General features: G+C 46.6%; 1 non-coding gene across 1 annotated transcript; it reads left to right on the forward strand.

Moving 5' to 3' along the window:
- The first annotated feature begins 24133 nt into the window (after positions 1–24133).
- On the forward strand, positions 24134–24206 carry Trnat-agu (transfer RNA threonine (anticodon AGU)). Its single transcript has one exon. It is a non-coding gene; the product is annotated as a tRNA-Thr (tRNA).
- The last annotated feature ends 119973 nt before the right edge of the window (positions 24207–144179 follow it).

Below are 144179 nucleotides of genomic sequence, written 5' to 3' on the forward strand. Positions count from 1 at the left end.
AAGAATGTCACTCCGCTTCATGCACTCCCAGACTCTTGGCGACTAAAACTAAAGATGGTCCCTTTGCTTAGAAATATGAACCCCTCACATGACGAGGGTCACCGAAAAGCACGGGCTCAAGCGCGAAACACCAACCACAGTGGGGATCATGCAGTTATCTACACAGACGCCTCCAAACATCGAGGGCAGCGATACGCCATCATCGTGGCTACCTCCAGAACCAACCTCCTTGCGTGTACCTCGCTTAGGACCCAAGAAATGACGGCAGCACAAGAGGTAGCCATCACTTTGGCTCATGCTCAACCAGGGGTTCGGAGGGTAGCCATCGATTCCCAGCAAGCCTACTGGAATTAGCAGTAGGGTTGGGTGTCCTGACCTGCACTGCGCGTGCTAAAAAACCACTCCCCAAACGATTCCATTCAGCTTATCTGGACACTCCCTCACGATTCAATGGAGGGCAACAAATACACCCACCCAACAAGCCTGCGCTTTTACCTCCCGTGCTAAGGATCTGCACGAGGACAGTCACCCGCTTGTGACGTTCCGGGAGATAACCCAGCATTATCGCCTTCTGAGACAGACCGTACCTTCGCCTTACCCTGACCTTTCCAGAGAACAACGAACTACCCCACGGCTCATACAATCTGGGCTCCTTCCCACAGCCTACGCGTCTTCACTCATTGTATCCGAAGCGCTACTACGCTGAATGTAAACTTTGCTCAGATGTAGAAACACTCCGCCCCGTAATCAGGGTGTGCGACTTTAGCCCTGAGCACCCTCCTCTCTTTCCGTGAACTACCCAACAAGAGCAATGGGAGATGCTGCGGTCCAGACCCTCTCTACCTACCCACCTTCACCGGGTGGACAGAACACAGCCCGCGCGGACTGCATATGGGCCCCCACAGAAGAAGGAATGACTCCATATGGCCGCACTCTGGGCCGTTCAGAAATCTTAACACAAGTATTTCTTCCTCCTCCTTCTTCTCCGCCGCAAATCTCGTCGCCTCCGTCCGCGCCGCAGAGACGGAGAAGAGAGATCGTCTAACACCGGGTTATGGCTTACGTTAATTTTATAAAAAAAGTTTCCACTCTTGTGCTACACCAATACAGCTCAACCATACACCGTTCATGCTTCATGCATTGATTTAATTTTAACAAGAATATCTCTTTAAAGTAATAAATGGTGTGGTTAAGTGCATTTCAGTTCTCTCTGGTTTTGCTATTTGTAGAGCGATGTGATTGAAATAAGTGACGTCGCAAGGGTAATTGTTATGGGTGTCGTTTACAGCTTTGCTTTCCCACAACATTCACAAGGTGGATTGGCGCGATTTTTTTATGTTTTGTTTTACTGTCCGGCTGCAACCGTCTGTGTTATATGTGTCCCATGCACGGTTTTACAGCGTGGTCTCAAAGGAAGCGCGTGTTCCATTCTTTTTCTGAAGCCGCATGGGTTATGTCACTCTGATTCGGAGAGAGTTTCGCGCTAACATCCCAAGCCTCGAATAATCTCCTTTGATCTACAATGTTCTAGATGCAAATCGACCGTTAGAGAAACACTCGCGCCCAAAGATAAAAGCCTGCAGAGCATACGCCGTGGGATGCCAATCGGCGACGCTCGCCCACACACGTCACTTTGTTGACGGCTGCTTCGCCGCCTGTGTATTCTTTAGGTTGTTAGGGGAGGACAAGTTTTCCCACAATAAACGTGTTTTCCTTCAAGCAACTGCGTCGTCTTTGACTTGGTGACATCTGCTTGAGGTGGTGGGTATCTCGACCACATCTACCATCGCTGCCCGTAGAAGAGGCTCGTTTTCTGGGGGTTCTCCTTCGACGCACCCCGCCCCGAACCTGCCAGTGCCCATCGGAAGTCAAAAAATACCTGTCCAACACTCGCCCTGGACCAGCGCGTTTCAACCGATCGCCATCGCGCTACCCATACTAGTCGCCCAACCGCCGCAGAAATGCTGATTTTGCACGTGGAAGATCCCACCGCCAACGCGGGGAAGCTAAAAGCAGCAAATTCTGCAGGTAAAGTTTCACGACAGTCGAAAAATTAAAACCCTTCAACGACGAACGACTCGCGGTAGATGATGGTTTCCGACATGCCCTCATCCCGCAGACCCGACAAACGCGGACGTTACTCCTGAACACGACGACAGCCACACGGCGCAACAACCACACGACGACAACCCCACGGTACCAGACATGACCGAGCCTGCCGCCATGACGCACCTGAACGACCACGACGCACAGCGCCCGGCCGTCAAAACGCACAAGCCGAGACACGACGCCCTCACGCCCCGGGAACTCGAAGAAGGCAGCGTCCGACGTTCAGATGTCCATCGACGGCTTGGAAGTAGTCGCTCTAATAGACACGGCAGCCGAGTACTCAGCCATCAGCGGACCATTTGCGTCTACGCTGAAGAAAGTTATGACTAGATGGGACGGTTCATACATTCGCACAGCAGGAGACCACCTGGTGACTCCAAGTGGAACGTGCACATCGCTCGTCACCATAGACGGCACAACGTAACCAGCGGCGTTCGTCTTTTTGCCTAACTGCTCCTGCGACATAATTCTTGGAATGGACCTTTTGACGGACAACGGTGCAGTAATTAATATTCTCGCTAAGTGCATAAATGTTTCCTCCGATCACTCCATGACGCCGCAAACGAACTCCGAACACCGTGCTGCTTTAAGTATCGCCGATGATTATGTCGCCCTGCCACCCCGAGCAAGCTTGATGATCACCGTCCACTGTGAAGATGGTGTTCCTGTCGTACACACTATCGTAGAGAGTGAACAAAGCTTGCTCCTTGACCATTGCAACGCCAATTCCAACTTTAGGTCATTATTTCAGCAAGAAATATACCAGCATTTAAACAGGAGCGCTGCAATGGCGTTCCTCGAAGAAACGCCAAATGCAGGTGTCGTGATCGCGGTTGTCGACGTTGAACGCGTACCCGATGATACCTTCAAGCTCCCGAATCACTTCGACGTGAATCCGGAGTTACCGCAAGAACGGAATACATTATTGCATTTGCTGCGTCGCTACAAAGAGTGTTTTTCGACGAACTCAAAACTACATCAGACACCTCTACCGAGCACCGAATAATAACAGGAGATGGAACCCGAACTACCCGACTGTCACCGTACCGCGTCTCCTCACACGAGCGGGAAGCCATCCGGACTCAAGTCGACGACATGCTCAGCGACGACATTATACAGCCATCAAAAAGCCCATTGGCTGCGGCGGTCCTACTGGTGAGAAAAAAGACGTCACAATAAGGTTTTGCGTTGTCTACCGGCGACTGAAGAGATTCCCCAAAAAGGGCCTGTACCCCCTCCCCCGAATCAATGACACCCTCGACAACCACTGCCAAGCAAAGTATCTCTCATCAGAGGATCTGAAGACCGGCTACCAGCTAATTAAAGTGGACCAGAGATACCTAGAGAAGACTGCATTTATAACCCCGGCCGGCCTAAACGATTTCATGGGGATGCCGTTTGGGTTGTGCACTGCGCCAGCAACGTTTCAAAAAGTCATGGACACAGTGCTAGCCAGCCTGAAGGGGCACACCTGCCTCGTATACCTCGACGACGTTGTAGTATTCGCCCGAACTTTCGACAAACACCTTGCAAGGTTGGAGTCTGTACTCGAGGTCATTCGTAAGTAGGAGTTAACGCTGAAGCCTGAAGCCTTTCGAGTTCGAGGAACTCAAGTTTTTGGCCCACGTCGTCAACACCACAGGAGTATTGCCTAACCCAGCAAAACCTTCAGCCATAGCCAACTTCCGAAGACCCAACGACAAGAAGGGCGTGCAAAGATTTCTCGGACTGTGAGCATACAACCGGCGCTTTGTGGCAAACTTCACCCGTATTGCACGGCCACTTCCGCGCTTGACGAAGGATAGTACCCCTATCAGCGTGCCCAGGGCCTTCAAACGCAACTTCCCGGCATTCAGCCTGAAACACTCCGTCGTCGTGATGAAGAAATTCAGCCCCGGAGCGAGAACGAATTATGTTCTTGTCAACCCGGCAGATCTCCGTGACGAAATTTTGGCAGCGTGCTACGACGACCCGTCTTCCGGACATCTCGGCACAGCTCGCCCAATTGGAAAAAATCAAGGCTAAGTACTACTGGCCCAGCCTTACATCCGACGTAAAACACTACGGCCGGAGCGGCCATGACTGTCAGCGACGAAAAACGCCGCCTACGACACCCGAAAGACTTCTGCAGCCGATCGCCGTCCCATCGAGGCCCTTCCAGCAAGTTGTACTTAATCTTCTGGGGCCGTTTCCTAAGTCACGATTCGACAAGTTGGTTGTAGCGACAGAGTACATGAAGCGCTACGTAGAGACCACCGCTTTTCCAAGGGGGACTGCACAAGAAGTCGCGAAGTTCTTCATAAATTCTTCTTCGCCGAAGTTCTTCTTCACGGAACGGCCTTTTCTGCGGAGATGTTGCTAAGTACCTTACTCTACAGCAACACGGATCAGCGAAGAACGACGGCGTAGCACACCCAACTGCACCCCTAACCGTACGGACTAACGGAACTTCTGAACAAGACGATTTCTGATATGCTGTCTATGTACGTCGACGTTGAACATAAGACCTGGGGCGAAGTGCTCCAATATGTCACGTTTGCGAACAATACGGCTATTCAAGAAACTACGCAGAGGATCCCATTCGAGCTTGTCTACGGAAGGCGGCCGACCACGATGCTTAATGCCATGCTTCCGCACGTAGAAGACGACGACCTCAATGCCGACGTCCAAGGTGCCTTTCAGCATGCGGAGGAGGCCGGCCAGCTTGCTCGAGTTCGTGCTACAGACTAGCAGCTGGTAGGTGCTGGCCGCTGCAACCTCCGACCACGAGACGCCGAGTATCCCCCAGGGGATCGTGTGTGGGTTTGGACTCCCATCCGACGACGCGGACTCAGCGAGAGGCTTCTGCGATGGTATTTCGGTCGCTACGGGATTCTATGACGTGTTGGCCAACTTACCTACGATGTGATGCCCGATGGTGATTCCGGCACATCAGGACGACGCACGCGACCCGATGTCGTCCACGTGGGTCGCCTGAAACGTTACTGCGAAGGGTTACTGACTTTTTGGTTGTTGTTTGTTCGGACTGCCCTTTTATTTACCATTGGTGTGATGCACTCTTAGAGGGGGAGTAATGCCGCGAACTAGGCTCTGGGTTTGTTTGTTTATGTTTTGGTTTTACTGCCCGGCCACGCCCGGTTGTGTTATCTGTGTCCCAAGCAAAGCTCGTGTTCCATTCGTTATTTTTATGCCGCACGGGTTATCACATTCTCATACGGAGAGCGTATCGCGCTAACGTCAGTAGCCTCGAATAATATTCTTTGTTCTACAATGTTCTAGAGGTAAATCGACGGTTCGAGAAACACTCGCGCCGAAATATAAAAGTCTGCCGAGCAGACGCCGCGGGATCCGAATCACCGGTGCTCGCCCGCACACGTCACTTTGTTGACTGCTGATTCGCCATCTAAGTTTTCTTCGAGTTGTTAGGGGAGCACAAGTTCGCCCCAATAAACTTGTTTTCTTTCAAGACAACTGTGTTGTCTTTGGCTTCGTGGCAATATGTGCATACTAAAAATGCACAATAAATAGGCAGAATAAACATCAAAGCAAAGGAAGCTGGTTTGTATGTGTGATCCTTCAGTTTCAACGTCCTTTTCTTAAGTTTCTCAAATCATTGAAAATTTTGTTAAAGAACTTCTCAAGCGCATACAATATCAATAGGGTTAGCGCCCGGTTTATGATTTGTCATGCAGCCTGATTAACATTTTATACATGTCTATGTAGCGAAAATTATTGCAGAGTAGGCAATAGACATGTTTCCCATATTGCCATGTGTCAAGCCAAAATCAGGCTGGCAGGCAACTCATTCAAAAATTACACCATCTTCCTGTGGGGAACCCTGAGGAGATGCGAAACATCATGGGGGTTCTGTGTGGTTTCATTGTGTTGTTTTATTTATCGGAGCACGAATGAAAGGTACTGTGCACCTCTATGATTCTTCACATCTACGCTGACAGAACTGTTTGTTGACAGAACCATACAACGACGTAGCAGAACCGGCGGAGGCGATCTGGCTGAGAAGACTGAACACGCGCGCGCACCGTGCTCAGGTCTGCTTTATTCGCCAGCGAGGGAGGGAGCTGGCGAGAGGGCGCGTGCAGCGCACCCCTGCTTTATCGCTTGCGAGGGAGCGCGGAGAGAGAGAGGGCACATGCGGCCCGCACTTGCTTGTCGCTGGGGAGGGAGAATGAGAGAGGAGCAGAGGCGCTGCGGACGCAGCACGCAGGAGCGACATACCCCCGAGCAAGAGATGCTCCCCATCTAAAAGCTTTGAAAATAATTACTTTCCAGAAACCAGAAATGTACAAAAAAATGGATTTGGGTCCACGTTTAGACATTATCCTGGCAGCATGCTTGGTAAAGCAATGTTTAATTTTGGCCTTCTAGAGAATGGCCAATTGTTGTCTTCTCCCCTTTCTAATCACGAACCAATGATGGTGGCCGAGTTATCAAAAACGTCGAACACATTGCCCAATAATGGTTTTCCATAGTTACACTCGCCCATTTTTGCTGCGAGCATTTTGGCATCTGTGCAAAAATACTTTAACACACATACTGATTGATTGGGCACTGGTACTTATTCTAGACACGGGGTTGTAGTTTAAGGGCACCCTGGGAATGTATCGGCCCATATAAGAGCAGCAGCTGCATGCGAGCCCTGAAGATCTGTCATCATCATCATCAAACCTGGTGCGCAGTGTGGGAATAAAGTAGCCATACGAGGTTCCGGCTGGCCTTCTGCTGCAGCAAAACTACTGCCGTGCATAACCAAAGAATGTTGTCATAGCTTTTCCTATATAAGACTACCAAGCGGACAGTTGCATTGGGAATTATGATAAGGTATGCGCGGGCTTTCTTACATATGCCCGGACGTGAAACCTTAAACGCAAATTAGTTCCTGGATCAAAGTTAACGTGGAAATTTGCCCAAGTATGAGTAAACACATGCCTAGTGCATTTCGGATTCCACTTACTCCTCAGTATTATAACTTTTACATTTGTTAGATTTCGTCTGGGGACGTGATATCGTCAATATATAAGATGGTGAAAAATAAACATGGAGGCTCTTCGAAAAAATAGTTCGTCCTCAGCGTGAAAAAACAAAATTAAGACGCTGTTTTTTGGAGCATTCAGGTTTAGCTAGCATGGGCAACAGCGTATTAGGTTCCTCGTGCCCAAGTAATATCGCCGACTACGAAGAGACATCTATGGTCGGCTTGATGAAGGATGGTGTAGCGGCATTTGCACAATGCGCTCGATCACTGGGTGCTGTTGCCGCGTTGCTCCGGCTGGAACACTTCAAGGCACCTGCACAACTGCGGCGCTCTGTCATTCGCTTGTGAGTACTGCTTGTGTAACCAGAATTGGGGTAAACGAGGCGGGAGTAGCTAGTAACTGAAAGGCATTTTTCAGTTGAAGGTTTCACACCAATATTGACATTTTGCACTGTTTCTGAAATGACTACTGACTGTTCTTTGGCGCTAATGAATTTGCGCGAACTAAACCTTTTATTTTTCTTCATTATCACTAGTGTACTAAAAGTTGAACAGCACGCACTTTCCTGCGAGCATGCCAAAAAAACCTAATATTCCTGCACAACCTAGAAACCCACTCAATGCATTTTGAAAGCTTGGGCAACAGCAAAACTGAAGCACATCATGTTAAGTGGCAAGCGAGAAAAGCGGTTTGTTAACGAATAGGAAGAGCAAATCGTCGCTGTCGTTGAGTGTGATATTTATGGATATATCTTAGTTATTTTTAGAAATTGGTTTGTTTTTCTCGCACTTCAATTGAACCCAGGATATTTCGCATTCCCACTACTGATTGGGTGGTAAATTTCGAGTTCATGTACATGGTTTTGACATCCAAACAAATCATGTTTGTCTTCTGTATTGCGGACATCTGCATTGTAATGCCAAAGCCGTGCCTATCCAACCACCCGTCTCCGTATGTGTATTCCAATGTCATAATCCATAGAGTGCTTGCCCATGAGTTAGTTGATACCTCTTTGCCATTTACTTCGTACAAAATAAATTTTATTAGCCTTTCAGAATTTTTTTTTGCGAATTGTGGATGTTGCTCCAAGCTGCTCAATGTTATTATTAGTGTACTTTTTGTGAGCACATTACGCAAGCTGTTTTTTTACATCTCCTCACTCTATAGGCTAGCAGCTGCTAGAAGCGGCCCGTGGACCAGTTGGTGCGTTGTATCCCTCACAGAAAAAAATGTTAAAAAACCAATTCATTCTCGAAGAAATATTTCCGCGAAGTAGTGGTTTCCATAGAGAATCTTTTTCTCTATTTATTGGACTGTGGGAATGTAGACGCATACGGTAAAAGCATTTTAGAAGTGCCAAATTCATTACATATATTACGCGTGGTTGTTTGCCTGTGCGTATTGAAGCATTATTTTCATTCCTAAACATATTATGACCGACGTCTAGAAACCTTTTAGCTCTTACGATTGATAGGAAATTCATGACGTAGAAAATTGTACTGCTTCCTGACTACTTTAGTAAGTGAATTGTAGATCTTGAATTTGCAACTCACTTCACACGACGGTATTAATTTCAACGTCAGCTGTTCTAAATTTCATCCCTACCCACGGTTCTTCTAATAAGACATTCACAAGGTTCCAAGGAAAAACTTTATTTCAATGCATGTGGCTGTGTCTCTTCCAAAAAATAAATAAATAAATCAGCCTCGGCGCGAGATGAAGCATTATGAAGGGGCTAGGCGTGTACTGAACCGATATAAAACTTAAGGAGGATATAGACGCTCCAAGTTTTAGTGCATAAATTTGAGACATTTTCGGTACCACTCAAGTCGACCGCAAAATTCTGGTTTAGTACTGATACTCTTCTTAACTTGTATAAAGATTTGACGTAGGGTTATATAGATGTTTCATTTCCAATTTTATGTCATGTCTGCCTAATATATAAAGAAATTAAAAGTGACACTGATTAGGAATGGCTTAGTAAACATAACATATTTTAAGTAATTGGTGCCCCGGATTAACAATGTAAATGAAGTAACTAAAGTTGCTTTGGACGTGACAAAAACCGTAAATACGTCTTCTACGCCCATGCCCCTTGGTCTACGCACCGACAATCGTTAATGCAAAAAAATATTTAGATGTATAATGATCCAACAATTTAAGTGAGAAGGCCCTTATGGTTGGAATCTGTGAGCTTCCGGAGAAGAAACTATCACACCTGCTATCAAAATTTACTTGCTTCGACGTTCGCTATTCTTATACAGTAAATTTTATTTTTGCAAACAATAAAATATTCCAGCACGTTCAATGTTCTCTCTGAAATCATGCTTATTAATATGGTGAAAAAGATGCACAGACGACTACCAGGTTTAGTCTTTCAGTGTAATTCGACTGAGTCGTTAAGAGAAATGTTATGCTCTCCAGAACCGTCAAGCTTAACAGACCGTCGACAATTAGCAATGCTGTACTTCTGAGATGTGTAAGAGTTCGCACACGCAGAACTCTGGCGCTGAGCCAATGCACAAGCATATTGAATTTTTTAAAGGCTTCACCTCGAAATGAGTAACTGTTAAAGGAGTGGTTCAAATATTGTTTTGGAAAATTTTGCTCACTGTTCTCATTGATTGTGCTTTCTCCTTGTGTAAGCTCTGACTAAAATTATTTCACTTCACCTAGTGATGCATATGTGTAATTTCTTCTATAAGTAACACCTCTATCTTGAAGTGTTCTGTTTTAATTTTTGTTGAAGGTGCCGGCATGAAAACTAGATATTCGTAGTTTGTTTTAATGCTGCTACTCTAATAATGGTGTACACTATAGTAGGAGTCACACTAATTATTAAAAAAAACGACTGTATATTCTTTAGACTACCAAAGCAATAAGAACTAAGGCTTACTTTCTATCACCCCGCAAACATCCGTTCCCCTTAAAGGGGTTGGAAATCTCCACCAGGGTTTGTTTATAATCAATGTGAAAAGGCAATTATACTCAATTTCAGGTTAACTTAGAATATGCAACATTTCAGTATAAAATGAGCTTCATTGAATTGGGCTCAAAGACGCACAAATGCAATGTTGTGAATGTTGCCGACCTGTTCTTGGTGAAAACGTAACAATACAAGTGTTAAAAACAGTCACTGCTTGCGTTGCCTAGGCGAAATAAATTTAGGTTTTTATGCCTACATACTGCAGCCCAATGGATTATTGTCAAAATTGGTGTGCACATAGAATGCACAAACACTATCGTTCACAAATACACATATGTAAAGTCGAGTATTTATTAAAACTCACAAAGTTGCGAAGAGCAAAGCCCCGAGGTAATTTGACCGACTTCACAGACCCAATAAATATGTAGAGAACTTCACACACCATACTTAAATTCATCAACTTCCCTTTATAACCCAACTGACGTAAGTTACCCTATAGGAATTATGATTTTTCGTTGTTGAAGAGAACAAGGTTTACCTCCATATATTTAAAGAGGTTAAAATTGTGGAGCGCTAGGTTTCTTGCTCTTTTTAGTGAAACAGAGTTGAGTAGAAAACAAAAAAAAAGTTTTGCAATTATTAGGCCGCCATGTTTGTGATAACAGTGAAAAGATTGAGGCGTTTCCGATAACAGTGTTAGTAGACAGGTAGCATTTCTAATTTAACTAGGTGAAGGAGAGTTTAATGCGCCATTGAAAGGGTTTGAAATTAAAAAGATGGCTTCCTCCTCAAATCATTCAGTCTCGTTATTTCGGTTGTTTGTAGTGGTTTCTGATTCTGCTGCCGTATTTGAGTTGGGGCGTAATAGCTATATTTTAGGAAATCTGATTCACGTTAAGCTTTTGGCAATACACAATTTAGATAGCGTAATTTGTTTAATGCAGAATTGCTGCTGGGTTCGCTGTTCTTTGACAATATTAAGGAAGGTGTGAAGATGATGTGTAGGGGAGAAAATTTGGACAGCCGCGGAGGGAAAGAGAACTAAACTAACAAATAAATAAATTTAAGATGAGGCACCGCTTTAACAGCGAAAGCGTCCGTGGTCATGGGATTCATGCGGCGAACGTGTAGACATGGCTCAAATAATTTTGTGAAACTATACCCTAGCGATGTGTAGAACAGGGGCGATTATACATGCAGGGTGTTGCGAGAAGACCAAGTAATACCAAGGAAAGGTGCAGCCTAGTGGGGCAAAGTAGAGAGAGCGCCAATCGCGGCTTGGCAGAACCATAGCATGGCAGAGAGCTCTTGATGAGCGTAGGCAGATTGCGTATAGAAAGATGAGGACAGAAATCCGCAGAGTGAAAACGCGGGCCCAAAAATGGTTAGGAGGAGCTGGAACATACATACTCGGAAACGTGTGCCCAATCGGTGGTTCGCATATACACCAAAGGTACTCGCATATACATATGAGTGACCTCGGGAGTCATTTGTGGAATCTTCAAAAATAGATAAATTCGCTCGTTATCCCAAAGAAGCCGCCAGTATGAGCATCAAACGCAGTGGGTGTGCGAACGGGCGCAAACGGAATCGGGATACTAACTTTTTGGGATTTCTGAAGCTCCGTCTAAGTATTACGAAAGGCCAGGGAAATATTCGCGTTGGCAAGGATTGTTCAGGATTTCGCTCGAATCAGGGCTTCGCTCGAATTTACTTCAATAACCACGAGAGCGCCCATACAATACGGGCCTCGTTTAGAGCGAGATCTAATTTTTACAAAAATCATTCAAAACGAGCGAATGGAACTTTTCGTGCATAAGTCCGCAAAACACAAGAGAGTGTAAGTGAAGTGAAAGAGGCTTTATTGAATGCCGGCAACAGACGTAGTCTCCACTATGCCCGGACGTAGGCACTCGTTTATCCTGGAGGCATTCTACTAAGCAACCCTTTCGCTATTCACTGCTGGAGTGGGCACCCTTCTTCCCGTAGGGAGGGCATCGGCTTGCAGCTTTCTCTCCGGTGCTTCCGTTCGAGAGCCGTTAGGACCAGCTTGACGGCTGAGAGTTGAATGTTCTTGTCGTAACTGCGCGTGGCGTCTTGTAACCACGGCGGAAGGTCCATCCTTGTTAAAGCTTCGTCTGGTCGCAATTCACAACCCCATAATAAATGGGCGGCTGTTGCCCTGCTGTTGTTGCACAACACACACTTGTCGTCCGTGTAGATTTCTGGTGGGATATGTTTCGTAATGACCGGGGTCATAATTAAATTTGTCTGTTGCTGTCTGAACGTGGACGATTGTTCTGTAGACAACTGGGGTAGAGGAGGTGTCAGCACCCTCCTGTTATTCCAGTAATACTTATGATACCTTGAAATGTATCGTACAGACAATTGTCACAGTCCTCCACTCTACGGACAAATTCACAACAGTCGCGCGGCCTGCTAATCCTCGCGACACTGAATCTTCCGCCTTGTTGTGGTTGGCAGCCGATTCTGACAAATCGTTCCCTGCGTGAGCTGGGAACCACTTGACTGCTACCTTACGTACGTCGATGTTCAGCGATTCATGCAACCGCACTGCTCCACAGCACATCCGGCCTTTCGGAGAAGTTAAGCACTGCACTTTTGCAGTCACTTAGCGCGGTCGTTGTTTCTGGGTCCGCGATGGCCAGGACGATGGCCAACTCTTCAGCACACTGGGCTTCTCATGTAACGATGCTCGAGCGTTCACCATGTCTCCCGTCCTTGCATCGATGACTACCGCTGCAAAGCATCGGTGGTCGCTCTAATCTGCAGCGTCTACGAATCTGTTGCCAGGCACGCTCAGGTGCTGCTCTAACATTGCTTTTGCCCTGGCCATTCTATGCTTGTTGTCAGTCGGGTCCATGTACTCTGGTAGAGGATTGACTCTGGTAGAATGCCAGATGACAGCCGGGATGTCTCGTTCTTCTGGCTTGCAGGGGCTACGAGTGGTGGACGCCGTTTCTATTCCGAGTCGGGCTAGGATGGATCTTCCCATCTTCGATACCTTGACCCCTGGATCTGGGCTACTAGCTCGGCTTCCATGATTTCTTTTAAAGTGTTATAGATTCATAGCTGGAGGAGCTTTTCCGCGTTTGCGATGTCCAGAACGCCGATGGCTGCATTGTATGACTTTCTTACGGCAGCTTTCAGTAGGTTACGCTCTTTAGGTAGCCAGTTGTGGAAGGCCGCGGCGTGAGCAACTTGACTTATTGCTAATGATTGGATCAACTTGAGTAGGCTGTCCTTGCTCATGCCGGATTTTTTGTTTGCCACTTGTTTGATGGGCTGCGTGGCAGCCGTGACCTTGCCAACCAGGCCGGCAACTGTGTCGTTGTTTCGGCGATTCCTATCAATCTGGAAGCCCATAACTCTGATTTTAGAGACCTGCGGGATCGTTTGCCCATTTCTGGTTCGTAATTTGATGTTACTCTCACGCCACAGTCTTGGCGTTGGCGGAATGGTTAGTAGCTCCGATTTTCTCTGGGAGAAAACAAGACCTGTGCATTTTAGCTGTTCTTCTAATACGTTAAAAAGTTTTGTTATACGATCATGATATCTGGACGCGCTGACCCTAAACTGACCGAAAAAAATAAACTTTTCTTTATGACTGACTAATTTAAGAAAAAAGTTTATGGTGGGCTTGTCCGCATCCCATTAACAAGATTCAATGAATCACCTCCAATGACCACAGTGATAGACAATAGCCTTGTATTAGGCTAAGGATAAAATGAGCACGACATTGTTCTGTTCCTCAAATACCGCAGTTCAACTTTTTATAACAATTCAAACACACCGCGCAACATTCCTCATCCTAGTGTGTGAACATCTGTAGAAGATGTTTCGAACGACATCGCAACTTCGAGTACCTTTCCTTTCTGTGGAATATTTTACGCAGTGCTGCAAGAACTACGCCGACATGCGACATCAGAAATACGTTCACAACCCCAAGCCACGACCTACGCAGCCGCCAGTTGCCATCCTCGTAGTTCTGTTGTTTTGGAAGACTTCCAGAGTGATCTACATCCGCACACAACAGACAGCCGCTTAACGCGTCTGGGACACCTTTCGACGAATTCTCTTCCGTCCGCGAACAGACACCGGACCGCTTTGGTGCAGGTAAGCTATGGCACTGCCACCATTTTCAACAAGGACGCCGGCTTACTTCAGTTCTTTATTTCCCTAACGACTTCAATACTGGTGTTACAGTTACAAAAAGGTTGGGTTGCAAAAACATGGTGACCAAAGCCACTAGTTACTTACAAATATGTAAAGAAAATTTCTAATAATGGCGGCGCCGAGTTAATTCAAATGATGTCCTCGGGAAGTGCTTTGCAGATGAGGCTGTGCAGCAACAGGTGATGCAAAAAATGTTTTGGAACCGGATTTTGGTCGGGTTGAAGTGGAGGACCAGTGCGGTGGGCAACGCGCGCGCCGGGAGCGATGTATGGTGGTTTGCGAAGTGAACTTTTATAAAACATGTGTCGATTGACATGGTAGCAAATATTCATCAAGATGACGGACGAGACAGACCCGAGTCGTGCTTAGAGTGTGACAAACTGATATCAAAATATTTAAATATAAAGAAGCCAGCGTTCCGATTTGGAACTGTTTCTATAGAGTTGATTAAAGAAACTTTGGCAGTGACTAGACTGCTTTTGCACATTCAAGTTTGGACATAATTAATGACTGGCAACCCGAAAGTCTCCGGTGGTACAACTTCGTAGGTGACTTTTTAGGAATCCTAACGATCGGTTTGCTGGTGAGATATTGTTAACGAAATACGCGTGACAGGAAAGATAAGGGGTTATTTTACAGCAAGGTACTTGTGGGATTGGTTGTTTCTACTCGCGCTATCATAAGAAAATAGCAACGGATTTTCACACGGGTAGAAGAAAACGAATCTGCATTCAAGAATTACGCGGTCATTTGTTAACGGTTATGCCACATCATATTTCATGAAGGTCATTCTTAAATTCTGCTTTTGAAATACGTCAAGTATTTTGGTAGCTAACGCGATCAGTGGCAAACCAGCAAATGTTGGCTAATAAATTGTTAGAAAAGTCGTTTATGAACAAAGGGAACCTCCTTGTCTGGGAAGGGCTCGCGAGCCTGGCTGCCACCGAAGAAACCCCGCCGACACGCCAGAAACAACAATACACTTTTTTTTCTTGGACCACAGTAAACTAGACATATTCAAGAATAACGGCTTTTAGCAAAACGGGTAATGGGAGTAGCACGACATAGAAAAAGTCCTCGCATTTTCCCGAGGGGAAGAATGTGAAAGTGCGAATGCACGAGTTTAATTTGCGCGGTTCGGTAATGTTCGCGAAAGAGAGATCACACACACACACACACAACTACAAAGAAAGAAAGATGCATTTATTCACAGACACCTATTTGTGTTGGCGTTGTACTTGATTGCTAGAGCGGATCTCAGCTTTGAAATTTCGTGTCAGTACTCCTTTAAGCGGGTGCATTAGCCCTTCTCAAGCCCGATTCCTGGCCAATCCCCCACGTGGGTATGTGCCATGTCAGCGGCCAGGCAGCACGCGCCCATCTCCCCCCGTTGCCAAGGAAGATGGGGAGATTCCTGGCCAATCCCCCACGTGGGTATGCTATGCGGACATCGCCAATTGATTGCTAGAGCGGATCTCAGCTTTAAAATTTCGTGTCAGTACTCCTTTAGGCGGGTGCATTAGCCCTTCTCACGCCCGATTCCTGGCCAATCCCCCACGTGGGTATGTGCCGTGTCAGTGGCCAGGCAGCGCGCGCCCATCTCCCCCCGTTGCCAAGGAAGACGAAGAGATTCCTGGCCGATCCCTATCTCCCCCTGTTGCCAAAGAAGACGAGGAGATTCCTGGCCAATCCCACACGTGGGTATGCTATGCTGACATCGCCGGTGGACGCAGGTTCAGGGTCGCTTAAGAAGTGCATCGCACTTAAAAAAATCAAAGTGCCCATGTTGTGCAGAAAATTAGGAGGCCTTTCCCCAACACTCACGAAGGTATCCGAGTCCCTTTTTCTAAGCCACACATTCCAAGCCCACCATGTTTCAAGTTCAAGTTTTATTATTTCCAAAAATAAGTTGTTACAAAATCCAGAATATACAGACGAGGGTCCCAGAGCCAAAGACTTTAGTGGGACCCTCGGTTCGTCGATACAAAATGACAGTAAAATTTATACAGAGCAACAGAAAATTCTTACAAAATACGGACATAAAAATACACTTTCACATCAGAAATCAAGCCAAAAATACGTAACATGGTATAAAAGGAATCAAAGAACAAACAAGTCAAACAGGTAAATGATCACAAGTAGGGTTATTCGAGAAAATGTTTTTTGACAGACTTTTTGAATAAAGGAAAAGAAGTGCAACACTTAATACTAGAAGGCAACGCATTCCAAAAGGATATCGCACTGAAAGCGGAAGTTTTTTTCCCATAATTAGTATGAACGGGGGGTAACAGGAAATTTTTATTAGCCGCAAACCTGGTCACATTATTATTCTGCAAAAGATCAGATGCAATAAATGGGAATGCCAGTTGATTATGAAGCAATTTGTGGAATAAAGTCACGAGATTCAACCGGAACAAAACATTTACGGGCAAGATATTGTAAGAGCGTAGTAATGTGCAGGCGTTCGATTGCGAAGAACTAGAAGTGACAATGCGTATTGACTGATTTTGAATGTGCTGTATTGATGATAAGTGACAAGCATAAGTGCTGCCCTATGAGACTATACCGTAACTAATATGACTATGAATGAACGCAAAATACAGCGCCAGTAGAGCTTCACGGGAAAAGAAAGGGCGAGCTTTGATTAATGCACGGATACCAAACGCCGTCTTCTGTTTAAGATGGTTAAAGTGACTGCAAAAGGTAAGGCATGGGTCAAGATGTATGCCAAGAAAGACGACATCAGAACAAGCAGAAATGGAATGAATACCAAGTTGTATTACGGGAATGGTAGATAATGACCTCTGAGCACTTTTAAACACCATAAATTTAGTTTTTCTGGGGTTGATAACTAAGTGATTACTGCTGCACCAATTCATAAGGACACTTAATGCAAGATTTAACTTTGAGATAAGAGCACCAATGTTTTTATCAGATGAAGATATCGTTGTGTCATCTGCGTATAAAACACACTGACCACAGTCAGAAGAGCTAAGAACATCAGGAAGATCATTCATATACAAAATAAATAGCAAAGGACCCAATACTGAGCCCCGCGGTACTCCTTGGTTAACATATTTTATCGCAGAGAAGGTATTTGCGGCGTGTACTGTGTACTGTCGGTCAAGTAGGTAATTTTTTAAGAATGTAAGCGCAGGGCCATTTATGCCATAGGACTGAAGTTTATGCAATAAGACTTGGTGATTTACTGTGTCAAAGGCTTTTGTGAGATCTAAAAAAACCGAACCCACTAAATTTCCCGAATCAATACTTTTCTTTATGTAATCAGTTAGAGACAGCACAGCTAAATTGGTTGACCTACCTGGACGGAAACCAAATTGGCTGTCTTTAAGCAACTTAAATTTAAATAAATAGCCATTCAGACGTTTAACAAACAATTTTTCGACTAGTTTGCTAAGGCAGGAAAGAATTGAAATAGGACGGTAGTTCGAAACTGTTTGTTTATCGCCTTTTTTAAAAACTGGAATTACTTTAGCTTTTTTTAGGAATGAAGGAAATAAACCCTGTTTAAACATGAGGTTGATAATATGACAGAGCTTGTCGGAAACTAAATGTGCAACCAGTTTTAAATGCCTTACACAAATGTCATCTAACCCAGGCCCTGTATTTTTAAGATTAGCAATGGTGGAAAAGACTTCCTGTGGTGTTGTTGGGAAAAGAAAGAATGACTGCGTGGTACGTCCCAGAGAAGTGTACGACTGCGCATGGGGGCGGTGGTTAGTATAGACGGAAGAAAAGTATTTCGAGAAAGCATTGGCAATTTCCTTGGGCTCGGAGTGGGTGGATCCATTGTAGTCAATTTTGGTTAGAGGGACATTAGCAGATGACTTGTTAAGGAAGGAGTTGAGCAGCTGCCACTGCCTTTTGGGGTTAGTCCTATTCTTGTCGAATTCTTTTTCGTAGTACCTTTTTTTCGCTTGCTTGAGCAAGGTATTTAATAGATTACAGTAGGACTTGTATCGTTTAGCCAGACCCATATTAAAGGGCTGACGCTTCTTTTTTTTATACATGTTTTCTTTCTTCCTTAAACTTATTAGAAGACCATTTGTCATCCATGGGTTGTGCGGATACTTGTATTTCTTTTAACATTGGACATGTATCTTCGTTAGTCCGGGATGCAGCGATGGTTGTGGTTGTGGTCGACTAGTCTTTCCACTTACTCCTGGCTACCCACCACTGCCGGGATGATCCGTCTACTCGCCGCCCCCGCCTGCTGCACTTGTGGTGGCCGATTTTATGCCATCTCTGAGGAGATGCTTTTCTAGGGGCATATCAGGAAAAAAAGAAGTGCGTTTCGACGTCAAGGATGTGTGCGGCAAATAAGGAAGAGGGAGGAAAGAGGACAGACGTGGCAAGTTGTAGGCAGCAGGAACGCGACTCTAGGCGAGTTTTCTGCTGAAGGAGAATGCCCAGGAGACTTGGTTCCGAGCGTATTCTCCCTCTTGCCCTTGTAGACTGCGAACGCGTCACTGCGGTGTCCTTACTACAGCCTTGTTGCGTGACCGGCGTACACATAGGCCACAGCGTCGCGAAATCGGACGGCCTGCTTTTCGACATGGCCTCTATTTGCCCCTTCACCAGCTCGCAACGGCCTGCGGCGACGGCAAGGTGAAACAGCGCAGCGGCCATCACACCGACCAAGCCACCGTTATCGACCCCGCACTTCATATTCAACACCTGTGAACTATACTTGTTCAAATAAAAAATGTACGAAATAAATTATTGTAGTTTTCAGTTGTGAATTTGAAATGAAATTTGAATCTTCAATATATTTGTTTGGTGTCCGTCGCTAAATCGTCCCGATTCCCCGCCCCTAGCTAACCCTTATCCTCCTCATTCAGCAAAACCACCAGGTATACACCAGACTGAATGGTTGTGCGCACATTACAGGCTTTACACGCAATACACGTCGACGTTGCGGGCCCAATGTTCATTCCATACGCCCACCCAGGGCATATGACACGTCGGGGCTAACGTCCCCATCAGTCTTCGACGCGCGCACACTGTCCTGCGAACACTATCCAAAGGCACACCCTACGTACCCACTATAGGGGCTGCGTCCCAAAACTCCCAAGTTGTCTTTGAAGCGCTAGGAGTCTGCAGCAGGGGAAAGCTGCTGCTTCTGGTTTGATACGAATGGAGGTTGGGGGTTTTCCCACTCAGACCTTTTGCTCTACTGTTGAGCCCGTAACAGATTAACAGAGCCCGTAACAGGAACATTAAAAGGATTAGATTTCTTCTTCAGAGGGCTGTTCTTATTGTCCCTTAAGGTTATGAATGCCTATGTTATGCGTTTTTTGTACTCTTTGAAGGTTACCAAGGCTGTAGAGTTCAGCCAAGATGTTCGCTTTGTTACCTTGCAAGGACCTTCCCATCGGTCAGCCGAGGACGCAGCAAACATTTTGCCGCATCACTCAACGAATGCGTCCGCAGTAGTACCAGGCCTCTGACCAAAAACTCAAACTGGTCCCGGCCATTGTACTGGAGGCGTTCGTCTGGGCGTGCAGATCCAGGCGTTTCCTGGCCTCATGTAGACTCTCCTTCACACTACTGTGAAGCCGCCCCTTAACTTGATCATAAAGGAATGTTCAATAAGAAATCGCAGGTCGCGGACAAAGAGCAGTACTGCTGGAGTGAAGCCTTTCTATGAATTCACTGCCGTTCGAATTACAAACGCCATTTCGGATTTGCGAGCATCCCTGTGTTTGTGTATTTCAGTGAAGCCCACCAGTATCATCTTCAAGTTTTTGTTGACGCACTCCGTGACATATGCATGTTTATGTTACGGATTCGCCTTCTCGTGGACTACGCTGAGAAGCATAGCCTGCTGCTGAAGTTCTTCCTGGATCTGGTTCTTTCTTGTGAAGTTCTTCCTGGGTCCAAAGCAGGTAAATATATTCAACAACTTGTCTCAGAACCACTATCACTCATGTTTACTTAATGCGTAGAGGCCTGCCAACTTGGAGATATGACCTGCAATGACCAGGATGTCGCAATTGCTCTTCACGGATCTTGCGTATGTCCCCATCATGTCCCACGCCAAGATTTGCCAAGCAAAGTGACTCTCGACATACTTCATCAGGCCATGTGGTTTACCTCCTCTTGTCGTTACAGACTGGAAAACCGGGTTGGATATACGTAGTTCATAGCCTCCTTTCTCGTACAAAGCCATTAGACAATGCCGCATAGCTTGACGTACGTTTTTCGTGCATTATCACAGCCTGCTATAATGCATCTGTTGTAATAGTAAAAAAAACTCCTTAGACGCTTTGGTACAAATATCCCGAAGGGATACTCAGCACTGTCCGTTTCTGTGCCGAGAATCTACCTTTTTAGCAAACTGTCCTGGCTTTCGACGTAGCAGTCTTAGTCCGGTACCCGTGCCACCGTAGCATCGTCGTTCTCTGAGGCCATAATAGACTCCCGCGTGCGCTTGCAATGCTTGTCGGCATGTTCGCTTTCAGCACTTGCTGGTGACTTGCCAGGGCTCCCCATTCTTATTCAGGCACTGTAAACTCGAATACCGGTTGTGTGTGTTGCTCTCTCCCTGGTAGGGGATCGTGCCCTTGCTAGTGCCCTTGTTGTAATCCACTTTACAGTGGTACTTCTGCAGGTTCTGCGCCAAGCGTGCGAGGCGATGCAAGGTTCTGAAGCCGTGAAAACCATGACAGTGCTCGTTAGATTACCTGTCTTTGGAAATCTGCACCATCCAGGTTCATGTTGAATTTCGGGAGGGCACCGGCGTGGAGAGACGCTCTTTCTCCGTCACTAAATAGTTTGCGGATCCCGAAATCCAGATTGTGCAGTTCGCCGCTATTCCCCAGTAGCAGAGCAGCCCCTACGCCGTATTAACTTCTATCGGTTTGTATAACAAAAGGGAATTTCAGATCTGGCAACCGCAGCCTTGTGGTTTTGAAAAAATCCGTACAGGGCACCAGAAGCGCCTGCCACTCTGAAAAAATTCGAGACCACCTGGTGCCCTACTTTGGCAGCTGATGAAGTAACCGTGCCAAGTACCTTGAGTTTGGAAAAAAATTCCGGTAGAAAGTGAACGTAGTCCTGAGGCTCATTTGATGCTCCGTGGCTTCGGGACCGGCACAATCACCTACACCTTTTCGTTCTTCGTTGAACTGAACATTCGTGAACAACGAAGCCCATTACCTCGATCCTGCTGGAAGCCATTTGCCCCTTGCGACGGTTCACTTTGAGGCCTGCATTCTGCGTGGGATGCAACATAGTCTGAAACTAAACAACCTGACCATCAAAATTTTCTGAAATGTCGACCTCGTAATTTATGTACGCCATCGCGTAGTGAAAATTTAGTCCCCCCGCCAAATGCTCATCATGCGCTGGAAAGTTAACGTTTAATTCGGCCAATGCAAAGGCAGCCTGATGAATTCAAACACCCCTCTGCTACAAGTGAACGTTGTTTCCCTAATATTTTGTCAGCTACACGGATCTGTAGGAAACTTCCGCTATAGTGAAGTATGTTCAATAGATTCGTGAGCATTGCGGATACCTAACCACATTGATGGATGCGAAAAGAACCCGAGTCTTTCGTGGTATTTTGCTTTGGCTTCATTATTCTACGCACACAGGTACACTGCCTTCTTTTTTATCTGCCAATACAATTACAAATGCCCAAGCGCTTTTTGATGGCGTCCCTGCTCTTGTATTTAAGATCTCCTGCGTGCCTCGACCCAGCTGTGGTTTTTTGTGGACGCTCAGTGGCAAGGGGTGTAACCGGAGTGTACCTGCCTCTCCCGTCTAGGTGGGCTCAAATTTGTTACCCGCCTCCGGCGCTGCTGTGAACATGGCTGCAAAGTATGTAGTACTTCTGCCAGCTGTGATTCTTCCTGAGACAATCCTGCGAACGACAGCAAGATCGTTTTCAAGCCGTTTTCAACCTTGCAACTCAGCAACCTTGTCTCAGCAACCCAGACTGCCATTGTGATAGTCTTGCTGCACAGCTGTTTAGCGGTGCTCGAGGGCCATACTGGTTGTTTTTAGCCTACACATACAGCCTTATACCCACCCTGGTCATAGAATTGTGGCCTACGAGGGCCGGACAGGAAAGGCAAGATAGGTGCAAAGCCCGCCCTTTGTGTTTGCGGCCGTCCATGATAACAGTCGGCCTTCCCGGTGATGTTATGGGCACTATATGATCTCAAGCTGTCCTATTGTTGGCAATGACGGGACGGAATTTGTTCTTCCTCGCAGATCACCGTTCTTTGCGGAAAATAGCATCGTTTGTGCAGTGCTAGTAGCAGTGCTCCGATTCCAAGGTCCGAAGCAGCATGGTCCGCGACCACCACATCTACGGGTTATACAATGCTAGCCAAGGATCGTGGTACCGGTTGACTCTCTTTCGGCTCCCATCCTAGTTATTCACTGCGGCCCGGATCTGCCATCCAGCTCACCTCTCCTTCATCTTTTAGGGCCGCTTTGAAGGCAGACCTCGCGGTTGTGCGCATGTTGTAGGTCTGAGGCGGCATAATTTTGATGCACATATACATCTAACTTGCTTGGGCCTACAGGGCAAAAAATGAAATCTCTTAAACGGGAATTTTGTATAAACAAAACATGTCCAAATAACTATTTGTGGCCACTGGAAACAACACTTACAATTTTCAACGTCGCGAAAATTGGCAAGAAAATCCCGCCATTTTCACGAGGTTAATGAAGATGAGAGAGGCGAAGATATAATGCTTAGCGGCAAAACCGTGAAACATTCGCCCACATATCATATAAAGACTCGACACGTCAAGCTTTCCCCCGCTCCGTTAACAAGCCCGCCGACCACGTCGGTGTTTCTGGTGATTCTGTAGGGCTTCTTTGGGATGACGAGAATCTCCATTGGTAAGATGGCGAATTCGGTGTGTGACATTTTAGCCACCTTAACCACCACCTTCTGAAGAGCGTCTTGTGTCGCGTACCTCCGGTATGTGTTTTCAGCCGGCAGGTGACGAACGACCACCTCTTCTTCCTTTCCTCCTTGTGGTCTAGCAACGAACGCGCCGAACATTTTGACCTCTTCGGCAAATCTTTGGTTGGCCAATTACTTCGGGATTCTGCCACAATCAGCATTATCGTGTCGTGTAGAGCAGCAACGAGGGACGGGACAGGGCGCGAGCAAGAGGAGCTTCGCCCCTAAAACAAGTCACTGCGCTTGTGTGAGGAAACCCCGTATGCTTGCGCAATTGAGGGTTGTTTATTTGAAAACGGGTAGGCGGCTAAGAATATAAAATCTGCAAAAACACAACAATGTGGCGAAAGAACAAAAAGGGCTATCGTTTCAGCGTACACTTTGTAGCAAAAATCCTCCTCCAACCTTAACAAACATTTCCATAGAAGGCGGACAAGAAATTAACGCAGAAAAATAATAAACAGGGGTGAGGCATTCACTTTTCAGGGGTAGCTCACAACCGCCAGCTTCTAAAAAGATAAAAAATTCAAATAGAAATAGTAAAAGAATCCAGATAAGGAGATTCAATCCAGATAAAGAATCCAGAATAACAGGTAAACAATCCAAATTCTTTATTTGTTTCAATTACCTACCACATCCTCCATTTTGCTTTCCGAGGTTTTCTTCACTGCCAACCCTTATTTCTGTCTTATTACAACGAACCCCTGATTTCCCATTCGGAGTTGCTTCATGCATAGCGAGGGCGTCTGTTCTGGCAGTCTTGGTGCCATAGGAAGCGTAAGAGGGCTCAACGCTGATCAACCATTCTCGACATGTCGTAGACACTCTAGTCACGGCTCAGGGGTTAAAACGAAGGCCCCTTCACCCCGAAAAGTCGGAGTGGCGCTGGCTACCACCCCCAAGCACAGGAAAAAATTACTGTGACATATATACCCGATAATGTGAAGGGGGGAGATTGCCCCGCCTGTAGCTTAGTGGTTATCGCACCAGACCAGTATTCTGGAGGTCGTGGGTTCGGATCCCATCTGGCGGGTATTTTGTCTCCACTTTCTTTCTTTCCAAATTCTTTATCAGTTACGATGACCGACCACATCCTCCCCTTTTGCTTTCCGAGGTTTTCTAGACTGCCAACCCCTATTTCTGTCTTATTACAATGAGCTACTCATTTCCCAATCTGATTTTCTACATGCATAGCGAGGGCCTCTGTTCTGGCAGTCTTGGTGCCATAGGAAGCTTAAGATGGTTCAACGCTGGTCAACTACTCTCGACACGTCGTAGAACCTCGAGTCACGGCTCGAGTGTTAAAAAGAAGGTACCCTTTACCCCGAGTAGTCCCAGTGGCGCTGGCTACCACTCCCAAGCACAGGAAACAAAAATACCTTAAAAAATAATACCCCAGTAAGTGGAGGGGAAACTCGCCCCGCCCGTAGCGTAGTGGTTATCGCACAAGACCGGTATGCTGGAGGTCGTGAGTTCAGATGCCACCTGGCGGGCATTTTTGCTTGACTTTCTTTCTTTCCAAAATCTTTATCTGTTTCAATTTCCTACCACATCCTCTCCTTTGCTTTTCAAGGTTTTCTTGACTGCCAACTGTTATCTCTGTCTTATTTTCAACGAGCCTCTCATTTCAAATTCTGATTTGATGCATGCATAGCAAGGGACTCTGTTCTGGCAGTCTTAGTGCCGTAGGGAGCTTAAGAGGGTTTAACGCTGGTCGACCACTCTTGACATGTCGTAGACACTCGAGTCAAGGTCCGGGGGTAAAAAGAAGATCCCCTTCACCCCGAGCAGTCCGAGTGGCGCTAGCTACAACCACCAAGCACAGGAAAACAAGAATGCGTTAACATGATTACCCAGAAAAGTGGAGGGGAAAATCGCCCCGCAGGTAGCGAAGTAGTTATTGCACCAGAGCAGTATTCTGGAGATCGTGGGTTCGGATCCTACCTGGCGGGCATTTTTTCTCCACTTTCTTTCTTTCCAAATTCTTTATCAGTTTCAATTGCCTACCACATCCTCCACTTTGGTTTCCTAGGTTTTCTTGACAGCCAACCGTTAGTTATGTTTTATATAGATTCACCCATTTAGAGTATGCTATTAGATAATGCGAAGGACGAACTATGCCACGTGTGGGTATGCTTTGATAAGTGGCCATGAAGGCAAGAACAGTTGCCGCTACGTAATTTTGGTATTTTTCTTGCTGTGTATCCCACTCTTTACTTATACTATGTATATATACAACTGTATATATATATATATATATATATATATATATATATATATATATATATATATATATATATATATATATATATATATATATATATATATATATATATACACATTGACGGATCCCCCCCTTCGAGCGTAAAGGGTTCATGAGTCCGAACCCGCGCGACGAAGTAACGCAGATCTGCATGAGAACAAAGCACAGGTTTATTCCGGGAAAACTAATGTACGAAAAAACAAACAAAGCAAGTTGGGAGCAATGTAAAAAGATTACAGCAAGCAAGCACGGAAAGCGCATAAAGAAAACATTGCCGTGGTTGACGCCCTGCTTGTCCAGAAAGTTGCAGCATGGTGCTGTACACTCACGACGATGTCTTCACTCACTTGTGCCGACGACGGGTAAAGAGCGTTTGCCGCGGACGCTGGTTGTTCCTCGCTATCCGCGCGCCATTGCTGTGGCTGGCCGCCAGTCAGTCCCGTCCGCTGCCCGCGGAAGCAGGCGCTCTCGCGTGTGCCTAGGAGCGATCTCCCCCCTGCGCTCCTGTCAGCGCCCCTTTTACGCCACTCCATTGGTTGTGCGCATGTTCCGGGGTGTATGCGCACTACACCTGTTTGTCCTGTCTCACTGTTCATCACAAACGCGCGCACGGGCTCGTTACACACTAACGCCACTATCGGTGTTCGACGCACACACATCACAGTAATCACCCTGCGCGGGCGCTCGTAGGGACTGCGTCACTATACTCCACCTCCCCCAAGACGGGGCAGGTATTCCCAAACCATATCCCGTAGGGGCCCAGGGCGACCACACCTCTTAAGCAGGGGCGCAGCCAACTAGGTTAAAAAATTGCAATTTTTTAACTTCCTTGGACGCAGCACCGTGACGTCTCTACCTATAGGTGCGCGATTTCATGCGAGGTGGATTTTTTCTTTTTTCCCCCTCCCGTCGTTTCGGCTGCTTTGCGGGCGGCCGATGGTTTTGCTCTGCGGGCAACTTGTGTTGTAATATTTATATTTTTATTCCTGCTATTTCTTGTTTTTACATTCGTATACTTTTTTGCGTGCGTGTGGCTTACAGTTGAGGCACGAGCTGTGACACAATGCTTTCGAATTAAAAGGCCAGACACTACAGAAATATATTTATGTGGTAGCTAAAAATACATCGCAAGAAAGTCACAAACTACTCATCTATACCAATCAGTGGATATTTAAAAGTGACAATTTTTTGCCGCTATTTGGACTCCGAGATCACAATCGCCAAAATAGTGCGCCAAGGAAATAACTTTTTACTGAGTTTTATCTCTGCTGCGAATACCGCGACTTCAAGATCACGGCAACTACTCACTAGTCCCAGCGAAAAGAATATACGTATCTGAGTGAGTGTAACACTGCATTAAATGAGATGCCATGGGGCCCTGGGGGAGCAAGGGTGAGAAGAAAAGGGGAAGGTCACAACTCGCACAATGAACACAGTTGCAGTCTTGGGGTTCTAATTGCAAAATGAACACATTAAAGTCAGTCAGTGGCCGCAAAACGCACAGTTCACTCTTAAATCTACAGTTCACAATGAGGACAATGCGCTTCACACTGAAAACAGTGCACGCTGCAGACACTTCACTTTCTAGACAGAACGGGGAAGTCGGCCAGGCTCTACACCAATTTGTAGAGTCTGTTTTCAAGTGCGTACTCGGTAATTGCTTCTAGTGCGATGGCAACATCACGGACCCGACTAATTTGTTCCTGTTCAGTCGCAGGGGCGGGACCTAGAGTTAAAAGCTGGTGGCGATTACGGTCGAATAATGGACAGAGCCAAATTAAGTGGTAACGTTTTGGTGTGCCTTCCATATTTCAGGGGGGGGCATCAGCGCCATTGGGATCCTGCTGGAGCTGTCTATTTATAAATAACGTATCTTATGCAGCAAAATCTCTGTGTGCATGAAGCACAAATTGTTAAAAATAACTAATCGACACTGGCAACAGTGTGAGTGGTAGCCTGCATGATTACTGATATCAAACTCGGCCTGATGGCTTCAGTGAAGAGAGTGGGGTCAATACCCCTGTACCGAAGACATAGATCAAACTCCTCGAGTACGTCAGTTGCTGTACAATCCAACTATTACTTAGCCCATGGTTGGTATATATTTTCGATATTGTTTCCCTAAATTGTTATGACCAGCAGTGCAAATTATGCAGACTTCATGACCGAGTGTAAAACGTGTACGTTTGATCTGGTGTCTTTCTTATTAATGTATCACCCTTGCAAGAACGATTCACACCTTCCATTGCTGTTAACAAAATGTCAATGTTTTGCTCAGTGGCACTGTTCCTGATAAAGAATAATGCAATGAAGTTATTTTAACGAAATTCAATTTAATAGTGCTTCTGAAAGCGCCAAAATGTAGCAGCTCATGCAGCTGTAATATTTCGCAAGAGTAGGACCGTTTGTAAATGTAGGCATGGGTAATCGGCTGCCTTTCTTGTAATCTTTACCTGCAGCACCGAATCGTGTTTTGAGGTGTGTATATAGTGAAAAAGCACCCAACTCAATTGTATACCCTGCTGTGTGCTGTAGAATGAGCTTTCAATGAGGGTGTTTGCTTTCCGGACCGTGTATAATTGACACATGCGCGTGAAAGCGTCCATCCACGCGCGCGCACTTCGAGCACCGCGTCGAGCGCTTATTTAGGAACACGATCGGAGGTCAGCGTCAACTTGCAGGTGGGCAAGAAGAGCGCGGAGAGATCAGGGGCTCAGGTACAAGAGGTTAGCTTCTACCACATGTGCGTCAGCTTCCCCAGCGCCGCAGGCCAGCCCCGCCCACGGAGCGAAACCATCGGCCCCCTGCAAAGCAGTCGAAACGAGGAGAGGGAAAAAAGAAAAAAAAACACCTCGCATGAAGTCGCGCACATATAGGTAGAAACGTCACGCTGCTGCCTCCAAGGAGGTTAAAAAATTGCAATTTTTTTAACGTCTTTGCTGCGCCCCTGCTTAGGGGGTGTGGTCGGTCTGGGCCCCTACGGGATATGATTTGGGAATACGCGACCGGGCAACTCTCGAGTTGTCCGAGAAGCGCCGGGGCTGCCATAGAGGAAGACTTCTCCAGTAGGTTTGAGATCAATGCGGGTTTATGAGGCTCTCCCCGCTCGAGCCACGTTGATGTATAGTTCAGCGGGTAGGGCATCCTGGAAGAATATGAACAAGGTTATATTTCTTCTTCCGAGTGCCGTTCGTAATATCTCTTAAGGTTTTCAATGTGTACGCGACCCGTATCGCTTCCTCCGTTGAGGTTGCGAAGGCGATAAGTCAGCCGAGATTGGCGCTTTGTTACCTCATAAGGACCTTCCTATCGGTAAGCCGGGGAAGCAGCAAACCCTTTTGCTGCATCGCTCATCGGATGTGTGCGGCGCAGTACCAGGTCCCGACAGAAAACTCAACCCGGCGCCATCCCTGATCGTACTGCCGGCTGTGTTCGAGTCATGCAAAATCCATGTGTTGCCTGGACTCCTGGATGGTCTCGTTCAGGCTGCTGCAAAGATCCTGCGCCACACTTAACATAAGTGCGAGGTCGCACCTCGACCTGGTCACAGAATGAATGTTCACCAGGAAAGCACATGTCGCAGCCAAACTGCCGGGCTGCCGGTGTAAAACCGGTCGAGCGATCGATGGTAGTCCTATTGCAAACGCCATTTCCGAGAGGCGAGTATCCCAGTCTTTGTGGCGTTCAGTGAAGGCCACCAGCATCATCTTCAAGTTCCTGTTGACACGTTCCATAATGTTGGATTGTGGATGGTACGGAGTAGTCTTCTCGTGTACTACGCCCAGGACCGAACAAGTGTCCACGAAGTTCTTGCTGGTGAAGTGCGGCGCATTGTCCGTTATCAGTTGTTCCGGGAATCAAAAGCGGGTGAACGTATCCAATAGCTTGTCTCAGATCAACTTTGAGTCAAGTTTACGTAATGCGTACAGCTCGACCCACTTGGAGAAATGATCTGTGACCACAAGGAGGTAGCGATTGCCCTTTACCGATCTTGGGTATGGACCCATCACGTCGCAAGCCGCAATCTGCCAAGGGAAGCGGCTCTCGACTGACTTTGTGAGGCCAGGTGGTTTACCTCCTCTCTGCTTTTAAGATAGGCAAACTGGGCATGTCTGGGCGTACTTCGTTACCTACTTTCTCATGCAAGGCCATGTGACAACGCGGCATAGCTTGTCGTATGTTTTCTCTCCTTCACTATGGCCTGCGAGGGCGGTGTCATGTTAATATTCCAGAAAAGACCTCCTTAGGCGCTTTGGTACGAATACCCGAAAGGGATACTCACCAATGTCTGTATCTGCACTTGTGACGTACCGCAGTAGCAAGCCGTCCTGTCTTTGGACGTAGCAGTCGTAGTCCGGTGCCCGTGCCGCCCTACTATCGTCATTCTCCGCGGCCATAATGAACTCCCGAATGCGCTTGCACTGTTCGCCGGCCTGCTGCGCTTCGAGCATCTTCTGGCGACTTACCATGGTTCGCCAGGCTTCTGCAAGCGTTGTAACCACCAAGACCTGGGGTTCTGGTAGGGGTGAGCGAGACAAGGCGTCCGTTTGTTGCTGTGCCCTTCTTGTATTCCCCTTTGTAGTGATACTTCTGCAGGCTTAGCGCCGAGCGTGACAGGCGCCCCGCGGGGTTCTGAAGCCGTGACAACCATGATAGTGCTTGGTGGTCAGTCTGTATCGTGAAATCTGCGCCATCCAAGTACATGTTAAACTTTTTGAGGGCGAACACACACTTTTTCTGTCACTGAATAGTTGTGGTCGGCCGTCGAGAGAGTGCGGGCTGCGAATGCCATAGGGTACGGTTCGCCGCTATGCTCCTGTAGCAAAAGAGCCTCCCTGCCGTACTCCCTTGCATCGGTTTGGACTACAAAGGGGCGGTTGAGATCTGGCAACCGCAGGCTTGTGGTGTCCGCGATGGCTGTTGATAGTGCCTGAAACGCCTGCTCCTCCAAAGCCGTCTATGACCACATGACGCCCTGCCTTAGCAGCTGATGGAGTGGCCGTGCCATATCCGCACAGTTTGGAACGAAGTGCTTGTTGAAGGCGACCATACCGAGGAAGCGCTGCAGACTGTTGACGTTCTTGGTTTCGGCGACTGCAAGATCGCCTTGAGCTTCTCCTCGTTTTGCCAGACTGAACCTTGGCCCACAACGAAGCCCAGGAGCTCGATCCTGCTGGCAGCCAGTTGTACTTTTCGGGGGTTTACTGTGAGGCCTGCGTCCTGCATGCGCTCCAGCACAGTCTGCAAATGAACAACATGATGCTCAAGGTTGTCTGAAAATACAACCATATCATCCATGTACGCCATCGCGTAGTTGAACTTCGCGTCCCCCAGCACAATATCCATCACGCGCTGGAAAGTTGCTGGGGAATTCGACAAACCGAAAGATAGCCTCACGAATTCAAACAATCCTCTGCTACATGTGAACGCTGTTTTCTCGATATCCTCTTCCGCTACAGGGATTTGTAGGAAACCTCTACTACAGTCAAGTGTGGTAAAAACCTTTGCCGAACCTAGTGCATACATAACCGCATCGATGGATGAAAAGGGATACGAATCTCTGGTGGTTATTGCGTTTAGGCGTCTGTAGTCTAAGCACATGCGGATACTACCATCTTTCTTATCTGCCAGCACAATGCGAAATGCCCAAGGGCTTTGTGATGGCCTCACCGCTCCTGTATTTACCACCTCCTGCAGGGCTCTGTCCAGCTGTGGTTGCTTATGGACGCTCAAGGGCTTGGGGTTGAACCGTAGTGGACGCCCATCTCCCGTCTCGATGTGGTGTTCTAAGATGTTCACCGTACCAGGGGCTTCCATGAACATGGCTGCAAAGGGTTGTAGTACTGCTGCAACCAGTGATTGTTCCTCTTCTGGTCTTGCGAACGACAGCAAGATTGTTTGCTTACCAGTTTCAAGCTTTACCGCAGTGGTCTCCGCTGTCAGCAACCCTGACAGCGATTCTGATGGTCCGGCCACAAAGCTGTTTAGCGGCGTTCCCGGCCCATAGTGGTAGTTTCTGGCATATAAGTCAAGCACTACCCCTGTTCTGGCCATAAAATCACAGCCCATAATGGCTGGACAGGAAAGACCGGGAAGGTACATAAACCGCTGCCTCTGTTTGCGGCCATCAACGATTACCATCAGTCTCGCAGCCGCTGTAATCGCACAGCCTGTTCTGAAGCTGTTCTGATACTGGTGCTTACGTACCGGAAATTCATCTTCCTCGGAGAGCACCATTCTCTGACAAGGTCTCTGAACACAGAAACCATTGCTACAGTGTCCAGCAGGGCAGGTATACTCAGGCCAGCTACCTTGACGGTAATAAAAGGTGCATGTTCAATGCTTGCCGCCTGTTCTCGGGAAGCCAATGGCCAAAAGATCACCATGCGCTCATCGTTGCTCGCAAGAGGCCCATTTTGTGCCTTCTGCCCCTTGCTCCCACCTCCCATCTGGTCCATGTTGGCTGCGGCGTGATCGAAGACTGTTGATGTGGAATCTTGGCTATGCTCCTGCATTCCTCGTCTTCGCCGAGCTTTCCACGGGCGTTTTGAGCGCTTCGGTGACAATTGGTCTGTACGCTGGTCCGCCTGCGGGTTTGTCTACTGCTGCCGGCCAGGATTCGACGAGTCTCGCCGCACTTTTGACTGGCGTTTCCTAATTGGTTGCATCAGGGTCGGAGCAGAGGGTGCCCCCGGGGTGGTAGGATGACCAGAATACCAGTGCATTGTCGTTTACCTCTGTTTGCTACAATGCGACAGGCCCAGTGGCGCCTCCGGGCTCACCCAGCTTGAGTACTTGGTCTGGTGGAAAGCCGCTTGCCGCTTTTCCTTGTTGCTCGACTCGGGTGATGTGTTCACGAGTTCCTTGCTGATGGTTGCACAGATGGACTTGCGATGGGTAGGAAATGTCCCTCCTCTTTGTGGAACTTGCCTCTGGTCATTCCGGCCCAACGCGAACACCCGCGATGGGGCCGCACCGCTGCGGTGAGTCAGCGCTTGAAAACCATATCCCACGGTGGTGCCGCACAGCTGGGGTGAGTCAGCGCTGCAACAGCTTGCCATGGTGGCGCCGCACCGCTGGGGTGAGTGAGCGCTTCTACATCTTGTCACGGTGGCGCCGCACCACTGGGGTGAGTCAGTGCTGCAACAGCTTCCCACAGTGGCGCCGCACCGCTGGGGTGAGTCAGCGCTGCAACAGCTTCCCATGGTGGCGCCGCCCCGCTGGGGAGAGTCAGCGCTGCAACAGCTTCCCACGGTGGCGCCGCACCGCTAGGGTGAGTCAGCGCTGCAGCCATCCCCACCGTGCCTGCTCTAGGCTGTTTGCCTCTGGCTCTGGCTGTTTGCCTCTGGCGCTGCCTTCCTGGCTAGCTGCGTTGCTCTTTTCCAGTGTGATCTCGGCTCGTCTCGCCCGGAGGGGGCCTGCAGTATGCACGCACAGGATGGCTCTAAGCACGTCTCTTTTGGGAGGTGGTGGTTAGTAGGATTACGTGGCCATCAGCGAAGCTTGTATGGCTGTGGCCTCCTCTGCCACTTCATCGAAGTCGGAGAACCGCCGGGATCTCAAGAACGCCTGGAACCTCGGGTGGCACGGTCGAAAGACCCGGAAAACGCTTTCCACCTTGGGTGCCGCCGGTTCCGCTCGCTAGTACAGGTCCTGCATACAACGTACATATTCGCGAAGGGTTTCACCGTCTCCCTGTGTCCGTGCGCGATGTTCGTCTTTGAGGCAGTAGTCATACCCGGGAGGCAGAAACTCCAGCTTAAAGGGCTGGTTGAAGTCCATCATATGCTGAAATGGCTTCTGGTGACGTCTGCAAACACTGGCTGCCGATCGCAAGGCGACTGGCAAGATCCTGCTTATCAGCACGCTATCTAAATTTGCCAAGGCTTGTTGGTAGTCCGATATTTCACAGGGAAAGTCTAAGTTTAACCACAGCGGCTAAGTTTAACCGCAACAAGGCATTGCCGTGACAGTTGCCTTGATTATCTTGTGGCGCCCGATCACTGCATATTGCCTCAGTGTTAAGCTTGATGGCCTGAAGCGACAACAGTTGCTTTTCAAACTCGGACTTCGATGTTATCATTTGGGCCATCAAGTCAAGAATTGTCTTTGTGTTGTCTGATAGCGGGTCAATCTGTGCAGTACTATCCTGGAGAAGTACGGAGGCATTTTCGCTTAACCGAGGAACCGCATTCTCGTCCGTCGACATAGTTGTAGCTGCAAAATACTGTCAACCCGGCCTGAAATACAGCCTTTCTGACCGGCGCAAAAATAAAAAGGCTTCGGAGTGGCTGCGCACAGACAATCAGTGGTTTGTCGATAAGCGCAAATTCTGTGGCGAGTCACTCACAGTTTTTGGTGCGCAGCTTTTGGCCGGTCGTTTTTTCACGCCAGCTTTGTCGTTAAGCGTTGGCTTGTGGTAGGCGATTGGAAGCATCCTCTGCTGGACTAGTGATGCTCGCAAAGTAGGCCCGGCCGGCTTTTGGGGCGCTTAATCCGTCGGTCACCGGTCGGTGAAAAAAGTTTAGCGACTCGAACAAAGCATACCCACTTCGGAAGCATTCTGCAAGCCTTCCCACGTGCAGATGGCAGTGTAGCTCGCGGGGCGAGTCAAGGCTCGAAGACGACAACAGGGAAAAAAATCACGTTGGTGCCAGTGAAGCATCCCCCTTCGAGCGTAAAGGGTTCGCGAGACTGAACCTGCCCGACGAAGTAACGCCGATCCGCAAGAGAACAAGTCAGCGGTTTATTCCAGGAAAACCAAGGTAGGAAAAAACAAACAAAGCAAGTTGGGAGCAATATAAAAGATTACAGCAAGAGAGCACGGAAAGCGCGTAAAGAAAACATTGCGGTGGTTGACGCGCTGCTTGTCCAGAATGTTACGGCATGGTGCTGTACACTCACGACGATGTCTTCAGTCACTTGTGCCGACGACGGGTAAAGAGCGTCCGCCGCGGACGCAGGTTGCTCCTCGCTGTCCGGGCGTCATTGCTGTGGCTGGCCGCCCGTCGGTCCCATCCGCAGCCCACGGAAGCAGCCGGTCTTGCGTGTGCCCCGGTGTGCACTCTGCCCGGTGCTCCTGTGAGCGCCGCTTTTACGCTACTCCGTTGGTTGTGCGCATGTTCCGGGTTGTATGCGCACTACACGTATTTGATGATGATATTTGGGTTTTATTGGCGCAAGGCCGACTATGGGCAAATAGCGCCAGAAAGAAGTTACTGAATTGTGATGAGACCGTAAATACTAGAACATGTGACTAAAAGACAATAAAGTGATGCAACAAGACAATGGAGATGGCTGGTGTATAGGGCCAGGATGATTACACGTGATATGACAAGAGCTGCAGAAAGTTCACCTCAGCTAAAAACTTAAAAACACGCTGACTAGAAAACAAGGGTTCGTCGGCTAAAAATATGATGGGTGCAAAGGAATGTGTCGTCTGTATAATTCAAGGAAATGTTTGTGTCGTGTTGTGTCAAGTACCTTGCATGTGATTAGTATGTGGACTACGGATAGGCCCTTTCCACACCTGCTACACGTGGGTCCCGAAGTTCCAGTGAGCAGGTGGGAGTGCGTCGCATGTGTGTGGCCTATCCGCAGCCTAGCCAGGGCGACTTCAGTGTATCTGTTGTGTTAGTCAGTTATGTAGCGTCCCAGTTGTGGTTTTATTACGTGTATTTTGTTGTCTGTTTGTTGACTCCAGTGTAATTGCCAATGTTACGAAGCTGTCGTCTGATGTGTGTCTTTAGGTCGGTGTAAGGTACTGTTGTAACGTCCACTGTAGGCATGAGAGCAGCATCACCAGCCATTTGGTCGGCGGCCTCATTGCCAGGGATTCCACAGTGCCCTGGTACCCAGCATATAGGTATTTCAAGATTTGAGGCATAAGCAGACATTAGTACCTTGAAGAGAGCATATATGACATAGTTTTTAGATGACCTTCCTAATGACAGTGCCTGTACAACGCTTTGAGAGTCTGTGTACACGATGGACTTGGGAATTTTATGTTTGATGATGTGGCTTGAAACGAGTAAAATGCCATTTGCTTCTGCCGTGTAAATACTGTTATGAAAATTCATTGTTTTGCTTACTCTAAAATTTGGTCCGTGCGCTGCACAAGATACTGTAGAACCAGTTTTCGACGCGTCGCTATAGAATTCTGCGCACCTGTACTTGTCCTGCAGGAACAGGAAGTGCTGCAGAATTGCATTCCTGGGTACCCTATTTTTTTCTACAAGAGTGAATGACAGGTCGCATGATACAGGACGAAGATGCCATGGTGCGATAAGATTATGAATGGGTGTCTTGTGCGTGTCTGAAAGGGGGACATTGAGTGCAGAAGCCTCCTCCCTAACTCTGAGAGAGAACGGTAAGGGAATAGATGGCCTGTTTAAAAAGAGTTGTAAATTTGATGTATCGTTAATGATGGGATTAAAAGGATGGTTCGTCAGAGACACGATCTTGGATGCAAACAACAGGTCAACATACTCCCGCTGATGCCCTAGGCACCATTTGTCGCACTCGACATAAAGACTTTCAACAGGGCTAGTGCGGAATGCGCCACATGATAGGCGAAGGCCAAGATGCAGCACGGGGTCAAGCATTTTGTGTGCTGTCTTTGTAGCCGACCCATGCACGACACTGCCGTAGTCGAGCCGAGACCCCACCAAGGCCGTGTACAGGCGCAGCAGGAGTTGTTTGTCGGCCCCATAAGATTGATGTGAGAGAACCTTAAGAATATTCATTGTTTTTAGGCATTTACATTTGAGCTGTCTGATATGAGGGATGAATGTAAGTTTTTCGTCGAATAAAATACCTAAAAACTTGTGCTCCTTGTTCACAGGAATTGGCACATTCGCAAGACTGATGTCTGGGTCCGGGTGGACACCACTTCTCCTGGAGAACAGAACACAAGAGCTCTTCGCGGGATTAAGATTAAAGCCATTCTTGTCAGCCCAGCCGGCAAGTTTCTTGACGCCGAGCTGGACTTGACGTTCGCAGATGGACAGGTTACACGATTTAAAGGATATCTGCACGTCATCTACATACATGGAATAAGAGATTGTAGGCGGCAGTGCCTTTCCAAGAGAGTTCATTTTTACTATGAAGAGAGTGCAGCTCAACACTCCACCTTGCGGCACGCGATTTTCTTGCACGTGAACATTTGACAGTGCACGACCAACTCTGACGCGAAAGGTTCTCTCCGACATATAACTACAAAGGATGTTGAGCATGTTGCCCGCAACACCGATTGACTTTAGGTCACTGAGGATACCGTACCGCCAAGCAGTGTCATAGGCTTTCTCTATGTCGAAGAACACCGTCAGACAAAATTGTTTATGCACAAAGGCATCCTTTATATATGTTTCAAGAGCTACGAGTTGATCGTTTGTTGATCGCCCTGCCCTGAAGCCTGCCTGGCAGCTCTCGAGAAGACCGTTGTACTCAAGGAAGTACACGAGCCTGCGATTTATCATCTTCTCGAGAAGCTTGCACAGGCAGCTGGTCAGGGCAATGGGTCGATAGCTAGCAGGAGAGGAAGGGTCCTTCCCTTCTTTCAAGAATGCTACAACTATGGCATCCCTCCAAGACTTTGGAATGTGCCCCGAAAGAAATATCTTGTTGAAAAGGTGAAGGAGTGTTACAAGAGTGTCTGCGTGTAAGTGCTGTACCATTGTATATGTAATGTTGTCTGGGCCTGGAGCTGAGGGTTTACATGTGCTCAGGGCACCCCTCAGCTCATGAAGCGTGAACTCGGAGTTATAAGAGGTGGCTGACCTGTCATTGTCTTGTAAAGGTTTCTTTTCGGCCACGAGTTTGTGTTTCATGAAAGTGTTTGTGTAGTGTGCTGAACTAGAAACGTGTTGGAAGTGTTGTGCGAGTGTGTCAGCCTGGTCTTCGAGTGTGTCCCCGGTTGTACTGACCAGAGGCAGGCTGTGTGTTTGATGTCCCTTGAGTTTGCGTATTCGTGTCCATACTTTGCGTGTGTCTGTGTAGGAGTTAAGTGTTGTGCGAGTGTGTCAGCCTGGTCTTCGAGTGTGTCCCCGGTTGTACTGACCAGAGGCAGGCTGTGTGTTTGATGTCCCTTGAGTTTGCGTATTCGTGTCCATACTTTGCGTGTGTCTGTGTAGGAGTTAATTGATGTTATGAATGTACGCCAACTCTCTCGTTTTGCCTCACGGCGCACACGTTTTCCGAACGCCTTGGCCCGTTTGAACAAGAGGAAGTTACTGGACGTGGGGTACCGGCGAAGGATACCCCACGCCTTGTTCTGGGCCTCTCGCGCCCGCCTACAGTCCTCATTCCACCACGGCCTCCGCTGGTTGCGCGGGGCAACAGAGGCGTGGGGAATGGACTTTTCGGCGGCGTCGAGGATGTGCGCCGTGAGGAGTTGGGTAGCTTCTTCCACGTGTAGGTTTCCTATGGATGTGTGGTGTAGTTTGGATGTCTCTGTAAATGTGTTCCAGTTAGCTCGTGCTTCATTGAACCTATTATGGGAAGATGGACTGCTCGGGCCTTTACCTATATACGTTAATGAAGTGGGGAAATGGTCACTGCCATATGGGTCGGGTCCCACACCCCACTCGAGAAGAGGAAAGAGAACGGCGGAGCCAATAGCCAAGTCAAGACATGAGTATGTGTTGTGACCTATGGTATGGTATTTAGGCTGTTTATTGTTGAAAAGGCATGCTTTAGAGGATGTAAGAAACCTCTCTATCAGGCGACCTCGGGCATCCGTACGAGGAGAGCCCCAAAGAGAATTGTGAGCATTAAGGTCGCCTGTTAGAATCTATGGTTCGGGCAGCTGGTCAACCAGCGCCTCGAAGTCAGAACTCAAAAGTGTAACATCAGGAGGAATGTATATGGAGCATACCGTTATCAACCTATTAAATATTATTATGCGTATTGGTACAGCCTCAAAGATAGTGTTTAAAGTGACAGGGTGGCATGCTAATGATTTCCGGACGATTATGGCCACACCGCCAGAAGAGTGTGTGCAGCCATCCCTGTCTTTCCTGTATACCAGGTAACTATTCAAGAAATTTGTGTGTTTAGAATTCAAATGTGTTTCCTGAACACACATTACACCTGGCTGATTGCTATGCAGAATCTCATACACGTCGTCAGGATTATTCAGAAGGCCTCTGCAGTTCCATTGTACTATGTTCTCTCTTCCCATTATGAAGTGTTCGGAGCTACTGGACTGTGTTGTAATGTGTCGTCTTTCGGGGCTGTGACTCTCGTCTTTTTTGGCTTGTCGGGACCGACGTCCATTTCATCCTCGGATGTCCTCGGAACGCCTGAGAGATCAGGTTCCTTGGACCGCGAACCCTTTGGGGCGCGCTTTTCCTTGCCCGCAACCACCGAGGGATTCAGGAACGCCTCGGATGGCGCAGGCGGTGCGGTGGGGGTGGGAGCTGCCGCTGGCTCCCCCAAGTCCATCTCCTCTGGGCCCTCGCCTGTGGCTTGGGACGCTGGAGTGGAAGTGGAGGATGCAACATCGCTTCCACCAGACGTGGTTGCCCCCACAGCCGCTGCTGGCTCAGCGAGCGGTGCGGAGGCGGGTTGGGCTGCCTGAGGCAACCCAGGGGGGGCGGGGGCGGGACCAAGTCCGACTCGCGGTACTGGGTCCCCGCCGAAACCAGACGCCGCTCCGCCCCCCGGCGAGCTGCGTCGGCGTACCTGCCCAGAGGGAAGGAGGCGAACCTCTTCCGCGCCTCTGAGAAGCTGATGTTTTTGGTTACCTTGATGTTTATGATTTTCTTTTCAAGTTGAAATTTTTCACATTTCCTGGAGTAGGCCGCTTGTGGACCCTGGCCGTTTATGCAAAGAGATTGTTGCACGTTACAATTTTCGGACGCGTGGTCGTGCGGGGCGCATTTCGCACAGGTAAGTCTGCCGCGACAGGAGTTTGTGCCGTGCCCGAACCGTTGGCACTTGAAATAGCGCCGCGGGTTCGGTATGTACGGCCGGACTGAACATCGGATGTAACCTGCGTTGATAAATTCTGGAAGGGTGGACTTGTCAAAGGTTAGGATGAGGTGCTTTGTCGGTATTTGTTTATCGTCTCTGCGGATGGTTATGCGTCTGACCGCTGTTATGCCCTGACTACGAAGGCCCTCCAGCAGGTCAGCTTCAGATTCATTTAGTAGGTCATACTCGGAAATCACGCCCTGGGAGCTGTTTAGGCTGCGGTGGGGCGTGACTCGGATTGGCAGATCGGCGATGCTGATTTGAGCAAGGAGTTTATTGGCCTGATCCTGGCTACTGACCTCTACAAGAATTTCACCGGTTCGTTGTTTTTTGGCCTTATACGACCCCCGAACAATACCGTCAAGAAACTTTGAAATGAGAAATACCGACTGTGAAGCAAGAGGTTTTGATTGGTCTGTAGATTCCATCACGATGAAGCGAGGATAGTTGTTCGGTTTTGGAGGACTCAAGTCAGGAAGTGGTGGAAAGGAAACTTCAGTGCGGCCCCTTTTTGGGGGCCAATCACGTCTTGGGGGGGGTTTGGAAAATGCCATATGATACATTGAAAAGCAGGGAGACGGGGGTACTTTCTCCTTTGACCTTACCCTGGTAGTCAAAGAGGTGCCGGAGCTCCCTGCCTGGTAGACAGGCAGGGAGCCCATCGGCCGGAGCTTGACCAAGGCTCCGACGGCCACCGTTCGTGGTTTCTAACCCTCCACCTATAAACACATTGCCACGGTTGGATCCAGCGTATGTTTGGGGGCTCGGGGTCCGCGGTATCGCCAGTACCGTGACCAAGATTGCTCAAGGTGCCCCGTGCGGGGTATATATATATATATATATATATATATATATATATATATATATTTATATATATATATATATATATATATCAAAGTTGCAGTCCTTATTCCCCGTGCTGTTTGGCGTTTTAACAGTGTTTTTAAAGTGTAGAATGAGGTATGATTGCCTTTTTTTATGCAGGAATAAATAATTGAAAATTCAAGTCGAGAAAAAATGCGCCGTTTTTTCCGGAAGCGGGAATCGAACCCACAACCTCCGCATAACGCGTGCGTAGCTCTACCATTGAGCTAGTTCCGCGGCGACTCCTCTCTCGACTATACCGCGGGGTTTTTGTATTTACGACTGCTCAGAGCCCGGTCAACTGGCGCTGCCCCTCGACCACCGAGGGAAGACGTAGAACGTCTTTTCCCAGCGGCAGCACGTAACACGTGGTCGGAAGTCGGGGATAGCCAAAGGCATTTCAGACTGCTGAAGCCAGAACCCTCGTAATGCATTTTGTAGAACAGAGACGTACGGGACGAGGGATTTCGTAAGGACACATATCAAAGTTGCAGTCCTTATTGGCAGTGCTGTTTGGCGTTTTAACAGTGTTTTTATAGTGCCGAATGAGGTATCGTTGTCTTTTTTTTTGTGCAGGAATAAATATTTGAAATTCAAGTCGAAAAAAAATGCGCCGCTTTTTCCGGAAGCGGGAATCGAACCCACAACCTCCGCATAACGCGTGCGGTGCTCTACCATTGAGCTAGTTCCGCGGCGACTCCTCTCTCGACTATACCGCGGGGTTTTTGTATTTACGACTGCTCAGAGAACGGTCAACTGGCGCCGCCCCTCGACCACCGCGGGAAGACGTAGAACGTCTTTTCGCAGCGGCCGCACGTAAGACGTGGTCGGAAGTAGGGGATAGCCAAAGGCATTTCAGACTGCTGAAGCCAGAACCCTCGTAATGCATTTTGTAGAACAGAGACGTACGGAACGAGGGATTCCGTAAGGACACATATCATAGTTGCAGTCCTTATTGCCAGTGCTGTTTGGCGTTTTAAGTGTTTTTATAGGGCCGAATGAGGTATGATTGCCTTTTTTTATGCAGGAATAAATATTTGAAATTCAAGTCGAGAAAAAATGCGCCGCTTTTTCCGGAAGCGGGAATCGAACCCACAACCTCCGCATAACGCGTGCGGTGCTCTACCATTGAGCTAGTTCCGCGGCGACTCCTCTCTCGACTATACCGCGGGGTTTTTGTATTTACGACTGCTCAGAGCCCGGTCAACTGGCGCCGCCCCTCGACCACCGCGTGAAGACGTAGAACGTCTTTTCCCAGCGGCCGCACGTAAGACGTGGTCGGAAGTCGGGGATAGCCAAAGGCATTTCAGACTGCTGAAGCCAGAACCCTCGTAATGCATTTTGTAGAACAGAGACGTACGGGACGAGGGATTCCGTAAGAACACATATCAAAGTTGCAGTCCTTATCGCCCGTGCTGTTTGGCGTTTTAACTGTGTTTTTATAGTGCCGAATCAGGTATGATTGCCTTTTTTTTATGCAGGAATAAATAATTGAAAATTCAAGTCGAGAAAAAATGCGCCGTTTTTTCCGGAAGCGGGAATCGAACCAACAACCTCCGCATAACGCGTGCTGTGCTCTACCATTGAGCTAGTTCCGCGGCGACTCCTCTCTCGACTATACCGCGGGGTTTTTGTATTTACGACTGCTCAGAGCCCGGTCAACTGGCGCCGCCCCTCGACCACCGCGTGAGGACGTAGAACGTCTTTTCCCAGCGGCCGCACGTAAGACGTGGTCGGAAGTCGGGGATAGCCAAAGGCATTTCAGACTGCTGAAGCCAGAACCCTCGTAATGCATTTTGTAGAACAGAGACGTACGGGACGAGGGATTCCGTAAGAACACATATCAAAGTTGCAGTCCTTATCGCCCGTGCTGTTTGGCGTTTTAACTGTGTTTTTATAGTGCCGAATCAGGTATGATTGCCTTTTTTTTATGCAGGAATAAATAATTGAAAATTCAAGTCGAGAAAAAATGCGCCGTTTTTTCCGGAAGCGGGAATCGAACCCACAACCTCCGCATAACGCGTGCGGTGCTCTACCATTGAGCTAGTTCCGCGGCGACTCCTCTCTCGACTATACCGCGGGGTTTTTGTATTTACGACTGCTCAGAGCCCGGTCAACTGGCGCCGCCCCTCGACCACCGCGGGAAGACGTAGAACGTCTTTTCCCAGCGGCCGCACGTAAGACGTGGTCGGAAGTCGGGGATAGCCAAAGGCATTTCAGACTGCTGAAGCCAGAACCCTCGTAATGCATTTTGTAGAACAGAGACGTACGGGACGAGGGATTCCGTAAGAACACATATCAAAGTTGCAGTCCTTATCGCCCGTGCTGTTTGGCGTTTTAACTGTGTTTTTATAGTGCCGAATCAGGTATGATTGCCTTTTTTTTATGCAGGAATAAATAATTGAAAATTCAAGTCGAGAAAAAATGCGCCGTTTTTTCCGGAAGCGGGAATCGAACCAACAACCTCCGCATAACGCGTGCTGTGCTCTACCATTGAGCTAGTTCCGCGGCGACTCCTCTCTCGACTATACCGCGGGGTTTTTGTATTTACGACTGCTCAGAGCCCGGTCAACTGGCGCCGCCCCTCGACCACCGCGTGAGGACGTAGAACGTCTTTTCCCAGCGGCTGCACGTAAGACGATGTCGGAAGTCGGGGATAGCCAAAGGCATTTCAGACTGCTGAAGCCAGAACCCTCGTAATGCATTTTGGGTTCTGGCTTCTGGCTTCAGGGTTCTGGCTTCAGCAGTCTGAAATGCCTTTGGCTATCCCCGACTTCCGACCACGTCTTACGTGCGGCCGCTGGGAAAAGACGTTCTACGTCTTCACGCGGTGGTCGAGGAGCGGCGCCAGTTGACCGGGCTCTGAGCAGTCGTAAATACAAAAACCCCGCGGTATAGTCGAGAGAGGAGTCGCCGCGGAACTAGCTCAATGGTAGAGCACCGCACGCGTTATGCGGAGGTTGTGGGTTCGATTCCCGCTTCCGGAAAAAACGGCGCATTTTTTCTCGACTTGAATTTTCAATTATTTATTCCTGCATAAAAAAAAGGCAATCATACCTCATTCGACACTATAAAAACACTGTTAAAACGCCAAACAGCACTGGCAATGAGGACTGCAACTTTGATATCTGTCCTTACGGAATCCCTCGTCCCGTACGTCTCTGTTCTACAAAATATATATATATATATATATATATATATATATATATATATATATGGAGAGAGAGAGAGATGGAGAGAGAGACCCATAAGGGTAGGGATTCAAGAAAGCCGGAAACCACATGGGTAAATATGTTACGTCGGACATATTTCTTGAAAGGAAAAAGGAAAGTGGAGAAAAAATGCCCGCCGCGTGGGATCCGAACCAACGAACTCCAGAACATGCGTCTGGTGCGATGACCACTACGCTACCGCTGGGGCTATTTTCCCCTCCACTTTCTTGGACATACACTTCTTTTCTTTTGCTCTTTTTTATGTTCCAGTTGACATTTCTGTGGAAAAAAGTAGTTTTGGTTTTCTTAGGATTTCCGGCATGATTATGTGTGAAATATATGTGTAATATAAGCATACTAAAAATGCACAATAAAAGGCATAATAAACTTCAAAGCAAAGGAAGCTGGTGTGTATCTGTCAACCTTCACCTTCAGTGCCTTTTTCTTAAATCATTGAAAGGATTGTTTATGAACTTCTTAATTGCATACAATATCACTAGTATTAGCGCCTAGTTGATGATTTGTCATGCGGCCTGATTTACATTTTATACATGTCGTTTTAGCGAAAATTAGTGTTAGGGAAGGCAACATGTTTTGCATAAAGCCATGTGTCATGCCGAAATCGGGCTGCCAGGCCACTCACTAAAAAGCTTTGAAAATAACAACTTCCCAGCCATCCGAAATGTGCATGAAAATAGAATTGTGTCCCCGTATGGGCATTATCATGGCCACATGCTATGTAAAGCATTGTTTAATGTTGGCCTTCTAGACATCGGCCAATTGTTGGCGCTTCACCTTTCCAAACAGCAACCCTTGCTGGTGGCCGAGGTATCAAAAACGTCGAACACATTGCCCTCTAATGTGTTTCTATAGTTTCTTTTGGCAATTTGTACTGCCATAAATCTGGTCCAGATGCAAATGCGCTCTAATAAACATTATCTTGCACTAGGTACTCGTACCTAATCTAAACACTATGATGTAGTTTTTGGGCACCCTGGGAATGTCTCGGCACAAATATATGCAGCAGCTTCAGGCGAGTTGGATAACTGCCTTCATCATTATTAAATGTGGTGCGCAGACAGAACGAAAGGTGACCCACGCGCAAGAGGTCAATCGTAACCGCGCGCGAACGTGTGGGAATACAGTAGCTACACCAGGTTCCGGCTGGCCTTCTGCTGTGCAAAAGTACTCCCGTGCAAAACCAAAACATGTTGTGAGAGCTTTTCCTCTGTTGGACTCCCAAGGGGACAGTTGGCTCCTAAATTATGGTAACGTATACGCGGGATTTGTTACATACGCCCGGACGTCAAATATTAAATCCGAATGTGTTTTTAATTGAAGTTAACGTGGACATTTGCCCAAGTATGAGTATACACGTGCCTAGTGCATTTCGGTTTCTACTGACTCCTGAGTAATAAAACTTTTACATTTGTTTGATTTCGTCTGATTTGATATCGGCCGTGATATCGTCAGTATGAAGATTTCAGAAATAAACATTTAAGCTCTTCTAAAATACAGCGTCCTCAGCGTTAAAAACAAAATTAGTACGCTGTGCTTTGGAGCATACAAGTTTAGCTGCCACGGACAACAGCGTATGAGGTTCCCCATGCCCCAGTAATATCGCCCCGCACAAAGAGACATCCATGCTCAGCTTGATGAAGGATAGTGTAACGGCACATGCACAATGAGCTCTATCATTATGTGCTGTTGCCGCGTTGCTCCGGCTGGAACCCTACAAGATACCTGCTCAACTGGGGCGCTCTGTCATTCGCTTGCGGTGACTGCTTGGGTAATCAGAATATAGGTGAACAATGGGGGAGAAGCTAAGAAGAGAATGGCATTGTTCAGTTGAAAGTTTCACACCAATATTGACATTTTCTTCCTCCCGGCGCTGATGAATGCGCGTGAACTGAAACTTTAATTTTTCTTTATGATGAATTACAGTATAAAAGTATAACAGCAGGCATTTCGTGCGAGGGTACTAAAAAACGAGTATGGCCGCAACACCTGGAATATCAATGACTCCATTTGGAAAGAATAAAGCTCCAGCCGAAACTGAAGGAAATCACGTTAAGTTGCTTTGGTAGCCAAGAAGATAGCGAAGGGGAGAAGAAAATTGTCGCTGTCACTGAGCGTGATATTGATGAAAACATTTTTCGAATACTTAGAAGGGGTTTGTTTTTATCGCACTTCACTTGAACCCTGGATAGTTCGCGTTCGCACTAACGTTGTGGTGGAAACATTCGAGTACATGTACATACTTGGACATCAAAACGTGTCATTATTGTCTTTTGTATTACGGGCATCTGCATTGCCAGGCCAAGGCCATGCCTAACCAACCACCCGTCCCCGTATGTGTACTCATTAGCCATTTACTTTCTCCAAAATAAATTTTATTTGCCTTCAGAATTATTTTCTTGCGAACTGTGGATGTTGCTCAAACCTGGTCAAAATTATTCGTCGTCTACGTTTTTTTTGTGAAAACAAAACGGAACCTGCATTTTTACATTTTCTTACTATATGGGCTAGCAGCTGCTAGCTTTGAGCCCCCGGACTGTGGACCTGTTGTTGCGTGGTAGTCCTCAAAGGAAAAATATTAAAAGCCCAAGTCATTTTCGAACAAATATTTCAGCGAAGAAGTTGAAAACGCATTTTAGAAGTGCCAAATCTATTAAATTCATAATGTGTGGCTGTTTGTATGTGTGCACTCAAGCTCTTTATTTTCATTCCTCTAAATATTATCGCCTATGTCTTCAAACCTTTTCGTTCTTGTGGTTTATAGGTTATTTTATGCTGTAGAAGATTGTACTGTTTCCTGACTACTTTATAAGTGAATTGTAGATCATGAATTTTTATCTCACTTTACACGAAAGTATTATTTCCATCGTGGCCTGTTCAAAATTTAAACCCAACCCACGGTTCCATGATAAGGCATTCACAAGGTTCATAAGAACACCTTTTTTTCAATGCACTTGGCAATGTTTCGGGCAAAGAGTAAATAAAGAAACCTACCTAGGCTTGAGATGAAGCCTAATGAAGAGGCTAGGTGTGTGCTGGACCGGTATACCATATTATGTGGAAAGAGACAGTTCATAATTTAGTGTATAAATCTACGATACTCGGGGTACCCCTCAGGTGGACCGCAGGATTCCGGTTTAGTACTGATACTATTTTTAACTTGTACAAAGTTTTGACGTAGCGTAATATAACTGTTCCAATTCTAATTTTTCCTTTATGTCTGCCTATTTATAGAAAAATCAAAAGCGACGCGGATTTGAAATGGCGTAGTGACCATAATAAATTCTCCATAATTCGTACACTGGATGAACAATGTAAATAAAGTAACTAAAGTTTCTTTGCTCCTGAAACAAAACCGTAAACATGTCTTTTACGCCAAAGACGCTATGGTCTATCCACCACCTAACGTCGATGCAAAAAAGTTTTAAGTGTATAATGATCCAACAATGTAAGTTAGAAGGCACTGATGTTTGAGATCTGTGAGGTGGCGGCGACGAAACTATCACACCTGCTGCCAAAATGTACACGCTTCGACGTTCGCTAATGTTATACAGTATATTTCCTGTATTTAGCAATACAATAAAATATGTGAGCACTTTGTACGATCTCTCTGAAATCATCCTCAATAATATGGTGAAAAAGATGCACTGACGAGCACCAGGTTTATTAAGTGCGAATGCACTTCTTAAGCGACCTTGAACCTGCGTCCACCGGCGATGTCCGCATAGCATACCTACGTGGGGGATTGGCCAGGAATCTCCTCGTCTTCCTTGGCAACGGAGGGAGATGGGCGCGCGCTGCCTGGCTGCTGACATGGCACATACCCACGTAGGGGATTGGCCAGGAATCGGGCGTGAGAAGGGCTATTGCACCCCCTAAAGGAGTACTGACACGAAATTTCAAAGCTGAGATCCGCTGTAGCAATCAAGTACAACGCCTACACAAATGGGTGTCTGTGAATAAATGCATCTTTCTTTCTTTGTAGTTGTGTGTGTGTGTGTGTGTGATCTCTCTTTCGCGAACATTACCGAACCGCGCAAATTCAACTCGTGCATTCACACTTTCACATTCTTCCCCTCGGGGAAATGCGGGGAATTTTTTCTTTCAGTGTAATTCGACTGAGTCGCTAACAGAAAAGTTACGCCCTCCGTAACCGCCATGCTTAACCTACTGTCAGCAATTACCGATGCTGTACTTCTGAGATGTGTAAGAGTTCGCACACGCAGAACCCCTGTGTAGAGCCAATCCAGAAGCAAATTTGACTTTTTAACAACTTATTGTGAAATGAGTAACTCTTTGAGGAGAGGCTCAAATATATTTTTTGAAAGATTCCGCACTGTTCTCACTGATTGTGCTTTCTGCTTGTGTAAACCTTGACTTAATATATTTAACTTCGCGTAGTGATGCAGATGTGTATTGTCTTCTCTATGTAGCACCTCTAGCTTGATAAGTTCGGTTTTATTTTTCAGTTGAAAGTTCAGGCATGAAAACTCAATATTCGTAGTTTGTTGTAATGCTGCTACTCTAAAAATGGTGTGCAGGACAGTGGGGTTCTTGCACTACTTATTAAGTAAGCAACTGTATATTCTTTAGACTGTCAAAGCTACAGTAACTAATGCCTATTTCATATACCCCTAGCAAACACGGAAACATCCGTTCCCCCTAAAGGTGTTGGAAATCTTCACCACTTTATTAGGCAATGTCAAAACGCTATTATTCTCAATTTTCCCCTAACCTAAAACATGTAACACTTCAGTACAAAATGCGCGTCATTGCATTGGACTGCAATGTTGTAAATGCTAGAGACCTGTTCACAGTTGTAAATTTCTAACGATAAAGTTGTTAAAAAGACTTACTAATATTTTGTACTAGAAAATAAATTTAGGCTTTTATGTTCACATGCTGCAGCCCAAATCAAGTACTGACACAAGTGGTGTGTACCTGAGAAAGCAGTAACAGTTTAATTCACAATAGCCATGTATAACGTCCAGAATATACTAGAACTGACCTACTAGAACTTGACCTACACCAAAGACAAAATAATTGTGTAGAGAAATTTACACACCATATTTAAATTACCCAACTTCCTTTTAAAACCCATTTGACCAAATTTTACCTTGTAGCAATTACGATTTTTTTATTGTTCATAGGAACAAGGTGTAGCTCAATATATTTCAACAGCTTAAAATTGTGCACCGGTACGTTTCTGGCTATTTGAAGTAAAAAAGAGTTGAGCTGGACAGGAAAAATTGTTTTTCAATTAGTAGGGCGCCGTGTTTACGATAACAGTGACAGGATTGATGCGTTCCCGATAACAGTGTTAGTAATAGGTTGCATAAGTATTTAAAGAAGAGAAAAAACAGTGAAAAGCTCCATTCGAAAGGAATAAAATAAAAACGATTGCTTCCTCCTAAACACGTCCAGGCGTGTTAAATTCAGCTGCTTTATAGTGGTTCCAGATTCTGCTGCCGTATTCGAGTTGGGGCGAAATAGCTATTGTTTAGGTAATCTGATTCACGTTAAGCGTTGGACAATATACAACTTAGATAGCGTAATTTTTATTGCTCTATTGCGGGTGTATTCAATGTTCTTTCACAACAATAAGGAAGGTTTGCAGATGATGTGTAGGGGAGAACATTCGGACCGCCGCGGATGGAAAGAGCAACGAAAAAAAAAACAAAGAAAAACCATAAAGGGAAGATGGTACACCGTTTTAACAGCGAATTGGTTCTTGGTCATGGAGTTCAGTCAGTGAACGGGCTGACATAGCCGAAATAATTTTGTGAAGGCAAGCCCTAGCAATGTGTTGAACAGGTGCAATGTATTCATGCAGCGTGTCGCGAGAAAACCAAGTAATACCAAGGAAAGGTGCAGCCCACTGGGGGAATGAAGAGCGAGCACCAAGCGCTGCTTGGCGGAGCCATGACCTGGGTGAGAGCACTTTATGAGCGTAGGAAGATCGCGAAAAAAAAGATGAGGAGAGTGATCGGCATAGTGAAAACGTGAGTCCGAAAATGGTTAAGAGGAGCTGGAACATACATACTCAAAAACGTGGACACAAAAGACGGTTTGCATACACGTACAAAAGATGTTCGCATATAAATACGAGTCAGCTCGGGGGTCATTTTTGGGATCTTCGAAAAATACATAAACTGGCTCGTTATCCCAAAGATGCCGCCAGCATTCAGCGCCAGAGGACGTTGGAGTGCAAACGGGCGCAAACGTAAATCGGCCTGCTAACTTTTAAATTTCTTTGAAGCTCTATCTACAGAATATGAAAGGCCAGGCAAATAACAACGTTAGTGAGGATTACTCAGTCAGGTTGCGCCAGTTTTATTCCCATTGATGGCTTCACTCGAATTTATTCAAGAACAACAGGAGCGCCCTACCACACAGGCCTCATTTAGAGCAAATTCTGATTTTTACAAAAGTCATTCACAACGAGTAAGCCGAACGTTTTGTGCATACGTCAGCACAACAAAAGCGAGGGTAAGAAATATTGTGAATACGATAAAGGTAACTGGACGGACTGACCCGAAAATGACCGAAAAAAAGAAAGATTTGATCCTTACTGGCGAATTTAGGGAAATATTCTTTCCTGGCCTCGTCCGCATCTCACCGACTACCTTCGATGAATATCGTTCAAAGGCCACAGCGGTAGGCAAGTCCCTTGTATTAGGCTCTGAATAAAATGACCAATACATTGTTCTGTTCCTCATATACCGCAGTTCAACTGATTATAACAATTCAAACACAGCGTGTAACATTCCTCAGCCTAGTGTGTGAACATCTGTAGAAGATGTTTCGAACGATGTCGCAACTTCGACTCCCTTTCTTTTTTGTAATGTATTTTATGCAGTGCTACAAGAACTACGCAGACGTGCGACGTCAGAATTACGTCCAAAACCCCATGTTGCGGATAGACCACCTCGCTGCGGGTGCGCCGCCAGGAAACGAAGCCGTGGGAGCTCTGATCAAACGTCCCTTTAATGGCGATGACTTAGTTACAATGATAATGGTAGTGGTGCCATAGAGTCAGAAGCCTCATCTTCTTCTTCTACTATTTGCAACACCGCAAGCCATGACCTACGCAGCCGCCTGTTGCCATCCTGGCTATTCTGTTGTTTTGAATGCCGTGCAGTAGGATTTACTACCCCACACAAACGAGAACCGCTGAACGCGTCTGGGACACCTTTCGACGAATCCTCTTCCGTCCGCCAACAGACGCCGGACCGCTTTGGTCCATGTAAGCCAAGGCACGCCCACCATCTTCCACAAGGCCGTCGGTTCACTTCACTTCTTTTTTTCCCTAACGACTTCAAAGGTAGGCGTTACATATACTCGTCAAGATACTCGTCAAAAACTCATGGTGACCAAACCAGGAGGCGGACTCTTAGCCTTCAACCCAGCGTCCGGGGTAATTGCGACTCATGCGGCATATTCTCCCCTGGTGAGCCTGGGGAAACATTACTGCGTTGTTGTTGCCCTAGAAACGCCACCGCCATGTTGGCCTTAAAGGCGTTTTAATTGCCATTGCAACAATGCGAGGGCGCGCAGCTTGCGTGGGGGAGAGGTAGCGCTCTCCCCTCTCATGCCGGTTGGATTCCTTCCCCCTCCCCGTGTCCCCCCCATTCCCACCCGGCAACCGCCGCCGCTACCCCGCTGCCTCCAACGGGCAAGCCTCGCTCCGACGCCACGAAGCCACGCCGCTTGAGCAGTAACGACGCCAGCTCAAATATCACTTGAACACTTTATTCGCGTTACGTGCGCGAACGCGACGTGCGGCGAGAAACACCGATGACCAATACAACACAGACAAGGTTGTCTGTCTTCAAGCACAGCACACGCACGACACAAGTCCTATCCTTCAGCTCAGCTTCACGTACGGCATACGAACGACGTTCTCACCTTTTGCTAACAGCACTGAAAGCGCCTTCGCGTTACGATTCATCCTGCTGTTCTTGGCGTCCCTTTTGCAGCACTGAAATGTCCGAGGGAGCACATACGAGAAATCGCCAACTACATGAGACGCACGTCGGCCTCGCTGTGCTCGGTGACCGCGCCGGTGACCGTTATCGCGCATGCGCGCCCCCAGTCGCGCAGGAGAGAAGAGGAAAGAAAAAAAATGAGAGGAGCAGTGTTTCCCCAGCGCCACCGCCTCTACGCGCGCAATAATAGAAACGAAACTAGAAAAAGTAGCATTGGACTGACCAAACTCACTAGAGACTTACACGTACATACAGACACTTTCCAATAATGGCAAAATATTCTTTAGATGATGTGAAAATATGCTGTAGATGAAGCTGTGCAGCAAAAAGTGATGCAAAAAATGTTGTGTAACCGGATTGGGGTCGGGTTGAAGTGGATGACCGATACGGAGGGCAAAGCGGGCGCCGGGAACGATGTATGGGGGTTCGCGAAGTTAACTTTGGTAAAACATGTGGTCGACTGACATGGTGGCAGATACTCGTCAAGATGATGTACATGACAGACCCGATTTATGTTTAGGTGTGATATACTGATAAAAAAATTTAAATAATCAAAGAAGCCAGCGTCCCAATTTGGAACTGTTTCGACAGAGCTGACCAAATAAACATGGCCAGTGATCAAGGCTGGTTATGCACATTCATGTATGGACATAATTATTGACTGGCAAGGCAAAAGTTTCCCGTGGTACACTTTCGTAGGTCACTTTGAGGAATCCTAATCATCGATAGGCTGGTGAGATAATATTAACAAAATGCGGGCGACAGAAAAAATAAGGGGTTATTTTACACCAAGGTACTTGTAGGATATGTCATTTCTACTATCGCTATCATATTAACATCGCAGTGGATTTTTACACTGATGGAAGGGAACTAATTGGCATTTTCAAGGATTACGCGGTCATTTGTTAATGGTTACGCCACATTATATTTCGTGAAGGTCATTCTTAAGTTCTGCTTTTGAAACACGTTAAGTATTTTGTGGTTGGTAACGCGATTAGTGACAAACAGACACATGTTCGCTGATGAATAGTTAGAAAAGTCGTATGTGAACTGAGGAAAAATTGTTGTCTTGGAGGGGCTCGCGTGCCTGGCTGCCACGGACGAAACGCCGCCGACACGCAAGAAACAGAAAACAACGGTTTTTACTTGGACCACAGAAAAGGATACATATTCGAGAATAACCGCTTCTAACATAACGGTCATTGGGAGTAACGCGATATTGAAAATCAAAGTGCCCATGATGTGCGCAAAATATTAGGCGTTCCGCGACAATCACAAAGGTATCCGAGCCCATGGTTTTAAGCCACACATCCCGCGCCAACCATGTGTGTTCGTTATTCCGGGCTGCACTGGAGGTCGTGGTTGCAGCCGACTCCTCTTTCCACTCACTTCTGGTGACCCGCCACTGCCGGGGTTGGCCATCCTACATCCCCTGCTGAATTTGTGGGCACCGATTTTACGCCACTGGTGAGCACGCGCTTTTATGGGGGACAAAGAAATAAAAAAAAGAAGCCCGTGTTGGTATCAGGGATGTGTGCGGCGAAGGAGGAAGTGGGAGGAAAAAGGACAGGTGTGGCAAGTTGCAGTCCTGAGGTACGCGGATGTGGGCGAGTTCTCTGCTGGACGTGAACGCCCAGGAGACTTAGATCCGAGCGTAATTTCCCTCTTGGCATGGTAGACTGCCAACACCATCACTGCGGAGTCCTTACCACACCGTTCATGCGTGACCAGCGTACACAGAGGCAACAGCGTCCCGTCATCGCGCGGCCTCTCTTACTACACGGCTTTGATTTGCCACTTCACCACCTCGCAACGGCCTGCGGCAAAGGCAAAGTGACACGGCGCAAGCAGCTATCACACCGAGCAAGCCACCGACATCGACCCAGCACTTGAGATTCAACACTTGTCAACTATACTTGTTCATTTAAAAACTGTACGAATTGAAGTATTTTATTTCTCAGCTGTGCATTTGAAATGTAATTTGAATCATAAATATGTTTGTTTGGTGTATGTTGCTAAATCGCCTCGATTGCTGTTTGCAAGGTAAACCTTATCCTTCTCATTCAACAAAAAGACCTGGTATACACCAGACTGTATGGTCGTGTGCCCATTACAGACTTGACACGCAAAGCACGTTGTCGCTACAGCCGCTCTATTCATTGCACACGCTCGCGCAGGGCACATGACACGTCGGGGCTAACGTCCATATCGGTCTTCGACGCGTGTGCACCATTATGCGAACACTATGCAAGGACACACCATACGTTCAAACTATAAGGGTTACGTCCCTACACACCCCCTAAATATGGACAATTCCCAAGTTTTCTTTTAAGATCTAGGGAAATGCAGTAGGGGATGGCTGCTGCTACTGGTTTGAGACGAATGCACGTTGAGGGGTTTTCGGATGATCGGGACCTACTTTTTAAACCTCGGGCCATGACTGGAGCGTATACGACATGTTGGGAGCGGTCGACCTGCGTTCAAGCCTCTCCAGCTACCTATGGCCCCAAGACTGCCAGAACAGAGACCCTCACTATGCATGTATCGAATAAAAATTGTGAATGAGGGGCTCTTTGAATTAAAGCAGAAATAAGGATAGGGAGACAAGAAAACCAAGGAGAAGAAATAGGAAAATGGGGTAGGTCGGGCATTATTTTTTTTTTAAATTAAGAAAGAAAGTGGAGAAAAAAGGCGCACTTCCCAAAGCGGACGTCTGGATTTCTTGGTACATCACCCTGGCGTGTTCATCGCCATAGTCTTACGACAAGCGGTAGACATAGAGCCATGGGAACCACATGCGCACTTCTCTGTGCTTTAGAACGACCGTGTGTTCAGTATGACTCACGCTGAGCACCAACCATCCAACGCTAACTGCTGAAAACAGTCACGCGATCTAACGCGTCGGATTCTGGCGCACATTTGATAGTCATAACTGTCGTTAGGAACCTCATAATACCATTCTACCATTGCTCACTAGCATAAACACGCCATCAGAAAGACCCTTCAACGTTTGCGCCGAACGCACCATGTGTTCTTTCACGTATCTGTTATGTTAGCCACATTGTGTAATGAAATCGATATGCACCCTCGTCTTATGTTCACGAAAATTATACATACCTATTACGCTCTCCATGAACATTTTCAATCAGCAACACAAAGTGGGCCCGCGAGTCGGTATTTTCGCCAAGAGTGCGATCACCTACGTAAATCATCCTGTAAAACTCGCGAAGTTAACGAGTACGTCTGCTTGACCGTCAGGAAACGCAAACTCACCTTCGCACTTGTGGGCGAATGCGCACACCCAAACTCGCGGGTTAATCACAGGAGTGGCGAGGGCATATTCAAACACGACAGCTATATGTGTAATTTCTCAAAATTTTATTCCACACCACTTGCTTTGACAAATCCTGCGCATTTACAAGCAAAGCCGGATAATTTGGTCTTTTGCCTTAGATTTGGGCCAGGGGTTACCTAATGATGCAAGTCCAACTTTTCGACGTGTTACAAGCTACGGCACTTGCTTGGGCCTATCGTTTGCGTTGCGACGTTTTTCTGGCCGTACACATTTGTTTCCAGGCATCGAAATGCGTGGGGGTGATGAGAATCCGACTTAATTAGAATAATGAGCTTCGGAGTTGCATCGGATCTCACGTCATTTCTGTTACAAATTGGTCACAGTATAAATCCCAATGGAACATTTTTGCTGGAACGCCGAACTGGGAGATCTTGTGTCTGCTATTAAAAGCACCCTCGTAGATTGAAAATGCTACGTCTGGCTGTTTTTTTTAATAAGAACGTTTCCATCGAGAGCTGGAACGCTTTAGAGCTACCCATCGGCGCCCCGAAGTAAGATACAGATGAACGAAGTCTCTTAAACATTTAAGCGATACCAGCAGGACGCAGCAGAAGATCTATTTGATTATTCAAGTGCAATCACAACGATAGTGTAGTGTTGCAGTTTCATTTTATTTTGTCAATATATGTCGCCAGTGTGATTTCTGTCTATGCATTCATGCCTCTGAATAAAAGTTCAGTTTGGTTTCTGTTCGTCTACGACAACGGTTGCATAGTCGTTTGTCTGTGGCTTCCGCCTCGATACAACAATCACGGGGAGGATGCGTCTTTTGCGGGGGAGGGAAGGGGCGTAACCACGCGTGCTACTTTTCTACGCCATGATCAACCCGATAATTCCGGCTGCACGGCGCAGTGAAAAGATTCACGGGCTCCGCCCATGGTAAAGGCTCCAGGGCCAGCTGTGTCGAACTTCAACCGTGAACCTCAACGCCGGGTCCTACTACCGAGAAACAGGAGGCCGCCTGAACGATACTAGAACCGAGTGTAGCTGGTGTGTGTTTGGGCGTAGACTGGTGCAGCGACGCTACTTCAGTGCAGCGTGAACATTGATCAGGCGTTTGAATGTTTCTGAAAGTATTCTTTTTGTTTCTGATTTTCTTTGTTATGTATGCTGTTGTTGAATGTATTTTGCATAGTTGTACATCACGCATCATTGTAATAGGCAGATAGCTTGTTGAGTTGTAAATATTTGTCTGTGTGTATTTTCATACTAATACTAAACCACTAAACATTGCTATCATTGTTCTATTAGGGAAGGAAAGTGTAGTGTTTGAGTTTCGGTTTTGGTTTCTGTTTATGTTGTATTTATATGTCACCAGCGGCACCAGTGTGATATCTGTGTACATATGAATGCGTCTGATAAAAAGGTCAGTTTTGTTTGATTTTATATATGACAGTGGTTGCTTAGCCTTTCTGCTGCGGCTCCCGCCGCGTTGCAAAGTCGTGAAGTTTTTGTCTGGGATAAGGAGAAAGGTGACGTGGGTGTTTTTTCCCGCGGCACAGCGGTCCTCATTCATTGGTTTGACTTTTCTCCCGAAAAGCGGAAAGCTGGAACGTGAAGTGGACTTCTGCGTTCGGGCCGCCAGTGGAACATGCACGTCTGGTTTATCACTTGCCACTGATATTCCCGCGTCGCGGTATTGTCCTACGCACATATAGTTATTTATGTCAGGACTCAAAGCAGACTTGGCTCTCTGCAAGGAATCGCCATTGCCTGTGCTGTATGGGATCACTTATGACGTTCTCCAGCATCTTGTAAACGAAGTGCGGCACGCCCTTTTAAAATATTTCAACGAACTATGCCGCGATGCCATAGCCCATGAAAAATGGAGATCTAGCTGCCCTACTGCGCTCCTCAAAACAGGAAAATATCTGCTGTGCACGGCAGAGTACCTACCCGAAAACCATTTCTGTTACACAGGGAAGCTTATAGACCGAATTATCCTCGCACGTCTGGAGTGTTCCTGGAGCACTAAAACATCTCCCCGGAAGCCATGACTGGTTTTCGTCGTGGGCGTTCTTCCATCCTTTGCATCATCGATCTGGTGACATAAGGCCGCAACAAAGACGCGTCAAGCATATATGCGCTCCGCTGGACCTATACGTGAGAATAGCGTCTCACAAAGTGCATCATTACGCCATTTTTAAATGATTCCAGGCAGTGTGAATCTGCCATCACGTGTACCAATGGGTGCATACTGCCGCGAACCATACATTGGGTTTGTTTATTCGTGTTTTGCTTTTACCGCCCGGCTGCGCCGGTCTGTGTTATCGCTGCGCCAAGGGAAGCGCGTGTTCCATTCTTTCTTTCGGTGCCGCATGTGTTATCTGTTGTGATAGGGAGAGCATTCCGATCTAACGTGAACAGCCCAGAATAATCTTCTTGGATCTACTATGTTCTCGATGCGAATCGACGTTTCGAGAACCACGCGCGCCAAAAGATAAAAAGCCTGCAGTGCGGACGCCGGGGCATTCGATTCTGCGACGCTCGCCGACGCACGTACGTCACTTCGTTGACCGCTGCTTCGCCGCCTCTGTATTCTTTTCAGTTGTTAGGGGAGCACAACTTCGCTCCAATAAACTTGTTTCTTTTCTAAACAACTGCATCGTCCTTGTCTTCGTGACATCTGGTGGAGGTGCGGGTTACGCACCCTTCATGCTCACCAGAACCTCGACAAGCCGCCAAGCCAGTCCAACAACCGCCAGCCCCCGCCTGCAAGATTTACCGCCCGAGTTCGGTTTGATGCCAGAAGGGCCCAAGAAAAGGAACGCTGCAACCAACACCATGGTGCAAGAAACAACGTCGCCAATCGTCCTGCAGCAGCCCCGGGAACCGCCATCGTCCCGAGGAGCCCCCGCAGAAGACCCAGAAGAATGGTTGGAGAAACTGGAGCGCGTCCGGAAATTCAACAGGTGGGACGACGCAGAAACGTTCCGGCACGTTTTCTTTTACTTGGAAGATTCGGCTCGCACTTGGTCCGAGAACCACGAGAGCTCTTTGACAAACTGGGCTCAGTTCAAAAGCGAGTTTACTAAGACCTTCACTACCGTCGTGCGGAAAGAAAGAGCCGCCCTTTTGTTGGAAACGCGCACGCAACACCCCAACGAAGGTGTCGTGATCTTCGTTGAGGAGATGAAGCAGCTATTTCGCCGCGCGGACCCCAAAATGACGGAAGAAAAGAAGTTGCGCTTCTTAATGCGCGGAGTGAAGGAGGAACTGTTTGCTGGACTTGTCCGAAATCCGCCTAAAACCGTCGCCGAATTCGTGACCGAAGCCAGCACCATTGAGAAAGCCCTCGAAATGCGTGCTAAGCAGTATGACCGCAACTTTGTTGGCGCGGCCAATGCGAACGACTTTGGCAGCACGCGGATCCCGGCCGACAGCCTACGCGAGACTATCCGCGCAATAGTGAGAGAGGAGCTGCGGAAACTTCTCCCAACGCCGCCGCAGCCCCAAGTCGCTTCCCTCACCGACGTGATTAGAGAAGAAGTGGAACAAGCGTTGCGAACTTCTACGCCATCCGAGGTACCCCGAGAGCCACAAGCTATGACATACTTCGCGGCTGTTCTTCGACCCCGCCCTGCTCCAACACGCCGTCTAGAGGCCCCGCCGTACCGCCGCCCACTGTCACCCGCCCGACCCCCGGTAGCCCGAAACGAGACGCCGAGGAAGACGGACGTATGGCGAACTCCAGATAACCGTCATCTGTGCTACCACTGCGGAGAGGCCGAACACATTTACCGTCGCTGCCCATGCAAGAGACTCGGACAGCGTGGTTTTTCCGTCGACGCACCTCGCCCTCTCCCTGGCCAACGACCACGTGAGATCGACGAGTATCTATCTGAAACCAGCCGTGGCCCAGCGCGTTTCAACCGTTCACCGTCGCCCTACCCCAACCAATCGCCGAACCGCCGTAGCAACGCTGACTTCACCCGTGGAAGGTCCCCCAGCCCACGCGGGGGAAACTAAAGGCGGCCACTTCTGCAGGTGAAGTTGCTCTACGGCGAAAAACTAGAAACCCTCCAACGACGCAAGGACGCGCTGATGACAGTCATTCACGACATGCCCTCATCCCGACGACCCGACCTAACCCTGACGAGACTGCCGAACACGACGACAGCTACACGGCGCGACGCGTACCCGACCTCACCAAGACGTCCGTTGAGAAGACGACGACAACGACGATGCACAGTGCCCGACCATCAACACGTACAAGCAGAGATATGACGCCCCGACGAACCCGAACTCGAGGAAGACTGCATCTGACGTCAAGGTGTCCATCGACGGCTTTGACGTAGTCGCCCTCGTAGACACGGGAGCTGAATATTCGGTAATGAGCGGACCATTTGCGTCTAAACTGAAGAAAGTTATGACCAGATGGGACGGTCCGCACATACGCACAGCAGGAGGCCACCTCGTGACGCCAAGTGGAACGGGCACATCGCGCGTCACCATAGACGGCACAACGTACCCTGCGGCGTTCGTCGTTCTGCCTAACTGCTCCCGCGACGTGATTCTCTGAATGGACTTTTTGACGGACAACGGCGCAATAATTAATCTGCAGACCAAGTCGATAACATTTTCCTCCGATCACTCCATGACGCCGGAACCGAACCCCGAACACCGTGCAGCTTTAAGGATAGCCGATGATCATGTCACCCTGCCACCCCGCGCAAGGTTGATGATCACCGTCTACTGTGAAGGTGCTGCTCCTGACGTTACACGCTATCGTGGAGAGTGACCAAAGGTTGCTTCTCGACCGCGGTGTGTCTATCGCAAGAGGCATTGCGCGCTTCAAGGAACACCAATCCCACATTTTGGTTACTAATTTCAGCGAGGAGTACCAGCATTTAAACAAGGGCGCGGCAATTGCATTCCTCGAAGAAACGCAAGAAGCAAGTGACGTGATCGCGGTCGCCGACTTTGAACGCACCCCCGTAGAAACCTTCAAGCTCCCGCAGCCCTTCGGCGTGAATCCGGCGCTACCGCAAGAACAACGAAACAAATTATTGGCTTTGCTGCGTCGCTATAGCGAATGTTTTTCGTCGAGCGCAAAACTACGTCAGACCCCTTTAGCGAAGTACCGAATAATAACCGAAGATGGAGCCCGACCTACCCGACAGTCACCGTACCGCGTCTCTTCACACGAACGGGAAGCCATCCGCACTCAAGTCGACGACATGCTCAGCGACGACATTATACAGCCATCGAAAAGCCCCAGGGCTGCGCCTGTCGTACTCGTAAAGAAAAAAGACGGCACATTAAGGTTTTGCGTTGACTACCGGCGACTGAACAAAATCACGGAAAAGGACGTGTACCCCCTCCCCAGAATCGACGACGCCCTCGACCACCTCTGCCATGCGAAGTACTTCTCATCGATGGAACTGAAGGCCGGCTACTGGCAAATTGAAGTGGATGAGAGAGACCGAGAGAAGACTGCATTTATAACCCCAGACGGCCTATACGAGTTCAAGGTGATGCCGTTTGGGCTGTGCACAGCACCAGCGACGTTTCAAAGAGTCATGGACACTGTGCTAGCTGGCCTTAAGTGGCACACCTGCCTCGTATACCTCGACGACGTAGTGGTATTCGCACGGACTTTCGACGAACACCTTGCAAGCTTGGAGTCTGTACTCGAGGCCATTCGTACGTCGGGGTTGACGCTGAAGCCTGAAAAGTGCCGTTTCGCATACGGGAAACTCAAGTTCTTGGGCCACGTCGTCAACGCCGCGGGAGTCCTACCTGACCCGGCAAAAACTTCAGCCATTGCGAACTTCCCAAGGCAGAAAGACAAGAAGGGCGTGCGAAGATTTCTCGGGCTGTGCGCATACTACCGGCGCTTCGCGGCAAACTTCGCACGCATTGCAGAGCCACTCACGCGCTTGACGAAAGATAGCACCCCTTTCAGCTGGGAAAACGACCAAGAAAAAGCATTCGGCGAGCTGCAAAAACGCCTGCAAAGCCCGCCCGTGCTCGCTCATTTCGACGGAAATGCCGAAACAGAAATGCATACGGACGCCAGTGATATAGGCTTGGGTGCTGTCCTTGTCCAAAAGCAAAGCGGCTGCGAAAGGGTAATCGCCTATGCCAGCCGTGGTCTGTCGAAGGAGGAGAAAAACTATTCTGCCTCTGAGAAAGAGTGCCTGGCTAATATATGGGCGATTTCAAAATTTCACCCATACGTGTATGGAAGGCCATTCAAGGTTGTAACAGACCACCATGCGCTGTGTTGGCTCGCCAATTTGAAGGACCCCTCTGGCCGTCTTGGGCGGTGGAGCTTGCGCCTGCAGGAGTTCGACGTTACAGTCGTTTATAAATCCGGCAGGAAACACTCCGACGCCGACTGCCTGTCCCGCGCCCCCGTCGACCCACCACCACAAGACTCTGATGAAGACGGCGCGTTCTTCGGGATCATGACGGAGAGCGACCTAGCCGCCCAGCAGCGTGCCGACCCCGACTTAAGCGTCATAATCGAGTACCTCGAGGGATGCAACGTTGCCGTTCCTACGACCTTCAAACGCAGCTTACCAGCATTCAGCCTGAGAAACTCCGTCCTTGTGAAGAAGAATTTCAGCCCCGGAACAAGAGCGAATTTCCTTCTCGTCATCCCCGCGGGCCTTCGTGACGAAATTTTGGAAGCGTGCCACGAGGACCCGTCTTCCGGACATCTGGGCACAGCCCGCACTATAGGAAAAATCAAGGCGAGGTACTACTGGCCCGGCCTTACCTCTGACGTCACCCACTACGTCCGGAGCTGCCGTGACTGCCAGCAACAAAAAACGCCGCCGACAAGACCCGCCGGACTTCTGCAACCGATCGCCGTCCCATCGAGACTATTTCAAAGATTGGCATGGACCTTTTAGGCCCGTTCCCTACGTCACGATCACAGAACAAGTGGATTGTCGTAGCGACAGACTACATGACCCGCTACGCAGAGACCGCCGCTCTTCCGAGGGGGACTGCACAAGAAGTGGCGAAGTTCTTTATAAGCCAAGTTGTGCTGCGACATGGAGCCCCGGAAGTCCTAATCACAGACCGCGGAACGGCATTTACTGCGGAGCTGATGCAAGGAGTATTACGCTACAGCAACGCGCATCACCGAAGAACGACGGCGTACCACCCCCAAACGCACGGACTAACAGAACGTCTGAACAAGACAATCGCAGATATGCTGTCAATGTACGTTGACGTTGAACATAAGACTTGGGACGAAGTGCTCCCGTATGTCACGTTTGCGTACAACACGGCTATCCAGGAGACGACACAGCTGACGCCGTTCGAGCTTGTCTACGGTAGAAGGCCGACTATGATGCTCGACGCCATGCTTCCGCACGTAGAAGACGACGACCTCAACGCCGACGTCCACGGATATCTTCAACGTGCGGAGGAGGCCCGCCAGCTCGCTCGAGTTCGTATAACGGACCAGCAGCTGGTGGATGCGGGCCGCTACAACCTCCGACGCTGAGACGCCGAGTACCAACCAGGGGATCGTGTGCGGGTTTGGACTCCCATCCGACGACGCGGACTCAGTGAGAATCTCCTGCGACGGTATTTCGGACCCTACCAGATTCTACTACGTGTTGGCCAACTTACCTACGAAGTGATCCCCGATGGTGACTCCGGCACATCACGACGACGCACGCGGCCTGAAGTCGTCCACGTGGTTCGCTTAAAACCTTTCTACGGACGATGACGAACTTTTATTTTCATTTGTTCGGACTGTGGCTTACGTTAGCATCGGGTCGCTGCACTCTTAGAGGTGGGGGTAATGCCGCGAACCATTCATTGGGTTTGTTTATTCGTGTTTTGCTTTTACCGCCCGGCTGCGCCGGTCTGTGTTATCTCTGCGCCAAGGGAAGCGCGTGTTCCATTCTTTCTTTCTGTGCCGCATGTGTTATCTGTTGTGATAGGGAGAGTATTCCGATCTAACGTGAACAGCACAGAATTATCTTCTTCGATCTACTATGTTCTCGATGCGAATCGACGTTTCGAGAACAACGCGCGCCAAAAGATAAAAAGCCTGCAGTGCGGACGCTGGGGCATTCGATTCTGCGACGCTCGCCGACGCACGTACGTCACTTCGTTGACCGCTGCTTCGCCGCCTCTGTATTCTTTTCAGTTGTTAGGGGAGCACAAGTTCGCTTCAATAAACTTGTTTCTTTTCTAAACAACTGCATCGTCCTTGTCTTCGTGACAATAGTTACGTTTTCCGAGTTGATTCGTTTTAATGCTCAAAGATGACCCAACATCAATACACTGCACTCACCTTCTGTCCCTAAGGGAGCTGTCTTTATTCCCACATTGTTCAACCTCACAGTGTTTCATGGCAAGCGCCCTTTGACGAACGGTTCATCTGTCCATTTGCACGGATTATATGTCCCACAGGGCAGATGTAGTGACTCTACGGACATTGCAGGAGGCTTATCAGACAAATGTGGACATACCTTTTTTGTGCATGCTATCACCCTCCTGGTTATGATTGCCTTGATTATTTTATTTTCTACACAGGCTTGTAGAATTCACCAATTTCAATCAATATCAACTCATTCTTGGTGGAAGTTTTATTATTACAAATATGGTTGACAGTGGCATGCACAAAACTGGATTTGGAATCTCTTCTACACGTCCAGATATGTGAAGACGAGATAAGCATGCCTAGGTGGCACACTACAAAATCAGAGACTGCTTATGATATATTCAAAACCTATGTATCGTCTGGTGCTATTATCCATGCTTTTGGTGATCATTTACCGATAATATATCAGTGAATGAACCTTTAATTTTCACTGGAAAAATTAAAAAATAGTTTAGATTACCGACCTAGAAGTGTCGATAAAGATTCGCGTTTGGAGATCGAATATTGCAATTTGAATTTGGTGTGACTTCAGAGAACGCCTCCCAAATACAGCATATGATGAATTTCTCAGGTTATTCCAAGCAGCCTACTTAGCCCCATTGCCTCTTAAAACATAAGGCAATCCAAAGCAATGTCAGGGGCCATGAATAACCAAGCCACTTCTAGGCTTCATAAAAAAGGGACCGATTGTAAAACTTGTTTATTTAAAACCCGTCAGTTGAGGCATAAAATACCTTTATAACATAGAAACGTCTTACAAAACAGCTTCTAGTGGAAAAATCACGGTATTTTGTAAACCTGGTCTCTTCATCAGGAGAATGCACTGACATTGCTTGGAAGATCCTTAACTTACTGCTTGGCAAATCGAAAGAACCGGTTAAAAATTGTATGGTTGGTAAATAGCTAACCGGACGCACACTCGGGACTGCTTTCAGTGTATGTTTTCTAACCGTTGCCCACAAGCGAGATAGACTAGTTGAGTTTAACTATGTGACCAAGCCAAAAAAAACAATATTTTTGAAACCAGTCGAGCCAAATTAAGTTATCACGGCATGCTTAAAATTGTTTAACAGTAAAGCCCTTTGACGCGTTCGGAATGCAAATAGTACCTGTCTAGTATTTGAGCGATGTTATCGCGCGTTATCCCACAAATAATTTTTAATCAAGCTTGTCGTCTGGAATTTTTTCCTCTAGCATGCAAAGTGCAAGGTAACACAAATACTCAAAACGTAAAGGAATCGACCAGACTAACGAGCCCCACATATCAGGTATATATATATATGTATATATAAATATATATATTATATATATACTATTACCTCTATCCCCTTTTATTAACTACAAAAATCTACTGCAGTGGCTCTTCTTGCTCAAAATAATTTGTGTTCTATATGTTCGAGGTCGAGAAAATTGTACTTGGATTTTCCTTGACTCCTCGAAGCCTTTTGGTGTCGTCAATCACAAAGTTCTTATAGAAGTAATCAACCTATATGGTGGTAGATGTATAGCTCATGCTTTAATGTGCTCTTATGTGCAACATCGGCGTAGGTTGTTGCGATCGGAAGTGAATTTTAGCTGGTAAAGCAATGAATTGCCAAAGCAGTAAAATATATCTATGTGGCGATGATTCCAGTGTGTTCCTTGGAGGGAGCTCTGTTATCGACTTCGCAACAAGATGAAAAACAATACTGACCAAAAATTATATAGGGGCCGTCGATAAAATTGTCATCATATTTATCACTAATACTAATGCCATTCTCTTTCGTAACGGCAACAAAAAAGGCAGCTACATTCTAATAATGCAACCACAAAGAAATCTAAGCATTAAAATCTTGGAAAACACTTGGGTATATAAAAATAAAAATTATTACGAACAACTATGTTGCAGATATTACCTGCAAACTCTCTAACATAGTTGGAAATACACACCACCGCACTTTTTATCTTCCAATACAATAAACATGTTTCTTTATACCTCATTATTTTTTGTCTGTGAATAACAATGAAATTCTCCTTTTCAGTAATTCTATAAATGAATTATTCTAAACTCTGATAGCTTCGCAAAAACGGGTTCTTTTGTCTGTGTTGTACGTTCTCATACATCTCACATACTGCTTAGCTTTTGAAATATTTCGCATTGTTTTATACTTCCATGTATAGTAAAAATGTTTAATTGTTATAAAAACGAACTAACAATATTAAGGATGCTTTAACCAGGCTTGGCGGAGTTAAAAAAAAGCATTAGAGTCTACCAAATCTGTACACTTGAGACTTTCAACGCAAATATGTGCCGCCTAAACTACTGGAAACAAATGATCGAGTACATATTAACCACAAATTTTAGGTGCGAAGCTCCTCTTGTGTGGGCCTTGTCCCCGCCGTACACGGCACAATAGAGTTAATGGTGGCGGGATCCCCCTAGGGATTGGCCACCCAAGGATTGCCAAAGAGGTCAAAATGCTCAACGTGTCCGTTTCTACTCAACAAGAAGGAGAGGAAAAAGAAGAGGCTGTGGTTCGTCGCCCGGGAGCTCAAGAGTCTTGCTCGGACCCTATCCCGTCTCTCGTTGCTGCCATACACGGAGGAATGATGATGATTGTGGCAGGATCCCCCTTGGGATTGGCCAACCAAAGATTGGCTGAAGAGGTCAAAACGTTCAACGAGTTCGTTGCTACCCAACAAGGAGAAGAGGAAGAAGAAGAGGTCGTCGTTCATCGCCTGCGAGCTGAAGACACGAACCAGGGTTACGCGACACAAGACGCTCTGCAGAAGGTGACGGCCAAGGTGGCTAAAAGGTCACACACCGAATTCGCCAACTTACCAATGGAGATTCTTATTGTCCCAAACTAGCCCTACATAATCACCACAAACATCGACGTCTTCGACGTGCTTGCCAACGGAGCGGTGGAAAGTTTGCCGTGTCGACTCTTTCTATGATGTGTGGGCGAATGTTTCACGGTTTGACTTATAAGCATTTTAGCTTCGCCCCTCTCATCATCCTTCCCTTCTTGGAGATGGCTGGGTTTCTTTACAAGGTTTTCAGTAAAAGGAATGTCGCCGTTTTGAAACTTTTATTCAGACCATTACGTGATAATATTGGGATACCTGAAGTAGCGCAGTGAAATTTATTTTGTGTTTCTACCTGACACACTGAATATCTCTTTGTTGTATTGAGAAGTGTACTCCACTTGTTTTATAGTAAACTTGCATTTGTACTCGTGCACTAGTTTTTCAGGTGTTTCGTAGTGTGCTACACCTGTTTTATATTCTCTTTTGATGCTTGACTTGCTTTTCTGTTTGTAGAGGGCGTGGGTCCTCCAAGCTTTTCAACACCTTTTTTTCTTGTCTTCCTGCCACATGGTTGGGAAGTAAACAAGATTCAATGCAATTGAACTTTTCGGAATATCGGATAGTACCGACCACCCATTATACTCCCAATGATCTGATGTGGCATAATATCAGATATTATTTTTATCTTTTTTTAGTGGAAACAGAAATCCTGCAGCTCCGTGGTGGTTTCCAGTGCCCCTATAGCAATATTTTCTGCAATAAATCAATCAGTGGCTAGAAAATACAGCTGCCGATATCGCTCGGTAGTTGTATACTCTTGGTGTCCGCTTTTGGCTACTAAATGAAACCTAGCAGGTCTAGACTAACTACTTGGCAAGGTACTGCATAGAGAATACTGGTGGCAGTGATGCAGTAACCATGATGTGTTAGCTCCTCACATTGAAAGTCCTAATTAATATTTGTTTGAAAAGGTTTGCAATGTAAAGGGATGAGCATCTGTACCAGTCGCAGAGATTGAACCAGCAGCGTCAGTACTGCCGGCAGTAGTGGAAATACGGCCTGAAAAATAGGTTTCTCCTTCAAAGAGGCTTCAACAAGCAGTCTTTGGTCCTCGGCGCTGGTCCCTTCTGTGGTAAAATGGAGATGTCGCCCTCTACACTAAAAAGAGTAGCCGTTAAAATATTGTGCAATGTGCAGCAGAAAAAAATGATATTTACTATTCAATGTTTACCGTTTCATGACAAGGCATGTCTTTGTATTAAAAACATTTGAAAAAAATGTTCACATGTGTAATTCAAGCGTAATGAGCATTTAACGATAAAAACAAAAATGCAAAGAAAATACGATTTCCGTTATCACTTTTTAAAAATGCAATTCTTGTTCAGCTTTTTACTGAGTGGCCCACAAGCCAAAATTTCATGACAGTACGTAGAAAACGTCATTAAAGACATTTTGGTATAGGCAAAATAAAGAACAGTAAAACAATTTCACTTGTGTTAAAAATTACCCTTGCACAATTCCAAAAGAACGACACCCTTATCTTCCGAAGGACTTTTGTAACCCACAAAATCCACAAGGAACAAAAGAATTAAAAAAAAACTCCTCTGCAGAAGTTTTAAAAATTGTTAAGCTTTTGCCACTTATCCCCAGTAATTGGGTGATTCCGCTTGCGTTACATGTGGAAAGACCCTTTAAGTTTCGGGTATGAATGAAAAATGCTTGCGCCATAAAAATAAATAGGAATGGCCGGCGCCTTGAAGTTCCCGCTATATCCCGCTATAACGTCCCGTATTTTGACACCTAGTAATTTTAACACATGTCAGTTGTTATTTAAAGCTGCGCTAAAGCTGAATCTGATGATGATTAAGAAGGATGGTTGTGGCTGAACCTGACGTGGATGCTTGGGTTATGTTCTCACAAATTTCATTGTTTCATCAAAGTCTGACCAATACTTCTTGAGTAGCCTGTAGCATTTCAAATGGCTGAGGTCCTCCGCTCATATAAATTTCGGTGCTTAATCGCAGCAACATCAGAGCTTGGCGAAACCTTATAAATGGGACCATCATGTTTTTGCGCCCGAGTATACTGTTCTCGTCCATTGAGATACACTAGTAGAACCCAAGGTTTCCATCATCGTCCGCAGCAGCACCGGCAGTCGCCTACTCGGGTCCGCTGCAGTACGAAGGCCTCTCCAATTGACCTCGAACCGCTCCTATCCTGTGCATCTCAGGCACGCAGTTTACCACGAAATTTTTATTTCATCACTCGAACAGATTGCAGGGCTCCCCGTCCTTATAAACCCAACTCATTAAGGGTGCCTTGTTATCTGTTCGCCCCATGAATGGTCACTCCAAGACGCCCTTTGTTTTCTTTGTTTTAACTATGATATATTCTACTCTCGTTTCATCTCTGAACCAGGTAGCTGGTTTCCTGTCCCTGAGTGTTACTCCTCACCTTATTTTACCATGGCCACTTCAGCCGACCTAAGTTTGTTTTCGAGTTGTATAGTAAGGCGCCAAGTTCTCATCCATATGTTATAACCACAGTACGGACAGGTTGTAGATGTTTCTTTTGAGTGAGAGAGGTAGCTTACTTTTCATTATTTGGGTGTGCTTGCCGAGTGCTCCAACGCCCATTTCTATTCGGCGCAAGATTTCTGTTTCGTGGATGGGGTCAGTACTAACAATCTCTCAATTTTAATTGGATTCTTTTACATATTGTAGAATGTCCTTTCCTAAGCTAAAGAGGACGTTTTTCGCATGTCTATTTCTCCTTACTTTAGATATATTCATATTATTTTAGCCCCACGGCCATGGTGTCTGATTGTAGTTCCTGAAGCACAGTATGCAGCTCTTCTGCAGTCCTCTCAGCCGTAATATGTTGTCCATACGCCTCAAATGGCTCAAGTAGTCTTCATTAATTCATAAACCTGTGTTTTCCCAGTCAAGCTTTCTGAACAACCCCTCCAGACATGCTGTGAATAGTTTTGGTGAGATAATGTATTCCTGTCTTACTCCCTCTCGGATGGGAAATTTATCGGTTTAATTGTGGAACAAAGCTCTTGCTTGTGGAGCAAAGCTCACGCTCCTCCACAAGGAAAGCTCTTGTTGACTTCGTAATTGCTCACAGTGGACGCGAAAAGACGTCAGTGTAAGAGATATATAGGGTTTAAAATGCTTTAAATAGCGTGTGACCATTAGCGATGCTAACAGTTTGAGTTATTGTGTGGTAGTGCACAGTGGTGGTGAGCTGCGGCAGGGGGGTTTCATCACAGCGGGGTGCATGGCTGCTTTTCTCATATAGGCAAAAATCAAAAACACGCATGCGTCGAGATAACACTGCACGCTAACAATACGCATGTCGACAAAGTTACCCACATCCTTACACCATAGATAAACCTCATTTGTCAGTGAAAGCTTCACCCCTTTAGAACCTGAAATTTAAATTTGATATACCTATTCGACATACGTAGCGGTCTCAGCTTTGATATATACAAGTGCTGATATGTGAACCTGGGTAATTGCGGGATGGAACAGTTAAAGATTGCATAGGTTTCGAGCTTCCTAAACACTTCACGTCGGTGCTTAGATCATGTGTGGTGTTTGATTCTCAACAGCGATCTCAAACCGGATATATGATGGGAGGTCGTGCACACTACTTATCGGCTTATTCGTGAAGACAGAGAATCACGAGGTGGGGGTGTAGCTATCGTCATTAAAAATAATATTGCCTTAAACATTTTGGATCGCATTTGTGACAACGAAAGTGTATGGTGCGAACCTAAATTTCTTAGCAAAACTATAGTTCGGGGTGGCATATACAGACCACCTAATGCTTCCAACAAAAATGTACGAGCCATGTACGACTATCATGCAGAAATACAAATTACCAGTCGAATATTATAATTTCAGGAGACTTCAGCATGCGAGGTGTAAACGCGTCTGACTTATTCCATGACGGCAAACAGTTGAAAAGTGCTCAGGTACTGCTCAGGTACTGCTCACGCCCGCGTTCAACTTTTCTTTACACCAACTAGTTTCCGATGCTACTAGGGTTGTTTAGTGGTCATCATCCCTCCTTCATTAGAAAAGTTTTGGTAGCTTTGTTCAAGGCTTATCCATTAGTTTTGAAAACCGGATATCTGATCACAAATTGCAGGCTTTGTCATGTCCTGGCTCGGGTACACGTGCTTTTACTAAGCCGCCAGAGATTCTTATCACAGGTTACACTCATGCGGACGACAATGGTAATATTACCATACTTGGGTTAGCGCTTCGTAAGTTTTAGCGGAAATACGGATGTTAGACATATGGTCAATCCTTAAAGAAATTGTCCTATTTTGTGAGCAACAGAATGTACCAATAAAATAAAAACGTATTATCAGAGAACACCATTCGTTCTCGCAAAAAATGATACATTTAAAATAAAAAATTATGGAATGCCAGAAAAGTGGTACCACAAGTGACATACAAAGCCATATTTAAAATCTGAATAAAAACCGCGAATGGCAAAGAATTGCTGTTCCGTTACTCTCCAGTCATTGATGAACAGCAACCCCAAAACGTTTTCATGGTATCTCTCAAAAGATAATCAGCGCATTTCAGAGATAAACGTTTCAGGTGAAAGTATTGTTGACGCGACTACCATATCTAACATACCTATTTCCATTTTTCCAATCTGTGTTTGCCCGCACAGCTACAGAGGCTGGGTAGTCACCATATGTTTTTGATTGCCTTATGCCTGAAGTAGAAATAACAGATGATGGTGTTCTCAGCCTTTTGCATAAACTTCTCCTGAAGAAATCACCTGGTCCCGACCAACGGTTAAATACTTTTTTACATATATATGCTGCATAGGAAGCATAATCTTTACATCAAATTTGCGTTATGTCTTTACGCACTGCGCCTGTTCCTGAAGATTGGCACTCGGCCAAAAGTATTCCAGTGCATAAATCTGGCTCTTCTCTACAAACTTACAGCCAAGTTCCTCTACGGGTACTTATTGTAAACATATTTTCTAAAGGGCTATTATTACTTTCTTAGAGTAATATCATTTGATTTCTTCCAAACAGCATAGTTTTAGATCTGGTTTGTCAACCGTTAACCAACTAGCTGAAATAAGCGATGAAATTATTAGTACGCGTAATAGAAATGGTCAAACCAACGCTATATTTCTTGATTTGTCAAAGGCGTTTGCTGTCATCCTCCATCCCGATATAATCAGAAAATTACTCTCGACTGGCATATGAACGAAAAGTAGTCGCATGTATAGAATGTTACTTAAGAAATAGAATACATCGTGTCGCCATTATGAGTGTGTCTCTGAAGAGTTGGATGTCTACGGTGGAGTTCGACAGGGCTCTGTGCTGGGCCCTCTCCTTTTTTAGTATATATAAATAATATTTATTTACTAATGAAATCCTTATAAATATAATTCATTCGCGGACGAGTGATTGGTATACACTCTTATTATTCCCTGGACGACCAAATTAAATTTAACAATGCTTTACACTCAATCGAGACATATTGTACAAAGTGGGGATTAAGAATGTTGTAAGAAGACGGGACGCTTCTTTCAAGGAGGCAGCAGAGCGAACGGTTCAGTCCTTTACTGTCCAGATCACGATTTCACAACGAAGGAACTTGTGATCATGAATATGAAAAAATGATGATTGTAATGGTTTTAAACAGGTGAGAGGTAAACCACACCAGTGTACCGCGGATGGGCAAGGTGTGGGGCAGTTCCCAGGTGCACATGCAACCGCTCACACTACCCCCCGTAGTTGGAAGCATCCGCCTAGCCACGTGGATTTAAGATGCGGGGTCGACGAAACGCTTCAAGCGAGAAATGTGCACAATTTCACTTCCGCGTCTGCGACCGTCCGTGGAATCAGTTGTCGGTGACACTCGACAGTTCACCGGAGAAGTTTGCTCAGTGACGACGTAGGGGCCAATATTACGGTGCAAAAGTTTCTCGCGCATGCCAGGTGAGCCAATTGGCGTTCAGAGTAACACTTGTTCTCCGGGGCGGAAAAGAACTTCGAGGTGAGTGGCATCACACTGTGGTTTCCGTTGTTGCTGCGCGGCTTCAGTGTTTACGCGGGCTAGCTGACGGCAGTGATCGATCCGAGCGATAAACTGGCCTGAAAATTGGGGACACACACGAGCAGAGAGGAAAGCATTGTCCATAACAAAAGAAGGGGAACGGCCGAAAACGAGGAAGAAAGGTGAGTGGGCGGTGGGGCGCTGAACAGCCGAATTATATACGAATGTTACAAAAGACAGAACGTGTTCCCAGTTTGTATGGTCCGGCCTAATGTACAATGAGAGCATGTCGAATAAAGTTCGATGAAATCGTTCGATGAAACCCTTAGTCTGAGGGTGGTAGCTGCTACTCGTTTTATGAACGATATTAGCAGATCGAAGCACTTCCGCAACACCTTGCGATAAAAAGGCGCTGCCTCGGTTGCTCAAAGACACGCGAGGTGCACCTTGGCGCAACATGATGCTCTGCAGGACGAAGTATGAGATTTCTTGGGCGCATACGGATCGCAGGGGTGATGTCTCAGACTATCGGGGTAATTGATCAACCGCCGTCACAATCCAGTGGATACCCGGCTGGTGTACAAAGAAGCGGTCCATAGAGATCAGTGCCCACTGATTCGAAAGGCACCGAAGGGCAAGGAAGCCGTTGTAGCATACCAGGTGGGAGGACGTACAGCAGTTCTGGTGTTGGCATTTGGTGCAAGAGGAAACATACTTGGCCACGTCTGTGAGGAGTCCAGGCCAGAAGTAGCGACTGCGAATGCGGTCGTAGGTTTTTGAATAACCAAGATTTCCTGCTGTAGCTTCATCATGAAATGCCTCTAAGATGGCTCTCCGAATTGGCTAAAGTACCACAGGGACCCAACTGATGCCTTCAGCATGATGGCGGAAACGATAAAAAGTTCCATCTACACGACGGAAATTCTTTAGCTGTCGACGTAGACGGCTGTTGGGAGGTGGGGCGTAGCCGTCCATCCTGTCCTATATGGTACGACATAAGTGTCGCTTCGCTGGAATGCCGGTAGGATGTCTGGAATATCAACCATTGCGGGAAGAATGGGAGTGACCGGGAGAGCAGCTTGGTATGTTAGTGAGGCAGATGCGGACGATCGAAGTAACGGGCAGCGTGAAAGAGCGTCCGCGTCTTTGTGTTCCTTTCCCGATGATTGGCAACGGTAAAATCATACTGCTGGAGACGGAGAATACAATAACCCAGGCGTCCGGAAAGGTTCTTGAGCCTGGACAACCAGCATAAAGCATGGTGTTGCGGGACGACTGTGAAGTGCCGGCCGTATAAGTAGTGCCAGAACTTTTGAATGACCCGCACAACAGCGAGGCACTCCGGCACCGTAATAGTGTAGTTGTGCTCTGCTGAGGTGAGGGACTGGCTGGCATAGGAGACTGCAAGCTCCCTCTGGTGAGAGAAAAGTTGTATCAAGACCCCGCCAATGCCTTTGCCACTGGCATCCGTGTGCAAAATGGTTGGTGCAGCATCGTCAAAATGGGGGAGAACTGGACTCGATGTTAGGGCGTCTTTAAGGGACTGGAAAGCCAGTTCGCAATCCTCATCAGAAACAAAAGCGATGCCAGAACGCAGGAGGTGGTTCAGGGGAGAAGCAATTGTCGCAGAAGTTTGCGTGAAGCGGTGAGACTAGGATGCTAACCCGAGGAAGCTGCGGATATCTTTCTGCTGTTGTGGTCGGGTAAAATTTAGAACCGCGGAAATTTTCTCTCTGTCGGGTATGATTCTGTTTTTGGTGACGATGTGTCCCAATACTTTTATCGGCTTGCTACAAAAGTACACTTTTTTGTATTCAGCTGCAGTACTGCATTGGAGATGCATCTAAGCACTTCATCCAGACGTTGCAGATGTTCGTCAAAAGTAGAATAAAATACAACGATGTCGTCCAGATAGCAAAACAGCTTTTCCATTTGAGCCCGCACCGCGCAGTGTCTATAATTCGCTTAAATGTTGCGAGGGCATGACACAGACCAAAGGGCATCACGTTGAATTCATAGAGGCCATCTGGAATAGCGAAGGCAGTTTTTTCTTGTCACCTTCGTACATAAGGATCTGCCAATATCCAGAGCGTAAGTCTAGACCAGAGAAATTTTCTGTCCCTTGGAGACTGTCCAACGCGTCATCAATTCGAGGGATCAGATAAACATCCTTTCGAGTACGGTAAGGTATAACTTTATTGTTGCCTGCAAACCGACGGTTTTTACTCGCCGCGAAGCGGCCTGGCGTCGACCTAGGGTTTGCTGTTACTCTGCACAGCGCTAACGCACCCATTGCCGTGTCGCCTGGTCTGTGTTTTTCGAGCGCACCCTGGGTCTGCAGGACGGCCAAAAGTTGAACGTCCTTGTCGTTACTGCGTACTGATTTTTAGAGTTTCGGCGGATAACTCCTTGACTTGGCTTCGTCTGAGAACCAGACACAGTCCCAGAAGCTGTGCCACTGGTCTACCAGACCCACTTTACACACTTTGCACAGACCGCTCTAATAAAGTCCTGGGTGTAACACGTGCAGCGTTGACGGCACGAGGATAGATCCGGTTTGGACCTGCCGTAGCAACACGGCCTCCTCCCGGCTCAGTCCTTGGTGGGGGGTGGCATTACCCATCAAGCCAGGTGGTAAGCCTTGCTGATTTCGGTGTACCTTGCTTGGTGGTCTTTGCTATCGAACCACCAGGGACGGAAGGTAAGTGCACGCGCCTCCGAGTAAGCCGTATCGTTGTGGTTGAACGTAGTTGCGCGACTCGCCCATGTGCGCCGGGAACCACTGGATGCGGACTTCCCTGTGTTGAAGCTTGGTCTTTCTGATGATGGCGGCGTCTTGGGCGCACATTTGACCCTTGGCGAAGTTGCGCATGGCGGTTCATGAGTCGCTCAGCATGGTGCGACACTCAGCCTCGGAGATCGCCAGAGCGACAGCGACCTCCTCGGCGTCAGTGGTGCCCGTGCACCGCACGCTGGCTGCCGCTGTCCTGGTACCCGTCGTCGACTTGACGGCCACCGCGACGAACCTTCTTGTTGGCACTCCGCCGCGTCGACGTAACGCGCGTGTTCGTCGTTGGCATGTTGTTCGATCAGGGTCTTGGCCCGCACCGCTCGCCGCTCCTTGTTGTATTGTGGGTTGACGTTCTTGGGGACCGGGTCCACTCTTATGTGGTCTCGTGTATCCCCGCGGATCTCACTCGACTGCCGGTCCAGTGATCGGGGATTGTAACAGATGGTCTTGAGTATGTGGCGTCCCGTCTTGGTTGCTGAGAGGCGCTCTAGCTGTGCAGTCAGCTGCGCTCCCTCGATCTCTTCGGGGGTGTTGTGCACGCCGAGTTGAAGTGGCGTGCCCTGCTCGTGGTCTCCGTGAGGCCCAGCACCGTTTTGTAACACTTGCGTACTAGCGAGTTGCGTACCGACACTTGTGGTAGGCAGCCACGCACATATATGACTTATGACGATGGAGTGGACGAGGTGCACGAGGGTATCCTCTTTCATTCCCGCTCTGCGCGTGGAGACTCGGTGTATGAGGCGGGTTGCCTCCGCTGCCTTGCCGCTGTGCTTGGCCAGGGTTTCGCCTTTGCAGTTGTTCCTGCTGATTAGCACACCCAAGTCCCCGATTCTTACCACCTCGGGAAGTCGCTGTCTTGACGTGGTGACGATCTTGGTGCGGTAGCAGTCTCTTTGGGGGTGTTGCCCTTGCGTCTCGGCGATATCACTAAAAGAAGGGACTTACTTGGCGAGTAGACCAAACACGTGCCCGTGAGGTGCGGCTCGATGGCGGTGACCGCTGACTGCAGCTGGTCCTCGATATAGGCTTCGCTACCACTGGCAACCCACAGGATGATGTCGTCGTAGTAGATTGTGTGACGGACGTTCGTCCCTGCCAGCGCCTTCGCCACTCCGATCATGACGAGGTTGAAGAGCAGTGGCGAGACAACCGACCCCTGCGGTTGTCCGGTGCTACCGAGATTCTTCTTGAGTTTAAGATCCCCGCTTGGCGTTCCACCATTCGATCCGTGAGGAAGTCCCTGACGTAAATGTAGCTGGCTTCGCCCAAATGTAGTTGGGAGACTTGCGCCAGTATGGCCGAGTGTTTCACTTGATCGAAGGCGCTTTTGAGGTCCAGGCCCATGATTGTTGTCTTGCGTGCTTCCCTTGTCGATTATTTCTTCCTTAATCTGCAGCATCGCGTCTTGAGTGCTGAGTTGTTGCTGGAAGCCCATCATTGAGGCCGGGTAAAGGCCTTCTTTCTCGAGGTAGTCCTGCCATCGGTTTGCCATCTCGTGCTCCAGCACCTTGTCCACGCATGACATAGCGAGATGGGGCGGAGGCTGTTCGTGTCTGGTGGCGTGCCCGCTTTCGAGATCAGGATGGTGTTTGCGTATTTCCACTGGCGGGGTAGGTTGCCCGACCGCCAGCAGTAGTTGTAATACCGGGTTAAGTCCTCGATCGACGCGTTGTCAAGGTACCGCAGCATCTTGTTAGTAACAAGGTCCGGACATGCTGCCGAGCGACTGTTGAGCTCGCGCAGCGCGGTCCGCACCTCGGCCACTGTGATGTGCCGGTCGAGCGACGTGTTGGATGACCCTCCGTACGGTGGGTGGCTCTCCTTGGGGGTAGGGAGTAGATATTTGTTGTCCAATTTCTAGATCATTGTGTCCTTGCCTAGCTGCTGTACCGGCGAATGCATGATCCTGGCGATGCGGTCGAGCTGATGGGCCTTGGTATTGGTTTCATCGAGCAAGTGGCGTATGAGGTTTCACGTGCAGCCTCAGTGTAACTGTCCATCTGTCTTGTTGCATACCTTGTTCCACTGCTGCCGGCACAAGACCTTACTGTGTATTTCGATGGCCCGATTTAATTCTACCACTTTTTCGCTAACGTGTGATTCAGTCGTTGCTTTCTCCAGCGCGCTTGGACGGAAAGCTTGGCATCGATCAGGTGGGCCAGGCGGCTGTCCATGGCGACGACCTCCTCGTTCGTTTAGATTGTCTTGGTTGCCGATTGCACAGCTTCGCGGACTTCGGCGGTCTACTCCCCTATGTCCTTAATGGCGGGACGTTCCTTGGGCTGGTTCTGGCGGAAACTGTCCCAGTTAGTCCACTTGTGTTGCGTGGTGTTACCCCGGAGCTAGCCGGGTATTGTGATTTCCACTATGCAGTGCTCGCTCTTCAAGTCGACTCCCGTGTTCTTCCATGGGATATTTCTCAAAGGATCGCTCTTCACCAAATTAAGATCTGGTGTTGTATCTCGTGCTACGGAGTTGCATATCCTGGTGGGGTTGGCTGGGTCCGTGGTGAGAGCTCAGGTAATGTCTAGGGCACTTTGCAACAAATCTCTTCCTTTCATCGAGTAGCGAAAGTATCCCCACGCTGTGTGCAGCGCGTTGAAGTCCCCGCCGATCACGAACATGCTGCTTCTGGCATGCGTGCTTGCTTGATGAAACCAAGAGCGAAACTTCTGAAGGGAGTGCTTGGGGTTACTGTAGATGTTGCGCAGGAATAGGCTGCTCTTGCGTTGCTTGCTCGGGATAAGTTCAATGACGGTGTATTGGTCCTTGATTCTTCCTTTCTTGACTTTATGTTCAACGAAGGTGACTCCTTCGCGGACAAGGGTGCACACACCCCGTCCCTCTTCGTGACTGATGTGTGCTTTGTACCCGAGAAGTCATGGGGCCTTCATGGCCGTTTTTTGGAGTATAATTACATCCGGTTTCTTGTTGACCACTGCTACGTGCTGTTGTAACACCGCCCTCTTGTTGTCGTCGCTGTAGAAAATCCACTGCCAGACCGAAGGTCTGACCGTGGCTTTACTGTTGTGGCTGTGTGGTTGGCGGAAATGATTGGGCTAGTGTAAAAGGCTGTTCCTGCTCTTGGGTATATGGATGATTCGTGAACATTGGTGCGAACGTCTGGTGCCTCACAATTGGAAGTAACGTCTGTTCGATGAATTTTAATTTGGGTTCAAGTTTCTGGAAGGATGTGCTGATGAGTTGCTCGATTTTACCGAGCCGTGCATCGGTCGCTACAATCTGCGCCTCCAGTTTGGTAAATCGGGCGTCTATTCGGGCTTCGTGTCTTGCCTCTAACTGGGCTATTTCACTTCCCGTTCCGATCGACTCGAGCGCGCGTTTCTTGGGCGCCGGCGCGGCTGCCGTTTCTTCTAAGGGTTCGTCTGTCGACATTTCTGTTTCTGGTATAGCTTGCGGTGCTGGCGTCTCAGTCTGCGGTGCTGTAGATGTCGCAGCCGCGGCCGGCGCGGCCATGATCACGGAGTTTGTAGCGGTGGCTGGTCTACATGCTAGGAGATTTTTTCGTATTTCTTTGATCTCTTTGATCAGAACATGTGTCCAAACTTAGTAGAGAAAATTGGCTACAGATATGCGATTGCCTCCAAGGCCAGCTGTCTGTGGGAAAGACATGGAAGCTGCTACGGCACCTCATCGACCCCACAGGCAGCAAGACGGCAATCCACCGCTCGTTGACAAAAGTATTAAACACATATGACGGAGATGGTGACCAGCTGATCAAGGCACTGAAAGAGCACTATCTACAGACGGAGCGGGGCAACACCCGGCCCCACAAGAATACACAGGTCCCCATAACGAGGACCTAGACAGGCCCTTCTCGCTTTTGGAGCTCTGGTCAGCAATTGACGATAGTAATAAGAAGAGTGCCCCTGGCAAAGATGCTATTACATACAGACTACTTACAAACATGAGCAGCAGGGCAGCGCAGTCCCTCCTCGAACATATTAATAGGGCTTGGGAGAGCTCGCAGCTCCCCCCAGAATGGACAGAAGCCGAAGTGCGATTCATTCCTAAACCCGGAAAAGCCCCAGCCATAGAGAACATGAGGCCAACCTCGCTAACCTCGTGCGTGGGAAAGGTGATGGAGAGGATGGTGCTCCGTCGACTCCAAGCGCACCTTGAAAACACTGATCAACTGCCAAAGACAATGTTTGGATTTAGGAAACAACTATCCACCCAAGATGTGATGCTCCAACTTCACGAGTTAGTCATCAAGCAAGCCACCAGAAACAGCCTCAGGGCAATTCTGGCCCTAGACCTAAAGGGGGCTTTCGACAACGTTACACACGCAAGCATTCTGACGAACCTCAACGGTACTAGATGCGGCACACGCACTTTCGGATATATCAAGAATTTCCTATCCTCCCGTACGGCGCAAATCTCGGTGGGGAACGAGCGATCGGAACCCATCGAACTTGGGGAACGAGGCACCCCTCAGGGAGCAGTCCTGTCACCACTCCTTTTCAACCTGGCTCTGCTACCCCTCCACGCCTGTTGGATCAAATTGAAGGGATCGGTCACGCGTTCTACGCTGACGATATTACAATATGGACGAAACAAGCGGGTTCCGATGGTTGGATAGAGGAGACCCTCCAAGCGGCGGCACTGACCGTGCACGAGTACGCGAGGACCTGCGGACTCAGCTGCGCGCCACAGAAATCGGAGCTCCTCGTGGTCCAACCCGGCAAACCCCGCCAACAGCTCCTGCCTGACATCGCTATCCAAATCGAAGGCATCAAGATCACGCCGACGGACAAATGCCGAATCCTCGGGCTTACCCTACAAGATAACGGAAAGGCACACGCCGCCGTCGATAAAATTCAGAACAGTGTAGAGAAGATCCTTGCGATGCTGCGAAGAGTCACCACCCGGAACAGAGGCCTGAAGGAGGACGACGCCCTCCGGCTAGTACAAGCGTTCATAATATCAAGAATTACATATTCGGCGCCGTATCTCAATCTCAACAAGACCCAGAAGACTACACTCGACACCATCATCCGAAAGGCCACTAAGCAGGCCCTCGGCTTACCGATATACTCGTCAACCCAGCGCTTACAAGTCATGGGCGTACATAACACGGTTGACGAGCTCATCGAGGCCCACCTATCCAGCCAGCGTCTCCGCCTGAGCCAGACAATTCCCGGCCGCGCGGTGCTGGACAAGATAGGATGGCGCAAAGAACAGGCAACAATCAAGACCACCATACCAACAGAATGGACGAGGACCTTAAAGACCAAGCCCCTTCCCCGGAACATGGCCCCGGGCAAGGAGGACGGTAGGAGGCATGCTCGATTCAAAGCAGTGTCCCAGCAACTAAAACAGTAAAAAAGGGAGTGCTCTACGTAGACGCCTCTCTTGTGAAAGGAAGCAATCGCGCAGCGGTGGTGGTCACCGATGCAGAACGTCTCATCAACAGCGCGGCGGTAAAGACTAAGGAGCCCACGACAGCAGAAAAATTGGCCATAGCCCTGGCGCTCGTTCAACCGGGCGTCGGGGTGGTGGTCACTGACTCAAAGAGAGCCTACAGCGGTTTCCGAAAGGGGGTGATCTCCTCAGAGGCAGCCACAATACTATCGAAAAAGAGGGCACCGGGCCGAGCCATAGAGCTCACATGGGTGCCTGCCCATACAAAGGTATCCGGCAACGTCATCGCTGACTACCACGCCCGAGCAATGACCCTCCGGCCAGGGCAGGACACGGACATCCCAACTCCGGCACTCACATATAAAGAAATTACGAACGAATACAAAGACGAGCGGCGTACCCTCCCCGAGCCACACCGCACTCTGACCAGGGAGCAACAGACAATACTCAGGCGCATCCAGGCGGAGTCACTAGCCCACCCCGTCCTGTTGCATACATTTTACCCTGAACACGAGGGGGACCGCTGCCCATTCTGTAAAACAAACAGCGGCACGCTCGCACACATACTGGCGGAGTGCACTGAACTCAAGGCCCCTATACCCCCCACCCTCCCTCCACCCCCCCTACCCCACTCCACGAGCGATGGGAGACCTTGCGGTCCAGCCCCGCCCTGCCGACTCAGCTCGCGCTGACGGCCAGGGGCCAGGAGCTGCTGGCCCAATACGGTTCCCGCGACCTGGGAACCACTCCGTCTGGCGTCTGAAAACGCCTCGAGCTCAAATAAAGTTACTACTACTACGACTACTACTTGGTCATGTTGTTGATCGAGGTTTCAAGCTCAGTGTTTATCATTCGCCATGTGATTTGTTCGTTGCTTTCAATGACTCATTTGTTGCCTTGAGGCGATCCAGTTCTTTGTTGTTGTTATGTCTCCTCGGTGGCGGTGCATTCGGCATGCTCCTGCCGCTGCTAGCGCTGCTGCTGCCGTTCATCGCCATGTCAGCCTAGCTCACGCAATCGCTTGATGGCGAAATTTTGCACCTTCTGCTGCGCTTGCTCTTGTCACAGCTGCTTTTCCTTCTTGACGACTCACAGCTGCGGGACGGAGTCCGTGATGCGCCTCGGGAACGTGGCCTTCCTAGCCACGGTAACGAGCCTGCTGAGGGTAGCTGTTGTTGCTCCTCGGCGTTGTGACGCTCCCATCGTCGGCGCCGAACGACGTACGGAGTCTTGTACTTGCCCCTGCAAAAGCGGTCACCCGTTGGGTGCCCGCCTCCACACAGCTTGCACTCGGGGGTACAGCGATGATCCTCCTTGGTGTTGGTAGCGCCACATGTGAGGCATGTGCGGATGTTCGGCGTGCGGCACACGTCGCACCGGTGGCCGAACTTGCTGCACACTCTGCATACCTGGACCTGCTTTCTGTATATGCTGCATGGGATCAGGGCTGCACCATAGCGCACGAACCGCGGAACCATCGCGCCTTGAAACACTGCGATTGCCGTCGATGTGTTGGCGATGCGTTTGGCTCCTACCGCAAGCGGGTTGGGAACGTTCACAATGTTTCGGTTTGTTTTCTCGGCGCTCTCCTCTGTCGGTATGCCACGTATCACGCCCTTCACAGTGTCGTGGGTTGCCGTGAGGTAAGCGCCGAATTCGTCAAGCCTGCCTTGTACTTTAGGCGACTGGATTCGGGCATATTTCGCCGCTCTCTTTTCGCTAGGAGTGCTTACAACCGGATATTCTTCTGGGTGTTCGGGCATATCGTATCTTGAATCCCCGCCACGTTCTCGATTCCTGCCGCCGCCACGATGGCTGCTGCCACGTTGGTAGTACCGGCCTTGAGAATATCAAGACCGCCTCTCGATCTCACTACAACCCTAATTTCTTCCCTTGGCATGGCGGGCATGCGCGCCGCACTTATCGCCGCAGCGCGATCGCTCTTGGTAGATTTCGCTTATGAAGAGCTCGGAATAACGTCTCGATGGGACGACTCACCGCTCGAAGATGGTTGCCGAAGCCTTGACGTACGTTCCGCGGCCTTGGACCATCCGGCTTCGTTGTGGTATTCTTCGGGCGAAATACCCTCGCCCTGCACCTGCACACACATTTGGGAGAACGATGTTCCAGGCCTCGATGCGGTGGAACCCTCCATGTCATGGGCGAAGGGCGCGGGGCTAGGCCCAGCGAGCACTGGGTTCGCCTAGGCTTAGCGAATCCTCGTGGCGTTGAAACGGGAAAAGTCCAATAAATGTTCGAAAAACGCACCTTTCGTAGAACATTTTGTATCGGTCGATGCCAGACACCTTCACGGACACATTAGTAAAGATATATCGAAGGTTGGAGCTAATTACCACTGCGTATTTGGGCATGAAAGACAGAGGCGATTAGAACACGTCCGCTCACCTCGGCGAACGCAGCGCCCAGGCCTCCTTTCGGGTTGTCTTATTTATAGCACGGTATTCAACGCAAAACAAAACGGAACCATCCTTCTGCACAAGCCAACCGGCAACAACCATAAACTTGATGAGGGGCGTATGACATCGCGCTTCAGCATGTCAGAAACTTGTTCTTCTATAATTTTGCGTTCGTGCTAAGATACTCGGTGCGGACGACGGCCTTCAATTGCTGATCCGTCTGTTCCAATCCGATGCGTGGCGACTGTCTTCTCCTTGAGGGTGTTGGAAGTAACGTCGAATGATGTGCTGTGCTTTTTCAGAATGGCCAGCAATTCTTCCGTCTGCGCCACCATGAGTTCTGGGCTAACAGTGGAACTCATGCTAGGCAGAACAGCCGAGGGTGCTGAATCCCGCATGCACGAAGTTTTAACGGTGTCAGACAAGATAGAAAGAGGCTCGCTGTCGACTACACAAGCAACGGCCGTTCCCTTCTGTTGAAATATTGCTCACCAGTGGTGTTGAGTGCCACCAGAGCTGTAAGGCCCGTGAAAAAGTCAAGGAGGCAGGTAGACATGGCAAATCCGCGAGGGATCAAGCGGTTCGCTGGAGAAGCTGTCATGTCGCTTTAAATATTTTTCACGATGAAACTGTCAGGACTTCTTCACTACCAGGCGTAAGGACGTGGTCAGCACGCAGAATAAAACTTGACGTCGTAAGGTCGCGGACGTTGTAAACTCGGTATCGCTTATTTGAATGGCTGGGTGGCGACAGGATATGACGGTGGAAGATAGGGAGAGAAAGTCCCAACCCAAAATTAGTTCATTACAGAACTGTGACAGGAACGCAAATTGCATATGATGACGATCTTTTCCGATGAACACTCATGCAGTACAACTTGCGACAGGCTGCATAATATGTCCGTTTGCATTGAATAACGAAGGGCCAGAGTAAGGGGTATTCACTATTCGTAGACGAGATAACAGATTATAATCTATAACAAAAAGGCTGGCTCTGGTGTGAACTAAAGCTCGCATGCAAATACCTTCACTTTAACAGATAACACATTTGAAGGGCGCTCTGGAGGAGTTTCAATCAGTCCAAACGATGTAGTTTACCCTCCACCAACTGCAACGCCTAGTTTTTGGGTTGGAGGTCGGGGTCATGAGAGACGGGGCAAATGGGTGAAACGAATCGACGGTAAGGCGAGGGTGAATGACGCTTCGAGTCCCGGCCTTGGCCCAAATGGTTGAGTGAGTACTGCGGAGATAGGAAACATTGTCAATGAGAGTGGGCAGGTCCTCGAGGCGCGTAGTTCGGACATCATGTGGCTAGGGTGGGTAACCTCGCCGTTAATATGCTGGCGGCGTCGGCAGAAACGCGCGATGTGGCCTCTTAGGCCGCAGTAGAAGCAGACGGGGCGTTTGTTGGGACGAAAGTCAAGACGTGGCCGCCAGGTCGGGTACACACTCTGAACAGGACGTCGGGGCAAGACAGCTGCTAACTGGATGAGCATGGGCGGTGGTGATGAAAGTTCAACTCACGCAACCGGTGATCGTTGCACTGCGTCCGCGCAAGAAGCGCCGATGGGAGCAACTGAGTGACCGTTGCGAGGACTGCCAGTCATTTATGCCAACTCTTTATTGATGACTTCTTGCAAGTCTGTTGCTGGCTGGGAACAGCGGTCACAGTGAGCGCAGGAGCTTAGGGTCTCTGCTGCTGGAGCTCCTCGCGGATGATGCTGCGTATTAAAGCTCGCAACACTGGCTCTGGCGGAAGACGAGTGAGTCCCCTAGTCGGCTGTAGGCGAATCGCCTGAAGCTGGTCGAAGCACTGGCACGCGGCCCTTATATCTTTGACACTGGATGGATTTTGCAGTGCTAGCGCAGTGAAGGCAAACTCTGCGATTCAATTGAGGACAAGCTTTACTTTGTCTGCTTCCGACATATCAGGGCTAACCCGACGGGAAAGAGTGAGGGCATCCTCGATATACGATACCTACGTCTAATCGGGATGCTGCATGAGGGTTTCAAGTTTCTTCTTTGCTACAGCTGGGCGAGTGGAAGAAACGCTGAAAATCTTGCGAATCTTTTCCGTAAAAGTAGTCCAATCAGTCAGCCTTTCTTTGTTATGTAAATACCATGTTTCTGCAACATGAAACATGTAGAATATAACGTTTTGAAGCTTGAAGCTCTCGTCCCACCTGTTATTCTGACTGACCCTTTTGTACTGTTTCAGCCAGTCCTCAAGATCTTCTCCCCGAAGGCCACGGAAAGACGGGGGCTCACGCTTGTGGCAGGTCACAAGGAATGGCGACGAGGCTGAAGCGGGTGCACTCGTTGCGCTTTCTCGCCCCATCGGAGGGGTTCGCGCGGACAAAAGGCGGCCTGAACGCAGTTCCAGAAGTGCAGCAAGACTACGTAGAGATCGGGATCAAGCGCAACCTCCACCACTTGTAAGGAGACAGGACGCTTCTCTCAGGGAGGCAACAGAGCGAACGGTTCCATCCTTCACTGTTCATATCGCGATTCCACAACCAAACAACTTGTGATGTTGATCATGTACAAATGACGATTTTAATGATTATGGATAGGTCAAAGGTTGACCACTACGGTGAACGCTGGGCTGGCACGGTGGGGGGCAGCTCACAGGTGCACAAGTAAGCGGTCACAATATATAGTACTAAGAAAACATCTGTTACATTAGGCCACAAACTGAGGCCCCTCGGATTTCCCAATTCTTTAGGTAAAGCTGCCGTGAACAGAACTGATCAGCTTAAATATCTACGTGTCACACAAGCAGCCTCAGTTGGGCAACACGCTGACAACATTCGTGAGGGTGACTTCAGAAACTGGAATTTTTGAAAAGAAAGTTGCAAATTACCCCTCCTGCTGTCAAATTATATGGCTACAAAGCACTAGTACGTCCTAGTTTCGAGTATGGAGATCTTATTTGGAACCCTTAACAACAATACTTGATAAGAAAAAGAGAAAGAGTACAGAATTTAGCTTTGCGTTTCTTTTATTTAGTTTACTCGTGTCATAATAGGGTGACCATTTTACGTAATAGGCGAAACCTCCAAAAACTCTTGCAGCATAGGGTCATATTAAACTTAAAATTTCTTTATCAGTTTCACTACGGTCACTTGAAATTCTCGCGGGAGTACTACATGCAAGAGCCTTTCAAACATTCAGCTAGAACACATCACAGTACGAATATTAGGCAACGGGTTACCCCCGTATTTACTCATGATTTTTTTCGTTTCCTCGTGGATTTCTTACTGTTACCTGTTACCTGAAGAAACAGTGAACTCGGTGTCGTTAGAAGTGTTTTGTAAACATATTGGTATTATCTATTTTGGTTCAAGAGTTGTTTCAAATTTGAATACATTATCATTGTATTCTTATCCCCACGCGTATGCGTCAACATATTTACGCCTCTATCTATCTGTGCTGTCTGTTTTAAATTTACGTCAGCCAACACTGATGTATTGTCGAGTTGTATGCTGCATTTATGTCGATGTATTTCCTTGTGTTCACTCCTGCATAGGCCCTTGAAAGGCCTGCAGTATCTGTATATAAAAATAACCAGAGAGCATTTTTACATTTGCCCACGTAATTTCCCTAATCGAGACCTTTCGTTTTAACGCCTCCACACCCTAGCAGGTCATTTTAAATTTTAATAAAATGTGACTAACAATGACTCTCATGACTGCAACCAGGACACATTATTATTATGTTCCAATGATTCCTTTAATTGAAACCTTCGGTTCGGTACCACACAAGCTTTAACCACGAAGCCTTTTTCATTTGTACCACGTGATTTTCCTCACCAAGACTGTATATTTGATACCATACACGCCCTAATGGGGTTGTTTCGAATTTCAACCCTATATAGTACTCGTCATGACTATCTACAGACTAAAACAAGGAAGCATCATTTCATTTGCCCCACGTAGTTCCCCTCATCGACACATTTAATTTGATACCCAACACATTTTAATGGCATCAATTTCATGTTAAACCAATCAATGGCTATCCTTTACTACCTCACGATATAGCATACCGCATTTTTGTCCAATGTGATATCCGTAATCGCAACACTCAATATGATGCCGCGCACACCCAAGTGGCGTAATATTGAATTTTAACCCAATTTATGACACACCATAATAATATCATACCAGTCAGGAACCATTTTTAATTTGTCCAACGTTATTCTCCTCATGGCGAGATATTTTGATATGCAACATGCCCTAGCGTCATGAATTTGAATTTTAACCCAGTCTATCATTAAACATGACTAGGTCATGGTATACCCAACACGTAATTTCGTCTCACGTCATTCTCCTCATTAGACCTTCAGTTAGATTCCCCACATGCCATCGCAACAGAAAACCAAATGCCGAAAAATCAAGCAATTGTCCATAACTTGGTGACACCACAGCGTTTTAAGATAGGTAGCGAGGCAGTGGAAGTGCTAAGCGAATATATATACTAAAGCCAGGTTGTAGGCAGGTCATGTTTTGCGAAGGCACGACAACCGTTGGTGATTAGGCGTAACAGAGTGGGTTCTTAGAGAAGGCAAGCATGTCAGGGGCGGCAAAAGTTATATTGGCAGATGAGATTAAGTTTGCGAAGATAAATTGGTCGCAGCTAGCGCTGGCCAGGGGGAATTTGAGAATAATGTGACACGCCTTTGACCTGCAGTTGGCGTAAACCGGATAATGACGATGATGATGATGACGCCCTCGCGGCACAATTTTGAATTTTAACCCATGCTGTGACTTCTGATTGCCTGATGAGTAGACATAGGCAACATTTTTTTACCGCACGTGTTCTGTTAATCGGGGCCATTATTTTATAGGTTAAACGCTTTAGCGGCATCATTATGCACTTTCCCCCCATCTATCTGAAAATGCAGTTATGATTCTTTTTAAGCGACTGTCACCCAGAAAATTCAGTTGACAAATCATTGGAAACAGCGGGGGGGGGGGGGACAACCGCCGCCCTCTTCTGCCCTCGGTGCTACCTCTTCTTTTTTGACCTTAGGGTATAAAACCATTAAAAGAAGCAGGCGAACAACCAGCAAGTAAGCGCCGCCGTTTGCTTTCCCAAGCACCATCTCCCACCTTCTTAGAGAATCCATAAGGAAGGAAAAGTAAGACAATTCTGTATTTTGACCTCACCAGTAGGTTGAAGAACATTCTACAAAACATAGATTATAATATCTACACTTTGGGGCTATTCATAAATTTTACCAAGGCATTTGATTGCCTAAATCATACTATGCTGACTAAAAACTCTCGTCCTTTGGAATTAGAGGTGAACCGCTTGCACTACTCATGTCAAACTAAAGCAATAGGAATCAGTGTAGATGCATACGTCCCTTCCGATCATCGTTTTTACAGATAACAACAGGTGTGCCTCAAGGAAGCGTATTGGGACAACTGGTTTTTAATTCCCGTAATAATAATATTGTTCAGCTAGATACAAAAGCTAAATTCATCATATAAGCGGATGACGGAACCATATTACTTTCTCAAAATGACGAAAATAACTTAATTGCTAAATGTAATGACGTGCAAGAGAAGCTCCAATTATGGTCGCAATAAATAGAATGAAAGTTATACAGCGAAAACAAAAGCCATTATTTTCCGAGCAAGAAATAAACCAATGAAATTTCAACATTCGCTTTGATATGGAGGTAGCAAAATTGATTTAGGGTCTCAGCATAAAGTTCTTGGCGTCATTTGTTCTGCTCACCTTCGTTGGGATGCTCCTGTAGACAGCATATGGAAAACACTTTCTGCCACGACTGGAGCGCTGTCTCGCTGTCATGCGCTGCTCCCAAGAAGGGTGAAACTGGACATATACTATGCGCTTCTTGCGTCGCATATCAATTATTGTAGTTTATTTTGGGCTACACAACGAAGACAAACGTCACGAAAGTAAACCGTTGCAAAAAAAGATCATCCCTTTAGTCGCAAACATTCCTTATCTGTGCCCAACAGAAAAATTATTTCCCATGTACAACGTTATGAAAGTGGAGCACACGTATGGATATCGAATTTTGCGCTCCTTGTCATTTTCTTCCCTCCAATACAGAGACTAAACTACGCGCCTTGCTTCTTTCCGACAAATCGAAAACTTGGCTAACACTCGCCGTTCTTATGCTTTGTTCCTCCCGCAATTCCGAACCAATTATAAATTACAATCTCTACAAAACAATCTCCGCTCCCTTCTAAACAGATATACCCACACGGCAAACTTTAATTTTTGAGAATTGCGAAAATATTTTGTGACCTTTTAGAGAAATTTGTAATTATCAAGAAGTTGCACTTTCTTTTCGTTTTTTGCTTTCTTGCCTTTATTGTTCTGCTGTTTGGGATGGATTTTGTATGATTTACATCCCATACCAAATCCTGCCTACCAATGTATGTAGCCTGCCATTGAATTGAAGGACGGTGTGTTCAGATTTACGGTTTTTTTGCAAATTCCGTATATTGGATGTATGTATATCATGTTCTGTTATGTATTCTTTGATGCTGTCGGTGGTTTCTGCCATGTAACGGTTTGCTGGGCCTCGTCAAGCTGCTTTTCCAGCTTTTAGCTTTGCAACTGGGCACAAATTCATGGTAAATAAAAAAAGCTACTAGCCCCCCAAAAAGTATCGGTATTGCCCAGACGCTAAAACGTTGTAGATAGTGCTGACGGCCATAAAAAGTGAACACAAAACCTTTGAATATCAAAAACACACTCCTCGTCTTCCCCAACTGATTTTGTTGATCGCGAACGGTCCCGTACTCGCAGGTAACTTGAATTCCTATCACAAAGTGACGCATTACACTTAAGAGCCCTCCGAAGCTGCCTTCTATGCAACTCATTTGTAGTCAGAACCAAAATCTCCTCAAAACTCTTAAAATGGACTCAGCACTCCAAATGAACCCACAACTCAAAATGTACTCAGAAGTCAAAATGATTCAGAACTCAAACGTACTGACAATCAAAATATACTCAAATCTCACCATAGACTCAAAGCTCAAAATCGACTTCAAACTCACGATGTACTCAGAATTCAAAATGTACGCCAAAGTCAAAAACAACTCAGCAGTCATAATGAACTCCTACCTTACTGGGTCTAAGGAGCTAACTCAAAGAAGCTAAAAATCACCATTCCACTCTAGCCTCGCTCTCACTCATATTCGAGTTCACGCGCTAGTTTGTGTCGAAATGAGTGTGAGTGACTGGACCCATGAGTTATTCCGCCAATCTCTGCCTCACGGACGTGTAAAAGCGGACAGAGTGGCATTGTTCACGCAAGAATAAGGGACACCCGCTTGTCTTCAATCAACAAATTTTTATTGATTGATTGTTGGGTTTAACACGCTGACGCAATGTATGCCATGAGGCACGCCGTTGTGGAGGGCCCGGGAAGAGTTTTGAGATCTTTAACGCGCGCCAAAATATTGTACACGCGGGCGTTTCGCAGAGTTTGGTATTACTGCCACTGTGGGTAGGCTTTGCTTTGTGAGTTCAATTAATTGTCGGACGTTTGTGAGGAGAAGCAGTTTCTTGCCCAATCGGTGTCGGGGCATCGAAGGAGTGAAAGTTCAAACGGGTTTAACTTCTGCACCTCAAAGGCCAATTTGAGTGGAGAGGCGCATCGCTGACCGAAAATCAAGTTCCGCCGCCGTGTCGTTGCATGTCAAACTGGTAAATCCAGGTTCGCATATGGCAGGTTGGTTTATGCTTTATGTATTATGCCGGGTTCTACGGCATAATATTTTCAACGGGTTCTACTTCCGCATTTCGTGAGTATATGGAATAAACAGGGGCGCATCGTCATCGGGAGAATAAGAGATGCTGCCGGCTTCTCTTTCAATTATACACGAAAAAACAGCTTCGCAGCCACGAAGTTGTGTTTATCCTTTTTTTTGTGTACAAACCTAAGTGTCGAACTTTCGTGTCAAAAACAGTTTCTTGTTACTATCGGCGCAGCACCGTCGACAGCGTATATGTTGCAGGGGGTTCAATTTTCCCAGCACGATGATACTGTAATGGGAAGACGCACATCGTTTAGCACGATAAGGGGATGCCGGCTGGTCTTCAGATGGCACACTGGTCACCCGAGCTTCGCATTACCGCAGGGGTGTTATGCTTCCCTGTGTGCATTTATTTATTGGTGAAACGTTTGTTACGAGACACGTCCTCTTGTTTCTATAGCGGAGCTGCACCCAAAAGATGTGACGTAAAGCGTGTTCGTTTTTCCCGCCTTACTGACGTACTGCGAGGAAAAATTAGTGGGTGGTTCAACAAAAATAGGATGCACTTGAAAAAGGATGCTCGTAGAATAGGATGCAATAGATATAGCGGCTACATAATTGGATGCAATAAAATAGGACGCTCTTTCAAAGGAGCTTCGCTATATAACAGGTGTGTTCATACATTCCTTTCTAAATTTGTGTATTATAAGATTCATCGTTATCAGATGCAGTTTCTCGTTCCCATTCAGTGCTTCACCACCGAAGGGGAATTCGTTAAAGCAGATTCAATTTCCGCATCTCATAGACGGATTGGTTGGACAAATTGGTTTGCCAATAAGGTTGGACAAACCTGACGGACGGTCAGGTTTGTAGCCTTTTGTGTCTTCTTAAACAGCAGACTTCTGGAAGGCTATTCCTAGAATATAGAGTTCCTTTCGCGGCGTTTGTTCTTCCAAAACGTAATTTGGAGCTGCTTTGTGTAGAGTATATAGCGCAGTTTGCGGACAAATAGAGGGGGAGATGGCTTAAAATGCAAAGAAGGTTCGCTGGTTGCCTCTACCGGACAGCAATACTTTTTGTTGTAGTTATTCACCATGGCAACACGTGAGGTATGTTTTTCCTTATATTTTAAAAGTGATTTCTGGTTCTTTCAAGTTTTATAACCTTGCCGGGAGCAGCAACATTGTATTCATGCGAGCAGGTGTTTATAGCGAAATATTTACATCCCACACGGATGCAAAAGAGCGTATTTGAAGCTTGGTTTATTATTCGGCATAAGTCCAACTTCAATGCATGCACATTTTGTAGAGCTTTTGATATTCAAGCCATCCTATTTTCCTCAAAGCGCAGGTCTTATAGCCGAAGCCATAGATGTATGCATTGATAATATTACTTCCCTAAACCTTCACGGTAGATGCTACGACCGTAGGGTACATTTGTACCACAGAGAGCAGATTTTTATTCTTAACTCAAACTGGTTTGCATGATAATTACAAGTGCACAGCAAACGTTGGGGAAAAAAAGGTGGTATGACTAGCCTGCTTTGCGGCGCATGCTAGCATTAAAGCGACATTCGATCATAGCCGACATGAGTAATTAGGTCACTTCCAAGATTAAATCTAACGTCGCAAGCATTAATTACAAGTACAAGTCGTATCGGGCGCAATCAGCCGATATACTAATACGCAGCTGGTCTGCCATGCGTGCGGAATTTTGACACGTTGACAGTTTTCTCCCAAGGCTGTCGAGCCCACTGTCAAACACAGCAACTAAGCGTGGAAACACCGCAACTCAGACTAAAAGTTCCATTCGCGAACCACTATCTCAAGAGCGCACACCACCTTTCCCCGTCGAGCGCCTAGCGAATGTACAGCCCCGCGCACGACGAAGCATTCGATGACCGCCTCTGCAGCCACACAACTTGGAGTAATCGGGCTTGTGATCTCAGGAATTCCCATCGCGATAACATCAATGTGTTGAATACCACAGCACAAAAATACTGCAGCGAAATTTGGCCGAGCGATGCAGCGATGATGAACTCTGAAACGTGAACAAAGCGGTACAGTAGGTCGCCATCTTGCATTCCCGCAATGACACCCAATGAGGAGGATCGTCTCTGCGCGCCCCGAACGCAGGGCCAATATTCCTGCTTCATCTAATTCTAGCTTTCTTTGTGCGCCGTTCATTTTCGGCCATTCCTGTGTTTACGAATGAACTCAGGTAAAAGTGACGCCGGGAACCGTAAAGAAAATCGCTCAGCCGATGTAGCGATATGAAAATAGCCGTGCCCGGTGGCACCATTGCGTAGTTACAGCGCTGTCAAAATTGCCGTTTTTTCACCTTTTTGCTCACATTTTGTCACCGTGCTTAGCAAAAGTATTTTTATGCCACTTTGCGACTGTCTTCCCCTGAACAATTTTACAAATGCACAGAATAGAAAACACAAAAGCCGCATATGTGACTTTGAAAAAAACGATGGTTTTAGCAAAGTTGAAAGCTGCTTCCCTTTTCAACTGAAATTGAAGAGATGCGGGCTTGTCTTTAGATGGCACAGCAGTAAACAGAGCTTCGCATTACTTCAAGCGTGTCTATGATTTCCGGTATGTATTTAATGATTTGTCGCAAATTTTTTAGAAGATCCAATTCGTAATACCAGGCGGCTGAGCAGCCTCAAAAGCGAATGATTTAAAGCGGGGTAAATTTCCGCACCTCACCTACGTATTTAAAACAGTGAGACGCGCGTCGTTCACACGAGAATAAGAGACGTCGGCTTGGATTCGAATGCACATCGTAAAAGAGCTTCGCACTACGAAGTATGCGTTATGCTTTGCGTCGTGCATTTATTTGTGTAACGTTTGGCTGAAGAATCCACACTTGTTTCCAACGACACAGTGCCAATGAATGGTTAAGTGGTAAAGCGGGTACGATTTCCGCATCTAAAGGCGCATTGAAAACGTAGGCAGGCGCATTGCTCACGCAATAGGCGACGCCGGTTGTGACGGATGGCACACGGATTACCGTGCTTCGCATTACCTCAGGTGTGATTTGCACAATGATTTGCATTGTGCGGTGTATTATTTGCCGAACGTTCATCAGAAAGTGGAGTTGCTCGTTCCAATTGAAGCAGACGTGCCGAGAGAGCATAAGTTAAAGCGGGTTACATTCCCTTATCGTGCGGATGTATATATATTGAAGAGATAAAGGCAACCGCTTTGACAAGAATGACCGACGCCAGTGTTTTTTTGGATGGCACAACAGCCAACAGAAGTTCGTATTAAAACAGGTGTGTTACGGCTTTTCTTTGTGTATTTAATTATTTGTAGATCGTTCGATACAAGACGCAGACGCGCCGATAAGGGTATAAGTTAAAGCGTGTGCGATTTCGCAAACGCATGGAGGTATTGAGAGCAGAGGGAGGTGTATTGTTCATACAAGAATAAGTAACGCGGGCATCCTACGAAATGCACACCGGTCAACAGTGGTTTGCATTACCACAGGTGTACTTATTATTTATTTGTGGCATTTATTTATTTCTGTGAATTTGTTCAAGGGACTTTTCTTTCTCATGGGCGCAGCGGAGCAAAATATAGGTTTAGGTGGGTTTGATTCCCCCGCATCACAAGCGTATTGACAGCTAAGACCGGTGCCTAGATCTTGCTAATATAGGCGACGATGCCCTGTACCTCGAGGGCACACTGGAACAAAGCTTCGCATTATCAAAGGTTTGTGAAGCTTTGAGCACGTATTTATAAGTTTGAAATTCGTCAGACCGAGAAATGTCTTGTTCACATCGGCAGAGTGGCGCTAAATGGCGCTAAATGTCAGCATGTTCATTGATGTATTTAAAACAGACAAAAGCACATCGTTCGCCAAGAATACATCATTCGCCAAGAATTATGGTAACGCATTCGGTAAACCTAATAGATGACCACCGATGTATCTATGCTTTGTGGTATGTATTTATATAAACATTTGAAATTCTGTAGTTGTTTGTGGTTCTTTTTGGTGCAGTGGCGCCCAAGAGGTATAACTGAGAATGGGTTCAATTTCCGGATGTTCTTTGACATAATGAGAAGGGGAGATGCAGATTGTTTACTGAGGATTACTGATGCCTTGGTTGAGAGTACAGTAAATAAATTTTTACATCACTGTAGGAATGCCTATGCGTTGGTTCGTCCATTTATTCATTTGTCGAAGGATAGTTAAAAGACGCAGTTTCTTTATATATTCGGCGCTGGTGTGCCTAAAGGCGATAAGTGACACCGGGTTCAATACTCACACCTGATAGGCGTAGTGTGAGTTAGAGAGGCACATCGTTCGCAAAAGTTACACTAGCTGTTCTCGGATGGCTCACCGGTCAACCTAGCGGCACATTACTGCAGGCTTTCATTCAATTTGATTCGTGCTGTCATTTACGGCCGAACACTTGTTAGAAGACACAGTTCATGTTCCCACCCTGGGAGTAGCACATAAAGGTATGAGTTTAGGCGGCTTGCATTTTCGCACCTCATAGACGTAATTTTGCGGAAGAGAAGTGCATCACGCACGGGAAAAATAGTGACGGCGGCCTGTCTTAGAAAGATTGGAATAGAAATTTCTGTTAGCACAGGTAATGTTATTTTTCCTTTGTGAAATTTTTAAATGGTGGAAAAGTCGTTCGACAAGCAGTTTCTGTTGGCGATCAGCGGAGGTACACTAAAAGGGCATAAGTCCGATCGGGTTTGCCTAAACACCTTCTTAAATGTATTGGAGCGGGGAGAGCAAATCAGTTACTGCAGTATACGTAATGCCATGGTTGGCACTCCATTCAAGAAAGCTTCATCATATCACCGCACGTGTGTTTTTCCTTTCGTTTGTGATTGTATTGTGGAACGTTCTTCACAAGACGCCATTTCTTGTTCTAATCGACACCGGGGTGCCGCAAGGACGTTAGTGAAACCGAGTTCGATTTCCAAGGCGTATTAGGACCTAGAGAGGTGCATCGTTTCCTCAAGAAGTAGCGACGCCAGCTTGGTTTCAGATGACAACCCGATAAACAGATCTTAGCAGTACGATATATGTGTCTCGCTTTTTGTTGTGAATATATTTATTTGTTCGAACGTTCCTTCGAAGAGGCATTTTTCTTTCATTTTGCCGCAGCGGAAGCAACAAGAATTAAGATGGAGTGGATTCAATTAGCGCACCTCCTAGACGTACTAAAACCAGAGGGACGCGCATCGTTCATGCAAAAATGAGTGACGCCAGCGTATCTTTGGATAAAACACCGTTGAATAAAGCTTTGCTTCCCACATTTGTGTTTGTGCTTCATGTTGTGCATTATTTATTTGTTGAAAAGGCGCAGGTTCTTTCCCAGTCGGCGCAGCGGCGTGGAAAGAGCACACTTTTAAGCGGGTTCAATTTCCGCACCCATTAGACTTATTGGGAACTACGTTTGGTGATTCGTGCATGCGACGTTAGGCGATGCCCCCTTATTTTAAAATGTCACCCTGGAACATTGCTTCGCACTGCCGCAGGAGTGTTAATACATGGCTTTGTAAATTCATGTATTGTTAGAAATTGCTTGAACGAAGCAGTTTTTTTGTTCCTAACGCCGCAGCGACGCCGAAAGTGCATACATTTTGTCCGGGTCCCTTTCCTCACGTCAATGTTATCGCGAGCGTGAAGAGGCACTTCGCTTACGCAATATCAGCTGACGCCGACCTTTGTTCGTATGACGTACGTGTAAACATTTATTCGCATTACCGTAGGGGCTTCTATGCTTTGCTTTTTTCTTCTCTTTATTTGTTTTACATTCATTAGAATGGAGAGTTTCTTGGTCCAATCGGCACAGCGCCGCCGAAACAGGATAAGTGGAACCGATCGATAACTCCTCCTCTTGAAGGTATTGAGTCCCTGAATGTGGTATCATAAAAGTCTACATTTCGCACGCAGATGTCATCGCTGCGGTATCGTCTGAGAATGAACTGTCGTTGTGTGACAAAACTGTCCATTGTTTTATATATTGAATGTTTTATTGGCTTTATCCTCAGAGTAAACAATTTTCAGTTGACGGCGTATAGCGTGCGTTTGTTAGCAAAATTTTATTGATGGCTCGATCGCATTACCTTACGCTTGTATTGACTGAAAAATCAGAGTCACAGTACTGCAAATCCTATTCAGGCGCTATATTCATGAGATGGCCGCAAGGTGAAATTACCCCGTGCACGTCTCTTATTGACTTAAGCCCTGTTAATCATAGCGTTTCTTGTTCCTGTTTGAACTCCGCGCGGAATAATTCATGAATTTACGCACGGCTGTCAGAGAACTCCTGATCTACTGGCGAGATGGCAAAAAGGTTTAAAAAATACCTGGAGAAGTTGGTATGTTCGAAAGATCAAATTTAGGGCGCCGTTTTGTTTCTGAGTTGATGTTGTTAGAAAACAAAATTCCGGCTAAGAAAACGGGGAAGGCAGTTGATATCGACAGGTTTGCGTGTATGTTTTGAGTGACTACAACAGGCCCAATGCAGAATCACTGGTCTTTTTTTTTGCAAATATATTTATATTTCCCCCAACATTTTTTGTTCGTTTTTGCTACAGTCATAATGTGAATCAGATTTTCATTAAAATGCCAGAGCGTTTTTTGAGAAACGACGAAGTGTTAGTGTTGCAAGGCAACATACAAAAATACATTGCAATATTTGCACTACGGTTTATTTGAGAGTAGGTTTGAACTAGTTGGACGTTCAGCTTCAATATTTTCACAGGTAGATGTTAAGGGGGTGCTAGGTACTGTATTTATAAATCACCTTGCGCGCAGACACTGTAGTGAATATTTTTCGGGTATAACAGGTGCTAAAAGGTAAGAGTAATTCCAGTGGCCAAGTGGTATGGGAAGCAAAAGGTCATCTCATTTATGCTAGAAATTCCTAGACTACTGTTGTGCGACGACACATCGTCATCAAGGGTGCCGCATTGCTGGGGAAAATGCTCTTGTTCACACGTGAATGATCTCATTTTGATAGCGCATTTATAGGCGTTGGTGTATTCTTTGAGTTCTTTATGTACGTTTTTTTATTCTTATTTGTTTTATAAGGCTCTTTTTCTTTTAGTCTGTTTTTTATTCTCGTGTTGACGTTTCTATAGAAAGAAGTGTTTGTTTTCTTTTTATTTCCGGCATGATTATGTGGCAAAAAAATGTCTAATATGTGCATAATAAAAATGCTGAAGAAAAAGGCGTAATAAACTTCAAATCAAAGGCAGCTGGTGTGTATGTGTGAATCGTTTACTTTCAACGCATTTTTCTGAAGTTATTCAAAAGTGTGTTGAGGAACTTGAGCGCATACAATATCACGAGGGTACGTGCCAAGTTTATGAGTTGTCATGCGGCCTGATTTACATTTTATACATGTCGTACTGGAAATCAGTTGTAGAGTAGGCAAAAAAACATGTTTTGCCTAATGCCATGTGTCAAGCCGAAATCGGGGTGGCAGGCAACTCATTAAAAAGCTTTAAAACAAGTACGCCTCAGAAACCAGAAATGTGCATTAAAGTAGGATGGTGTCCACTTATGGATATTATCATGGCAGCATGCTTTGTAAAGCATTGTCTAATGCTGGCCTTTAAAAGATTGGCCAGTTGTTGGCTTGACACGTTTGCAAATATTAACCAATGATGGTGGCCGATGTTTGAACTACGTTGACCACATTGCCAACAATTGCTTTTCCATAATTACGCTTGGCAATAAGGGCTGCTAGAAATCTGGCCCCTGTGGAAATACGCTCAAATACACATAATCATAAATTAAGGGACTCGTACATATTCTATGCACGGGATTGTAGTTTTTGCGCACCCTGGGAATGCCTCGGCCCAAATATTTGCAGCCGCCACATGCGAGCCCTGCAGAACTGCTGTCAGCACCGTCAGACGTGGTGCGCAGATGGAACTAAAGGCGAGCCACGCCTAAGACATCGAACATATCCGCGCGCGTAAGTGTGGGAATAAAGTAGCCACACGGCGTTCCGGCTGGGGTATTCCTGCCAGAAAATTACTGGTGTGCCAAAACCAAAACCTGTTGTGAGACCTTTTCCTAGATGAGACTACAAAGCGGATAGTTGCCTCCTAAATTATGGTAATGTATACGCCGCCCTTGGTACATACGCCGGGACGTCAAATTTTAAAACCAAATGAGTTCCTTAATGAAAGTTAACGGGGAAATTTGGCCATGTATGAGTAAACTCATCCCTAGTGCATTCCGGATTTTACTTACTGCTGAGTATTAGAACGCAACTTTTACATTTGTATAATTTCGTCTGGGGCTGTGATATTGTCAGTATAGAAGCAGGTGAAAAATAAACGTTGAAGGTCTGCTAATATAGAGCGTCATCGGCGAAACAAACTAAATTAGGACGCTGTCTTTCAAAGGCTTCATGTTTAGCTGGCATGGGCAGCAGCGTAACAGGTTCCCCATTCCCCAGTACTATTGCCACGTGCAGAGAGCCATCCATGATCGGCTTGAGGAAGGATAGTGTTGCGGCACCTGCACAATGCGTTCCACCATTGGGAGCTGTAGCCGCGCTGCTCCGGCTGGAACACTACAGGACACCTGCTCAACTGGACGCTCTGTCATAAGCTTGGGGGGACTGCTTGTGCAATCAGAATTGGGTAAACGATTCGGGGGAGCTAAGAAGGGAAATGCATTGTTCAGTTGAACGTATGACACCAATATTGACATCTTGTGCCGTTTTTGTAATGCTTATAATTCTACGGGGCTGATGAATTGGCGTGAATTAAGCCTTTACTATTTTTTATTTTTTACTTTTAGAGACAATAAGTTAAACAACACGCACTTCCGTCCTTGGGTACTAAACAAAACCGAGTATCGCCGCAACACCTGCATACCCAATGAATGAATTTTGAAAGCATAAGGCACCAGTGGAAACTGAAGCAAATCATGCAAAGTGATTACCGAAAAAAGCGCTTTGATATTGCGGAGGAGAAGCAAATTGTCGCTGTCGTACCATGTCATAGTTCTCAATACTTTTTCCGTATCTTTAGAAAGTGGTTTGTGTTTCTCGCACTTCGCTGAAGCCTGGATAGATCGCGTTCACACTATCAATGTTGTGCTAACCTTCGAATTCATTTACATGCTAGGACATCAAAATGTTTCATTTTTGTATTCTGTATTGTGGACATCTTCATTGACATCCCAAGGCCGTGCCTAACCAACTATCCGTCTCCTTATGTGATTTCGATTGGCATTATCAATAAAGTGCTTTCCATGAGTTTGTTGATAACATTTTGCCATTTACTTTGTGCACAACAAATTTTATTAACCTTTCAGAACTTTTCTTCTTGCCAACTGTGGATGTTGCTCAAAAATGCCCAATACCATTCATCGTCCTCTTTTTATTTGTGAAAACAAAACCCAAGCTGCATATAAATTTTCTTACTCTATGGGCTAGCAGCTGCCAGCTTTGAGCCCCCGGCATGTGGACGTGTTGAAGAGTGGTATTTCTCAATAAAAATATTAAAAACCACATTTCTTCTTGAGCAAGTGTTTTTACGAACTAGTAGTTACCATCGAAAACCCTTATTTTATTTATTGCACTGTGAGAATGTAGATGCAACTGAAAAAGGCAATTTATAAGTCCCAAATCTATTATATTTATGATGTGTGGCTGTTTGCTTGTGTGTGTTCAAGCTCTTATTTTCATTCCTGTACATATTATCACCGATTTCGATAAACCGTTTCGCTCTTACGGTTTATAGGTAATTCTATGACGGGGGATATTGTACTGCTTCCTGCCTTCTTTACTAAGTGAACTGAAGCGCATGAATTTACAACTAACTTTACACGAAGGTATTATTTCCATCGTAGCCTCTACAAAATTTCAACCTAACTCGCGGGTCTGCTAATAAGACATTCACAAGATTCCTAGAAAAAAGTTTTTTTCAATGCATTTGGCAATGTCTCTTCCAAGGAGTTAGTCGCGAAACCTGACTAGGCGTGAGTTGAATTACAATGAAGGGGCTAGGTTTGTACTGTACCGGTATAACACAGTAGGTGAGAATAAACGCTCTAACTGTGGCAGCAAAAATCTGAGATACTTGCGGTACCCCTAAGTTGCACCGAAAGGTTCCGGTTTACATTTTATACGATTTATAATTGTATAAAAATTAGACGGAGGGTAATATAGGGGTTTCAATTCGAATTTGTCCTATCTGTCTACATATCAAATAAAAAATAGAAAACTGACGCTGATTTGAAATGGCGTACTGACAATATATGTGCAGTAATTGGTGCACCGGATGAACAATGTAAAATAAGTAACTAAAGTTGCTTTGGGCGTGACAAAAACCGTAAAAGTCATCCACAAGAGTGACGCTATGGTCTACCGTTAATGCAAAAAATATTTAGGTGTATAATAATCCAACAATGTAAGTTAGAAGGCCCTGGTGGTTGATATCTGGGAGGTGGCGGAAAAGAAACTATCACCCCTTCTCCCAATATTTACTTGCCTCGACGTTCCTTAATCTAAAACAGAATATTCCGTGTATTTTGCAAACAATGAAATATGTGAACACTTGGTAGGTTTTCTCTTAAATCATCCTCAATAATATGGTGAAAAGATGCACAGACGAGCCCCCCATTTATTCTTTCAGTGTTATTCGACTGAGTTGGTAACTTGAAAGTTACGCTATCCAGAACTGTCAACCTTAACCGACGGTCAACAATTACTAATGCTGTACTTCTGAGATGGGTAGGAGTTTGCACACGCAGTACCCCGGCGCACAGGCAATACAAAAGCAAATTCGATTTTTTTTAAGAAATTGCCGTGAAATGAGTAACTGTTGAAAAGAGGCTCAATTCGTGTTTTTGAATGTTTGGTGCACCGTTCTCCCTGATGGAGATTTCTACTTGTGTAAACTTTGACTTAAATTATTTACCTTCGCCTAGTCATGCAGATTTGAAATATATTTTCTATGTAACACCTTTAGCTTGATGCGTTTTGTTTTATTTTTCCGTTGAAGGTGCCGGAATAAAAACTTGATACTCGTAGACTGTTATAGGACTCCTAGTCGAATAATGGTGTACAAGACATTGGGGGTCTTCCACTACTGAATAAATAAATGACTGTACATACGTCAGATCATCAAGGCTACAAGAAAGTAGTAAGGCGTATTTTATATAATCCCCACAAATATCCGTTCCCCCTTAAAGGTGTTTGAAATCTTCACGCGTATTTACCCAACGCGAAAAAGCAATTATACTTAATTTTCCCCTATACTGAGACCATGCAACATTTCAGTAAAAAATGAACCTTATTGCATTCGGTTGAAAGAACCACAAAGGCAGTGTTGTAAACACTGCCGACCTGTTTTAGTGAAAATTTGTAATGATAAAACTGTTCAATCACTTACTCTTCGAAAGGCCTACGAAATAAAATTAGGTTTTATGTTTAATACTGACGCCCAAATGAAGTATTGTCACAAGTGGTGCGCATATATAATGGAGAAACACTTTCATTCACAAATAACCATATGTAATATAAAAAGTCTACTAAAACTCCCGAAGTTTGCAAATAGCCAAGCCAGCTGGTAATTTGTCCTACACCAAACACCCAATGACTGTGTAGAGAAATTCACACACGACAAAATATACAACTACCTTTTAAAACCCATCTGAAAAATTTAACCTTGCAGCAAATATAATTTTTCGATTGTTATAGGGACAAGGTGTAGCTATATATATATTAGGAGGTTCAATTCGTGGAAGGGTGAGTTTCTGGATTTTTTAGTATAATACTATTGAATAGGAAACGAACGACTGTTTTTCGATTTGTAGGTAGCCGTGTTTGCGATAACCGTGAAAAGATTGAGGTCTTCATGATAACAGTGTCAGTATATAGGTTGCATTTCCTATTTAGCTATGTGAAAGGACATTGAAAATATTCATTGAAAATAATTTGAAATAAAACCGGTACCTTCCTCATGAACTCATTCAAGCTGGTGAATTTCAGGGGCTTAATAGGGATTCCAGGCTTCGCAGCCATATTCGTGTTGGGCAAAATAGCTGTGTTTTAGGAAATCTTGAACATGTTAAGCGTTTGACAGTATACAATTTAGATAGCGTAATTTTTTTAATGCTCTATTGCTGTTGTCTTCGCTGTTCTTTGACAATAATAAGGAAGGTGTACAAATGATGTCTAGGGGAAAGCATTCGGGCAGCCGCGGAGGGAAAGAGCAACTAAGAAAACAAATAAAATTAATTGAAGATGAGACACCGTTCTATCAGAGAAAGCGTTCTCTGTCATTCCGTTCATGTGGCCAGCGTGCTTACATTGTCAAAACAATTTTGTGAGGGCTTACCCTAGCCATGGGTAGAACAGGGCAATGCATACATGCAGCGTGTTGGCGGAAGACAGAGCAATACCAAGGTGAGGTGCACCCTAGTGGGGAATGAAGAGCGAGCCCCAAGCACTGCTGGGCGGAGCCAAGCCGAGGTTGCGAGCACTTGAGGAGCGTAAGCCGAACGCGTAAAAAAAGATTAGAAGAATCGGCAGAGTGAAAACGTGGGTCCAAAAGATGGTTCGGAGGAGCTGGAACATACATACTCGAAAACGCGGCCCCAAAAGATTGTTCGGAAAGACTTACTATAGGGGCTCACATATACATACGGCTGAGCTCGGGGTCATTTTTGGGATCTTCGGAAAATAAATAAATTCACTTGGTATCCCCAAGAAACCACAAGGATTGAGCGGGAGAGGAAGTTGGCGTGCAAACCTGCGCAAACGATAATCGTTCGAATAATTTTTAAGCTTCTTTGAAACTCCTACGGATTACGAAAGGCCAGGCAAATATCTGCGTTGGCGAGAATTAGTAAGGTTGCGCGTGTTTTATTCCAAATTAAGGCTTCGCTCGAATTTGTTTCAACACCTGCTATAGCGCCCTTACGGACAGGGCCACATTTACAGCGAGTTCTGGTTATAACAAAAGTCATTCAAAACGAGCAAGCCGAACTTTTTGTGCATACGTCCACACAACACAAGAATTGGAAGAATTTTTGGTATTACAATGAATATATCTGTATGCGCTGACCCGAAAAAGAATGAAAAGAAAAGAAAACTTTTGTTTCTGACCGAAGAATTTCAGCAAAAACTCTTTGCTTGCCTCGTCCGCATCCAAACCGACAGCGTTCGTTGTATGTAGTTCAAAGGCCACAGTTATAGACACGATCCTTGTAGTAGGCTCAGCATAAAACGACCAGGACAGTGCCCTGGTCCTCAAATACCGCAGATCAACTGATTATAACAACTCAAAGACACCGTGTAACATTCCTCAGCTTAGTCTGTGAACAACTCTAGAAGAATTATTACTGGGTAGCCTAAATTTAACTGGGTACGCAAACAATTACAAGAAACGAAGCACAAGCGCTGACATTACCAACTGAATTTTATTACACCACCCCTTGTACATTTATACCCTCTAGCCACGTGGTCCCTGGGCAACATTGCGCAGAAATAGTTTTTCTTTAACGGTCAGCGAAACCGACGCAGTACTGATACAATCGTCGGCACCCTCTTCATTTCCATAGCTTCGATGATCTCAAGTGCCAGCCTATCATTGTTTTTATGCATGGTAATGACACCATTGAAGTCAGCTTCACACTTGGGGCCATCACGGAGGTGCGTGGCCAAATGTCCTGACGGGACACTTTTTGTTGACGCGTTGGCCTTGTGTTCTCGAACTCGGTCGTTCATACCGCGGCCGGTCTGGCCAATGTAGCTTTTCCCGCGCGATAACGGTAGCCTGTACAGAACCCCCTGCACACATGCTGCGCACTTGGTACGGTGGTTGGTTGTGCACTGGCTCGCTATCATTGGCCGGTTCACGCGGCGGCAGATGGCATACCCATTGTTTGGGGCTGAGCACACAACCGTCACATTTCTCTGGCCGCTATCTTCTTAATGTTGTGTGTTACTCCATGCAGATAGGGCCCAACCGCAAGCTTGCTCCTGTCGATGGCCTCTCTCGGAAGTTCGGGGACTTTTCCTTTTCTGTTTTTAAGCAGTGACTCTCAGATCAACACCAGGACCCAAGTGTGAAGCTGACTTCAATGTTGTCATTACCATGCATTAAAACAAAGATAGGCTGGTGCGTGAGATCATCGAAGCTATGGAAATTGAAGAGTGCGCCGACGATTGTATCAGTGCTGCGTCGGTTTCGCTGACCGATAAAGAAAAACTATTTGTGCGCAATGTTGCTCCGGGACCACATGGGTAGAGGGTATAAATGTACAAGGGGAGGCGTAATAAAATTCAGTTGGTAGTGTCAGCGCTTGTTCTCCGTTCAACTAGCTTAGATTCTGCGTATTCTAACTGTAGAAGATTTTCTAAACAACGCAGCTAATTCAAGTCCTTTTCTTCTCAGTGGTTTGTTTTACACAGTGTTAAAAGAACTACTCAGGCCCACAACACCGGAATTACTTCAACCCCAAGCCATAACCTACGCAGCCGCCAGTTGCTATCGTGGCCCTTCGGTTGTTTTGGATTACCTCGAGTGGGATCTACTTCCCCACAGAGAAGACAGCCGCTCAACACGTCTTGGACAGGAGAGAGTGCACAGCGTTCATCATGTTATCCGTGGTCCAGTTGGGAGAGAACAACTATGCGCGATTTTCTGATCGTGCGTATTTTCTGTGAGAGTAAACGGCTTTTCATACTTCTCGGAGAAGGAGATTTCTCGGACAATGAACTTTACCCCAAACTACGTTCCGGGTAGCCGATGGTAAGTACTGCAGGGTCCCGTTAAAACAGTGGAGGCACTGGCCCAGGTTTAAAGCAAATAAATTGGTAAACAAGCCCATGTACCTTCTTGTTGTAGCTGATCCACACACCCTCGTGCTCGACATCTCGCTAGCAGCATGTGTCGCTTGTGCATGTCCCCTAGCTCTCAGCCCTTCATCTGCCGGTGTGCCAGAAGGGATCTGCATCAATAGAACAAAACAATACATTCGATGAAAGACAATGGCAAGCAACATAAAAAGACTGAAAGTTAGACAGCCAGTACTGTGTCCTTAACCTCTGCTGTTTCATAGACTAAATACAATGGCTCCACATAGATGAGCTGCGAAGCCAGGCGCAGTCGACGAAGTGCACGAAAGAAACAACGTTTATTCGTAATTTGCAAGTGATTATACTTACTAGTCGTTTCACTTAATTAAACTTGGTCGGACTCGAGCTTTATTCTAGCGAACAAACAAGGGGCTGTCTGTTTGCCTTATTGTTTGTGTAGCACACATCCCAATTGGCTCGACCAGTGAAGACACCAAACAGGTCGCAGTTGGCCGTTTGACGTCCATGCGTAAGACTCCACATGTAAGAGAGCATGAAACCTATAGTTTCGCATGCACGACCCCCACCTCCTTCCTCCGGTGCCCGCATGTGCACGCGTAAACCGGCGACTGCTTATGTGTGTGTGCTTAGCAAAAAAGGAAAGAGCAAGCGGCACCCAGAAAATGGCTTCACCGGAATGAAACCGGGGGGCGGTGTTGAGACACAGTGCGCTTCACAGTAAAAAGAGTGCTCATCATGCTGAAAAAGTGGTGCTTTTCACATTTAAATAATGCAGGGCATAAAACTTCCCTCCTAAAGTATACGCCAGCTTGTAAAACTTTAAAGGAACCATGAAGACAGAATACAAGTTTGTTTTATTCGAATGATTTCTTGTTTTGTTGTGCCCCCTGTCCGTGTCCTGATGAAAGCGATGTTTTATTCACGAAGAAGTTGATCAATTTACGATAAAATTGTGATTTTTCTACTAAAGCGTGTGTTTTCGTTGTCTCCAATGACATCACCGGAACCGACCGCGCTGCAGCTTAGGTTGCCTTAATTCACACGACCGTCGTGCAGGGTGGAGACACGTATACGCTGGCGCCTCCATTTAGGGTAACTTGCTCGCCGCTAGAGCATGTCAATATCAAAACCGCGCTAAAATTATCGTCGCAACTTGATTTACTGGCGAAGTTTGAAACATCTCTTTTGCGTTGCTGGGTCTCATGAGAAACGAAAAAAAAACAACGCGTTGAGCACGTCGACCGAATTGCAGCGGCACAGGACCATTCAAAGGGTGTCTCCACCCTGTACTTCGGTGCTGACATCGAGGTACTCGCGCGTTTGTTTACCTTACTGAACCTAGGTGGCGCCACAATACCGTGGAAAGGCGTATGTTCCTGGCCGTATTTAAACCTGGCTTGTGTCTGTTCTTTGAAAAAATAATTGCTTCATAAAACATAATCCTCGCTCGACAAATATGGTCACGTAAGACACCATTGTTCGCGTCAATCGGCCAGTATTGTTTGAGATAACCCCAAGGCCCCGAAGTGCTGTGCAGCTAAACCAAGCATGATGCGCGCAGTACCAACTGCAGTACGCATCAGTACTTCTATGTTTACTTCTATGTCCCACCATTATAATTGCTTTAAAACAAATGTGGCCTAAAGACGGCACTTATAGCTCGTTGTGCAAGCTTGTAAGCTCAGAATAATTTGCGTTTGCTTTTGCCGGCCTCCGCGAATCGCAGAGCATTTTGGTATCACCACACAGGTTCCGTAGCGGGAAATGAGCAAGTGGGTTTCATGGCCATTCCCTTTTTTCCTAATTATATAGCTTGTTTGAGTGAAGCTTACGTTATAACCAGTGTCACTATGACTCTAACGATGCCGCCTTTTGAACGAACCCAACTTGTGTTTTGTCTTCTTGGCTCGTTTAAGATAAAGGGGCCATGAAGACACAACACAAATGAGCTTCTTCGAAAGATTACCACGTTAACATCATAGTGACACCACATTTAATGTGGACATCGCCCAAATAAGCTAAATAACAAGGGAAAAAAGGACGGGTCATTCGACCCTCTGGCTCATTTCCTACAACAGAACCTATGATGTACTATCTGCTAGCTGTGTGATTGGCTGAGGCTGCCAAAACAAAACACAAATTAGGCACGGCTTGTAATAATTCCAAATTAGCTATTTGTGCGTAAATGTAATGCATATTTTTTTAACAGCAGTACGAATGGTCCGGTGAACAATGAAGGGTACAAAATACACATAAGCATAGAAGTACCTACGAGCACTGCTGTTGCTACTGGACACACTATGCTTGTTGTAGATGCACAGCAGTTCGCCGCTTTAGAGTTGCCTTACGTGACCCTGTTTATCGAACATTCCCAATATTTTGCAAAACGATTACTTTCTACAGTAGCAAAAACAAGCCAAGTGGAAATATGGTCATAAACAAAGCAACGACGGACAATGGTACGTGGATGAGTACGGTAGCGCCATCTCGCAGGACCGCTGGTAAGCAAGGCTTGAAAGCCGAATGGCGCCGTGGAAGTTCATTTGAACACGCGCACTCGTGACCTAATTGCTGACATCGCGAAAACACACAATATGGCGGGAGAATCAAACTTTTAACCTAAGCGCACTGATTTCTGAGTGAACACGGCATCACTGCTTCCGTACAAGCACAGGGTGTACTACAAAATACACGAATTCTTTTAAATGAAAACAACTTTTATTTTGTCTAAATGGTCCATTTAGGCAACGCAAGCAGTTAGGCAAAGTAAAAATGTGTTACACTGTACAGCCACAGCTGAAGTTTCATAATGCCCAAATGGACAAATTCAATAGCCAGTAATTATTGCACTGAAAGTTGAAATCTGGTCAGTGCAACATTTTCTATTCATAAATATGTTACACACTACCTAGCTTGTCAGAGCAAGGTTGTCTCAGAGTGGGTACATTTCAGAGAAGCCCCTAGCAAAATTATATATTGGTATATATGAGAATCCGTGATGCATGACCATTTTTTGGTGGAAAAAACACACACCAAGACGCGTGAAAGCCACTGGCGTATGGGGGGCCCGAGAGCTGTGCAACCGGAAGTGGAGGGAGCAGACAATTTACCCATAAGCCTTTGCAATTTTTACAGATCACCTACTAGCTTCGACACATTCGCTTTAATTTCGTTTCAAATCTTGACTGTTGTCACATACGACACGGGCTGCCATGATTGTTTAGACCTATTCTTAAAGTCAAAATGTGAATCATCACTACAGAAACTGTCACATGGGGCCGAATTCTCTAAAAAACGGGCGTCGCTTTGAAACGACGTGGTAGCGACATGCAAATGCATGTGTTCTGAGGTTGGGGCCGTCGCTTTGGGGTGTTTTGCGAGGGAACTGAGCCGCGGAAAAGCAGTGTGGCAAGGGCGCGAAGCTACAAGCGAAACGACGGGGGGCAGTGGGTGTCACTCGCGCCCTTGCCACACTGCTTTTCCGCGGCTCAGTTCCCTCGCAAAACACCCCAAAGCGACGGCCCCAACCTCAGAACACATGCATTTGCATGTCGCTACCACGTCGTTTCAAAGCGACGCCCCGTCGTTTTAGAGAATTCGGCCCCTGGAAGTGTGTGTATGTTGAACTGAGCCCTAAATATCCTGGAGCTTTATCCTTTCAGAGAACTCAGCCAAACATGGCTAATATTGGCTGGGCAGGCAAAAAGCACACCCGCAGGGAAGCTAATTCCCACTTCATACATATTCCTCCATAGCCCTGTGGGTTGCATATTCCCTCACAATGTTGTGGCACCATCTAGTATGATGGCTGCCTAACAAGACAGGAAAAAATAGTTCTTTTACCTTCATTCCACCAGCTGCCGCTGCAGGTATTGTGGTCATATGCCGCAATTTTCTGTCAATCTTGACTTGTTCGCCTTGAGCACCATAAGGGATATGAGATATGGATTACTAAGTAATCCACTCTGGGCAAAGTAAGTAAATACTATTGATATGATCAGCTGATGTCTTAGCTAGCGTACTAGCATGTTTTGAGCCCCCTTTTTTCTTTTATGTACGATGTGTAAGGGTTGGATCAAATCTCCCATATGGGACCATATTTCCCTACGGGCTTTCAGCGCATTCAAATATTTATGCGCTATTTTTTTAGTTTTGAATGGCTCGGCATTTGACGGCAGAAGAGGTTTACAACCTTTTTATTACCTTCCTGAGAATGTAGACCAGTACACGGATAGTGAAAAACTATGTTGATGAGGCTTCAGCTGTGTTTATTCATTCAAAAGATGCAGAAATTGATAGGATAGCAGACATAGCCAGCTTGTCAAACGCGAATGCTAGGAGGGACATGTTTCGAAAAACATAAATTTAATCATGGCCGCTGGGACATACCCTCCCTTCAGCGCAAAAACGCAGCCCGAAGTTTGGTTTGCAGCCAAGAGCTTCATTGAAGCTTACGGCGTATTACTCGTACACCCTTGATTTTTGACTTATTGACGCATTGTTTATTGATAGAGTGAAAATTCTTGTAGAGCAAGTAAACCTTTTGCGAAGCAAGGAAACCTGTTTGCGAAGCAAGGAAAGACAATTGGCTGGCGGGATACAGGAGATAAAAATATACGGGCCTTTATTATTAGGATGAAGATGTGTTTTCATATGCCACGCCCCCTTTGTCACAGGCGGCAGCGCCTTACGTGCGGTTAGATATTGTTCAAGGACACAAAGCCACAATCGGTTTAAGATAACTTGCACGACATACAAGGTTGGCCTCAGCGCGGCTGTGGCTTCGCGAAGTATCCTATAAAGTAGGACACCCCTGAATGCCCTAAGGGTGGAATATTCCTAAAGCTGTATTTCTTGGTCCTTGCAATTGCAGAGCTTTTCTCGGTCGTAATTGTGTTCACAGCCTAATAAATAGTGTTTCTAGAGAATTTCCCTTATTTATCTTCAATAGACACCTTATGGACCTTTAAGGGTTAAGAGAAATGCATGTTCTGAATGCTGAATTCTCCCTTGCATACATAACCGGCGCCAATAGTGGACAAACGTAAAAATTGAAGGCGGCTGGGAGCTCGGCCTCCAATTGCACGACACTCTTCCTTAAAGCTGCTACAGGGTCTTGGTCTCTTGCGGCAGCTCGAAGAATTCATCGCTTTCGCAGTTTTTTTGTCAGCCTTTGCTTTCAATGAGAGGTCAAGAGGTAACATGCCATACTTCTTCATATGCTCTTCCACCCAAAGGACTCGCCTGTTTAGAGCAACAAGCACACTTCTGTGTAACTTTGCACGTATTTAATTATAGTTATAGGGTCAACTTTCACACAAACATTGACTTCTCCTAATAAAAATACCTGAAAGCGGTGGCTATTCTAGCGTATTGGCGTTTATGTGCGTCATGTTCGATATGAGCATTTACGAATGACATTACTGTAGTGGCTGCCAGCAAGACGCCCGTCACAGGAAAAACATAATTTCGAAGCTCATACTGTCAGGGAAAAGCCTGCTTTGAGACTTGAAAATGTGAGCTTGCGCGACACACATCAGCGCGATGGCTCTTTCCTTGTCGCCGTGCCCGTCGCCGTGCCCGTCGCTTTCCCGTCTGTTCTTTCTTTCGCCATGAGAAGCACTGCCTGCACTGTCCAGCCGGGAAATAATAGCGGCAACGAGCGAAGGGTAGTACAGCGTTGGCGGCGCTTAACTACGTGCAACGCTTATTTGTCGCGGCGCCCTAAACAATTTAAACAAGCGTTTATTCCTGTTTGCGAGACAACGAACGACCATCGCCGAAAACGCGTCGCTGCCGGTGTTTTATAGTGACTAGATATCGGTCCGGGTTCGCTTTCACACTGCAATAAATATTCTGGCGTGAGACTTTAAGCAGTGACATGCAAAGCCGGGCCCAGAAACCGGAGATTGGTGCTCACTGGACTCAGGCAGCTGTTGGCGGAACGGTAACGTCATGAACAGGTGTGCGCCAAGGCTAATGCAGGCGAAAAATTTGCAGAACGCACGCTAAGGCGGGCAATCTCTGCTTTTGTTTCCCGGACTGGCAGCGCAGGCATGCAGCGCTCATTACGGTCAAAGAAAGCGTGGAAGCCAAGGCGATGGGCACAGCGAGGAGGGACACAGATGATGATGGTTGGTGTTTAATAGCGGAAGGCCAACGAGGGCAAAGAGCGCCAGAGAAGTTATATAACGAAGACAAGTAAATACCACAAAAAGGTAGGCATAAAAACGTGTAAACCGAACATAGTAAAATCAATTAAAGATAATGGTGATGGCTGGTGTATAGGGCCAGAATTGATTATGCGTGATGGGAAATGAGGTTTAAAAACTTAACGTCCGACAAATACTCAAACACACGTTTCACGGAAACAATGGCATCGTCACCTAGAAACAGCGATGGATGTAGTGGGATATGTTGTCTGTAGAGTTCTCTGAAGTGTTTGTGTCGTGTTATGTGAAGTGCCTTGCATGTGATTAGTATGTGCACTACGGATAGGGCCGCTCCGCACCTGCCGCACTGGGGTCTAGAAGATCCCGTCAGCAGATACGAGTGCGTTGCATGGGTGTGCCCTATCCGCAGCCTACCCAAGGCGACTTCCATGTGTCTGTTGTGTGAGTCAGCTGTGTACCGTCCCAAGTGTGGCTTTATTACATGTAGTTTGTTGTCTGTCTGTTCATCCCAGTGTGTTTGCCATGTTCTGCGCAGGTGTTTTCTTATGTGTGGTTGAGGTCTGTGTAGGGTATCGTTGTAATGTCTACAGTGTTCTGGAGTGCAGCAGCAGCGGCCCTCTCGTCTGCCAATTTGTTCCCAGCGATCCCTGCGTGTCCTGGGCCCCAGCAGAGGACCAGCTCATGCTTTTGTGCATTGACGGACATGAGAGAGTTGAATACAAGATTAACTATGTGGTTTTTGGGGGGTTGTGCGACGACAGTGCGCGAACAACACTCAAAGAATCTCTATAGATAATGGAATTGGGAATTTGATTTTCAAGAATGTGAGGTACAATCAGTAAAAGTCCATACGCTTCTGCTGAAACAATTGTTGTGTGCACGCTCATGGTTCTGGCTGCATTGAAATTTGGACCATGAGCAGCGCACGACTCCATAGTGGAGGCTTTAGAAGCGTCACTATGAAATTCTGCACATGTGTATTTAAACTTCAAAGACAGAAAGTGCTGCAGTATTGCAGCTCGTGGTACTCTATTTTTGTTTACTCTCATAAAAGAAAGGTCGCACGACACAGGGTGAACTTGCCAAGGCGTTAAACTGTTTGAAAAGGATGACCTGTACACATCTAAAAACGAAGCGCTCAGATCCGAGGCTCGCTCTCTCACTCTAAGTGAAAAGGGCAGAGGAACGGATGGGCGATTTACAAAAAGCACAGATGTGGATGTGTCGTTACAGACAGGATAAAAAGGATGATTATTCAGTGATGAAATTTTAAAAGCATAAAGCAAGTCCATGTACGTTCGTTGGTTCTCAAGGCTCCACTTATCACACTCGACAAACAGACTCTCGACAGCGCTAGTGCGGAAAGCACCCTAGGCGAGACGGAGGCCCAAGTATAGCACTGGGTCGAGAATTCGAAAGGCTGTCTTAGTCGCCGACCCATACACCACACGGCCATAGTCCAAACGAGACCAAACCAAAGCAGTATACAAGCGAAGCAGGAGTTCTCTGTTGGAACCATAGGATTGATGGGAGAGAGCCTTAAGTATATTCATTGTTTTGAGACATCTATTTTTAAGTTCCGTGATGTGGGGAATGAATGTGAGTTTGTGTTCAAACAAAACACCTAAGAACTTGTGCTTCTTGTTCACAGGAAGAGACACGCCATTAAGATAAATGTGTGGGTTCGGATGGACCCCGCGCTCCCTGGAGAACACAACGCAGCAGCTTTTTGCAGGATTCAATTTAAACCCATTGTTGTCTGCCCAGCCGGCAAGCTTCCTGACACCAAGCTGGACTTGACGTTCGCATATTGACGTATTACATGATTTAAAAGATATCTGGACGTCATGTACATACATAGAATAGGAGATTGTAGGTGGCAGTGCCTTCCCAAGGGAGTTCATCTTAACTATGAAGAGAGTGCAGCTTAACACCCCACCTTGTGGCACGCCATTTTCTTGCACGTGAACCCTTGAGAGTGCACCACCGACTCTCACTCGAAACATTCTTCCTGACGAGTAACTGACAAGAGTTTAACATGTTGCCCGAGACGCCGAATGACTTGAGGTCACTGAGGATCCTCCAAGCAGTGTCGTAGACCTTCTCGAGGTCGAAAAACACAGTTACACAATACTGTTTATTAACGAAGGCATCCTTTATATACGACTGAAGAGCTACGAGTTGATCGTTCGTGGATCGCCCCACCCTCAAGCCTGTCTGGCAGCTCTTGAGAAGAGCGTTGTATTCAAGGAAGTACACGAGCCTGCCATTTATCATCTTCTCGAGAAGCTTGCACTCATGAGAGCTATTGGACGGTCGCTTGAGTAGGACGACGGGTCCTTCCCCTCCTTCAGGAAAGCTACAACTATAGCCTCCTTCCAAGAGTTTGGAATGTGCTCCGAAAGCCATATCTTGTTATATAGGTGCAAGAGTGTTAGAAGAGTGCCTGCGTGCAGGTGTTGTATCATTGTGTATGTGGTGTTGTCTGGGCCTGGAGCTGAGGGTTCACACGTGCTCAAAGCAGCCCTATCTCATGCAGTGAAAACTCTGAGTTATAAGAAGAGTTTGTGCTAGGGTTATCTAGTATAGCCTTCTTTTCGGCCGTTTTTTTTTGTGTTTTATGAAAGTGTTTAGGTGGTGTGATGAAGTAGAAACGTGTTGGAAGTGTTGTGCGAGTGTGTCAGCCTGGCCATCGAGTGTGTCCCCTGTAGTGCTGACCAGAGGCAGGCTAGGGGTTCGTTGTCCATTGAGTTTGCGTATTGATGTCCACACTTTCCGTGTGTCTCTATAGGAGTGTATTGATGTTATAAAAGAACGCCAACTCTCTCGTTTTTCCTCACGGCGCACACGTTTTCCTAATGCCTTGGACCGTTTGAAAAAAATGAGTTTTCCCGACGTGGGGTACCGACGACGGATACCCCACGCCTTGTTCTAGGCCTCTCGCGCCTGCCTACAGCCCTCATTCCACCAAACCCTCCGCTGGTGCGCGCGGCACCCGAGGCGTGGGGAATGAACTTTTCGGCGGCGTCGAGGATGTGCGCCGTGAGGAGTTGGGTAGCTTCTTCAACGTGTAGGTGTTGTATGGATGTGTGGTGTAGTTTGGATGTGTTGTAAATGTATTCCAGTTAGCTCATGCTTCATTGAACCTATTATGGGAAGATGGACTGCATGGGCCTTTACCTTTGTTTGTTAGTGAGGTGGGGTAGTGGTCACTGCCATATGGGTCAGTGCCCACACCCCACTCGAGAAGAGGAAAAATAACTGCAGAGCCAATAGCCTAGTCAATATATGAGTATGTGTTGTGTCCTATGTTATGGTATGTAAGCTGTTTATTGTTGAAAAGGCGTGCTCCAGAGGATGTTAGAAACCTCTCTATCAGGCGACCCCGGGCATCCGTACTAGAAGAGCCCCATAGAGAATTGTTAGCATTAAAGTCGCCTGTTAAGATGTATGGTTCGGGCAGCTGGTCCACCAATGCCTCGAAGTCAGAGCTCGAAAGTGCAAGATCAGGAGGAATATATATTGAGCATACCGTTATCAACCTATTAAATATTATTGTTCGATTTGCTACAGCCTCGAGGACGGTGTTCAGAGTGACAGGGTGGCAGGCTAAGGATTTCCGGGCAATTATGACCACACTGCCAGAAGAGTGTGTGCAGCCATCCCTGTCCTTTCTGAAGACCATGTAACTATTCAAGAACTTTTTGTGCTTGTCATTCAAATGTGTTTCCTGAACACACATTACACTTGGCTGATAAGGAGGCAGTACTTCGTATACCTCGTCAAGATTTTTAAGAAGGCCTCTACAGTTCCATTGAATTATGTTTTCTCTTCCCATTATTTAGTGTGAGAGCTACAGGGGTGTGTGTGTTTGTTTATGTGTCGTCTTTCTGGGCTGTGACTCTCGCCTTTTTTGGCTTGTGGAGAGGCTTTGGCGTCGGGACGCGTTCCTTGCGGTGCACCGCAGAAAAGATTGGTTCGACGTCCATTTCATCCTCGGATGTCCTCGGAGCACCTGAGGGATCAGGCTCCTTGGACCGCGGACCCTTTTGGGAGCGCTTTTCTTTGCCCGCAACCGACGAGGGTTTCAAAAATGCCTCTGATGGCGCAGGCGGTTCGGTGGGGGTGGGAGCTGCCGCTGGCTCCTTTATCTCCATCTCCGTGGCCTGGTATGTGGTTTGGGACGGTGAAGCGGAAGTGGAGGATGCAGCATCACTCCCACCGGACGTGGATGCCACCACAGCCGCTGCTGGCCCAGCGTTGGGCTGCTGGTTGGGCTGCCCGGGGAAACCCGAAGGGGGGTAGCGGAGGAAGTTATTTAGTCTGAATTGGGATGTAAACATCCCAATTCAGACTAAAAATTTTATTTGCGAACCGCTATATCAAGCGCGCACACCACGTTTCCCAGTGGGGGGCTGGCGAAAGTAGACTACCGCGCAACACGTGGCGTTCGATGACCGCCTCTCCAGGAAAACAACTTCCCAAAGGCGGGTTAGTGCTCTCAAGCATTCCAATCGCGATAACGTCAATGTGTTGGATACCACAGCACATAAAGACTATAAAAGAATTTGGCCGAGTGAAACCACATGAGAAACTCAGTAACGCGAACTACGCCGTTTAGGCGGCTGCCATCTTGCGTTGCCGCTGCGACACCCAATGAGGAGGGTTGCCTCAGCGCGCCCTTAACGGAGGGCCAATAACGCTTCTGCATCTATTGCTAGCTTCCTTTGTGCGCAGTGTATTTTCTGCCGTTCATGAGTTTATGTATAAATGAAGATAAAAGCGATTCGGGGACACGGAAAGAGAATCGCTGAGGCGATCTAACTACAAGAAAATAGCCGCGCCCGGTGGTATCGTTTCGGAGTTACAGCGCTCGAAATTTGCCGTTTTTTCTCTTTTTTGCAGCGATGTCTTGTCATCGCTCTTGGCAAAAGCACTTTTTATGCCTATTTGCAATGGTGTTCAGCTAAACAATATTACAAACGCACAGAATACAAAACATTCAAGCCGAAAGTGTGGCTATGAAAAAAAAACAATGTTGTGGTTTTTGTTACAAAGTTGAAAGCCGCGTGCCCTTTTAACTGAAGGAGAAGTTACGCGGGCTTGTGTCGGAATGCCACAGCCGTAAACAGAGCTTCGCAATTCTGCAAGTGCGCCTATGATTTTCTGAATGTATTTATTCATTTGTCGAAAATAGGTTAGAAGACCCCTTTCCTAATACGAGCGGAACAGTGGCGGCAAAAGCGTATTATTTAACGCTTGGTCGATTTCCGCACCTCACCTACGTATTCAGAACAAGGAGACGCGCATATTTCACAAGAGCATAAGCGACGCCGGCTTGTCACCCGATGCACACTCTAAAGGAACTTCGAACTACCCAACTGTGCATTTATGCTTTGCGTTGACCACTGATTTGTGTAACGTACGGCTGAAATAGCTTCTTCTTTCCATCGGTAAAGTGACGGGGAATGGCTAAGAGGTAAAGCACGTTCGATTTTCGCACCTATAGGCGCATTGAAAAGGAAAGCAGGCTCATAGTTAAGGCAAGAGGCGACGACGCTTGCGCCGGATGGGCACACCGATTTCCGTGCTTTGCATTACCGCAGGTGTAATTTGCCCAATAATTTGCATTGTGCGTTGTAATATTTGTCGAACATTGCTTTGAATGTAGAGTTGCTCGTGTCCATTGGTGGAGACGTGCCGAGACGGCATAAGGTAAATGCATTCCCGTACCATGTATAAGTATATAGAAGCGATAAACGCTTCGCTTTTGCAAGAATGATCGAAGGCAATGTTTTTTAGATATCAGACAGGCCAACAGAGGTTCGTTTCATCACAGGTGCGAAATTATTTTCTTTGTGGATTTATTTATTTGTCCAACGTTAGATACAAGACGCAGATGCACCGAAGGGGTATCAGTTAAAGCATGTTCGATTACGGAATCACACGGCGGTATTGAAAGCAGAGGAAGGTGTATTGTTCACACAAGAATAAGTAACGCAGGCATCCTTCGAAATGCACACTGATCAAAAGTAGTTTGCATTACCACAGGTGTACTTATGCTTTGTTTTGTGCATTTATTTAATTGTTTGAATTTGGCACGGGAAGTTTCTTTGTCCCATGGGCGCAGCAGCGCAAATTATCTGTTTGAGTGGGTTTGATTCGCCCGCATCACAAGCGTACTCAGAGCTAAGAGAGGTGCCTCGATTACGCGAAAATAAGCGACTATGCCCTGTATCTCGTTGGCACACTGGAACAAAGCTTCGCATTACCGCAGAAGAGGTTAAGCATTGAGCACTTACTTATTTGTTTGAATTTGTTAGACGAAGAAATGTCTTGTTCACATCGGCAGGGTGGGACTAAATGGAATAACGGGATAGCGGGTTAAATTTCGGCATGATCATGCACGTAATAAAACGGACAAAGGCACATTGTTCGCCAAGAATCAGCGACGCCTTGTATGGCACGCCAGTCAATAAAGCTTCACACTACTGTATGTGTGTGTAGGCTTATATATGCCTATTTTTTTCTTCACCAAATGTTAGTTTGAAGTACCAGGCTCTTGTTTTTAATGACCGCCTTGGCACAGAAAGGGGGTAAGTGATAGCGTGTTTAAGTTCCACGTCTCATAGGTGTAGGATGTTTTAGAGAGCCGCTTCTTTTATGGAATAAGGAGCACCACAGCTTGTTTCAAATGTCACACCGGTCAATTACGGAGCTTTCGCAGGAAGACACAGTTTCTTCTTTCTATCTTTGCAGCGAGAATTAAGGGTATAATTTTAAGCGGGCTTTATTTCCGCTCGTAGTGACACATTTTAAGGCAATAGAGGGGCATCGTTCATGCGAAAATAATTGATGCGGCCTAAATTCGGAAGGCACACTGATCAACAAAGTTTCCCATTCCGGCAGCGAAGCTTTTGCTTTGCTTTGTGCATAATTTTATTTGTCGAACGATCGTTAGAATGCGGAGTTGCATGTTCCTATTGGTGCACCCATGCCGGGAGGGTATGCGTTTTGGTTTGATTGATTTTCGCACTTGCTTCACGTTTACAGAGATAAGACATGCGAATCGTTCACGCAAGAATAAGTGACGCAAGCCGCTTTTGGATTGCACACCAGTAACCTCACCTTCGCATTCTCACAGGTTTATTTATGCTTGATGCTTTCATTTGTTTAAAGTAAGTCAAAATACGGAGTTCATGGTAACAATTGCTGCATCCGTGCCGAAATGATATAAGTTCAAGTTTGTTCGATTTCCAAAGTAATGGACGTATTGAGCGCAGAGAGCGGCGCATTGTTGACACAAGAATAGGTGACACCGGACTGCTTGGAATTGCACGCCGGTAAACAGAGCTTCACATTTCTACAAATGTATAATTGCTTTGTGTGGTGTATTTATTTATTTATTTATTTGAAATTCTCTAGAAGTAGTTTCTGGTTCCTATTGGTTCAGTGGTACCAAACAGGTATTAGGGAGAGTGGGTTCAATTTCATTGACCTAATGAGAGCGGACAGAGGCGCATTGTTCACCAAGAATCACTGATGCCTCGGATGACCGACCAGTATATAAATCTTTACATTACCGGAGGAGTGTCTGTGATTTGGTTTGTCCATTTATTCATTTGTCGAAAGATAGTTAGAAGACACAGTTTCTGGACTATTCGGCCCAGGAGTGCCTAAAGGCGATAAGTGGCAGCGGTGTCAATTTCCACACCTCATATTCGTAGTAAGAGTTAGAAAGGCACAATGTTCACGCAAGAAGTTACGCCAGCTTTTTTTGGATGGCACGCCGGTGAACCAAGCAGCACATTTCTGCGGGCTTGTGCACAATTCCATTCGTTCTGTCATTTAATTGTCAAAGACTTGTTAGAATATATAGTTGCTTACTCCCATCTTCGCAGCGGCACTTTAGGCGGATTCCAATTTCGCACATCATAAACGTATTTATACGTAAGAGAAGTCTATCACGCACGAAAAAATGTGACCGCGGCCTGTCTTACAATGGAACATTGGAATAGAGTTTCCGATTACCAAAGGCAAATTTATTCTTTGCTTGGTGCAAAGTTTTAGTATTGGGAAAGTCGTTCGACCGATCAGTTTCTGCTGGCCATCAGCGGAGGGGCGCTAAAATGGTGTAAGTCAGAGCGGGTTTGTTTTAGCCACTTTCCAAAACGTATTGTTGCGGACAGAGGCACATCGTTCACGCAAGAATACGTGATCGCTTGAATAGCACACCAGTCAATAAAACTGCACATTACCGAGCATGTATATTTTCTTTCGTTTGTGATGTATTGTCGACCGTCCTTTACTAGACGCAGTTTCTTGTTCTAATCGGCCCCGGGGCGCCGTAAGCACATTAGTAAAAGCGAGTTCGATTTCCGAGACGTATTAAGACTTAGAGGGGTGCATCCTTTACGCAAGAAGTAGCGACGTCGGCTTGTCTACAGATGGCACACCGATAAATAGATCTTCGCAATACGGTAGATGTGTTTCACTTTTTCTTGTGAATTTTTTTATTTATTCTAACGTTCGTTTGATGAGGCAGTTTCTCTTTCACTTTGCCGCAGCTTTAGCAAAAAGAGATAACCATTGTAATACAGGTCTTGTGTAAGACGTCTTGAAACAGCCTGAAACAGCCTGAAACAGCTATAATCGTCTACCTCTACGTGAAGACATCTTGCATAGGTTTACTGCTACCAGTTGTGAGCAGTTTATTTTTAAACGCGTAAAAGTTGTCTTGCTAAGATCAACACAAGCATTTCGTACACGAAGAGGTTTTAAAAAGATCGCGTGAGAGACGTTTATTCGTAGACAGGACAAAGAAGTGTGACCCTAGCCTATTTGTTTCTTACGATTCTTGCAGCTTTGAAAACCACTCATGATCAACTTACTAGAAATGCTTTCCTTGACATTCGCGCCTAATGACATCAGAACATGCACCATTTCAAAAAAATTGAAGCAGACGCTCTACACTTCTATAGTAAAAAATTGCGACGTCCAACTTCAGCAAGAAATCACTGATATTTTCTATCTCTACTATGCTTTTTGAAAAATATCCAAGCCAGATTCTTTTTTTGTGATCCATTTTACCCTCCGTGGACCTTCAAATCTGCCGATTCCATAAAATCACTGCAGCTATTTTTCGGCTTTAAAACTTGATTGTTGTAAATTTCGCTGCTAAAACAACATTACTTTATTATGCGCTATCTCTTTCCTCCTCGCCATTCATGAATTGCACCGTATCTGGTACTGTAAGAGCTGGGCGTGGAGGCTGGGGAATTCTTTTGGCATGGCGAGGCGAATGCGAGTTATGTAAAGGAAAGCGTTTATTTGAACATTATACAACACGATTAACTGTGCCGGAGGCAGGCACAAATGAAGCACATACAAGCAAGCGTGTCCCAGACCTCGCATGGGCATGGAGTTGCGTGGCGTAATCGCACTGAAGGTGGCGCTAGTGATCACCCAATGACTACGGCACATGTGGCTGCTCGCACCCCCCGCCAATTTGGTTGACGACGTTTCGTGGACTGTGATATCCGCACATTGTCCACAACGGGCACAACACTCTTACACGCGGGGGAAACATTGCCGCACGCCTCACTCGTGCACAAAGTCATCTATGTGGATAGACAGCCAAGAAGTGCATTGTGCCGGTTGAAGCTGTTGCTCCACGGCAGAGGTGAGTCTACACTGTCCTGCTCCCTTGTACTGGCAGTTTCATGCACACCTGAGCGTGGTAAGGTCCTTAGCTTTGTCTTCGAGGTTCGAGAAAAGCGTGCCATTTGTCCTTGGATAGGTGGTTGCCGACACCGTCTCAAACGGTCTCAAGGAGCTGCGTGTGATACACAATATGGAACAATTGCTACGCAGGAAGTCCTTGCTAGCTTTGTAGCCAAATGCTGAATAGCCTGTGCTGTTGCCAAACTTTCGGGCAAGGGCTTTGTCCAGCTAAAGTACATCGATGCCACTCACGATGTGGTCATCAAGGTGCAGAACTAGTTGTCCTTGGTCTCTTCTGGTACCACAGATGGCTGGAGCTGGGCGTTGGTTGTTGCACAGGCTGCGGCTGGTTGGCGCTGTTCACGGGCTTGGACCATGTAGGCGGCTGGCTCATGAGCGTGTTTCAATTTTCTGTCCATGGACAAAGTTTTCGGCATGCTGGGCTTGCTGTTGGCTGGGCTGAAAGTAGTTGGCAGGTGGTTGACCAATGGTATGAACTCCTTCAGGCTGTGGAAGAAATTTTGTACATGCCTTACTTTCTTTGTCACATCTGGCGTGACAGAACGCGGTTTCGCCACCCACCCGCGTCAAGCGTACGGCCTCCGGTAGGCTCTGAATAAAGCAGAGGGGGCCACAAAAGCTGCACTGTTTGAATGGAAGCTCCTGGCCTTTACTCGTTCTGAAATTGCACAAAAGCTGTAGAGTTAGGGGTTGCTTGGCTGCGATGAGCAAGGCCCGAATGATGGCATTGATTGTAGCTCATAACATTCCCCCTTGAAAGCCATGGTTCACTTGGGCCCCTGAGTTTTCAGGAACTGCTTGCTTTCTGCATCGCACCGGTATGACCACCGACTGTAGGGCAATGCTCTTGCAGGTAAACGCGGTGCTTTATATCAGTTATATGGTCAAGATCATTTCTATGGCGACGAAAAGAGGTCTGTGTTGGGAGAATGTACCTTTTATAACTACGTGTTAGCTGGGAGTTGGCTAGCTGCGAAGCTGGACGATGGAATATCAGGATAATGGCTCGCGAACAACGCGTTAGATGCGACGGTGTCATGCGACCGGGGCACTTCTTGAGGGCAACGTTTGGGCTGCAAACACTTGACATGGCGGTTGCTCTGGCCAAGGCAACGGAATATGTTGCAGGCAGTCTTTGGCACTGTGTGTGGCAAGGCTAAGTACCGTGGCCGGGTCTAGCGTCAAAGGCGCCGCTGCGGATGAGGCAGAAGCCTTCGCTTCAACCTTGGGGCTAGCTTCACGCTGCTGCCGAAAGTCGGCTTCCAGTCGATGAATGAGCGATTCTTTTAAATCGGTAGTGTCCAGCTCTCACCATTCGAAGTCTTCCCGTATGAGGTGGATGCCTAGGCACGACATTGTCACTGAGACTAGCCGCTCCCACAGAATTACGGGCGTGATATTCCGCCGAGCTGGCTACACGCAGGCAGTAACAGAAACACAACACACTCTTGCTGGAGCGTCCACCAGCACGCCCATACAAAAATTCCTTGTGGGCGTCTATAGAAAAATGTATGGTGAGCTATGGACGCCTATGGGTCCCTATGGTCACTCTTAAAAGGGCATAAATTAGGCTATAGCCAGCTATGGAAGTTTTTATGCATCTTGCACTAAAGAATGTAAACCATACAATTCTGTTTAGACGATTATAAAACATCCTAGCGTGTAAAACATCCTAGCCAGCTAAGAAAAAATGTATGGCTTTAATTTGATAGACCCGCCGCGATAAAGCTCTTTTGGCTGGCTATAGACCATTATTTAGCGTTACGCCTACAGAATTCAAACCATTCAGCTGTCTTTTGCCAGCTATTGAAAAGAGTTCGTCTTATAGCTAAAGAGAGAAAGCCATGAAAGCTCATTTGGCTGGCTATAGTACATTGTTTAGTTCTAACTCTACAGAATCAAAACCATACAGCTGTCTTTTGCCAGCTATTGAAAAGATTTCGTCCTAAAGCTAAAGAGAGAAAGCCATAGAAGCTCATTTGGCTGGATATAGGCCGTTCTTTAGTTCTAACTCTACAGACTCAAAACCATACAGCTGTCTTTGGCCAGCTATTGAAAAGAATTCGTCCTAAAGCTAAAGAGAGACAGCAATAAAGGCTCCTTTGGCTGAATATAGGTCCTTGTCTAGCTTCAAAAGTCTACATACTTCGAACCATTCGGCTGTTTTCTGCCAGGTATTGGAGAGAATCTACCCTAAAGATAAAAAAGGCATCCTTAAAAGCTTTGGCGGCTGGCAACAGCGCAACATATAACTGTAAAGTTTAGGAAGTGTGACAATTAGGCAACATTTAGCCGGGATTAGGAAAGCGTTTGGCACAGAATATACAGGCCTGCATCCATAAAAGCTTCCTTAACTAACTACATAGTGACATAAGGCTCCAAGTCTCCACCTGTAATAAAAAAGTGTTAGCCTATAAAGGTATAATTCGAGCAACCAATAAATCCTATTCCGCTGGTTTCAATGTGAATTATGACGCGTAATTCTTTTACTCATGATTTACCTAGCTAAATCTGCAACACAGATTGAATAACGATGATGTGGTTCATCAGCCGGATATATGAAAGTTTTTTTGAATACGTTAGGTACTTATTATACCAACAATAAGGGAAAAGTACAATTAAATGCAGCTACAGATTAACGCTCAAATTCAGGTTGCAACATTAGATACTGCGCGTCCGCAAAGCTCGCAAATGAACGTTGACCGAAAGACGTATAAGTTAGAAGAATTCTTCCGCTGCGGCGCTTCGCTGCCGCGGTCAAGTAAAACAGCGGGCTTCTCTGAAAACGGCTCTCTCAGCGTCAAAGCAAATTGGAAAGAACTTTCGCGGCCCACGGTACGTGCGGACCCACTCAGAATTATGGTGGCATCTGCGAATAACCGTATTCCTTCTTCCGCGGAGCCCACTTTGAAATTAGTCATTGAGAAAGGTGGAGAGCGACTCATGTGGGACCGAAGGAGGCGCGGAGAGGAAATTCTGGGAAGCGATGAAAAGTTAGAGGGCACCCTGACCTGCTAGCCATTCGTGGAGGGGAGACCCCTGCTTCCTGTTTTATTTTAGGTTGTTTGTTTGGCACACCGGTTTTTTCGATGGGTACCGAATGACACGGCCGGGGAGGGGTGACGTGGGTGCAGCGCGCGTCGGCGCTGTAGCCCGTCCGTGCGAAGGAACGTTTTTGTTGAAAAGAGGGTGAGGCGTTCCGCGCTGTGTTAGTTTAGGTGCGCGCAGCCATGATAGTGACAGACAATTTTCCCTGAGTACTGAGAACAGATATAGTTTTTTCGGATGAACAAAACAAAACGTTAAGCGATGTTGTATTTACCGAATAAAATAATTACCAGCGAACAAGTTAGAAAAAGGTAGAAAAATGGGCACGTATCTCCGCACTATTTGCTAGCGCGATGGCCCTGCATATACCAGGATGTACTCAGTGAGCCACATCTCGCTCCTTGCTCATTTGCGCGGGCATGAAACGTGTTGCTTGGTGCTTTGAATTTACGATTCGACCGGAATGTGTTCGTGTAGATGGTGTGACGCCAAGCAAATGTGCCGGTTTTCCTGGTCGAAAATTTCAGTGTTTACGGTGACAGTTTTATGAATGATTCAACATCAACTTGAAGTTATGCGAAAATGGGTGCCTGCGATACGCGACAGGAATTTCATCGCACGCAAAACTCCATTGTGAGTGGTCTTACAAACTGAAGAGGCTTCATAGTGCGAGAAATGCAGGACTTTTTTTGGTGTTCAAGAGTACGTTTCCAAACTTCCCTACACCACATGGGCATTGCAACGTACACAGAAGTGAAGATTTTGCCGCGGTGATTAGACAAAGATAATTATTTTTTCGTGAAATGAGAAAACTCACAAGGAAATAATTGAGCGGACTTGAGAAACGTTTTTTATAATTGCATTGTGTGCGACCGTCTTGATTGTTTTATATAAGAGTGCAATTCCATTTTAGCCACCATTCTTGCAGCTTCGTGCATTGGGTACTGAGTGAAACGAATGACTTCTGAGTGTTCTTTTTTCGGTGGACTTCCCAGCACCAGTAGGTATATGTGTCTCGGTGGGTGTTCGATGAAAATGTGCCGCATAGTGTGGCTGTCGAGCGAATAACGTAAGCGTGAGCCAGTGTGTTGGAATGCGTGTGCTGTGTGTTTCGATGGGCGTATGTGAACAACTGTTTACTGGCGGCGAAGAAGCGTAGATAATAACCCTTTATGCAATGCGTGGGATAAATTAACCCCTTGGTTTTGCTTTCCTTGTTTGTCTGTGTTTAAGCCTTTCGTGAAAGAAAACTGCCTAAGTGTTCACGGAGCATATATTACAGAATGCAGATAGGCCCACAACCTAAGTGCCACAGGACAAGTTCTAGACACCCGCAAGGCTAAATGCCGGCATGGCAGCGTGTTAATAGTTTCTCAGCGGCTGCTGCTGTCGCTGTGTTTCAAGTAGTGGTGATTCTCCTCTGGCTGCAGCCCATGCATAAATATTGTATGGTCGGCTATTGAAAACCCTTTATAGGGTTGTCTTTGGATATTTCGCCCAATTATCTTTAGACGTTTCTATGGCTGTCTTTACCCATTGGTATGGACATTTCCTGGGGTGTCTTTCGCTTCTTCTATAGCCACAGTTACATCGAAAGATGAGCTAAAGACAGCCATAGAACCGGCTATAGACGAAGCTAAAGACACCCATTGGAATGTCGATACGAATAGCTAAGTAGAACCATAGAATCGGCTATAAAAGAAGCTAAAGACACCCATAGGAATGCCAATAGAAAGGCTAAAGACAACCATATAACCAGCTATAAAAGAAGCTAAAGACAGCCATCCAAATATCGATACGAATCGCTAAAGACACCAATAAAAACGTCTAAAGAATATTGGGCCAAATAGCTAAAGACGACCATAAAAAGGATTTTCTAATGCCGACCATGCAATATTTTTGTATGGGAGCAAGCGCAGACTCGCACACGGAGGCTAGCGAGTGAACGGCGCAAAACGCTTGGGCAAGGAAGACAAACTTGAGCACTGGCTCTCAAAGTGGTCCAACGGCGAAGGCCGGCTTAGTTACCGCGTCGGCGTACTTGCGTGGTTGCAGAGGCTCGGGCGTCGACTGCGCAAAATGTGAGGGCTGGGCGTGAAGGCTGGAGCATTGACGAGGCATGGCGTAGCGAGTCGGACTGCAATATTTTGTGCAACTGTGCAACAGTTAACCACGTGAACTAACGAGCGCGTTCCAGACCTCGCGTGGGCCTGGAGCTGCGTCGTTATAAGGGCACAAAGGTGGCGCTACTGATTTGCTAAAACATTATAGCATAGGCTGGCACTCACAATGCACACATCAAGCAGCATATTTTGGAGCTAGAGAAATGAACAGCTAGGTCACCCAATAGGGAATATTTTAGATAACGAAAGTTATTTTCTGCGAAAAAGGCTCATAGTGTTTAGCGAAGCAGACGACCCTATTCCAGCTTTCTGGAAAATAGCTCGTTGCTTCCTTGCTCCACACAGTGCCGAAGCTAGGCAGAGTGCCCGCTAACGCATCGACAAAGTAGCAAAGACCTAAAGAAGAATTTGTACCGGCACACGTCCAACTGATCCAATCGAAAAATTGTAGAACCGAACTTCAAAAAGCGCGTGCTCGGTGGTCACGCAAAACAAGAGATAAAAGTCGTTTGAAATTGCGTGTAAATAGGTAACTTATTGCATTTAATAAAAACTTGGCTTTCACAACGTTTTTTTTTACTCTTTAGTATGTGAAAAGATTTTACTTTTTAGTTTATCTATCTGTGGTAGTAGTTTTCACCACCACCAGGGGTACCTCTGTCGCTTCATTGCAAATACAACCGTAACAACAACCGTTGGTCGTGTTGGTCGTACCAATGAGTGGCTCTTTCGTTGGCAAGGTTGTTTGCGGAAAAAATGCTTTTGAGGGAGTAATTTGGTAAATGGTGTTTTAAATTCATCTTAAAAATACCTGGCTCAAGCCTTCGTATTTTTGTAGGCGTGCAGACTGCCACGGTTCCAGAAGCATGCGGAAACGACTCAGCACGAACAAAGATGAGTAGTGTCTCTTGCACTCGTGGTTAATGAGCGATCACTGCACAGTAGCGTACATTGTCGAGTTCTGTGTACAGCACCAGCCGATGCCAAGCGCTGTTATTTGTGAAGATGAACACGCTTGGGCTTGCAAACTTTTGACCTTGACTTTCTCGTTAAAAAAAAACTGTTCAAACGGTACAAGCAGTACAACGAATGCACATGCAATCAGTTGAGCTCACGCCCAGCTGGTGTAAACTAGTGATGCACAAAATTGTGCGACATAAATTTTGGTGATGTCGAAGCACAGCGATGGAGTGTAACATAAATACATTATTACGGCAATGGGGGTCGGGAGGGCGTGACTGTGCTTTTTTTTATTACTGGCGCCTTTTCTGCTGTCACCCAGTTTTGTTTTGTTTTTCGTGCACATTTCCAGAATATATATGACGCACTGACCGCAAAGAAAAAAAAAGCGTCTGAGTCAGAACACTTTGACCAGACAAACCAGTCTTCCAGGCTCGACTCATTGTGTCTGTTGTGACTGCTGGCAAAAAACACTAACAAAAAAGCAAGATGTTTGTAGTAAATCCGCACGTGCGTAACGTTTTTCACGGATTCCGGATAATACCCAGCAGGTAACATGCGCGTGACTCAGAGAATTGAATCAGAAATTGTTTGTGAGGTCCCTTTGACGTAATAAAATCTAACATAGGCCAATGCTTTTAAGAGGACAGTTTAGCGTATACGCGTTACAGATACTAGGTAGTTTTTGCACATTATCGTGCGTCCGCAAACTAAAAGTTAACAATACAATATTCCTGGTCACATAATTAAAAAAAATAGAAATAATGGAGGAATTGTCGTTGTTCTGGACACAAATTGCTGGGGTTAATACTCCATTTTTTTCCAAAAAGCCCGTATGAAATGCATGTCTTGTAATTTTGTAATGTGGGCCAAAAATAAAGCAGGAAAGGGGCCAAGTTAAGACAACTCTCATTGCCACTCACCGTTACCATATCTCCATTCTGCGTTTATTGTTGATATTATCATAGGTCTTCAGATATTCATGATGGACATATTTAGTATATTTCTGTCTGAGCTAAAAATGAAGCAATTCGACTGCCTTACTGCCTTACTGCTTGTCCCGTTTTCGTTGTCTCCTGTCACATAAAACAATATGACAAAAGGAAATTTTCACATTTACTAGCTGCAAACGTGTCTTTATGAAGAAAGTTTGCAATGGCATTGCTAGTTTCTTACAAGCTTTAGTTTTGTTCTACTAACACATTTGAGCGATGACTAGTACCAGACCTTCCCAAAATAGTGTGTGCATGTTCAAGGCACTGCCCTAGACTTTTATTCATTCTAAGCCTTTGACTGTAGCGGGTTTGTAATTTTTATTAGGATAATATCATTTAATGGCAAAAGCTGAGATGGGCTTTTCACTCTTTATTGTCCTTGTGCATTAGGATATTTTCATGCTAGATCAGTAAATCCCCTCGGCATCTTTGTTTACCTCGAGATAACAAGTTTTGATTAGCTTAAGTTTCAAACTGTTGCAGTGCTTTAGTTGTGTACACTTTATTATCTGGTATTTTACTGGCATCTGGTCGGTGCCTTCAGGGCGCCTTTTCAAGCCCTGGATGTGAGCAAAGCTGCCAAGGAGGTGTTGCTGATCAACGTGCCCATGTGTCAGTAGGCCAAGCCGCACTTGCACAGGTCGATTAAGACGTTTCTCATTTGCCTAAGCTAACCACTTTTTGTGTATGGCTGATGTTGCAATTGGAATTTTCCTTGCAGACCCATAATATGTCCACACTGAAATTGCCGCTTATGCTGGGGGCATCAGGTTTTGGCAGGCTATGGTACGCGGCTTGTGTCCACTAAATGAGAGTGAAGCTGTGCAATTTGTGCTTGCTGCCCTTCGTGTTACCGCTCTGCATAGCCGCCCTTGTGTCTAGTTTTCTTCTCTTCTGGTTTCACCTAGGAATATTCATAACTGAGTTCATTGGTTTGTCCTTGGTTGGTATATGTACTTCAGAGGGGCCTAAAGCAGCGTCAAAGTGATGTTAGCGGAGGAGATGACAAAGGCTTCATTTTCACCTTCGTACCTGGAAGATCAAAAGGTTGCTGTTTAGCCAGCTGCAGGACAATTCGACAGGCTTTCGAACCTCGGATCTTTGCCACTTGTGGATTAGCAATGTTTATCACACGGTTATATCTAATTTCCTAAGTTAAATGCGTGTTTTCTACTTCTGAACTGCTATTTGTAGCTATTGGTCAAGTAATCATAAAATGGCCTTGGTGGTGGCCTGTGGGTGGGGAGGTAGTAGCCTCTGTGGATGGGAGGGCCCTGGTTGGTCCCTTGCTCAAGTGGCCGAGGTGCGGCTTGAAAATTTGGGCAAGCGCAGCAAACAACGGACGCCCACAGTGGGATGCTCAGCTGGCCCGGGACATCATCCGAGTTGATTTGAAGGGCCACACCCTGGCCTATTCGGGGGGCTCTGTGCGACAGCGACAGGGCTCAGCCTCAGCAGGCGCCGTGCTAGGAGAGGTCACCCAGCAGGCGCTGCTGTGGTGCGCCGTGCCCTCAGCCAGAGCCTAGCTGGTGGGTGTCAGCCTAGGCCTGACCCCAGCGCTGTGCCCTACTGTGAAACTCCTGCGTGGCCCTGCTGCACATCCGGTAGGCTGGCCTGTGCTCAGTCCTGGGGCCGGGAGTGCTTTCACAGGGTGCCTGGCTGCGGCCGCAGTGGCTGCCCATAGGCAGGGATGTCAAGAGCAATGAGCCATTGATGTGATATCTGCACCTAACTGTGCCAAAAGGGAAATCCTGCTACACCCTTCTTCATTTCAAGCAATCTGCGCCAATCTTGTGCCGAAGCCTTGTTTCGCCGGGCTTCCTCGATGTGGCATGCTCTGGGGTTAGAAGTACTATACGCCACAGGCCCTAAAGTGAAAGGAATCTTTTACATACAATAAAGTCGAATCAAATTTCACATAAAATGCGCTGAGTTCCTTCTGTGCGACTGCCGTTTAACGACGTCATTTTGCAGAGCCTGCGCCTCTTAAGCCCACAGCTGAAAGAAGAAAAGTCATCTAGTGCTCATTTTAGGGTGCTCGCTACCAGCCTGCTGCAAGGGATCCAACCCAGCGATGTATCGACTTTGATGGATGAATACACACTCGTCCAGCTTGAACATGTTCATCAGATCCATCTACACGGGTTGACGAGTATTGGCAGCAGAGTTTTGAGCAGAAGGAGGCTGACAACAAAATCAAATTCTCTCTCTTGGCTAGGCTAGTGAAGGCATTGCTGTGGATTTATGCAAAAAAGTGCGGTTGTGGAAATGGGCTTCAATAAGAACAGTCGAAACATTATTGAAAGGGCTCAGTGTTCGATACAATTTGGTAATGGCATCAGGCACATTGTTTTGTTCTCGAAGCGCTTTGAAGGATATGCAAGTCGCTTCATTGTGACACTAGAGGTTTTAAGAGCAGTACAAACGTCGAGCAAAGACTGCCAAGAGCGCATAGCGGCTGAAAAGCACATGTATCTAAGTGGCAGTGTCGTGACCCAGCCAAGGCGGGTCCTAGTTACGATGGCCGAGACAGGCTCCAGCGAGAAATGGAGACTACAAAAATACCATGGTTGCGAATGCGGAGCATCTTATTAGATTCCGCATAAGGTCCCGGAGCTTCAGTTATGTCAAAAGTGGGCAGTCTCTTCTAGCTGAGGGAGAATGGTGGCAGCACTGGACACAATGGCATAAAAACAAGTTTGGACCTGTAACGATAGTTCTACTTTCATGTATATTTAACCAGAGAAACGTGGGTTTCGCAGAAGTGTCTGTTTTTTTTGTTACATTTTCTTCTCACTTAAACAAGTTCAAAGGTGTTTTCAGGGGATCTAGTCATATTGTCACGTAGGCAAAGAAAACGCAGCTGCCTTGGCGGAAAAAACACGTTTATTGAAGCGGACCTGTGCTTCCTTAACAACTAAAAAAGTACACAGGAGGCGAAGCAGTAATCAACAAAGTGACATGCGTAGGCGAGGGTCACAGATTCCAATCCCGTGGCATCCGCTCTGCAGGCTTTTAACCTTCGGCACGACTGTTTCTGGAAGCGTCGATTTACATCAAGTCCATTGTAGATCAAAAAGAAGAATATTCTAGGCAAGTGACGTTAGAGCGAAACACTCTACTATCAGAATGAGATAACCAGTGTGGCATAAAAATAAAGAATGGAAGCCGCGTTCGAATCGGAAAGAGATAATACAGCCGGGATACCCCGGGCAGCAACAACGAAGCATTAGGAAAGCTAACGCATGGTTCGCGGCAATATTGTGTTTTATTGCCATGTACTAGTCGTTTTAGCGTCAGGATGCTCTGTTTTTATGTACATCAAACTGTATACATTAGGTCACTGTGTTTCGTTCATTCTCGTTTTATGAAAAGTTGTGTAGCCTAACGAATAGAATGCTACCCCGTTAGTCATTTTTAAATGAAAGTCAAGTTCTATGATCTGTTGGCTCATGTGTTGAATGTACACTCTTGCACAAACTCTTCTGCACATAGGCATTTTACGTGTTTTGACATTTATGCGAACCCAGGATGCTGCTTTTGGGGCTCCTTTCAGTTGTTTTCGTCCTCTTCTAGCAACATTTTTCATATCCTCATGCCCATACTGGCTGCTCCAAAACCTACTTTAGGCTGCTCCAACAGCTGCTCCAAAATTACTCGACCCAATCACGTTACTGCGAGAGGGCAGATGAGCAGCCCTCTTGCCCATGGCAGCCCAAGCGGCAGAAGATGATACCTACTTGCTTATCCATCGGCACGCAAGCACACAGCACCCGTACGCAAGGCTAAAGAGAGGCCGCCCTAGCTTTGTGGGCTGCATGGCTGTCCCGACAGCATCCCTCGGCCGTCCTGTGTCCAATGTGGGCGTCCAAGCAGAAAACCACCACTTGAAGGTGGCTGACAGTCCTGCCTGCTGGCCACAGAGAGTGGAGAGATTTAACAACTGGGAGGCGAGCTGCTGGCCGCACGCCTGAATATTCGGCTCTTGGACCAGCTGCTGTTGCTGCCGGGCTGTGCCAGGGTGCGGTACAAAGTACACGATGCATAGGGCTCCTACCTGGACGTCTAAGGAGTGATCCTCATGCTTTGCCTCCTTGCCCAGTTATTTGAAACAACCTTGAGGAACTGAGGGTTTGTTTGTTTGTTTTAATCTTCTCTTGTGTATGTGTGTGTGTTTTTTAATACCTTTTTTATTAAGGGACACTGAAGTAATTTGTAAATAATGCAGGAATACTAGTGAATTGTAGTCTGGAATCTCTAGGCCATGTTTTCATCATTCGCGGCATTTATGTAAATTTATTCGGTAGAAAAAAATAAATTCGAAAATGCCGCCCTCCTCTGCATCCTTCTTGCTGATTTTCTATGACGTTTTGTATGACAACAAAGCAAAATGGCTTGGCTGCGCTACTGTGCGCTTCGCCGACCCTCCGACCGAGTCAGTCAGTTCAGCGTATAGTGTTCCGGCCGTCGGCGGTCGTCTTACTTTGTTAGCTCAGTTGAAACTAAGCCATGACCCGTTTGTACATGGAAATATATGCGTTTAGTTTGTTTTTAGTTTTATTCAGCTCCAGGTCGCTGAACACACGTGACGCTCCGCTGACTGGTACGCTAGAACAAAAATCTAAGGCAAATTGAAGACGGGAGAAGCTTCAATAAAGTCAATATAGGTACAAAAATAAAACTGCACATAAAACGAGGACAAGAGAAGACGGCTAGACACAGACGGCGCGGACTAGCAAGTGATTTCTAAAGACGATAGTCTTTCTTGGGCTCCTTAAACCCAGAAATTTTGGTCTGTCTGTATGTCTGTATGTCTGTCCGTCTGTCTGTATGTGACTCGATTCAGCCACCCGGCCAAAGCAAAACAATGCCTGCCGATTAGTCTTATATAGTCACAGCTAAGTCTACCCGTCCATGTCCGGTGTAAGGTTCATACTTGTCAACATTGTTGAAGAAGAACAAGACATTACGCAAATATGAGACAGCAAATCAATACAGAAGTGATATTTGCAGTGCTCCTTTACAAAAAAATCAAACATGCTTGCTTTTGCGAAATTAAATACTTCATCAACTGCAGAAAAAGAATTCACTTCGCAGTCGCCTACTGTCGCCCGCGCCACTATAGCTTCTTGCGCCATTTTAAGAAATCAACCGGCAACAGTTACGCAAGGTTCCACTAGATAGGTTCCACGTTCTGCTTGCAACGCACGTGGAGTAGGGAAACGCGATTCTATAAACGTTGAAGTAGGGCGCCTAGTTTAACGCGCGTCTCCGCCGTACAGCAGCGTTCACATCGAGACACCCGTTTTGGAGCAGTGGAACGCGGGAAATTTAAAATGATTTAAGCAAACCTTTGGCGTCTTTACCTTGGGAGGAGCGCGACGCAAGAGGAACAACATGAGAGGTGAGCGGCAAAGCGAAGGGAGGCATTTACTTCGCAATAGCCGATAAAGACTATCGTCTTTTGACGACATTTGCAACGGAAGGAGCAGATATGCGGCCAATTTTTTTATTTCAGTAGAAAACACATCATTAAGAAAACTGTGATAACCTAGGGCACTCAACAATGATAAACAACTTAAACCACAGCGAAAAGACTGAGCTCAAAGGGGGCAAGGACCTCTACACTAGGTATGTGCGATGGCTTCGCACATAAACAAAATAAGGCGAGGGCCAGGACAGTCAAAGGGTTCTAAAAATTACAATCCAGAGTCCTGTTATGATACGCGATCTCGGTTGTTAGTAGAGACACCGACGATGCACTGACGCAATCATCGCCTTTATTTTCAGGATCGCGTACGCTCCAAAAATTTCCCTCCTGCGCGCACCCCTGCAACGCCTTGTCACTCCCCATGATTCGAGGCGTGGCGAACAGCCATTGCAGCCTTTAGAGTGGTTGGCCAATCAGCTGCCGGTAAAAGTGTGGAGGCTGTTGGCGTGTACCCTCAGTCGATCATTATGGCATAAGCCCGTTTGGCCTATGTACCATCCCCCACAGGACAAGGAGGTTTCGTAGACGACACATGCTTGGCAGTCAACAAAGCAACGCTAACACGGAAGCTAGTTGGTCACACATCTTGTTGAACCGCACTGTCTTAAAACTTAAACAAGCGAAGAGCACACCAGGACAGGACGAAGCGCGAGTCCCGTCCTTGTGTGCTGTTCCCTTGTATAAGTTTTAAAACAGCACGGTTCAAGAAGGTTAAGAAAGGGCTTCTCGTGTCTTTTGCGGCACCCCGCATGTCTATTTTCTTCGGAGTTTATACGCTTACTAAACTTGCGTAGCTTGTTAGGTGCCAAAAGAAAACCACGAACCCCAGCATTTTCACTAGCTTTCTTTATCCCCTGCCCAACATTGTGGACGTAAGGTAAAACGGCCATCTTGTCACCCTTGCCCCATTCGCAAGTCATCTTCTTGGTGCGTGACGCGATAAGAAGATTCTCGCCAACTTCCAAGACTAGGTCGCAAGAAAACCCTGCGTACTTCAGCCGCTCCACCCGTGAACAGAAACTCGCCTCGTCTTGGTGTGTGCAGAGCTGACATAGCGATTTCCGGTTTTACCAGCTTCGTATGTGCTGACGTGAACGGAAGCAGCCTTTTTAGATCGAGGACAATAGATCCAGCTCGTTATACAAAAACCGCATCAATCCCCCCACCGGTGCTTCCATTGTTTACGAAAAGGCATTGAGGGTGGAAGGAAAACGTTCAAAACACTTCTTCAACATGATGTGTAGTGCCCTCAGAATTGAGCGGATACAGCACTAGGAAGTCGTTTACGAAGCGGAACATCTTCGTGACGTCAGTGCGGAGCCGGTTGTGCCAAATTCTTTGGTCCTCCGTATAAAAGATTCGGCACAACTGGAGGTTGTGACTCCGCGACTGTGGCAGCGGCCCATCCAGCTGAGACAATTCAGGGTGTGTGTGGTTATTCCTATGTTCGTAAGGATGGCGCATGTATAGGGTCGTGATTTGCCCCCATACTCAGGGACGACCTGCTCGCAGATTTCGGTAGAAAACTTCGTCATTTGGTTCTCTTTCCCCGCACTAACATCAAGAAGATTCTGCGCTTCGTTCACGACTTCCTAGTGCTGTATCAGCTCAATTAGGAGGGCACTACACACCAAGTAGAATAAGTATTTGAACTCTTTCGTTCCAACCTCAATGCCTTTTCGTAAACAATGGAAGCACCGGTTCGGGATTGAGGCAGTTTTTGGATATGGAGCTGCAGGCGAACAGTGATCTTGTATGTTGGATCTATTCTCCTCGATCCAAAAGGACTGCTTCCGTTCCCGTCAACATATACCAAGCTTGTAAAAAGGGGAATCGCTACGTGAGCTCTGAGGAATGCGTTGCAGCGCTCGTGCACAACCCAAGCTGAGGAGAGTTTAGTTTGGAAGCAGGGTTTGCTTGTTACCTTACCTTGGCAGTTGGCAAGAAGATTCTTGTCAAGTCGCGCACCAAGAAGAAGACGGGCAAACGGGGAAAGGGTGACAAGATGGCCCTTTTACCTTACGTCCACAATGTTGGACACAGGATCAAGAAAGCTAGTGACAAGGCGAGGGTTCGTGTTGTTCTATCGGCACCTAACAAGGTACGCATGTTGTGTAAGCGCGTAAACCCCTGAAGAAAAATAGACAGACGGGATGCCAGAAAAGACACGGGAATCGCTTTGTTAACTCTTCTTGAACAGCGCTGTTTTAAAACTTAGACAAGGGAAGAGCACACAAGGACAGGACTCGCGCTTCGTCCCGTCCCTGTGTGTGTTTTTCTTGTCCAAGTTTTAAAACAGCGCGGTTCAAGAAGATGTGTAACCACTAGCTCCCGTTTTACTCTTGCTTTGTTAACTGTCAAGCATTCGTCGTCTCGAAACCCCTTGTCCTGGGGGTGATCGTAAATTGGCCGAACTCGCTGGTTGAATCATGATCGACTGAGGGTACACGAAACAGCCTCCACACTTTTAGCGGCAGCAACCTGGCCACCCACTATAAAGACTGCAAAGGCTGTGCACCACGCCTCAAATCACGGGGAGTGACAATGCGTTGCAGGGGTGCGCGCAGGAGGGAAATTTTGAAGCGTACGCGATCCTGAAAATAAAGGCGAAGATTGCCTCAGTGCACCGTCGGTGTCTCTACTAACAACCGAGATCGCGTATCATAACAGGACTCTTGATTGTAATTTTTAGAACCCTTTTACTGCCACGGCGCTCGCCTTATTTTGTTTATCTGCGAAGCAATCGCACATGCCTAGTGTAGAGTTCGTTACCCACCGTGCTGCGCTCAGTTTTTTGGGTGTGGTTTAGTTTGTTTATCTTCGTCCGGTGCCCTAGGTTGTCGCCGTTTCCTTCATGATGTGTTTTTCACTAAAATAAAAAATCACTTGCTAGTCTGGACCATGTGTGTCTAGTCGTCTTCCCTTGTGTCGTCGTTTTATGCGCAGTTTTCTTTTCGTAATTTACCAAGTAGCCGAAGAAGCCATTCTATTCTACCTAATACAGGTACTAAGGAAATAAGGTGACCTGAAACTTATACCACACAGGGAAAAATCAGGGTGCATTAGGCGCTTTTCAGTGCTGGGTGAACTAGCACATGGTCCGCAGCATGATCACACATCTCTGAACGCTTTTCATCAAAAGTAATGCAGTAGCTAAAGTTAGGTATTTGTGAAAATTTGGGAGACGCTTACTATACCAGCGCTATTCAAGAAATAGTCATATGAGCTGCTTGGAATGCCGAACCTAGATGTAAATGTGAAATGGGTATACAATATATACTTTACAGTTTCTCCCTCGCCTACGCTGGCCTACGGCGGAGTGATCTGGAGCACTAGGTATATGGTTATGCAATTGGCTTGTTCAAATCACACTAGCAGTTTTTATTTTTAAGTGGCTTATTTGTGCTGGGGCGGTATTTTTTATACTGAATTCAACATTTTGGCGCTGTAACATTCATTCCTCCACAAGCGAGTTCGCAAAATGCGTGCAGACTGACACTCACGCGCTGCCTATTTCTCCTTGATGTGGTGTTGCCATAAGCACAAACTGCTTGAGGGCACAGTCCCGAATCGGCTGACTGTTGGCTTGGGGCGAACACCCCTCTTACGATACAGGTATAAGCCAGGCAAACTCCAAAGTCTGGGGAGAAGACATCGCGTTTGAGGGTCTCCGGTTGTGCGGACGGCATTCATCCACTGCGTATGCCTCAGCAAGTCGTTGTTTCGATTTCAGGCTGTGCTGGCAGGCTTATATGACAAATTTTACAGCCGACAACATGAGAGAACGGTTGCAAGCCGATTACTGAGATATCACGAATAACCAGCCACCGATAACGTCACATCCAAAGCATGTTACCGTATTTACTGCTATAATTTGCACACTTCTTTTTGTGAATTTAGGGCTTCAAAAGCTTGAGCGCAAAATTGTGGGTATTTCGCAGAAAAGCCTGAAATGACGTGTAAACTGTGGCGCCGCAGAATCTACAAAGAAAAACTCTGGCATGATAGCACAACCAAACAATACTCGTTTATTGGGTATACAGTCAAATGTACACAAGTACACAGAAAGGTAGTCAAAACTACACAGGAGAGAAGTAACAGTCAAAAGTACAAAGTACAAAAGTAGTCAAAAGTACACAGAACACACTTTTGACCACACCAGTCTACTTGCGGTCTAGTCTGAATCAATGGTCGAGAGATCCGACCCAAAGTCACCCTATTGGCAACGGTCAATGCCCCTCAAAGCGAATCGTCCCCAGTTCCGTAGAGCGCATTCGACGGCTCCGTCTTCTTGAATCGGTGCTCCACGATTCTGGAGAAGACTATGCCCCAAACTGCCATGATGCAGTCACAGAGAGTCTCCAGTCGCATTCTTTTTATCTTACCAGTGGCAGTGAGTCCATGCTCTCCGATTGCTATCCACTCAACATACATCTTGCACACATTGTCCATCAACTGTTTGTTGACCGTCACTTCTAAGGGCTACAGGACAGGTGTTACACAACCTGGAATAACGGTCTGGTTGGTCCGAATGTCACGCAACGTATCTTTTACACTCTCCACAAGATGCCCTTTAAAGCTTTCCCGCACCTACAGCGATGAAAGTCGCAGCAAAGACCCGGGTCTCTTGCCCCAGACATTGTCAATACAATCCCGCATTAGCTCCCGTTCATCCACTCGTTTTCCTTTGTATGGACGTAAAATCGACCTCAGGGCTTCATTTTGGGCGCCACCTTTCGCTCGAAAATAACGAAGGGCGGGAGTATGAAGCGATCCGCTGTTACGGGAAGAATCACCGTGCAGCGTTATTTTTTACAGCCGGCAGTTTTGATGGGCACAGATAGATATCTTTCTCGCTCGCTTTGCTGTTTCCCGGCATGGTCAACACCGGCGATGTTTCGTCTGGCATCCCAATGGGGTACATGATGAAGCTTCCCGTTCGGTGTAATCCAACCACAAAGTGTTGAAACAAAATTTTCTCCTCATAGTTTGGTGGGAACTGGTGGCAGAGGGTCATTTCCTGTCTGAGAGACAGCTGGTGGCGTCTCACAAACAACATCCTTCAGCCTCTGTTCGGCTTTAGTGCCGCAGCAGGGACACCTTTCTCATGTGGGATCTTCCTTGCCTCGAACTGAACCATTTCGCACGACGCTGCGAGACATTACGACTTCAATTCGTGAACATACTTCAACAGCTCTTTTTATGGCAGGAAACTCCTTGCTTCAGTCCCCAAAAAACAGTCCTTCAAGGTTTCGGAGTTTGGAGTGAACACTTCGGCTTTCTAAAATAACGCACGTAGCTGTCGTTTACGTTGAAGTGATCTGAGGTGGCACGGTTCCCTTTCTCTTGGACAAACTCAGTGATACTGAGTTTGAATTTTGTTGTATGGTTATTGCAGCCATCCTACTGTAACAAAAGGTGAGTCACTGGCGGCGAAAAAAGAAAACATCTGGTTGATTCCGTCACAGCGCATATGCAGGAAAGAGAGGCAGAAGATTCTGTCGCAGTGCAAACACACAAAAGTGGAGCTGGCACTTGGCAAGGCAGGGCAACACCGCGGCGGGGCTGGTATGCCCTCAGTCCTCCAATCCAGAAACAAGTCCTTCTGACTCCGCGGAGGCATTTGCGCGTGTTGTGTGTGAATTATCACGGTTAAGGAGAACGGAAAGGAGGAGGAAGGCTCACGCTTGAGCAGTTATGACTCCCGTGGAAAGGACGATTGATGTGATGTGATTGATTTCATAAGAAAGGCGACATGAAGGACTTGAAAAATTACAGGCCGATCAGCTTACTGTCAGTCGTCTACAAGGTATTTACCAAGGTAATCGCTAACCGAATCTCTGCAACCTTAGATTTCAGTCAACCTAAAGAACAAGAAGGGTTCCGTAAAGGTTATTCAACAATGGACCATATTCACACGATCAGTCAGGTGATAGAGAAGTGCGCTGAGTATACTGAACCCCTATATATAGCCTTCATAGATTATAAGAAAGCATTTGACTTGGTCGAAAACCTAGCAGTCATTCAGGCATTACGGAAGCAGGGGGTTGATGAGCACTATGTAAGAATACTAGAGGATATCTACAATGGGTCTACAGCTACCATCATCCTCCATAGGGAGAGCAGTAAAATACCTATAAGGAAGGGTGTCAGACAAGGAGACACAATCTCTCCAATGTTATTCACAGCATGCTTACAAGAAGTATTCAGAACGTTGGATTGGGAACAGGTGGGAGTAAGGGTTAATGGAGAATACCTCTGTAACCTCAGATTTGCGGATGACGTTGCCTTGCTAAGTAACTCGGGGGACGAATTGCAAAGCATGCTTTCCGCACCGGGCGAACAGAGTAGAACCGTGGGCCTGAAAATTAATAATAAAACTAAAGTAATGATAAATAACCTCGGGACAGCACAGCAGTTTGAGATAGGTGGCGAGGCAGTGGAAGTGGTAAGCGAATATATCTACTTAGGCCAAGTTGTGACCCCAGATCCCAACCATGAGGCAGAGATAATTAGAAGGATCAGAATGGGGTGGTGTGCATATGGCAGACATTCTCAGATAATGAATAGCAGCCTACCATTGCCGCTAAAGAAGAAAGTGTATGACATCTGCATCTTACCGGTACTCACCTACGGGGCAGAAACTTGGAGGATCACCAAGAGTGTTCAACTTAAATTGAGAACGACTCAGCGGGCAATGGAGCGGAAATTGATAGGTGTAACATTAAGGGACAAGAAGAGAGCGGAGTGGGTCAGGGAGCAAACTGTTGTTAGACATATTAGTAGAAATTAAGAAGAAGAAATGGACGTGGGCAGGGCATGTAATGCGAAGGCAAGATAACCGCTGGTCATTAAGGGTAACAGAGTGGATCCCTAGAGAAGGCAAGCGCTGCAGGGGGCGGCAGAAAGTTAGATGGGCAGATGAGATCAAGAAGTTTGCGGGGATAAATTGGTCAGAGTTGGCACAGGACCCAGGTAATTGGAGAATAATTGCAGAGGCCTTTGCCCTGCAGTGGGCGCAGACAGGCTGGTGATGATGATGGTGATGATGATGATGATGATTGATTTGGTGTATTGTAGGGTATATTCCGCAAGTGTAACGCAGGCTATGAGGTGCGCCGTAGTGGAGGGCTGCAGAATAATTTTGACCAACTGCGGATATTTTATGGGCGCGTAAATCTCAAACACGGACGTTTTTGCTTTTTGCCTCCATAAAAAAATCTGCCGCCACGTCCTGCAATTCAACCCGCCTCCTTGTGCTCAGCAGCACAACGCCTTATCTACTGTGCCACCGCGGCAGGTACAAGTGGTGTGCATGTGTTGGGAATGGTGGAGAGGGAAAGTGTAGCGGGGTATGGCACCTGAATGTTCCTCCTCGCCTACGCTCCGTCACGGAGTAGCGACGGGGATGAATATCCTAGCACGGAGAAGGAAAAAAGTGAGAAAATAAAAAGAAACTATCCACGAGCAGTATAGTGTATAATGCGTGTATCCCTGCGCTCCCATGCGCCATGCCGCCATCCAAAGTGTGCTTGTTTGGTGGGTGCACTGATGGGTTTTCTTCGGCGAGACAGAAGTGCAAAATAAGTGGGTAAATTTTGTTTCTGTAAACCTGGCAAAACCTTATTAAGGGTGGGCAAATTACGCGAGTAAATACGGTATTTTACAGAGCGGAAACAAACAGGTTTGAATTCTAATCTTGGACATTTTCCAATCACGTAGTAGCTTCTATGGACGTCACTGCTTTAGTTGCTGTGGCTGCCGCAATACGCACGCGGCAGTTTTTCCCCTTTCAGGCCTCATAAAGTAAATACCGCCTTATCGACAGGATAAACGATGAAAAGTGTGTTTCTTATCAGCCATTCAACGCATTTAGAAAAAAAAAGACAGGAGCTTGACAAATTCCCTTTGGTGTTCTTTTTATACCCCACTAAACCGCTGCGGTGGCTCAGTGGATAAGGCGTTGTGCAGCTGAGCCTGATGTCGCAGGTTCACTTCCTAATTGTAGCGGCCGCTTTTCTGACGGAGGTCGAAAGCAAAAATGCCCTTGTGCGTGCCTCGCAAGGGCACCTTGTCAATTCAAGGTGACGGTAGTGGCGACACCGCGGACCTCGAGCCCATGTGGGTTAGACCCACCCATGCACCGGTTGTGCTTGGCTTAGCCATGTCCAGGGAATAGGGCATCCTGGTGGCTGAGACAAAGCCAGGGTTGTTTTGCACGTTTACGCCCCCCTGGTGGCGGCAACACGCCACTTTGGCCCGTGCTTCCTGCAGACGGTACCCCGGGATTGACCCACCCTTGGGAAAGCAGCTAGTCGCCTTTTCCTATCTCCGTCACTCTCTTTCTTTCTTTGTCTGTCCTGTCATCTTTGCATATCCTGTCACCTACTCTTTTTCTGTTTTCTCCCTTGTACTCACAGGCGGCAAGGGCGAGCAAACCACGTTACGTCGTGCAGATATGCTGGAGACGTCAGCAATCGGCATTGCAGATGTCTAGGAGACGTACCGTTGGGGTCGAAATTACATATATTCACAGTTGCTACAACTGCAAAAACCCATCCATTTCACACAAAGGATAACGTAGAATAGACCTCTCATGGTTCTTTTATATGCTGTTTACAGTACGTTATCTTAGTAGTACATCTTATGGATATTGTAGTGGTGCTCATGCAAGACGTATATAGATGTCTGTTCTACATTTTGTTTTTGTCTTTGGAGGAAGCATTAGTTTGTTATATTCATGACTATAGTACGTTAGCCTGATATTATTGTCATGAACCTGTATGCTTAAAATTTACATTCTTTTTACATTATTTGTGAGTTTGGACAGCCCCCTTTCCAAGGTTGCCTGCGTGTTTTGGGCATTTACACATTAAATACATGTCCTGGTAGCTATTCAGCACTGTTTACTGTTACTTGGCACCTGATTTCTAGAATATTGTGGTTCAAATTTTGAAGTGTTGCGTACTGCATGAAATTTCATATGTGAGGTGCAAAGCTGACCACACACTCTTGCAGAAGCACACGAAGCACTGCTCTTAATGAGAACTGTCGCATCAAAAACAAGTGGCAGTAAGTAACAGCAAAAGAGTCCTGATCAGCAGAAGCGCCTTTGACACAAATGAAACCACCATAGCGTCATTGAATTGTACCGCACACCACGGCTGTACAGGCCCTCTGCACATAAACTAATAGAGAAACAATTCAAAAATTAAACTTATTAAAACGACAGTCTTGCCAAACTAGCTGTAAGTGCAGCTGGGTAGTGAGAAAGCTTTCAAAGTACACATAAAACACAAAAGAGTTCGTGTGAAACAGTGTAGATTGACTTCCAAATTATGTAATATGCTTTCGCAACACAACCACTTTAATGTTGATTTCTATCTGCCCTGGCCCACAGGATACGCATTGTATAATTACGAGAATAGTACAAATATTCATGACTAAAATATGTCCCACGCAGCAGAAGGGAGGACAAAAAATAGGAAAAAAAGCAAACATGTACTCCCAGGCACAAGATAGTTATACAACTTGAAATATTTCCCATTAAGTAAACTGCGTGCAAAACAACACAAGAAAACAGTGAAAAAAAAATGATTAAATGGTGGTTACAAAAACAAAGCAAATTTAGGAAATAAATAGTTTACATCTAGTGGAAAGTTTGGGGAACAATAAAACAAAGGCACCTTGGAAACACAGAAGTGGTGTTGAGTGGTGGTTGTGAGTGCCATCTTTAAACAAACCAACATCAAGGGAAATGGTTATGAACACTAGAAAAGGTGTGTATACAGGTGTGTTGCTGTGGCGGTTACAATAGCAGTAGAAATTTCCGTGATGAAATGATTCTCACTCAGTGAAATGGCAGGAGAACAATAAAACATCAAAAAAACTTTAAAAACCACTTATTGAATTCTGGTCAGGAAAACAATACAAAGTTAAACTATTTCTTCATTTCGCACAAAGTGATATAATTCGGGAACAAACGAAACAACGGGGGACACGGAAATGATTGAATAAGAGTTACCACAAGACAGATTTACACAACTACGTGATTCACACCAAGTGATGGTCTGAAAGAACAATAACACCAAATAAAAACGCATAGAAGCATGGAAATGATTCAATGGTGGTTCAATGGTGCATGCCTCCAACATCAGTTATGGTGGGGATTCTTGAACAGTTTGCATTTTCCTTTGTGGTGCCAGAAACTGCCAAAATAGTTGCAGACCGGATTGGTTGGAAAGTGAATAAAAATGTCATGGTCCAAAGGCTGAAAAAAATTCAATACCTGTTCTAGCAATAACAACTAAGCCCCATGTTGTCGAAAGAGCTGATATTTGCGCAGGATGTGACTGACAATAAAAATCTGGCCCGTATACAATATCTGGTGAAGGAATTTGATATCTGTAAAAGCACGAATGTATCTAGCTACACA

The sequence above is a fragment of the Haemaphysalis longicornis genome, unplaced genomic scaffold (genome assembly GCF_048455015.1).
Source record: "Haemaphysalis longicornis isolate Haplotype H1 unplaced genomic scaffold, Haemaphysalis longicornis Haplotype H1 scaffold_8, whole genome shotgun sequence".
NCBI lineage: Eukaryota > Metazoa > Arthropoda > Arachnida > Ixodida > Ixodidae > Haemaphysalis > Haemaphysalis longicornis.